Source organism: Schistosoma haematobium, chromosome 2 (genome assembly GCF_000699445.3).
Source record: "Schistosoma haematobium chromosome 2, whole genome shotgun sequence".
NCBI classification, from domain to species: domain Eukaryota; kingdom Metazoa; phylum Platyhelminthes; class Trematoda; order Strigeidida; family Schistosomatidae; genus Schistosoma; species Schistosoma haematobium.
Window position 1 is genome coordinate 18,117,079 of NC_067197.1, and position 124,140 is coordinate 18,241,218.

A 124,140-nucleotide genomic window follows, 5' to 3' on the forward strand; every position below is an offset into this window, starting at 1 on the left:
TGGTATTTATTTAGACCGAGAACCTCTTGACACGTTGAAGTTAATGCTTCCTTGATGCCTTTCCAGTTGTCCTCCATAGTAGTTTCTTCTTCTTTCAGTAGATCTTGTAAGGCTTGGAACCTGTTGTTGAGAGCTATCTTGAATTCATTGAGTTTGTCAGTATCTCGAAGGAAGGCTGTATTGAACCTTTGTATTGCTGTTTGTCCACTTGTCCAGTTCTTTTTTAGCTTCAGTTTCAAATTGGCTACAACTAGGTGGTGATCTGAAGCTACGTCAGCTCCTCTCCTGGTTCTCACATCTTCCATTGTCCCTCGGAATTTTTTGTTGATGCAAATATGATCTATTTGGTTCTCTGTAGTGTGGTCCGGTGAGATCCATGTAGCTTTGTGTATACGCTTGTGTGGAAATATTGTGCCTCCTATGACTAATTTGTTGAATGCACATAGATTTGCAATTCTTTCTCCATTTTCGTTCCTCTCTCCCAGTCCATGTCGTCCCATAATATCTTCATATCCAGTGTTGTCTATTCCGACTTTGACATTTAGATCTCCCATCAGAATAGTTAGGTCCTTCCTTGGGCATTTCTCAGTGATTGACTGCAGCCTCTCGTAGAACTGATCTTTAATTTCGTCGCTGCTATCATTGGTGGGTGCATAAGATTGGATAATATTCATTAAGATCCCCTCCTTCTTTGTTTTGAATGATGCTTTGATGATTCTGGATCCGTGAGATTCCCATCCTACAAGTGCATTTCGTGCTACTTTGGACAGCATAAGAGCGACTCCCTGAGTGTGTGGAGCATTGTCCTCTTCGTGACCGGAGTATAGCAGCATCTCTCCCGTAGCTAGCCTTTTCTGTCCACCTTGGGTCCAGTGGGTTTCGCTGATTCCCAGTACTGCTAAGTTGTATCTCCTCATTTCCATTGATATTTGACTGGTCTTCCCGGTTTCCCACATTGTTCGAACGTTCCATGTACCTATAAAAATTTTTGCTCTGGTTGTTAGAAGGGGCATCGGCCTCGTGGCTTCCGAAGGAACTCGGCTTTCACCATGAAGCGTCATAATTCTTCTAAATGAAGACCTTCTAACTCTCAGGGCAGAGTTAAAATGGTTTGAATTATTTTTTCTGGTAAGCGTTTTTTTAGCGAGTTAGTTTTCTACGGGATGGGGACGCTAACCCCATGCCCAACCCTCCTCCTTTACCCGGGCTTGGGACCGGCAGTAACCCTATAAGAGCTACAGGCGGAGTTCTCTCTCTCTAAACAGACCAACAACTAATATAGGTACATGGAATGTCCACACACATGAGTGAGAATGGCAGGATCACTCAATTAATCACAGAAATGAGAAGATACTAACTTATAGTGCTTGCAATAAGTAAAATTCATTGAATGTCATCTGAACAGAAAATACTAAATTCAGGAGAGTTTCTGTTGTATTCTGTTCACAAAGAAGAAGAAAAAGAAGAAGAAGAAAAAGATGCCTCACACATACATACACACGCACGACGAATTACACTGATTCTCTCCAACAAAACGTGAAATCACTTATAGGATGGAAATCTCATGGTTGTAGGATCACAGAAACATTCATCGAAATGAAGAAGGGAAGGATTACAATGAATATGATTCAGTGCAATATGCCCACCAATGATCATAATGAGAATGGGAATGATCAGTTATGTGAGAGGCTGTAGTCGACCTTCAACAAATGTCCACGAAACGACCTGAATACTCTGTTAGGAGAATTGAACTCCGAGATAGGAGTGGATAACACTGGTTAAGACCAATTTAGAGAAGAAGAAGAAGAAGAAGAAGAAGAAGAAGAAGAAGAAGCAGAGGAGGAGGAGGAGGAAATCTCTATGGAGAACAAGTTGGAAGGGAATAAATCAGCAATAATTCCGACATATCAAGAGTCATTGGGTCACGAGATGCCCCACCAGAATATAGGTCTGATCTCTGTAGATCACCTGTTTAGGATTCAATGAATGGAGAATAAGAAGACAGTTGTGAGTAACAGTGGAATAAGAGCAGAGTAGGGAAATCTAAAGCACAGATTGAATAGTCAGAAGTAAATGACTGAGTGGAGAGAAGTATTAGAGTTGACAAATGGGAATGTATGGAATATCTGACAACTGTGGTGGAACAATTTGGAACTGCAAGAAATGTGTAGGAACCATGTGTTTTAAACAACAATCTCTCAGGAAAGTCCAGTAGACCAGTGTAACTTGTTATGATAAATTGTGAGGAGAGTGAATCAGTGATGTGGGATGTATCAGAGTGCAACAGGTGTGTAAAACAACTAGACGAATTGTTGAATGGACTACGGTTGGTGAAATTGCTTGATATCGAGGCAGTACACACAGACGTTTCTACAGATATCACTCTACCCAACAATTGAAGAAGACAGAATGACCAGAAGTGAAGTGAATATTGGTGGAGTATCAGTAGTGTCAGACAACATAGCAGCACTGAATCACTGCAGCATTGGAATCAGACATGGAGGAAATTGTAAACATACTCCATATCGTATTCAGAATGATTTGGTGTGAATGACAAGTGTTGAGAGAGTGGAAATAAGGACACTTTATCAGGCTACCGAAGAAAGCGATTTAATTAGGTTTGTGAACTACAGAGAAAGCATAGAACTGTCAAGATGTTGAAAGAATTCAGACAATGTTGTTGAATATTATGATAGATTGAGTAGACTCTCAATTCTGGAACAACAAACTGGAATTAATGAAGATCGATCATGTTCTGACCAAATCACGACACTGAAGATCATTGTTGAATAACCATCAATTGAAGCACGCTCATCACTCTATGTGAACATTGTTGACTATAAGAAAGTGTTTGTTAGGGTGGATGATAGGAGTTTGTGAACTGTTGTTCGACATTATGGAGTGTCTGAGAGTGTCGTCACCATGATATGGAATTCTCACAATGGATTACAGTGAGAATTCATGCAGCTCATAGATCCATTCAAAGTGAAGATCGGTGTGAGACAAGACTGTCTACTGCCAACTTTTCTCTTTGTTCTGATTGTCGAATGGATTATGAAGACCTCGAAATGTGAGTAGAAGCACACAAAACATTGGACAGATTTGATGCATGTGGATGTCAATGTTGTTTATCTAAGTAAGCATACAATGAAGAAAGTGTATGAAATTCATTTTGAGTATATTCTTTTTTAAGTTTGGGTATCATTATCTGAATATGTCTAAATTTATTTAAATTCATTTTATTAGTGCATTATTTACAGGTGAAATTTCTAATGTCTTACTTGTAAATTATACTACCTTATTTATAAGATATAACTTTATCAATATACCTTATAACTAAATTTATATTACGATTAATAATGAACGAACAGAAGTGTTGTCCGACAGGTAACAATAAGCAGGTTCAATAATCTGGGATTATACATATTAATTATTCCTTTTTGCTTAAATTATCACATCTTCGTTTGGCTTAGCTTTAAGGTTATTTCTTACATACACACACACAGACGTTGATTATATTTAACTTGATATAAAGTGTGGTTTGTTTTGATGTAGATCTACTCTCTAATATTGGGTAAAGAGTTTCATGTAATCCTACTGTGTCCAAATGACGTAATTTGACAAAAGCATCAAACAAAAATTACATTGATCTAAATTACGCAATCCAATCAGGTCAGTTTATGCACTATCTAATCACTTTACTAATAGTAGGCAAATTTAACTTCCATTGTAAAGAATAAAAGTTGGTTTACGAGCCTTAAATTATAATCATGTATCCTAGCATTATACCATTTATGTAAGACAATAAAAGGTTGTCTACAAAAAACTATAGTATTTATTGGTAGTATCTTATTTTCCAAACTGAACTGTCTAATTACGAAGCTCCATTGTCATTTTACACACATAAACAGCTCTGATAAGATCTCAAATAAACCTGTCTTTATCACTTATATATATAGGGAGAGAGGGAGAGAGAGAGAATGAAGAACAACTTTGAGAAATCTTATACATGTAGTTCATATGAGCAATCTGGAAAGAGCCAAAAATAAAGATTTAAGCAAAATAATATCAATGCATTTTATTTCGTGAAGTTCACACCGGTTTCTTCAACATGTAGCATTTCAAAATAAAACTTTTAGATGAAATTTAATGCATATAAAGAAATGAATTTGAACAGAAGTTAATCTGAACACCTATTATTATGATGTAACAAACATCCAAATACAATAAAAACGACTAAATAGGATTTACAAATCCAGGTAAACTCCAAAAGCATGTTCAAAAAATATCGACTAAGGCAACAAGAAAAACTAAGAGGATCGAAATCAAGTGCTTACGAAATCAAATATCTCAGTGGTAGTAAATTCGTATTTTTCTTAGCTAAAATTTTCGCCAGTAACGTCAGTACACAGAGAGAATATATCAAGCGGAAAAAGCTTTATATTGACTGCCTCCAACCATCTAATATAATGCATATAATGATTAGTCCCTTAAGCTAATAACCACATTGCAACTTAATTGATAGCATTCGATCAGTATTAAAGAACTAGATATGTATGATATTGGTTATTACCAAGAAATTATTCAGTCTAAACTAAAGAGAGCTATAGTCAGGTTATCAACAGTAAACTGGAAAAATTAGTAAGAGACGACTATAAAAACACAAATAAAGATAGAATAAGATGTTAAAGATAATTCAGATGATGAATTAATGAATCTAAGATGATGAGACTCATTTAAGCCACACTATTCAAAGTTCGCTAATAATTTTCAATCCACTTGTCTAGAAGAAATTAAAAGTCAAACAATTTTACAACTCTATAAAGTGTGCACCAACACCCCAATGACCTCATGATTTAATAAAGATATGTGAACACTTACTTACTTCCTTGATTACGCCGATCAACCGTCGTGGAGGAGCATAGGCCACCCACCAGCACTCTCCATCCAACTCTGTCCTGGGCAATCCTTTCCAGTTACTACTTATTCTTTTTATGTCTACTTTCAATTCACGACGTAGTATGTTCCCCGGCATTCCTCTTTTCCGTTCCCATTCAGGATTCTGAGTCAGGGCTTGACTCGTGAGGCAGTTTGGTGATTTCCGTAATGCATGTCCTATCCACTTCCAACACCTTTTCCTAATTTCCTCTTTAGTTGGAAGCTGCTATGTTCTCTCTCACAGTAGGCTGTTGCTGATGGTATCCGACCAATGGATGTTGAGTATCATGCGTAGACAACTATTTATAAAGACTTGTACCTTCTTAATGATGGCTGTGGTAGTTCTCTACGTTTCAGCTCCGTACGATAGAACTGTCTTGACGTTCTTATCGAAGATTCTCACTTTGATATTGGTTGACAAATGTTTTGAGCTCCATATGTTCTTCGACTGTAAAAATGCAGCCCTTAATCTGCCAATCCTCCTCTTTACGTCTGTACCAGGTCTTTCTTGTTCGTCGATGTTACTTTCCAGGTACGTAAAAGATTCCACATCTCCTAGAGTGTCTCCATCAAGTGTGATTGAGTTGGTGTTCGCCATGTTGTATTTGAGGATCTTGCTTTTTCCCTTGTGTATATTGAGGCCTACTGATGCAGAAGCTGCCACTACACTCTTTATCTTGACCTGCATTTGTTGATGTGTACGAGATAGAAGGGCCAGTTCATCTGTGAAGTCTAAATTGTCTAGTTACATCCAAGTTGTCCATTGTATTCCGTGCATCCCCTCGTATGTCGAGGTCTTCATAATCCAGTCGACCACCAGAATAAAAAGGAAGGGGGAGAGTAGGCAGCCTTGTCTGACTACGGTTCTCACTCAAAATGCACCTGTCAGCTGTCCTCCATCCACGACTTCGCACTGTAGCCCATCGTATGAATTCCGGATAATGTTGAAATTTTTCTGAGGTACACCATGGCATTGGAGATTTCGTAAAATTCTCTTATCCACACTGTCCGACGCCTTCACTCAGTCAAGATAATTGATGCATAGTGACGAGTGCATCCGCTACAACAACACTATGTCGAATTCCTTTCCTGGTACTGACAGTAGTGTGATGTCTCTGTAGTTTTCACACTTGCTCAGATCCCCTTTCTTTGGTATCTTGATGAAGTATCTTTCTTTCCAGTCCGTTTGCACTTGTTCCCCCTCCAAAATCTTCGTGAATAGAACGTGATGCATCTTTGAAGTTACTTCTATGCCTGACTTCAGTCCTTTGACTCATATATTTTCAGATCCAGCTGCTTTGTCACTCTTAATTTTTCTTATGGCCATCCTGATTTCTTCCGTCGTTAATGGAGTGACCTCTTTAGGAAGGACCGTGTGCGCTGCCTCGACGTCCGGTGGATTCATTGGAGCTAGTTTATTTAAGAGTTTGTCGAATTGTTCCCCCATCAGTTCCTTCGTTCCTGATTCGGAATGATTGACTTGCCTTCTTTGTCCTTGACCGGTCTCTGGTTTACTATGTTTGGCTGCCAGTTTCTTTGTCGTGTCATATAGCTGTTTCATATTTCCTTCTCTTTTAGCTTTTTCCACTGCTAGTTCTTCCACGTATTTCTGCTTGTCAGCTCTACTGCTTCTCTTCACTTACTCGTTTGCTTCAGTGGATGCAGCTTGTACCTTGACTTTCTCTGTTCTTGTTCGGCTGTTGTTAATTGCTGTCTTCTTCTTCTTCATTTCTTGATGGAGATTCATTTCTTATGATGATGCTTCTTGCGGCTCAGAACCTCCTGACATGTTGAAGTTAGTGCTTCTTTCATCCCTTTCCAGCTGTCTTCCATGGTAGTTTTCTCTTCTTCGAGTAGGTCCTGTAAGACTTGGAATCTGTTGTTGAATTCGTTTAGTTTGTCGGTATGTCGAAGGAAGGTTGTATTGAATCTTTGTACTGTTGTCTGTCCAGCCGTTCAATGCTTCTTCAGCTTCAGTCTCGTCTTGGCCATAACCAGGTGGTGATATGAAGCTATGCCAAGTCCCCTACTGGTTCTCACGCTTTTCACTGTCCTTGTGAATTTTTTATTGATGCCAATATGACCAGTCTGGTTCTCCGTGGTGCGGTCAGGTGAAGCTCATAAAGCTTTGTGTATACATTTGTCTGGGAATATAATGCCTCCTACAACCGTTTTGTTCAATGCACACAAATTTGCAAATCTTTCACCATTTTCATTACTTCCTCCCAGTAAATCCATATTGACCCATGATATCTCCTTACCCGGTGTTATCCATTCCGACTTTGGTGTTTAGTTCTCACATCAGGATGGTCAGGTCCTCTACTGGGCACCTCTCTACGATCGATTGCAGCTTGTCATAGAACTGATCTTTATTATCGTCGTTGCTATCATTGATGAGTGCATAACATTGGATAACATTTATACGAATATTCGTCAAGATTAGAACGAATAGTTTGACAGTAATTGAGCGCCGAGTATAGAGAAGTCATTATATGTGAAAATTATATTTGAAATATTCTCAGCGATTGAAATTCAACTAATTCCAACGTTTCGTCCAGCTAACTTGTCTGGACTTCTTCAGGGTAATAATCAAAATCAAAATTATCAAAGAAATATATAGCTTTTAACAATCAGGATTATACTGATTGTAAAAGCTATATATTTCTTTGATAATTTTGATTTTGATTATTACCCTGAAGAAGTCCAGACAAGTTAGCTGGACGAAACGTTGGAATTAGTTGAATTTCAATCGCTGAGAATATTTCAAATATAATTTTCACATATAATGATTGGATAACATTAACTGTAATTCCCTCCTTCTTTGTTCCCAATGATGATTTGATGATCCGGAATCAGTGAGATTTCCACCATATAAGTACACTACGTGCTTCTTTGGATAGCTTCAGAGCAACTTCCAAAGTGTGTGGAGCATTTTCCTTTTCGTGACCAGAGTACAACAGCATGTTTCCCGTATCTAACCTTATCTGTCCAGTTTGCGTGCAATTGGTTTCGCTGATTCCGAGTACTGCTAAGTTGTATCTCTATATTTTCGTTGTTATCTGACCATCTCCCACAATGTCTGGACGTTCTAAATACCTATAAAAATTGTTTCCCTGGTTGTTAGAAGGGGCATCAGCCTCGTGACTTCCGAAAAATCTCGGCTTTCATCATGAGGAGTCATAATTCTTCTAAATGAATATCGTTCAACTCAAAACGTAGAGTTTAAATTGTTTTATTTAGGAAGGTTGTTATCTAAGGGATGGGGCTGCCGACCTCGCACCCAACCCTCCTTCTTTGCCCGGTCTTGGGACCGACCGTAGCTCTAGAAGAGCTACAGGCGGAATTGTCTAGTCTTTGGTGCTGAATAAACTTTGTTGGACGATTTAAAACATGGTCACTACTTTTAATGACTCGACAGCATATCGACTTTGCTTTAACGTTGGTTTACCAGAGTCAATCACGAAGGTCCTTTAGACTTCGGTTTAGTTGTAATCAAAACTCGTCAGCAAGAAATATTTGCGCACTTCAAGGAAACGGGAATCTTCTTACAAATTCGAACGAACCACAAAGCGTGGAGTTACGACTGAAATATCTGTTTGAATTTCCTCCAACAACTATATTATATTTCTCACTAAAAAGGCTAAAAACTTTATCACTCATACTTTACTCAAAGAAATGGTAAATTGTAATCTATCAGTCAATAGTAGTCTGTGATATAAACATAGCTTGACAAGTTTTCCTCGAACAATAATCCTGTATTCATATATATAATAACATCTGAAAAGCTATAAAATGTATCCTTAATTAATTTGGAAGTATTATATGAATATCAAACAAAATCACACGATGGTTGTTGGACTATACAGATAAATTAACTAGTTATAGTATACTGACCAATAAACTTCAGTCTAATGGTTTATCTGTCTACTGTTACCTTGTTTTAAATAACTTTTTCAATCAGGTTAGTTTGGATGGGATGAAGACAAGATTGATTGTTTCATATTGGATATATATATTGAATTGTTTAGTCTGTAATGTGATTTAGTTTTTTTTGTATCAAAACCGGAAACGATTAAACTAATCCTTGCAGTATTATAACGAATATAAATTAAACAGTTAATGATAGTTGCCATGACAACATCACGCTATTCGAATGCTCAAGTACAAATTGAATTAATATTTTACGTTTATGTTTCATATGATTTCATTCTGTTTACTGATGCAATTGATATAAGAACAAAATAAGAAGAATGTGTGCAGAAAATATTTGTTGTTTCTTTTTGAAAAATCTAATTAGAGAGGGGTTTTGTGGATATTATAGTGATGTAGTAGTTGAATTGACGATTCGATTGAAGCTAGACCACCGTGAAAAACCTGGAAGCACTGGACGGCCGGCTCAGTGGTCTAAACGTTAAGCGTTCGTGCTTGAGACCGATAGGTCCTGGGTTCGAGTTTCATGAGGTGGGTGTGTGGATGCGCACTGCTGAGGAGCCCCACACTAGGACGAAACGGCCATCTAGTGCTTCCAGGTTTTCCATAGTGGTCTAGCTTCAATTGACTCATAAATTCAACTACTAAATTAAAAATCTAATTATTTACTAGATTATAAAGTGATAGTAATTAGATCATTTGATTGTGAAGATGTAGTTAATTAGTAAAAAAAACGGTGTTTTAAATTTAAAACGGATCAGTTCATATAGTTGTCCATTATCAACAATCTTAAAATAATCAGTATGGTAATTAAGCTAAGCACCTAGGTAGCGAGTTACATCTATCATCTTACCTTATTACCAAGCTCGCATAACTTATTCAAAACCTGTTGTTTGAAGTTAATTTTTATTTTGGAGGGACATTAGTTAGTCAATCATTAAGTGCATATCACAGAAGATGGAGAGACTACTTACATCAGAACCACGGTGATTGAGATATCAAGCAGAACATAAAGAAATATCCTCAAGCGAAAACTTATCACTATTTCAGAACCACCAACAAAAGAAAACACAAACGATTGTGCAATCAACTTGTTACAACAACCTTTAACGAAGACAGGAGAATATTTCCGAAAAAGATAGAACTTCAATACTGATTGTTTTAGTAAAGGATTTTGCTTCAGATTTATCATGTTATTTGATGAATATTAGCTTTAACAAAATCACCTGAGTGAATGATTTGACATCTGTATTTTGATTGAAAGAGTTTGGTAAAACAAGGTTTAATTTGCAGGTTATATTCCTCACAGATTAGCCACGGTTTGGGTACCATCGAAAGCTGAGAAGTGGAACAGCCGTTTCGTTCTACTATGGGATTTCCTAAGAGTGTGAAGCCATGACACCACCAGGAATCGAACCCAGGACATTTTACCAAACTTGAATAATCAGCACACTAGTGAAATTTTAGGGGGGAATTACGTTTGGTGGAATTTTCATACCGAGAGTAAAACATTCGTCACCTATAGCATTGGGAGATCATCGCACTACATCACAAATGACTAAAATTGTAAAAAACGGCAACTTAGTGCTTCAACTGCCTAAATGGTGACTTCAAGATCTAAAGGTTCGAAGCGCGCGGCTGAAGAGGAGTCCCATACTGGGACGAAACGGTTGTCCAGTGATGACTGGTTCTCAGTGGTACCGTAATCGAAAATAATATGTGATGGAAATACTTATATACTGACTTATCAGGGGAAATCAGTATATCATCGCATCAATTTATAGGGCGGGTATGTGGAGACTGAACACTTTGAATTCAGTTTTCATCACATAAGCTGTGGAGCCAATGTCATCTATTACCGCGTGAAATCCCATGGTCCATAAACCTATTTTAACATACATAATAATACAGCACAGATGGCTATGGTTTTCAGTAGTCATTTAAGTGACCCCATTATCTTAACGAAAGCTGTTTTTTGGGGGCCCTGATACTTAACAGTGAAAGTATTCGACATATACGACTCTTGTCATCTTTTTTTGAAATGTCTTCGTTCAAAACGATGTATACAACGTGAGGCATCCTCGAATGACATTGTTCAAATATCAAACGAAACTTCAAAATTAAATAGACCACAACTGTCAAATTCTATCTAGATTCCATTCGGAAATTAAAAACTGAAGATTACAATTTATGTTCACCTTGATAACACTTAGAATAGTAAAAATTCTGGCAAAATCCTCGTATGATCCATTTTGCTAGTAAATATCAATAACTGTAGACGATTCAGACAATTAAGTATCCGATGAAATTCTGGATTATCTAATTATGTCAAATCATAATACTTGTAGTACAACAACAGTTACTGTTTTTACTGCTTTTTCATAATCAATACGTTGATTGTATCACGGAAAAGCAATATTCATGATTTACAATGTATCTAGATCCACCTACTGAAAGTACTCAAATAAAGGAAGTATCTTATAAATTTTTTTAACAATCAGTGTCCAGATAAATTATGGATGATTAGATCTCAAATAATAAGAACAAAAAATCGAAATAAACTTCATTTCGACATGAATAATATCAAGAAAATTGTTGGAATATGATTGGCTTTCGAATTTATCGATTAGGGTCAGATAGGTCATGAGTTCATGCCGACACTCATACTTTAATGATCATTAAATGAAACGTCATCCTATTTCGATATGATTTCGTTTCATACATATTTGAAATTATGAACACCTTTGATGGATAATAATTTGATCGACAATAATATGATTAGCTATTATATCCGATATGTTATTGATTAAGCATAAAGGCAAATATCGATGATCGCCGTTTTCAGTGTGAGAAAAATTGATGAATATTTACTGGATATAAAAGTTAGAATTAATCTGCTATGTAAGAGATTTATATTTACTAACTTACCAGGACTGGCTTTAAAAAAAACGTATTATAATGTACCTGAACGTTCAAAGTAGAAATATTTATCATAGTTGAGGACTAAAGGTTTTCGACTCAATAGCTAAAAAGTCTTGTTCTTACACAATATTCCGAAGTTCCTAGATTTGGTTCTATGTTTCGTCATGGATTTACAGTTCTGAAGAGTCCTACACAGTGGCAAAGAAGCCGTTCAGTGGTTTCGGGTTTTTCTGACGAATCTCTAAATGACATAAATTAGCGATTAGAATTCCCTTAAAATAAAAATGTCCTAAATTGCTTACCACATGTCAGAAAGATTTATGTAAATCTGGATCACAGTTTACATCGTCTCAATGCTGACCCTGTGATAAACGGTTGTGTGTGAGACACCTTTATTTTAGTTTTTCATCCATGTATTTGTGAAACATGCCTTTCATATCTGATGGCGTTTGACAGCTCTTTATCCTAAGTCAACATTGTTTTGGATTGACTTTTCCCACTTAATAGAACTCACGTGTAAGCTATACTGAGGTTTGACGTATACCTTGATACAATAAATTTATCATCTCTTCGGTAAACCAGTCTCGAAACTTCTCTAACCAATGGTTAAGATAATCTATTTATTTACATAGCTCAACCCACTTGTCGTTAACTTCATAAACTGGTGCAACGTGTTGGTTTGGTAGCCCCTAGCTTCCTTCAAATATATTCCGACACCACACAACATTTACTGCCAATATAAGCAATAACTGGGCATACTTAATACATGTGTTAACTATCTCAGTTGATAAGGATTTATTATCTCATCAGTTGACACGTTATTTTTCCTAGTAACCCATGTCTAGCCTCAGTATGGGTCACACGGTGTTCTCGAACTACGCCACCAGCGTATCGAAAACATCCATGATCGAATACTAGTAACCTACGAATACCCTCTAATCTTAATGACTGTTTTACGACCACAAAATGGAACAAAGTGAATTGCTATACATTATACTCGTCCTTCGGCTATCACAAAATTGATGCTTATTCACAAAGAATTGTAGGTCAAGCAATACGAAGAATGACTTCCACTGATGGTGATAACGTTAATTAATTTGCAGTGAAAAAGCTAGAAAATATGCATTCTGTTCTATAAATCAATCCATTGAGAATCAAAAAAGTAAGTGTAGAATATTCTTATAAGATGTGGTTACCGACAAGCGACACTGTTAGTCACTTAATATGAACTGTGTTACGCTAATTATTTATCTTTGAATGAAAACCAAACTTTACTGCAAATCTCTTTACTACACTACAGTAGTTGACTGAAAGCTTACACGGACAGTGATTTGCATTGTAAACAATTGATTTGAAAATACCAATTTCTCTTAAAATAATTACTTAAAGTATGGAAACCTCATTGTCAGAACATGTTCACGCTTGTAATCGAAATTTAATTGGTCGAAAACACTTGTTACATTCAATTTTAAGGTGACTTTAGTCATAATTAACCTTAAGGAGGTATTCATTGAGAAATTCATTGAAAAAAATACAGCTAAGTACATCCTGCAATGTTATTCACATTTAATTCTTCGCTAGAGGAAATAAAAATTCATTACGACAGGTTTCGAAACTATCAAGTCAGTTCATTATAATGAGATAACCTCTCTAATGTAGATTTGAATAAATTATGAATAAAAGCAACTGAATTTCTAACTAAGTAGAAACCCAAACAAAATTCACCAGTAGTGAAGCATCTGAAACAATAGTTGCTATATTCCAAGATATATCGATTGCAAATTTCAGACTGACTAGATTACATGAGACCTTGACAATGTCATAAGTATTTGAACGAACACAGGATATGGTTAAATATGTATCGGTCCAAGTTTTAACACCGCATCAACACAATGAGATCAGATAAACACGATAAAAATCAAAGCAGTTGAAGTAATAATAGTAACAATGGGAGTAAAAATGGAGAGAAGTGAGGAAATGAGGTAGTGGAATAGAATGAATGTAATGATATTGATACACTATATTTAAATAAAGATAGCGAATGAATGCATGTGTTACTGCAACTGATTTGTAATCATCGTGAGCTAGCGTTTCCAAACACTATTCATGGTTATCATGCGAGTTACAATCAGGTAGACTGAACCTACCGACAAGGCTCAGATCAACAATCAATGACTTCATGAACCGATACAAACTTTCAGTTTGCCTACACGTGGTTTCATTTATACTGTTGATTTCTTCATTTCTAAACTTAGCCCCATAAAGTCGTCGCGTTATGATCTTTTTAACCAGTAGGACTCAGATAAAAGCTTACACAAAAACATGATAGAAGTATAAACATGTTCTGCAAAAAAGCAATAGTCATTTTATGGATCTCTCCAATGATAGCTGATATTGATATAGTCTATTTATGTCCGACTGTAAGTCGGTTTTGGGAGTTGCTATGTGAGATGGCATTTCTCTTTATGCTCAAAATCGATACTTGTTCGGAATAAACGATTGTCTGAGTACAACTGTAGTAGACTCATAGAATTTCTATTTGCTAGGATGGGGCACTAAAAGAACACATTAAGTTCCTTTCAGTTTTTTTCCTAGAATGCTTATTTGATAACTAAAATCAAGTGCTATGATAATTACATTGGAGCACCTACCATTTTAAAGGACGTCATGAAGATTCCTGCAGAACTCATAGTTTATTCATTTTGACCAGGAATATGTGAAAGTGTAGGCGTTAGCTATGGAGGGGCAATAGATCGGCTACTATATATCGCTATCTTGCTGCCCCATTCAATTGAACAACCCGCAAACAACTGTTTACATAATTCTAGCCTAAAAGAGCTTGATACACTTTCGATTTTATGCTGGGAAGGCCACGAAAAATCGCAATTCAATCTCCAAATCGACGAAGGGGTGAATCACGCTGGTCATCCATATTGCCTAGATGAGCCCATGTGAACAACAACAACTGGATTCCTTTGAGAGTCTTAGGGTCATAAAATATGTCAATGTCAGGAAATTTTAGACCTAGTTATCGAAGCCTAATGCCCGATTTAACTTAGGGCTAGATACAATATTGAAGATTTCACCATATATTGTCCATGATGCTACGTGGTGTCGAAACCAGAAAACATCATGACGCTTTTAAGCCACTAAGTAAGAGTCTGACTATTCACTTTTGAATTTCAATCAATCTGTCATATATTAAACAAAGAAGAGAACTTTCTGAAGGTATCAACGATATAAAAAGATGACACGATTACATTATCATTCACTTTCTCTGAACAATGAAAGATGTCACAGATGCTAACAGTTAGAAAACAATTACATTTTACCATATTTTCATGCACCACTTCGTAATTTAAATTTCATATATAAATAAAGGTCATAGTCATCACTGTTCACAACTCTCACAAGTAATCTGACCTTTTAGTTACACAATAGAATAGTGATATGGTCTTATGTGAATGTTTAACGAGTGTCTGGTTTCTACTACTACCACTACTACTACTTCTACTACCAATGCAAAACAAACTCTTATTAATGAATGTGCGCGTTTATCAATGTATGTATATACAGAGAGAGAGAAGCAAGTAGAGGGTAGTATTAGTATTTATGATATTGAGAGAAAAGTACACATAGTAAATGACTGATTAGTCTAAAACGAACAACTATTCAGATATAAACATTACGCAAAGATAATTATATAATAATACCTTACATTTGCAATGATTTTCTGAACCAACAAGGCAATAATACACAGTTGGTGTAGAGTAAATTGTAGATATGATAATGTTAGGTTGTGCGTATCTGTCTAGTTAAAAATGAAACACTTTACTAACAGATAGGAAGTTATTAGTACTGGGTATTCGTGTAGATTGTAGTATTTAGCGGTTTCATACACGACCTGAACTTAACTAGAAAATTACTGAAAACATGGAAGCACTAAACGGCTAGCTCAGTGGTTTGGAAATTAACTGTGTGCATGCACGACCTAAGGTCCTGGGTTCGATTCTCGGATCCGGAGGCATGGATGTGCATTGCTGAGGAGACCCATATTAGGGTGAAACAGCCTTCCAGTGCTTCCAGGTTTCCAATGGTGGTTTAGGCAAGATCAGTTCATGATTTAAACTATGAAGGTAAAAAATTGACTACAAACCATTCACTCACTTTTATGGAACTACAAGTATAGATTCATTCATTTTCACTGCCATATACATATAAACTTGATAGTCTTATGTCATATTTCTCACCTAATAACAATGATTGCGGTTAACCAAACTGAGTTGAAGATAAACCTAACAGTAAACATAAAGCAAAGTGATGGACCAACGCGGTATGTAGGTCAACTGTTGAATACACATGAAGACAGTATTAATTTGTAGGAGAACTGTTATTCAAGAAAGGAAAGGATAACAAATAAACAGATGATAGTTATACGAATATTCATCAAGATTAAAACTAATAGTTTGACAGAATTTTCACATACAGATGATAGTTAGATATTAAATTATTGATTATCGTTAATCAACTAAACACGAATGTTTTTTTTAAAATTTCTAATGAAACTATATAAATTATTAAAGTTACCTAATAGTCACCTTATTCAACCACATTTCGCTTAATATAGAGGGTGTATTAGACGATCCCTTTACACAGTGTCAGTCAGTAACAATGTAGAACTTCGTACGTGCGTACATCAGTTCGAGTTGCCACACCACATTAGCACAGAGATGCAGTGGTCGAGTCAAATCCCGTAGTGGTAGAGGTAAAATAAGAGTATAAGCGGTAATCAAGAAAATTAGTGTTTGGAGATGTTATTTAAAGAGTATATATATATATATATATAATACAGTGAAATAAATTTGGGAAAAAAAAATAAGAGACAAGGGGGAATAAGGAGATCAAAATTTGGGAGAACACAAAGAGTGTATGCACCTTTACAAAATGAATTCAAACTGATTCAATGTTCTGATAATAGCAACCCATCACAAAATCTAAGGTTCATACTTATCTAACAAATGTATGACAAACAGGATTACATATATTGCTTACAACTGAGTCGTGCGACAAATCATAATGCACCAATTGTCTGACCTCCAGACAGTCGGTGACCAATATTTTGAAAAAAACACCTTTCATTTAATTTATTGTCATTAAGTAAGGGTAATCAATGAAATCTGTAGACATTTTTAGCCCGAAGTGGATGTTTTTATAGAATACAAGACACACCTAAAAGATATTTTCTAATCCATCATTCACTTGAACCTTAAAATAAAAATTGGAAACATTCTATTTCAAAAGGATTTAATTGAAAATGTTTGATGAAATTACTTTCATAACATACGGACACAGATTTTCGAAAAAATTGGTGTAATTATTATTCCTTCAGACATTTTTTTTCTTTGTGAAATTGATTAGCTAACTATTTGTCTGACACTGGTTCATAGTAATTTTAACTGCGTAAAGTTAAAGGTGTCTATGTTTTTCCAGACATTATATAATTGAATATACCACTTGAGCAGTGTCTTGAATGTTTTAGCTTGAAACGGATAGGAAACTGGATAGGATGTGTTAGTATTCTGAAAACCTCCCTACTGAAAGAACAACACGTTCGAGTGAGCCCATTTAAGGATCATCACAAGTTTCAACAGGCCTCCACCAGAAATCGGAGTATTTGTGATCAACCTGTTCCCGGAGCCATGTAGGTCACAACTGTGTTGTCTGGACAAGTATTTTACCAAGTACGAGTTATTGTGTTCCACTTTATACCACCCTCTTTGTATGACAGCTGGTGATACTAACCGGGTGCTCTCAAACACAAAGCAGGAGTAGAAGAATCCAAGCCTTATGCATACTAGCTCAAAAGTAAAACCTCTAACCATACACTAGATAGATATTTGCTCCCACTTTTGGACTTCATAAAATTACGCACCCATAAAGAAACCAAATTGCCTTGAGATCTTAAAGCAAACAAAACACCTGGACTAGTGAATACTAGATTTGAAACAAACTGACTTTAATTTACCAATATTTGAAAAGATATCTGTATATACTTTTATCTGGTTATTGAGAGAATACGAATCAAGATTTGAAGTTGTAGACTAAACGTAAGTGAAAAAATCAAAGGCATTCACAAAGGTCATTAGTAAGTACACATGATGAGAGAGATAAAAAAAGGGATAATTAAAAACAAGTAAATGTGGGAATCACGATAGTATCTTTTTGAAGGTGTGAATTGTGTTTGGGTATTTAGGTGTTAGAGTCTACTAGAAAATGCGTGTTTCAAATATTTACGGGAATGTTAATTTTATGTTGACTATTAGGTAGTTGATCTTTCAATATCTATGGGACGTCCAGTCAAAGCTACTCTGAGATACAAACAAAAGCACTTCTTATAGTTCTTTCGATTCAAGTTCTTTGGTATATGAGAATGAACTGACAGCCAAAACAAAAGTATCACAAGACTATAAATTGTTCAGTTTCAATTCTAACTAATGATAGTTCATTGGAAATAAAACAACCAGTGTGACAACTGGGTATTTCATTTTCAAGTAGCCTGTAGTTTACGGTCAATCCTTTCAGCGATTTCAAAATCACTAATTATCCAAAGTGCTTGTACTGATAGGTTTATATTTTAACCTTCCCTTTTAATTTCTAGAGCAATTCGATGATTTAGTAGGGACTATCATCATGACCAGATAGTTCAGTGTAATCATCATATATACCTAGTTGAAATCTACTCATAACATAGGCTAACGACTGGAAATTATATTTGTGTATGTGCGTACGGTTAATCAATCAATGGAATACAAAAAGTGTTAGCTCATTTTCGGTATAGTCATTAAGAGCGTGTTGGTTAATCCAAACGTGTAAAATTCACCTCTAGAACGGATACACATATACAAAGGTGTTGTTTCTGATGAAGTTACATTACAAGAGTGAAGTTTTGATATAAACAAAAAGATTGAGAATGGTGTTTGATATAATTAAACCTTGGGCTGCATAAAAACATGGATTCAATCGGTTAATAATCAAAATAGTAAGACTGGAAAGCATCACGTTTGCTAAGCTAAACTAACTGAAAGATTCGATAATAAGGACTATCAAAGGAGAGTATTAAAAATGATTTAAATAAAATTATTTTTGGGACATGTGTTAACAATGTTATCCCGAAAGACATTAAAAGCTTCATGACTAAATTTTCCAACTTCGAGTACGTAACACCTGGAAAATAATCATTTTGAGTTATAAATATTGGTCATCATCTCGAAATAAACGACTATTTTGAAAATATACGCTTCATAACTTTAGAGCTTTACAGGGTGCACCCGAATGTTCACAGAAAATCTTATCAAATATATATTGAGGTATAGATTGTTTAACGTATTCTCCATTACTGAGGCGTCTTCACAAACAAAACAACCATGCATCTAGTGAAACTCTGTATGCTATACCTTAGTCCCAAAATAACATAATCTCTCATAGCCAAATCTACTGACTAAATCATAATCCATGGAAAGTAGTACTCCTTAGGATAAACGTTTCTTCAAAAGACAATCCTTATCATGTTTCATTCTTGTTACGATGTTCAAAAATATGAAGGATATTTGTAAAACAGTTGGAATCCTCTGGTGTTAACTAACTTTTACTGACCGTCAATAATAGCTGGTTCCGATATCTATGCGATACATCAGATATGATAACACAATACTACTCTCTATGCAAATCGATAATTATCTCCCACGTGCAATCCCGACCGTTGTTGCTCCCTTGACGTGGTGGTCAGGCTTGCCTATCGTGATGAACCAGTCAGGCTAAACTGGCTGGGACAATCGTTCCTCGAGGTCCTGCCATGCCAGACAGGTCGGTTGAAGAGCGGAAAGACCAAAAGCAGCAAACCCAAGGTCCGAGGGCGAAGTCGTACTTCAGAATGTAGGGAGGTGTGACGGTAGTAAGGTGTTTCCTTCAAACAACCAGCATAAGAACGATGCTGTTTTCCCACAAGGAGGGATGGGGTTAGAAAGGGTCGACCCTAAAACTACACACCTCGCCTTATCTCACGGACAGTGATGACTGCTCTCATAATTCCAACAGCACTCAAGACCTCTGTATTCATAATCAACCTCCCTCTTAAATTCTTATTGTCCCCCCTACATCGACTTCCAACTCTAAACTTCCTCTCTCGGCTTCCTCCTTAGGTGTCACCATGGCCAACGATTCATGTTCGCAGAACACTGTCCCAGGTCTACTGAAACCTCGCTCAAAACTACACATTGGAGCCTTCAACGTACGCACCCTATGTCAAATCGGTCAGCAGGCCTCCTTGGCTGAAACTCTAGAATCTCGTACCATCGATGTATGCTGTGTCTCCGAAACACGCATACAGGATCCTAGTGTGGTCATTCACTTGACCTCACCTCGCAAAACGGAGAGCCAACGAGATACACTCTCCGTGTATCTGGCGAACAAATGGCTAGTTCTCGTGGACTGGCAGGTGTAGGCATAGCACTAAGTACGAGAGCGGAACAAGCACTATTAGAATGGATCCCCGTTAACAGTCGTCTATGTACTGTTCGGCTAAACGGCTCCGTAAGAACTCGGAAGGATAAGAACACACGTAGTTGCCTTTTTGTCGTTTCTGTCTACATCGTCTAACATGGCGACCCCCTACACCAAACCAACGATGGACTCAAATAGACCATATTGCCATCAGTCATCGTTGGAGAGGGTCGGTAGAAGATCGTCGCTCATTCTGGAGTACCAGCTTGGACTCCGACCACGCCATAATACGGGCACGCATCTGCTTGCGACTCACTGGATACAATAAAATCACACTAAAAAGACCCATTAGAACTGAATTGAGTAGCGAGAAAACCAAAAGTCTGTTCCAGGAACAACTGAGGTCACCCTTCAGTAGTTCTGAAAACGAGGTTGACCCAGATGTTGCTTGGAAAGATATACAAGCAGCTGTGGAAACAGCAATGAAATCTATCAGTGATTTTAACCACAGGGTTACAAAACACCAATGGATTTCCTCCAAGTCTATTTCACTGATGGATTCTCGTAAACTCATCTCATCAGGCTCTGAACACGATGAAGAGCGAAAGCAAAACAGATCTAGATTAAGCAAAAAGTCTAAGGAACGACCATGAGCAGAGGTGGGCAACGAAAGCAAAAGATATGAAGAAGGCGGCGGCTATAGGGAATACAAGATAGCTCTACAGACTAATGAAAGAAACTGGAATTAATAAGTCAAGTGTAAGTCAGACTATTTCGAAAAAAGACGACACTCTCATCTGATCCCAGTCCAGACGTTTAGAACAATGGGCGGAACATTTTAGAGAACAGTTCAGCTGGCCTTCAGCTACTCTACAACTACTCTCTATTCTCACACAGTGTGAATGGAACATTGAAGTAGGTCCCCCAGCTCTAGCAGAAGTTCAAAAGGCTATAGTTAATCTGAAACGAGGAAGGGCAGCTGGTCCAGATGGGTTGGCTCCAGAGGTCTTTAAGGATGGTGGTCCAATTTTAGCGATTAGGTTGACTAATATTTTAGCTAAGATCTGGGAGTTAGACGTTATTCCATCTGACTGGTCACAATCACTTATCGTCCCAATATATAAGAGAGGGTCGAAATCATCCTGTGACAACCATAGAGGGATTAGTTTAACTAATATAGGATCTAAAATACTAGCTTCGATGATTATCGGACGCCTAACTGAGACTCGTAAACTGCAAACACGAGAGAATCAAGCTGGTTTCAGACCTGGTCGTGGCTGCATCGACCACATATTCACCAATCGTCAGGTTCTAGAACATAGGCATACTTATCGGCGTCCGACAATGGTGGTCTTTCTTGACTTAAAAGCAGCATTTGACTCGGTAGACCGCGAGATTCTGTGGCAGTGTCTGTCATTGAAAGGCGTACCTCAGAAGTACATAAACCTTGTGAAGGCTCTTTACTCGAACACTACCAATCGATTCAGAGCTTATGGCAAACTGTCATCTACTTTTGCAACCTCAAATGGTGTCTGGCAAGGCTGTCCACTTTCTCCATTTTTGTTTAACTTCATTATAGACCTATTGATGGAAAAAACAGTCTCGTCGACTGAAGTCTCGGGTAATGATCTCCTTCCAGGAGGTCCAATTATCGACTTAGAATACGCAGATGACATAATCCTGTTTGATGAAGACGGTGATAAAATGCAGTCTTTTGGTATCACTAAGCAGCAATGCCAGAATGTTTGGGATGCGCTTCTCTCCCTCTAGATGCAAGCTGCTGCTTCAGGACTGGTCTGCGTCAACACCTGAACTGAGGATAGGGAGCGAAGTAGTCGAACGCGTTGACAACATCACTTATCTTGGAAGTTTGGTCAGTTCTAATGGGTTGGTGTCTGACGAAATCTGTGCAGGGATTCGAAAAGCTCGCTTGGCTTTTGCCAACTTACGTCACCTATGGAGAAGGTTAGATATCCGTCTATCAATAAAAGGACGAGTATACTGCGCGACAGTCCGTTGTCTTTTACTTTACGGCAGCGAAACATGTCCATTAAGAGTAGAAGATACTCTTAAGCTATTAGTATTTGACCACAGATGCCTTCGAAATATTGCTGGCGTCTGCTGCGATCACCGGGTAAGTAATAGTGAGGTTAGACGCAGGGTATTAGGGAATGATGGTAAATCAGTTGATGAGGTTGTGAATCTTCATCGACTGAGATGGTTGGGCCACGTGTTACGTATGCCCGAACACCGATTACCACGACGTGTAATGCTAACCGGTGTTGGAGATGGTTGGAAGAAAGTTAGGAGCGGCCAAACCAAAACATGGCATCAGTGCTTGAAGTCACTTACTTCTAGTCTGAGCCATGTTGGTAGATGCAGACTACTTGGTTGGGGTCCGTGTGACTGTCGTAACCAATGATTGGAGACTCTTGGTGACATGGCTCAGAATCGATCACAATGGCGTCGGTGTATGCACTTTTTGTCTTCCCTTAAACTAAGAGATTAAAATCGCTTCATATCTTTCTTTGTACGAACTAATTCTTTCTTCCTGTACTATATCTTTATATGCAATCGTTCTTTTATACATTACCACCTCTGAATTAACTACTTTTATGAATTCGGTGTCCATCTTGTTGTGTTAATGAGGTATGGCAACTTGGACCGATGCATATATGTGCCTGGTCCTACGTTGTAGCTGACTGACTGACCCACCTGTAATAAATTTTTACTTGAGTCGATTATGTAGTTTCTTGGAAATTGGAAACATTTTCAATCGTTTTTCATGATATCGTATCTTACTACATTATTATTCTAATTAACTAGAAATACAATTGTAATGCTTCAGTAAATGATTTTATTTATTTGAACACATAAACATTGGTAAAAGGGGGCACTCAATACATATGCGCCACACATTAACAATAATGCCAGTAGCAGTGACCTAATGAGTTGCCCACTTCATGATCTATTAAATGCTAGAATTTACATCTAAGTGAACCTAAGAACTTTTGCTATCCATAAGTTTGATCTTTGTCTGAACTATAGTTTATGATGAAGTAGGTACTAATCACAGGGTATAAATTATTTGGATAAAGCATCGGTAACTGATATTCAAACAAAAATTCTCAATTCTAGATTTAAATACAATGTAGTGTCTAATCTATGAAGAAAGTGAGAGGCTGACATGAAACCTGCAATATTAAAATTAACAAATATTTCATTCATTGAGTAAACAGTAGAACTCAAGCTTAATAAACTAGTATCAAATGTAATTATAGCGTTAGTTAGTTAGTTTCTGATCGATGTGAAAATAAAGCGAACCAAGGTTTTCTCCATCTAGTTTTATCACTTTATAATCATGCTTAAGAGCAGTTGAACTTATAGCACGAAATAGATAACGATCCAATTTAAAAAGTCGACCTACTGATAAGATAACAATATTCAAACGGTCAAATAACCGGCCAGGGGTGCATTTCACGTCCTTAAGTCATTTAAGTGTATGATAGTAAGTAATCGCGGTTACGTTTTCGTTTATTTAGTCACTCCATGGTAAATATTTTGGAATAATTCCTATGATAAAATTAATTGTAGGTATATCTTTTGCTGTTGTAATCTTTTTTCCATAATGACTGATTGCGCTACATTTGACGCCACAGTAGGATGATGGAGTGGTATTTTGGTTGTAGAAAATATTTTACATATAATCTAACAAAAACAACAGATAACGGAACACACCCTTTATAGTGGATTACGGTTGTGTAAATGATAATTCCGCTTCATTTTAGTTGGTCTTCATGTGCAGGGTCGAAATTGTGAACGAGGATGGGATTTATGTTCACTCACATAACCCAAAATAAGATGACTTTTTCAAATACATTGAACCTATTTTTTACGTGAAGGTGTTACAAGGTCAAGTGGTGCTAATAGCAACTAGACAGATAGACGATCATCTTTATAGCGTTAGACATGGTCCAACAGTGACAAAACAAAATGAAAGCAAATATAAGCATAAACGGTAGTCGTAAATGTTCTTCAAGTATGATAAAAGTATTCTGCTAAATAACATTGAATTTAAAGGTTATGAATTATAGTAGAATTAAGTTTACTATGTCCTTGCTAATCCGTCTAGGGTTACATAACAGTACACAATCTATTATTATTAATGATGATGATGAGTAATCGGTCACAGAAATTTTTTATTAGAATAACACATAAGGCATTATTTAAAAAGACAGATTTCCAGTAAAAAATCTTTGTACGATCATGAAATCTTTGTGTTTTTCTTATTGTTTGTGTCCTGAAGAGCAAACAAGAGCCAGTCCTTTATAGACAGAAAATGCTTAATCTGACCTTACCGACTAGTAGTACTACTAGTGAGACAAACACACAAATACAGAAACGGAGATATTAACATGAATGACTCATCCTTCGACAGAAAAAATAATTTCAGATTTGAAGATCAACACAGGACGGTGGTGATTTCTGATAGTCTACACATAGTAAAAATTTTTCCACCAATGAAAAGCATGCGACTATCGAAAGTAGAGATTAAAAAGTTTTCAGGTCAATTCCAATAATTTCTGCCTTATTTGATCATGAAAACAAACAGCCCATCTTACCCACATACTGTATACACAAATCCAACAAACACGTGCATGTACAAATTGGAAAAAGCAAACATTCTATATGAGGGTGGACATATTTTGTGAAGAGAAAAATCACATGGGTGCATACGGCAGGCGTATAACCAATACAGCTGTTCTTTTCATCCCTAAAAAAACGGGTTAAGCTTATGAATATACAAAGAAATTCACGTCCCCAGGTCAAAATAATTTCGATATACAATAAACTGGTCTGATAATATTAGCATTCATAAAAATAAAGTAACTAATAAATCGCAGATATAAAACTTACTAACAAAGAATTCATTTACTAGAACAAGATAATTGTCAGTTGCTGAGTCATTATAAAACCCATAACGCTTCAAATTAGACGTATGCAGTTTGTAGTACTTAGATATCTTATTTTCATACGCGAATTGCGAAAAAATACCAAATACAATGTAAAATAATATTAAAATATTTTCGAGAAATTAACAATCTTTCGCTATACTGATGTGAAGTAACAAACTAGAGGGCTGCTTATGCTTAACAGTAGTTCATAAGCGAGTTGATCAGTTCGAATAATGGAGATGACTGTAATCGGCACGAGACCGTTGTAGTCGACCATACAGCTAAGGCAAACAAATATTCCTTCGCTTCATCTTAATATTTTTTCTTTTTCTTTAAGCTCTTTCTTGCATTTATTACATCATTTTTATTCTAACTATCTTCCAGATTAGTAATCTGATTTTATCAACTGAGCTGTACTCATTTTATTCCTACCAACGTTTACTCATTATGTAATCACTTGTTCCTGGTCGTTTGAACTGTTGTCACAATCAACGTTCTTTCACATAAGGTATATATTTACAATTTATTTACATCCTTACTATACTATATTAATGTGTTATCAAAACAACTCCCAACCAAACCCTTCCATGTAATTTAAACCAATTGTGTAATTACGATTTTTAATATCACAGGTTGTAAGCAGCTGACGAGAACCAACGAAATAAAATGAATTCACGCTATTCTGCTAGAATCGTTGTTCTTGCTCTTTTCAAAATGATAAAGAGAACTATGTGTACGATATAAACAAAGAAAATCCGAAAGGCATTATGTATTCAAATAATGCTCCCTGGTCCAAAAATAACAATACCAGTGTATTAATTACAACACGAATAAGCATAATTAGTAGGGAATTCATTCAATTCTGTAAAAATCTTGGTATCAAAATCGAATTATTCTTAAACATCCAAGTGGGAAACTTATAAACTAACCATAGCATGCTCATAGCAAATTAAAAAAGGGTATAACTCGACCATGCTATTGGATTAGGTAGTTTTTTGCATAAAAACAATTGTTTGATTTTTAATCGACCCAATTAACAGTCGTCTGTTTATAAAATTTCGAAAACTATCATTATTGACATGACATACTGATTGTGGTATATTATAATCCACTCAAAATTAGGACCTAGTGGCCTATAGTCCAACGTCTTAAGCGGTGATCCACCGCTTTACTGACTGATGTAAAGTTAATCTGCTTTTACAACTAGTTAAGTGATAATAAGTACATTGCTAGTATACCACCAATAATGTCGTCGGCATAAACATGAATAACACAGTTAACGGAAATAGCGGCTTGCCCATTATTTAACAAATAATATTTACATGTTACAGATGCCTAAAATAAATCTATAATCGTAATAAATAAATTCTTTTTACATTTTTATCATGAAATCTATTTTCACTTCGTTCTGATCAAATTTTAACACGAAATATTGTGGTACACTTCGAGAGAAGAGGCATTAGGGATTGATGCACGACAATAAAACAATATTACGTAAACTCGCATACTAATGAATCACAAATAATCACTTAATTTAGTTATTTAAATACAAACTACTCCCTATCTCATCATACTGACTAATAAATTAACATACTTACAAAGAAATTCTGAAAATGAAAATATGAATAAATTGTAGGTGAATATAAAAAATGTAATCAGTTATATTTCATAAAATTAATTACCACTATTCAATTAGGGAAATGAACATTCAATCTATGCGTTTACATGTTATTATGCAAATCCAAAAATAACCACTTGTAGAAAATTATGCAGATTTGAGAATGAATAAGCAAAATATTAAACCATACAGTCTTAAATCATATTCATATGGGTCTGAATCAAATGTACTACATATATATATCTGGTGGATTAAATAAAGGGATTAGTATTTTTCTGTCGTTTACATTTCGAGTTGGATTGATCAGTTTACTTTACAGAAACAGAGTTAGAGGGAAAATGTATCCTGGAGATCTACTAAATGTCATCATCTGTACAATCATAAATGTAGCCTGTAACCAACGTTGTGAAACGTTTATTTTAGCTATTCAGTAATATAATAAAAATAGGGTAACAATCTGAACTAATTGTTTCTTGAACAATTGCTGTGTATTTCAGAATTCTAAACAAATCCAATATTTTAATTTCTACAAATTCATGAAACGACTAGACACTTTGAAAGTGTACTTTGTAACTTCCCAACTTGTGGGGTAGGGAAACATAAGTCTCCTAACCGAAGGACGAGCTTAATGCGCAGCAGTTTGCTTCGTTCTACTGCATGGATGTGAAACATTGCCATTAAAAATAGGTGATAGTTGCAGGTTAATAACATTGGATCATAAGTGCCCACAAAGCATTACTCGTGTAGTTTGGTACCACGGCGTAAGCAATACCTGTATTAGGAATAGACTACTACGTAAAGATGGCAAATCCGTTGCCGAGTTAAATAGACTTCATCAACTGAGATGGTTGGGGCATGCCTACCGCGACAAGCGATACTGTTAAGTTTAGGATTAGTCTGGAAGACTAGGGGCGGATAGACCTGGCTCTAGTCCACGAAGTCACTAACTCATAACTTGTTATTATTACAGTAATATATTTTCCCCCTCGAATCGTATCTCCAGTGTCAAATCTTTCATATTACAACTGATATTGTCACTATCTCTACTATTGAGGGATTTGGCCTGACAACTACATCTCTGTGCTAATGGGGTATGGCAACTTGAACCGATGTACATACGTGCAGGTTCTATGTTGCAATTAACTGACTAACTTTATAGTTGATAACACTTGTATTTTAAACTTGTCAAACGAATTTTATGAATTACAGTGACACATTCATAGTGAAATTAATCAAGTTCAGGTTTATATTTGTACTAATTGATCTTCGCAAAATTTCATTACCAAAAGCAAACTTTCATCGACTGCCTGAAAAGATGGGTTCGGTGATAAAACGAATCAGCTGAAGTTTTAACATTTTTCAAAAACATATTAACATAAACGTGATTGCAGAAAGAAGAGACATAACAAAAACACAAAGCAAAATAAATAACACGTCAGTGAAATCCAAGAGTCAATAACGCGAAATGTCGGGAGAACATAAGCTGAAACGAATAGCGAGGGAAAAACAATAACCGAGAGGACGTCAGACGGTAATAATGTCACAAAGCACAAATGATCACTAGATTTCAACAGCAGAGATAATTGCTTTTTGTAAAAACCATTATCAAAGTGCTGCAACCTAGTGAAACTAACTAGAACTATTTAAACCTAATAGAACAAAAGCTAACAAAATGTAAGAGAGAATTGTGAATATCAGGTTGTAAATGAATGGATAGTTAAGAGGATATTGTTCTGAAACGTAATTTTATGGTTCGACAAAAATTAACAGAATATACATGTATGTACATACAAACTATACATCTATGTACAGAATGAATACGGATTGATTTGTAAATAAGGATGATTATAACTACATAAGTTCGTTAAAATAAAAACAAGTAATGTATTATACACTTATTCACTACATGTAGAAAGACTATGGTATGACAAGTGTTCTTTTTGTGGAGAGGATTGAACTTGGTGGATTTGATTTGAAGTAGTGGATGTTGTTGGTGCCAGAATACTATTCACGGTATTATCAACGGACAATAAATCAGTGTTAGAATTTGTTCGAACTCTTCTTATTGAAGGTGTATTATGTGAATAACTATTGCCACCACAAAATGGATTAAAAACTTTTGGGCGAATTAACTGATGACGAATATCCAATGAATTAGTGGTAAGTGAACGCTTAAGACAACGTACAGGTGGTTTCCCTTCAAGTGGTTGAATAATTTGAGGTGAATTGTGATACTTTATTCGGTCTAAAGCACGAGCAACCTCAGAACAGTTATTATTGGTACTTCCCAATGTTGCTGCTATCACACGACGACCGACTCTTACAACAACTTCTGCCAAACCAAGAGGACTGTCGACCACACTTGATGACACTTGGCTACAACCTTCAACATTAGGAGAAAGCATAGCATGTTTGGGTTCTTCATTCACATTATCAGCAGAACAGGAGTGGTGACTTTGAGATTTGCTACACAGTTCAGAACCTGATAACATAAAAACAGCTACTATAAAAAATTTATTCTGAATAGAAATACGTTTTTATAGTCAGTTGGATTCATAAGCTATTTATAAAAAATGAACACTCAGAGGGAATCAAAGAAAGGAGTCCAAACTCAGTTACCACATTTATTTTGAAGACAGAAAATAAAAGACGTTTTCAAATGCGATAAGTTAACCGGTATTTCACCAAGTTAACACACAAAACAGATTAAATTAAAGAAGTAACAGTTTACCCTAAAAAAACAGTTTTGGGAATATTGATAAGAATATGAGCTTAAATGCTCTACTATTCATACATGAGCAGTTATTACTACTCTTTTAAATAACTCGAAAAGATAGTCGAATTAGTAATAAAGGTTTTGTCGAACATAGAAAGTGAACACAGAGCTTAAGCAACAACAATTATGTGAGTTGTTTTAGACACTATATTTTGAACATTGAAAGTGAGACATGGTATTTTTAGATTCGACACTTTCAGTTACTTGTTGTGGATCACAGGATCATTTGGTAATGACAAGTAGCGAGCACTTCATACCACCACACCCGAAAGCAACCAACAATATAAATTTGTACTCGTAACGTGAGTTTGCTGCTTTTGGTATTACCGTTCTCCAACCGATCTGCCTGGCAAGATAGGACCAGAAGGAACCTCAAGTGTTCCAGCCAATATAGCTCGATTGGGTCATCACGGTCGGCAAGCCTGACCACCGCGTCAAGGTAGCAGCTACGGTCAGGATATTTTTAAAATATCAATGAGATAGGTTGCAATTAACAGCCAATTTCATATGGTCGTCTGAACTTTTCGGCTTTAGCTAAGTCCAAGGTCCAAATAAATATTCCACGACTATCGACAGCGATCCGAATACAAATATATGCGCTTGAACTGAAGCCACATTTACTTTTGCGGGTTCATCTGGAAGCATGTTTATCCTAACCGAAGATTTAAGACGCTTAAAACAATTGATTGACTGGACTGTGCATCACAATCCATATGCTTTTCAACATCACTGGACTAGCATACTGTATACAGATCTTGGTCGAGGACGACTACATAGTAGTGCAGCATTTGGAAGATATTTGAGCTGACCATACAAAATATTTCAAATAATAGTTTCTAGAACCGATTGTTTTCTACTGGTCACCTTAAACATAATTTTAGTCAGACATAAAATGAACTCTTATTTGATACTTATAGCTTTATTTTTGCAGCATTCGACTGACTTAATGAGTAGTCAATGAACATTTAAGTTGATCATTCGTTATCAACTAACAAGTGAAAAACAAATCTTCATACATTGATTAGCTCAATTGAAACTATAGATAATTTCTCATCTTCTGCCACTTTTAGTTGAAGTCTTTAGTCTTTTTAACACTGGTTGATGTGGTTGAAAACAATAGGGAATCAAGAGGAAACTATAGCCACTATTGTTTAACTGTTAATTTAATTTTTCAACAAATTATTTTTAGGTTTTCCAGTTACATATCCAAATTGATAATCCAGAAAAAGCTCAGTTTCAAGGTAAACATATCGTTTAAGTTTAAGGATTATTTGTAAAATGAAATCAAATTGGTTACGTTGGAAATGACAATCATTCGGTTAAGTTGAACAAGTTTAGACGTCGAATGAAATTGTGAGATTAATAATCAAAATTAGTAATAGGCAATCTGTTTCGCTTACATAACACAGTTAGGGCTTATAGAAAGTTGAGAAGTGCATTTAGTTTGTAGATCTAAATACCACTTATGCGTGGAATGTTTGATAAATTTGTAGAGTCGACTTAGATATAAGGATGCAAGGAGTTCCTTAACTACAACGCTATAGTAACACGATACTTACAACGAATTCGCTTCCTACTACATCTAGTTAATGTTTAGAGTAAGCTTGACAGCAGAGTATAACCTTACATCATCTGAACTAGTCAGTTATAGTCATTTCTTTACGGAAGATTAGCCAAACAGTCAAGGTAGAATTTGAAAATCTGAGCAACTTAGTCAACTTAAGCAGTCCGTTCCTATCTATAGAATCATGGTCTGAAATCAATTCAGAGCAGTTTTATGAACAGATAAGTAAAGGTGTTTGAGAAGCTAAGTCTTGAGGATGCTTCATAAGAGATGACAGTAACCTATACTACTTCACACAATACAGCACAATAATGGCAATCACATCTATAACAAAAATACCTACCGGAAGGTGAGTAGTTTTCTTTGTTTTCATAATTGACAAGACCGGAGATGGAATTATCCTCATGCATAGGCAGTTCACGATCGGATCGAAATTGGTATGTTGGTGGTTCATGTGTTGTAAACATGTTATGTACACCAACCTTTAGATTCAACGGAAGTTGACAATAACTATCAACCTCGGAAACTGGTATTTGGGATTTATCAACTTCATTTTGTTGAGGTTTTATACATGCCATACAGGCTGAACTGACACGACGAGTAAGACGTTTATACAAACGTAAGTGATTCCGGTAATCCCGGTGGAACATTTTAACGTATTCTTGCGGAGTACATAAATGCTAAATAAAAAATAATAAAGATGGTTTTGTTATCTCGAACGATTGTTTTATACGGAAAAAACCACCAATAACGGCAGTCAACTTACTGGGAATTTTCGGTAAAATGCAGAATATCCACCTTTCATTATATAAATTTCCGGAAAATAAAGAAATGGATAACGATGGTAATTCGAAACACGATCGACGCTCCGAAGAAATGCAGCCCTTTAATGAGGAAGGATGAAGATCCAATTATTATCAGAAGAGAAACTGGATATAAAAATCTCCACATAATTTTATATGTTACTTCATGTAATTAAACTACGCTGAGAAACTGGATTTTACACACTAGTTAATCTAGCTCTTCCATCCAACAGGAAATTAATACCTCAGAGTGTATCCCGCAGATGACTCACAAAATCAATCCAGGGTTTGAAATTTAAATGCTTAAAGGTGCGCCAGGTGTTAGGTTTATACTCCTTAGAATATGGGAGACAGAAGGGACTTTTAATGACCTACAATATCGTGAACACCATTGTACATTGTCTGAAATTTTAGTCGTATTCTTAACCTTAAAGGAAATACTCGTGAATGAGAAGTTCAACACGCATGTTGTATTGTATGCATGATTCCCGTTTCTTAAGAGTCAGTTAGTTAGCAACAATGTAGAACTTCGTACGTACGTACATCAGTTCGAGTTGCCATACCATATTAGCACAGAGACACAATTTTCGATTCAAATCCCATAGTGGTAGAGGCAGTAAAAGTAGCAAAGCCTAGAGATTCTCTACCGAGTTAGCTGAAGTAACTTCCTTGAAGTTCTCAAGGATAGTATTCTAAGTTGATTTATGAGAGCTTTTGCATTTCTGCCAATGTCGTATATTAAGATCCAGACAAGCACGTACTTGTTCGTAAGTTGATACAAAAACTCACTGTATTTAAAATCACCTGAACCATTCAGGAATCTTGAGTGGTGTAGACACAGAGTGATTCTAAGTTGTTTTGTGTATTTGTAGAACTAACAAGTGTCAGATTAGTGCTACCCTTAATGTAGGGTTATTAAAGAAAATTGTAATTAACTACTGTGATGCTACTGGGAAAATCACTGAAATAATTAACTCGAGAAAAATTTTCCAGTGAGAATTCAGCAGCTGTCTATTGTAACATAGAAATGCGTTGTAGATAAGACGTAGGACTCGCAACAGAATTCGCGAGCCACTGACAAGTCCCAACTACAGAAAATTTAGTACTCTTAATTTAAACCGTAAGGATGTTTGGGATGTATGTATGTATGTAGTGTATCCAAAAGTCAATCATTTGTAAAATATCGTTATCTAACTTACAATGCTGGAGCTCGTTGAGAAGAAAATTCACAATGGAATATCACAACGAACGGAGGATCTTGGTTGCTTGATTCGCTAATATTTGATAAACCACTGCTAACATAACTAAGATCCGGTTCTGATTTTGGGCTATCACTATGAATATTCTTTTCTAAAATAACTTCATCGTTTGGATATGCAAGATCCGAATCAGAAATCTCCGAAGTTGTATTTTCAGGAAATTCATCTTCATCATCATCGTCAGATATTAATTCGCAAGGTGCAGAAAGTGGCTCCCGCTGTGTAGTGGCTAATCTTCGTGCTAGATCTTCTCCAAGAAATCGTGGAGGTCCAGATGTACCAGGAGGTCTTTGCGCAGGGACACGATTAAATATCTCTTGAACTAGATCACTGTGAGTAAAAATGTTAATTGCTCCTTTAATGTGTCCTCCCTCATATTCATAAGGGAAGCGGCAATCAACAATGACATAATTGATATTACGCTTGGAGCCAGATATTAGATCACCGACCGTATCTGTAGACACGCAATGTAGGCCGGAACCAGTCCTATCTACTACAGGTAATGCACGCGCCCGTCTTCCATCACTGCACAAGCTGTGACTGCTCAAAGAGCCAATACAACGTGCAATCTACAGAAAGTATGAACAAAATTTTAGAAAAGATCAAAACAGGCGTAATAACCTATATAACTAAACTAATTATTATTTATAAGTCTAGCATAGGACGATAAGACATTAAAGCTAATGGAATTTCATTGTATGGGATTGAATGCAACCTGCTTTTTTATGGATAAGTTAACTTATTTGTTAAGGTAATGGAAAACGTTGTACTCGCTCTCATTTAGTGTCACGATGAAAAAAAGAACACTTTATTGAAAGTTACATTTTATAATGGAGCTGAGTTAATGAAGTATGGCAACTTGGACCGATGCATATATGTGCCTAGTCCTACGTTGTAGCTGACTGACTGACTGACTAATGGAGCTGAAGCGTCCTGATAGTGCTAAAAACATTGTGTTACTAGTAGAAGCATAACTAGGAACAAGATACTTATATATATATAAATGGCTCTGGACGGGATAGAAACTTTCGCTTAACGAGGTTCCACACCTAATAACAGTGGATCGCCGATGCCGCCAGGTTGGATCCTAGGTATATTTAATTATAAAAAAGCAAAAATACCAGTAAATTATAGAGATAAAAACGCTCAGTTCGCAGAATACGTCAAGTTCTTTTATAAAGGACTCCTAGGAAGTCACTTGCACTAGCTCAACAGACAGCGAATTCCAGCAAATATCAGTTATTTTATTGACGAGTGAACCTAGTACTTTAAAAGTAGCATTTTTTAAAATCACATTTTTGATGAAAATGATTTTTTTGTTAGCGGCTAACAAGAAACACAATATCGTGGATAGGACTGCATTACAATCCAAAACAGATATCTTAGATGAGTGGATAAAACGATACAAATCAAGGTAACGTTTACTAAAATCTCAATGGGAATTAGTCAAAATGACGATGCTTTAAATCATTAATATTAATGAGTTGACGGTTATAAGGATCTTCAAGTTAACTAGTAACTAAAAACTACAGCCTACTGAAAATCTAAAGCAGTCGAACGTTATGCAAACATTTTACGGAACTTTTTCTTACATGAATATTTAGATTTAGAGGATTTTATACCTGACATTTATGAATGAGAAGCAAACTGTTCAGAGCACCAGAAAATAAAAAACAATACTTGAGTCTAATCTACTAAGTTGAAACACTTTAGGTTATTCTGACCATAACCATACCTTGAGAAACCTTATTGTATTTTGATTACTTATACTGATACGCCATACCTGGTTTTTAACATTAGGGATAGACTGCCTAATAAATATTTATAGTTTCTCTTTAACATCTTATTGTTAGTAGAGACCCCGAATACAAACAAACCGTACAATTACCACTAACAAGTAGCCTGGAAATAACATCACAAATGACCAAACCGGCTTAAAAAAAGTACCAATAAATTTGAATCCAAGACTAAATACTATTGCTCACAAGTTACATCGGTATTCACCGAGCTCTTAGTCTAGGAAATGGGAAGAACGGTCAGATTTGTTTCGAATAAATACAAAGTAGAAATCGTCTAAAGCACAATAATTTAGTGGCAAAATGATTTTATAGTGCCTGTGATAGTTTTTCACAACTATAAGATTGACATTTAAAACTAAATGACAAATAGTAGCCTTACTAAGAGACCTAACACCGAAATAACTGCGTATCGTGAGACGACCCAGTATGAAACAAATACAGAAACTTAAATTTGCGTTAAAAATTGACGTACCGCATCGTAAGAAACAGAATGCGTTTCGGAAAGACATCTTGAAAGTTTAGGTTTATTGATATTTTCATCGTTGAATACCTCCACAGGAGAACTTGGGCAATGTTTGTATGAATATGAAGATGGCATAGGAGTCGAATGATGACGCAGGAGTTCAAAAAATGGTTTCGGACCACCATTTGGATTAGAAAATAAAGATCCAATATTATCATGTTCTGAATTTTCATTTAACTCCTCTGTGGGTATCGTAGAGTTACAATCAGTTTCTTTTGGTGATTCTATGCGTTGCTTTTTAGGTATAGGATGAAGCAAAGAACTTGAACATTCCATTCTTTTTTCAGGACTAGGACTTTTAGCTGACGTTAAAAAGCTAACTAAATTATCTCTAGGGGGTGAGGCTTCTGAGGTGCTTCCTGAACCCGATTCACCTACAGGCGGAAGAGAATAGCGTCTCAAATTGCACGGATTATTATCACGGATTATGGCAGCAGGACATGAATTCGTATCTGTATTTGCAACTTCCACCAAGGATGTATCTCTCTCTCGGGATATACCAGAAATGCGAGGCCATTGTTGTCGGTTATGTCTTTTGGCCAACCATCCTCTGCTAGAACAAGAATGAGCTCTCCGGAGTGTGCTGTCACCTGGAGCCGCTGACTCAGTAGTTTCATAAACGCTTCGGATTAGTGAAATAGGAGGATCACGATCCGCATTTATTTCATAGAACTGGAATTTCTTCAAGATAAACTCAAAATATGTTTACTTACGCGTTCACAAATAGATGATGCCGGAGCGGAATGAGTTGTAGCACCACTATAATAACCGGAAGAGCAACTGTTGGAGTGTTCACGAACAAAAAATTCGGGGGCTTCCGACCATACTGATGTTGTAGGTGGCTCTTGATTCGCACTAATGCAACATAAGGATATAAATTATTCAACAAACCTTTCGTCTATGTCTGGAGGTATTATTTCTGATATTTGATGAACTGTTATTGAATAAATTACAACATGTAACACTGCTTACGTTTTGGTACTGTTTTCGTCTTAGATACTTCAAGAAAGTTAGCCTTCGACAAAATTTTTGATAGACGGGTAACTGGAGTATCACTCGAAAGGTCACTCGTGTTCATTAATTCAGTGTTTTTGACGATGCCGAAGTTAGGCATATGCACCACGCGAAGTTTTCAAAAACTCGAATATCGTAAGCCCGCCCTCAAACTAGGTATTTTATACACTATATTCAACCAATTGTAGTAGTAAAAAACAACCTTGAGATTAACCAGCTGATAATAGCTGGCCAATCACATCACGAAGTGTACGCTCGAATTTCAAATTGTTTTTCAGCTTCTGCGCTGTTGTTGATTTAATCAACTTTCTATTTTTCCTAACCCTTAAAAAAATAGTTTTAGATATTAAAGGGGTTAAATCTTTTGTTCCGATAATTGGCAGTCGGAAAAATCAGTTCTTGAATTCTTAAAATTGTTTGGTTGTTATATAACTTGTGGAGAAAACATTTTCGCGGTCTACCTCTTAACTATATAATCCAGATGGTAAACATGTATTCATATGTTTTAAAATAGATGAAGAATTGGGCCAAAATGCAAAGTCCAAAAGAGGTTACTGCTCACTAAGGACTTCGATCGAGACGATATACTTAAGTCCCTTAGCACCTTAGACGCGATAAAGTCAACAGGATCTGATTAAGTACACCTTAAAATCTTGAGAATAATTGCAAAGTATACTGCTGCTTCATTGACCACGGTATTAAATCTGTCATTTGGCCAAGGTGAATTACCCAAGGACAGGAAGAATGCCAATTTCCATCCAATAAATAAAACAGGATCAAGACAACTGAAAAACTACAGACCTATCAGCCTCACCAGTGCCGTAGTTAAAGTACTAAAAAAGTCACTAAAATGACCATAATGACATTCGTGAAAACCAACAACTTACTTAACATCGAAAAACATGGCTTCGGAAAATTTTTATCTTACACAACAAATCTCCTTATAGCAAGAAAGAAATAGATAGAGGCTCTAGGTAATAAAAAATTAGTGGATATTGTCTGCATAGACCTCAGAAAAGCATTTGACAAGCTGGAAAATCTAGGCATCACCGGACCCCTCCAAAAGTGGCTTAAGGATTTCCTGGTAGATCGTGAACAGAAATTAAGAACAAATTCCAAATGTTTCTTTTGAAGTTAGTGCTTATTGGAGTACGGGAAGGCTCTGTTCTGGGTCCTTTACTTTTTATAATGTGTGTAAATGAACCCCAAAATATAGTTGAGTCCCCAACGCTACTATACGCTCATGATGTAAATGTGGCAAGAAATAACAAGATGAAGATGAATGTGCACTTTAGGCAGGCTTAGATGTTCTGATTAGCTGGTCTAAAGAGTGGTTGATGCCTATCAACCCGGTGAAAAGCGTCTAAATGCACTTTGGAGATACAAAGATAATTAGGCACAGCCTATGGAAAGTGCTTGTACCCGTGGTCCGTTCTCACAAGGATCTTGAAGTGACAGTGAGTCATGATCTTAAGACAGCAGCCCACTGCTGCGAAGTTGCAGCTAAGGGGTTTATAACATTATGGAGTTTAAAACGGGCATTCATCAATTTAGGCACTACTATATTTACTATGGTATACACACCCTTAGTGAGAACTAAACTTGAAAACTGCATTCAGGCTACAAGCCTCTATTTAAGGAGTGTCCCAGATATCTTGGGAAAAGTACAGCACCCCGTGCAATTCCAGAACTCCGAGGTTTACCATACAAGTAGTGGCTTGAAAAGCTAAACCTCTTTACTCTGTTCCACCGTAGATTAAGAGGTAATCTGATTTTGATGCATAAAATACTAAGAAATGGTTTTGTACCTAATATATCTCCTGTTTTTATTTCTACCAGATCGGGACAACTCAGAGGAGTGAAGCGAAGAATGAACAAAGCACCAATGTCATACAGGTTTTCACACCGTGTCACCAATTCTTAGAACCTGTTACTCGAAGCAGTGGTGTAAGCACCTTTAATTCGTTCATTCAAGGGAAGACTAGACACTTACAGAATCGTACTAGAAAAGGAATAACATAGTTCGAAGACCTTCTGTACTTACTACACGGATCTGAATCTGAGTCTGAACCTTCTGTTACAGGTTACGTAATATATTGGTTGGTCTTGTGCTGAAGGATACTAGATTTTACTCGATCAACGGCGAAAACTGTTTACTATATTTTTACAGAGCTAGAAGCTGAATGTTTTAGGCAGATTAAAAATCTGTGAAATAATGTCGCATTCTTTTGTAGGATCGAAGAAACATTGTTAATTACTGTAAATAGTTTTTTTACCGAGGAGTTATTATGTTATTTACATTGACATTCAAACTTTAATTTTGAAATTTTCAGTAAACGTACGTCTGGGTTGCCCATATAATTTAGTTGCATGAAGTAACCTTTAAAAGGACGAAGACCTAACTAAACCACACCTAAAATTCATTTAGTCACCACTCTTAGTTTTCGAAAATATTCTTTTTAGGTTTATGAAAACAAGAATTTCATATGAACTCATCTTCTTAAAATAAGAACACTTACAGCACTTTGGTGAGAGAAAGAAAAGAAACAGTACAGCTTACACTCAACCTATTATAATATCATCGTTCTTGATTTGATTATCTGCACTTTGGGTATCTGTGAACGTCCCAACACGTTCTTTGGAGCGCTAAGCAATCTCGTTAAAAGGATTACTCACGAATAATTCGTTATTTTTATTGCACCAAGCAACTCGGAGGCTTTTGATAGATCTGATTAGCTAACACTACGACAGTATTTTAACTTTAAGATCGCCTTTTAATGTGATATGATTTTAAGACCGTGGTTAACAATACGCTTTAAAGTATTTGTTTCATTAATCTGAGGCTATGTTACACCTGTAAAAACCATTCTAAGTAATATCAGTCAGTCAGCAACAGCGTAGAACTTTGTACGCAAGTACATTAGCACAGTGATACAATTGTCGATTCAAATCTCATAGTGGTAGAGGTGGTAAGATTATAAGCAGTAATCGGAAACATTAGGGTTTGAAGATGCTGTTCAAAAAAGTGTAATCCAGCGAAGTCAACTTGGAAAGGGAGAAAAGAAAGGGACATGAAGAATTCGGACGATTAGAATTTGGGAGAACACGAAAAGTGGATATGCCTGCGCCATTGCAAACGGTTTTGAGCCATATCATTCAAGGTCTCTAACCATCAGTTGCTATTGTCTCGCGGATCCCAACTAGGTAGTCAACACCTACCAACAAGGCTCAGTCCACTTGTCAGTGACTTCATGGATTTATGCCATGTTTTGGTCTGGTTACCCCTAGCTTTCTTCCAACCTACTCCTACACTATAAACTAATATGAGTAGTAACGACTTTGATCAAACCAACTAATATTTTCAGGTCATGCAATACATCAGGCCAGGCTTTGTCGCGGTTTATCAGTTGAAGCTTTATGTTGTTAGTAAGTGTTAGCAATGGCAAAACATGACTTTTTACTAACTCACTAGGTTTAAACGAGAATCGGAAATTTTATTTTGAAGTGGAGTGTTTCAACGCGTCCTTATTTATCTCAACTCTGTTTTCTGAGGGAGGCTGCATTTGGAAAATCTTAGGATGTTATTATAGCTTATCCCACTTATATTATTTTTGAGTACTGTCTACAATATGTTGACCGTTGCTACTACCTTGATGTGATGGTCGGACTTGCCTATTATAGTGAACCAATCCAGTTACACTGGCTGGAACAATCGTTCCTCAAGGTCTTACCATGCCAGACAGCTTGTTTGAAGAGCAGCAAACCAAAGGTCCGAGGGCGAAGTCGTACTTCAGAATGTACGGAGGTGTGACGGTAGTAAGGTGTTTCCTTCAGACAACCAGCACAAGAGCGATGCTGCTTTCCCACAAGGAGGGATGGGGTTAAAAATGGTCGACCCTAAAAATACACACCTCGCTTTATCTCAAGGACATCCGGCGATAAGGTATCAACAAGTACGGAACTAACACGAAAATTACTCACAAAATGGTCGTATAAGACTGGCCTCAAGCAGTTGGCCCTTGGGCACTGCAGTCACGCCCCCAGGTTACTAAAACCACCTTTAATCCAATTTCCTTTTCAGGTATTTCTGGAAGAACCGTTCCACGGCGTGGGCAACCGGAAAGTGATGACTGCCCTCATACCTCTGACAGCACTTAAAAGATTTTAGATTCAAAAATCCTCAGGTTAGATTTTCCATTCTCACCTCTATTATTAATTTACTCACGTTCATATTTTTTACCCTCTACTGATGGCTACACTACATCTGGGCGCAAGCCTAATGACTTTTAAATGTCACAAAATATTAACTTAAATTATCCGTTCGTTCTCTGTCCGTTAATAACTGGCAAGGAGTTCGAGTTTTACCTATGTTAAGTTACTTCTTTTCGTAAATACCGAAAATATACAGTACTATTTTTTGAATTGCCTTGACAACTACACTATTCAAACTGACAGAAAGTGTATAGCTGAATATAGGACCTTCTAAGCTCCTTTGATGTTTAATATGAGATTTCAAGATTCCAGATAGTTTTGTAATCACCCTAATATTAACGGTATTTGGATAATATCAAATTCAAGGAGAGCACTCGGGTTAATGATGACTACCATTGTTATATCTGTTTTCCCATTAAAAACTCTGTGAAAACTCCACTAAGGTAATGTAATATGTTATTAAGCTTTGTTAAGCTGAAATTTCTCATTTTTAGTTCTTATTCTTGTATATAATAGAGATCCCAGAAAGCCATTTGCAAACTTTCTATCATAATATTTGTATTTTTCTGGTAACGCTGGTAGACAGAATTAGGAATACTTGACTTCTTATTAAGAAATCCTAATATCTAACCTCTGTAAACTAGTGTCAAAGATACTTTTAGTGTTTTTAATCCGATTTAAAATTACTATTGTAGCACAGTAAGTATATTCACGCTACCAAAGAGCTACGGGGAATTTCCTCTTCACTTCTCCATTAGCCTGGTAAGTTAGGCAAACAATAATTCTTCTACTGAACTGCATTTCATACTTTTTGAAATGGTAAAATATTTTTATAGCTGATTTTGAATTATCTATAGCTCTAATGCTCCATATACAGCGAGGAAATTGCTTATTGCCATTAACCTCCTCGAACTGTTAGGTTACATCTATGATTAACATTTCGCCAATCGAACCAAAAGGTGAACAGACAGTACTGCCACTTAAGAGCACTAGCTACAGTACTTATAGACTATGCTAAATACTTCTAATTGAGTGGATAATCTGACATGTAGTTCTTACACAACCACAAATGACTGCTCTATAAAGAATTCAGTTAATAACTGGTCAAAGACTTACCATACATGTTAGATGAAATCTCTTCATTTTTCTATAGGATTAAATTTTCATTCCTTCTATTGGCACTAAAAAGTAGTGTAAATTAAATTTATCGTTCTATCGGCGTAGCATTCGCCTTGGGAATTAATTTATGTAAATCAAACTACCTGACGAATTAGATTCTTGGTTGAACTCAAATGTAAACCTATTTGAAGAAAAATTTGTTAAAATATTTCTAATGTTAGTCTGGGGTCTATTAAGATGCTACCCAATCTAGATTAAGACTGAAGGCTATTCTTGTGAAATGAGAACACCATTAATTTTGGAGAAGCCCTATTTCATCAAAAAAAAGTTTTGGAAAACGCCACAAATACGTCACTATAACACAACATATAACTATTACGCTACATATTCGATCTGCTCGTTCTTGTTTGCTTGGTTTAAAAATTACCAATAAAACGGGCCCTTCAAAGACCTTGGTATGTTAATATACGGGTTTATAAAGATCAATATTCGATATAAATTCTTAAATCAGTTTAAAATTTAGTTCGTATAAGCTCAGCCAACTTTCGCCCAGTCAGAAATATGTAGGATATTGCTCGTTTTTCTTCGAAATATTATTCATTAGTAAAACACTGGAAAACGTTTACATGAATAAAATGTAAATTCTCTTCCGTAAAAATATGTGACCAAGAGACCAGGTCTGCACCGCACATATTCGGACGACATCCTAAGATTTTTCCTCTCCTACTTTCTTAAATATACCAATTTATTAAGGATAACTCCAAAAACCAAATTGATTAAAGTTTATGCAGTTTCTTAACCTTTAGTGGGTCATATTGAATACTCTAATATTAGTACCACACTTTGTGTTGAAAATGATAAAAACTGATAATGGTGAAATGTGCATCAGATTTAACTATTCTCCTATAATTTCTTACCCTATACGATTCTCGTAAAAACTCTGTGAATATCAATATTGAAGATGCTACAGGTATTCGGAGTTTGACAATATGAATAACGTGGTACGGATCAACTTTCTCCTCGCAAAATACAGTGTATCATTAGGTAGTTGAGGCTCCAGAAACATCGTGTTTCTGGTAGTGTTCCTGGGACAGTGAGTGATGAAAGGAATGCCCATGTTTTTGGCTCAAACTGTCAAATTCCTAATTACAGGCATGTGTTCATCAATTATATTGTCTAATATGGTTAAAATACCAATTATCTGATTCTTTTATAACAAACGAAATGGCAAAACATTATTTGTGCAACAGTGATACTCATTTGATATAGAAATGTTAACGATGTGCAATAATAAAAATCGCAAACTAAACCAAGAAATTTCACAGCACATTTCTTTTCTTATTGTGTTTCATTTTAGTTACTCCCAGTGGATAAGTGGGGACTGACACTGAAATCCTCTTCTTTATTTAACATTGTTGCTAATGTCTATCTTTATCACAATTAAAAAACAAACAAAAACTATACGGCTAATCATGCTTCCGGTGAAAAATAAGTTGAGTGTTATCGATAAGTTTGCTTTATTCATTTATCAATACATAAAATACAATTTTACTTTTTAACTGAAAATGAATAAGTAAACAAATAAGCAATTCTCCTTTAGGACAATATAATAAGGTACTTTAAATAAATCAATGCAAACTGGTGCTTCAGTCGATCCAATAATATGAGAAATACTTTATTTAAAGAATCATGTGTTCATATGCATTCTGTGAAGTCCATTGAGTAAATTTATTCTTCTTGTTGTCTCTAGTGAATCTGTAGTGACCTGAATATATAATTTACTAGATACGGTAAGATTTGTTTTAGACATGATTTCTTCACTAAGTGTATCCAGTGTGTTTGAGGTTCCCGTAATTTCGATTGTGATTACATTACCTGGAATGAATTTTTTTAAAGTATAGCGATATAGCGTTAAATAGGGTCAAAGACATGACATTAAAAGAAATCATTTGTAGCATTTCGTGGCTTTCATACTGTTTCATAAGTCATCATTAACTATTCAGCTTCTATCAGATCGGTTGGATTAACCTTCTACTAAGAAATATTTGAAATTGTTCTGTGGTATAATTTGGATAAATCTCTTTGTTTTTTTGTAGTTTACATCGTGAGCTGACTGTAGTTTGACAACCATTAACATTCAAGAAACACTCCTTGAAAGTGTACTTCCATGACCCCACCATGGATTAAACCCAAAATTTTCAGCCGTTTCATCGACTGTTTAACCTTCTAACTACTGGATTGTCTATTAGTGTCTTACATTTCTATTATCAGTATCTCTTCCTTATCTTAACATCCGAATTACTTGTTTACAGTTGTCGATACTTCATACAAAACACTATATACTCCATATGGCTGCTTACATTACTATAGAGACTACTCTTCTGAGTATTCATTTTTAAAATTTAAACTGAATGATTAATCGAATCCACCACATCAGATCGATAAATCAAATTAACATTATATTCAAGTATAATCTGAACAATTGATAAACTACAATAACAGATGGGTATATTTCACAAGGATGATTGTGCTATAAAATGAGTACTTAGGTTAACCTTTTCATTTAAAAATAGATTATTGTATTATTTCAGTAACTTTTATGAGAAGCAATAGTTTCCACAAATTATTTTTAACTAATAAAAACAAACTTCATTTTTGTGTTGATTGATTTGTAATATATCGGTTATTTAACCTCTATTTTTACTGTTTTTATATTAGTTCATATGACTAGCTATCAACACTAATACTCATAATAATAAACATCTTCTTCATAGTCAAATGACGTGGATAATTGTTTATTTTTCTATCCATCTAATCTTTTAACAAGTAATTTTCTTGTGGAAAAATTAAAACAACTAGTAGTGCTAACCTTAAGTGAAATAACTGTAGTTCACTGAACCAAATATAAATAAATAAACTACAATTCAAATTGCTACCATCTGTAAACATAAACATATAGTTGTAGTCTGACACCTAATACCTAATATTAACGGATTAAAAATATCAATGTGTATAGCTAGGTAAATAAATAAATAACATATTCATGTATGTATAGAGTTGTATTGCGTGTGTGTTTAAGTAAGTATATGTTTATAAAGCGTGTATCCAGAATAACAGAATTATCAGATCCATCATAGAAAAAATAAATAAATAAACAAATCGAAACCATACGGTCACACATACATACATGTATATATACACACACAACTACCATCGTCTTTGTCAACTGTCAACATGAACATATTATTATATTACTATTACAACTGAAAATTTAATATATTTGAGAAAACACAGAACTCTTATTTTGTTTCCACTTAAGTGAATGACTCAGACAAAATGTTTATGGTCAAGTTTTCAACATTATTATTATTATTATTATTATAACCATTACTAATGTTAATGAATATTAAACCACACCAAGGAACAAAATGTATTCATGTCGTTAGAAAATAAGAATTCATAAGTTTATCTACAATCGCTTGTTACTTTTTATAGATTAATTTTAATCGATAACAATTGTATGTGCGGTTATATATGTTTAACATTAGTAAAAAAAGGTGTTATTTCTTAAGTTCATTCAAGAAATTCAACGGAAGTAATAATAATAATGAACTGATCTTAGATCCACAAAACCCAACACCAAAGACAATGTAATACTAAAAATAGTAATAGATAAGTTACGACAATATCATATAAATGACAAGATGTGTAGACGATTGGCTTCAATAATGAACTAGGATTACATATAAGGTTATATGGTGAAGTTATACTAGGTGATTGGATTTTACAATCGATATAACCTGTTGATTATGACCTTAAAAGTCCTATAATTATTGAAGCAACAAATTCTTATACACTAAATAATTGTACTACACATATGTACATATAGATACCTCTGTGTTCAGAAAAAAATTGGTACTAATCTCATAGTTCTAGTTTTCACTATTCGTGCTTAAATATGGTGTAAGTGACAACTATTTTACCTTTGATTCTCATAGTGAAACAAAGTTGGGACTTATAACTCAACCGATAAAAATCAAATGGTTTAAGAACCAAGTCAGTTACCAATTACAATATTAAAATGGTAGAGTGAGAAAAAAAATAGTTGAGTGATAATCAACATCAAGCCCAAAGACCAAGATTTCATACGAATTGGTACTCGCTATCAAGAGCTAACTCCGATCATTAAGGACTACTGTTCCTCCAAGAATTACAACCCATACCACACAGATGGTTCAGGCACGAACACCAATCTATTTGTGCATCGAATAGCCATATCGGTATCACTATTGTCTATCCTGGTCTTAGATATTAAAAAAATTGAATGACGTGTGAGAATCATAAACATGTGCAAACCGATTTCAAAATACTTCTTAGAATAGTTCTTTGATCTCATCGCACCCTTGTGCCACTTGAAAATATTTAGTAAATGAATTGACATTATGAATCCCTTCCTAAAATTATTTTCTGAGCCAGATAGCTATTTCTTTATATTTTCTAACTCATTATCAGTACATATACACAATCGTATATGGGAATAAATTCACTATCTTTGATTATATGACAAACAAAATACATTTAATCCATCAAGATTAAATCCAGAAGTTCTTGTTCCCAACCCCAGTCAATACATGATCAAGTTGGATCATCATCCGTAAGTATCCGTCACTAGTAATCAATCTTGAAGAGTCCCACGTCGGAGAACATCAGCTATACAGTTTATTTTCTTTTTTCAAGGGTTCTCCAGCTGATATCATTTGGTCATAAAAATTATGTATGAAATATCGAGTAACGTACTAAAATGGTCACATTATCTGTAAACAATAAATAACCCACCATTCCATATTTTAAAATGAATCAATTGTAATTATTTTCTTTATGATTGATTAGTTTAGTGATAACAACATACACATATACACACTGTCTTTGACCAAATAATAAATGAGAAATTCCCTATACCAGTTATAACCTGTTTAGTATATTGGCATAAACATCATTTAGGAAATAGTTACCATATAAGTTAGCCATAGATTAATTAAATTTTTACTGAACTTATAACAATACAATGCAAATCATTATAATTCACCAATGACAATTTTTAAATACCGTATTTTGTAAATAAATTTATGATTGTCTCCATAACTATTAGGATTAATATCAGTAATGAAAAACATTAGGTTATACAAATATACTAAAGCAGATAGTTTCTTTAATATTTTTTTAAAGCGTGTTCCATATAATATTAGAATTCTCAGTACACAAAGATGTTCAAACTACAACTAAAATAGATAGTTTCTAGATTAAAACCAATGAAAAAACCTACTTCATACTAAGGTGATGTATCTTGTTGACAGTTGGATGTTTAGAATTAATTGATGTAAAGCCTTATCACAATTTGGACTTTGTATTTGATGTTACTGATTGCCAGTTTAAATTGTATTGTTATAAGGATTCTAGTTGAAATGATCTAGTATCAATGTTAGAACTGTTATTGCCAAGTTCTTTTAAAATCACTATTTTTATACATACTCATATTAAATAGAGAACAACTTAAAACCAAAAATTAGTGAATAGCTATTTTGTTCTATTATTGTACTATTTATTGGTATGTAGACACGGTTAAATACCATAAACAGCTCATTAACTTCGAGGACCTCAGAGAGCACAGGACTTCTATACTATTGTGGTGAATTTGAACAATTCCTTTATTGAATTATTGACACAACACAACCGTATTCTAAAACTATCGACGAAAACTGTTGTACTAATCATAACTCATTATTTCGGTTACTTATTGTGAGTCCTAGCAAAATCGAAGGAACTGTACAGTGTTTCATGGTTCTTCAGTTATTATTCGTTCATGATTTTTCTTTAAAAATATGAATCAAAATTTAACAGGCTTATCACTGACAGTCACTTTTCTTTAACCAAGTCAACTGAATGATAATGCTCTTCTCTTAAACACAGTTCATACAAATGTAGACACTCAACATCAACAATATAGGTAGACAATGTTCTAACTACATATTTATTGTTGTAAAAAATAGCTAAGAAAATACGATTTCATCAAGCTCAATTATATGTTGACACATATGTTATTATGGGATTCACACAATGTTTGAATCCACAATCAAATTTATATATAATGAACCGGGTAAGAGAATACGTCACACTATTCGTTCAAGTTTTTATTATGACATAATAATAATAATCAAATTTATATTAATGAACCGGGTAAGAAAATACGTTACACTATTTTTTCAAGTTTTTATTATGACATAAATAATAAGTATTAGACATGGCAACAGGTGACTTGACAAGGGAAAACTAAAAACAGAAAATGAGGCAAATCTGGTTCTTATGTAATCAAGTGACTATGCAACTACAACCAAGTAATGAGTAATATTTACCAGTATTGTAACCAATTTGGAAAATATAAATATTATTATCATTTGTTGTTAAGTTGGGTAATAAGCAAAACAAAATGGAAAAATAAATATTTTAAGAACTAATAGATCACATAAATATAATGTCGCAAAAAATTTTAAGAAATCTATGTGATGCTTTTTTATTGAAACTCCAACTGTAACAATCATATGAAATTAGACAATAAAAATTTGGAAAATGTCAAATACATGTCATCTTCAAATAACAACAACCGCTGATATATAAAAGGTTGAATGAATGAACCTTGTCACTACACACCAACTCCATTGACTGTTAGAAGGTGTTTGACAGTGTGGACAGGAGAACATTGTGGAGAATTCTTTGACACTGTGGAGTTCCTGAGAAGATTGTCAACATTATCCAGAACTCATACGACAGACTGCAGTGCAAAGTCGTGCATGAAAGACAGCTGACAGTTACATTCCAAGCAAGGGCCGAAGTCAAACAGGGCTGTCTACTCTCCCCCTTCCTCTTTCTTCTGGCGAAGACCATGACATCTGAGGGAAAGTACGGAATACAACGGACAACTCGGAATCAATTAGAAGATTTGGATTTCGCAAATGACCTAGTCCAAATATCCCATACACACGAACAATTACGGACGAAGACAACTAGTGTAGCATACACACATAACAAAGGAACAAGCAAGAGCTTTGAGTACAACACGGAGAACACCAACTCAATCAAACTTGATGGGGAAACTCTCGAAGATGTGAAATCTTCCATGTACCTGGAAAGTAACATCGACGAACAAGAAAGACATGATACAGATAAAGACGAGGATTGGCAAAACAAGGGCCGCATTCCTACAATTGAAGAACATATAGAACTCGAAACAACCATCAACCAACATCAAAGTGAGAATCTTCGATACGAACGTCAAGACAATTCTATCGTACTGAGCTGAAACGTAGAGAACTACCACAGCCATCATTAAGAAGGTACAAGTCTTTATAAATAGTTGTCTACGCATGATACTCAACATCCATTGGTCGGATATCATCAGCAACAGCCTACTATGGAAAAGAACAAACCAGCTTTAAGTTGATGAAGCAATTAGGAAAAGGTGTTCGCTGTGGATAGGATATACATTACATACACACATACACACATTACAAACGGCATAACGAGTCAAGCCCTAACTTGGAATCCTGAAGGGAAGCGGAAAAGTTGAAGGTCAAGGAACACATTACGTCGGGAAATAGAAGCAGTTATGAAAAGCATGAATACCAACTGGAAAGTATTGCCCAGGACAGAGTTGGATGAAGAGTTCTCGTGGGCGGCCTATCCTCCTCCACGAGAAGTAACAGGCGTAAGTAAGTAATTAATGATGTGTACAGACGATATGTTAAATGGACAATCTAGTTTTACATGTTGAAATTCATTAAAATTCGACACGAACTGATGAATTATTAGAATTCAAGAAATACTAAATTCAAAAATTTGAGATCTCAATTTGCGACTGTAAACCAATTCAAATCCATGATTTTATCACATTCTCAACAAGATAATTGATCTCAATCGACAATAAAGTCTAACTTCAAAGTAAATAATTTTCAGAAAAGCATTATGGCATTATAAAAAATCTGTGCTTATAATTTATAATATGACATTGAATAAACGTCATCTAGGTATTATGGAATGATTTCCAAAAAACGAGATAATAGAACAGCTACTGATTAGCGGTAATTGCTATGAGGGTATGTGGAGGTTTTTGGATTTCCAGTTTGATTTGCTGAATGATTGTATTCATACAAACACTAATAATCGGGAAACATTGGAAAGCTGTCTTGTCATAGTGTGGGACCTGTCAGTAATGTTTTTACAACCTTATCGGAGATCAGACACCTGTATTTTTAGGTTTCATGGAGAGGGTTTAACCTTCATACTACTAAGTTGGAACTCAGTGGTTTATAATGCTGACTTCAGTTAATTCTTTACATTGTGGGACCAGCATTCATTACTATGAAATCCGGGGATCCTGGGTTTGAGTCCTAATGGGGTCCTGAATGCACACCACTGACGAACACCATCCTAGGATTAACCAGCTGTCCAGTACAGCCTGGTCTTATTAGTTGCCTAACCGAAGTCAGTCAGTAACGTGAAAATTACAATGAGCCATGGTATATTTGCTGAGGATTTGAGATTTACTGTTTCAGCAAAGATTATGTGGAATAAAAGGGTTGGTTATAGGATCTAATTCGCTAAATAAGTCTGAGGGGTAATTGAACGCTAATTTACAGTAGCATCGAGGACTATCTTACATGTGTAAATACTCATGAACTGATCTGTAGCTAACTTACTGATCATTTAGTGCATGCTTAATCCCCCGAAATAACTTTTGTAATTTTTTGTTGTGTTCATGTTATCATTAGACCTTGAATAATTATTGACCAGACACATTTTATCAAAGGTTCATATGTTTTCTGTTTATGCTATTTATAACTAAACATGTCTGGAAGTAAAATATGACTAGGCCAATATTATACTATAATCAATATAGACGTTTGACAAATTCGTCCTACTGACTACTCAGTTGGCAAAGATTGTCTAGGAAATCAAATTGTTTTTACTGGATGTTTTGTTGCTTTCCAGAATTCAGATTCACATTTTCATACTGTGCTTATCATTCATCTTCATTTCAGCTTACCAATATTATTGTATTTTCAGTTACTAAGGCTACTGTGTACATCCACTGAGATAAAAACAATATATATTCTTTGAAAAAGTTTCAATCTAATCATTTTACAGTCTGAAGTTGTATCTTTTCACAGTGAAACGATAATTCGTTATGGTCTATGCTTAATCAGACTCGATTTGCCATTGTTAATGTATGTATGTATGATGGAAACAATTAAAATAAATTAATGTTGTTTTGGTCAGAATAAACAGTAATAATAATAATAATGTATCTGGTGTTTGCAAATTATTTACTAGTGTAAAAATAATACTCAGTTTATCTAACTAGTTTGAACTGTGTATGCACTATTCATCGTTTATACAACTTTATTACTCACTTCATTCTTACAATTAAAGAGGAAAATATATGATGTGATATAGAAAAACCAACCAAAGAATGAATAACCCAATACTTAATGCATTCTAACTGACAAAAACTGGAGAGAATTGCAGTTTTTCATATATGACTAATCACCAAATACTTATTCACTCGAAATAGAATTAATCTAGAAGATTGAAGTGTGTAACATCATTTAGCCATCAAATAAACATTCAGTCCACACTGGTTTCAGAGTCAAGCCATCACCTATGAATTCATTGAAGTCAGCAGTGAACTAGCAACTTCACTGATGATGTTGAGCGGCGACGCTATTACTGCATAACGATTTAGTCTGGAATACATGAGTCACTAAATTATATCATGTTCCATTTGATCCATAAAACTTGAGATATCAGTTCAATCTAAGATTCTGGGTGTACACTAACGGAGAGTCTAAAATAAAAACAGGTAAACTTTTTACTTCCCCCCAGTTTTTAATATTTCTTTGACTAGGGAGAAAACTATCTAAAACTTCCACAAATACCGATTTCAGTGTCTCTTCGTGGAAAGAATTACGGGATACATTGAAATAAAGTCAGTATTTTAGTGATGAATAATATGACACTTCAATGAATATTTCGCCAAATTAAAAAACCTTGAAAAATAGTTTTTATGAATAGACAAGCTTCACAGGGTTGCATGATATAAACGTGCAGTTACTAGCCAATTATGACTCAATACAGAAATTCAGTCTTACAGGAGGTCAGTTACAAACTCAATAGTTTAATGATAACATCTCAGACTGCAAAGTTATGAGACGTGGGTTCCACTAACACAGCGAACGTCAATTATCCCAAGATTGAGATTATGCCCAGTTGACAAGTCCCAACTATCACTAAACCTAGGTTCATGGTTTTCTGGCGACTACCCTCCAATCACCTAACATAGACAAGTTTACTATTCAGTAACTGAAATCCCATTGAGCCTAACGCAATTATCTAGATCTTCTTTTATAAATCAATTTGTAAAGTTTTTCTTGTCATCAAAATGGATACTTTCTTTTTATTCAAATCAAGATCTTATATTACCTCGTTTTTTTTCATTAACAAAACTTTACTAGGACGAAACGGCCGTCCAGTGCTACCAGGTTTCCAACGGTGGTCTAACATCAATTAATTCATGATCTCAACCAAAAAAACTTAACAATCTCCACAACCCCCATACTGAAAACTTTATGTATTTCCTGAGTTCAAGCTGGTAAATAATTCAATTGAAAAAGTCATCATCCTAACTTCTGATTAAAAATAGTGAAATTCTTTGTAGTATTTAATATAAGATTTATCAAGCTGTTTATTACCTAACATAAATGTTGTTGGCTCAATAAAAGAATAGACAATTTTAAAAGAAAAATCATGATGGTGATGAGTTTATTTGTTTATTTTGTATCTCAGTAATACTGGTGGTATTATATACAAATAAAGAAATAAATCATCAATCCATAAAGCTTTCATATTACGATAACCATATCAGAGATGAAAGATTCTATTCCACTCAATTTATAATACTTTGATAAAATGGATTAATAAAGTTAGTCATTGCTACAAACACACGAATGCACACACACACACGTACACATAACACGTGTACATATACATGAGTTGAGAAACATGTTCAGTTTCGGCGTTTAATTCTTATTCAACCTGATTATGTCATAAAAATGTCTAAATTGCATGAACCTACTTTGATTCTCATTGAACAAACATAACATATACATATAAAGTTTAAGTATAAATATAAAATAGTTGACTAATTAAATCCTTTTTGAGTTGAAAAAGTAAATTATTACCTATGTGTATCGGGTAATTATATGTAGAAAATGTTCAATTATTATACCTGTTTTTTTCACCTGACCTTTAACACATTTTACAATTCATAGCATTCTTTTTAGCATAAACGCACAAATGAAATAAATCTAACCTAATGAGATGTGTTTTGATAAACAGAACAACAACAACAACAAAAAGAAAGAAATTCGTTTTAAGTTTTATAAGGGAATTAAATATACATAAGATCCTACTTGCAAACAATAAATGAAGAAATAATAAATGTGAAAATAAGCAAATGGTTAAGAGTTAATTGTTATCACAGATAATTCTTTTTATTTTGATTACAATGAAAATTACAGAGATAGGATTTTTAATGATTAAGCACGTTTTTTAAAATAAAATTTAAAAAAAAACATGCTAGTGACATTATAGATTACATACATACACATACGTGAGTGATAAAGGGGGGTCGGTTTGTTGGTTGGTTGGTTGGTGGTGATAATGTTTTGTTCTTATTTTCAAATAGTTCAAACCTTCCCTATCTGTGTTATGTATATATATATAATATTTAATCGACTTTCAACAAAATTCAGTTTTATCAGAAGGGGTTTGTGGAAATTTTTAGAAATTTTCACAGATTGAAATCATGAGTCAGTACGGTGGCGCAAATTCGTAGATTGGTTGAGGTTAGACATTAACACCGTTGGATGCCGGCTCAGTGGTCTAATGGTTAAGTGATCGCGCGCGAAGCCAGTAGGTCCTGGGTTCGGATCCCGCGAGGTGCGGGATCGTGGATGAGCATTGCTGAGGAGTCCCATACCGGGACGAGACGGCCGTCCAGTGCTTCCATGTTTTCCATGGTGGTCTAGCTTCAACTGACTCATGATTTCAATCTGTGAAAATTCAGTTGTTATATGCAATGAAAAGACAAAATAATATGCAATTTAAATGTTTGGAATAACAAGGGAAAATTATATTAAACTGGTAATCTAAATATGGTTAAAATTGTGAACTTCTTTCATGTCTAATGCAGAAGAGTCCCGCCACAGGATGAAATAGTTTTTCAGTTACTCCCTTTTTTTTAAAGGTTGTCTAGTTAAAGTCAATTCATGGTATAAACTATAATTTGAACACAATCTCTATAAACCTCTTACAGTAATCATACTATGAGGTTGAATGATCTTATGGAGGGCTGGTTCAATTCGAACATGATCTAAACTGATGAGGAACAGTTATTCAATGAGTGCATCTATGCTTCCTGTATTTTAAGTGTTTCTCAAACTGAGGGTAGTTTTGGGATGAAAATGATTTGTCCAAACTTATAATAATGTTTAAAAAAATTTGACAGCTAAATGAAACCAGGTTGGCATTATGATTTGCAAATCCTAAATTTGTAAGTAAAATATTAAAGATATATTTCAGAGACTATTTTCTCCCCAAAATTATTAATAATTCGCAGTATGTTTTATTTTTTTAATCACATCTATTTATGAAATATCATCTAATTTGATTATTAGATTATCTGAAGAAATTTTAAGATTATTGTATAGGTTGTATTGTATAGCTTTCTCTATTTTATAGATTATTGACAAGTATAAATTACAAGATCATACTATAAATTTCCATTCAAATACATTTTAGTTAGCCTACTGTACAAACGAAATATATCTATAGTCACATTTACATTTTACTAGTACTATCTGTCTGACAATTACAACTAAGATAATTTAAATGCTTGTTTTTAAACATTGATGTATATGTCAGTCTATACCATTTTTACTAATCACTTATCATATCCCTTGTTGTTTATCAATTCAATATATTAAGTAAAATACTTATCAAGTTGTCATTTGATGTCATTATATTCAAATATTTGTACATTGTTGCTTAATGCTATATTGTTTTACAATTACATGTAATCACAAATGTTAAACACTTATTACTGCCACAGTTTGATTCATGAACTGATCTTAGATAAACCGTCATTGAAAATCCGGGAGCGTCCTAGTACGTAATTTCTCAGAAGTCAGTATCCCTGGCTCTGCGTATGCGTACAAATCCTAAACCTCTAGACCACTGAGCTGGAATCCAATGGCGTTAATTACTTTTTATATTAAGTATATGAATCAATCGCTGAGTCTGTGATTGTATTCATCACCACTGTCCTTTAACTTTTAGTACAAATTGTTACTTTAAATGCATCAGTTCAAAATGAACCTGCTATCAAATATTGTAACATTTGAACCAAATAAATAATATGATTTGTACAGACTTTGATCAAATAATATATATTTTTATTATTACGATGTGAATATAAGAACAAGCAAATCACCTTTAAATTCCACCTAACAAAATAAAGTTGATATCCTATTTAACAAGTTCAGTGGTTATTTCATTTTGATCACCATATGTAAGATTGAGTCAAGTTTCAACAAGTATTAACCCTTCAAACTTTCAAAAAATTACTAAATGGATTAATATGCCAAAAGTTGTTGCGTGATTAATTTGTAATGCAAAGAACTAGGGCAATAACTTAACGACATGAATAGATGATAGTCGACTGAATTTTAATACACTAACTCTTGAAATCCAGCTCAATAATCTAAAATTATTGATTATTTAATTGACTAAACTCTGAGGATGATTAAGACAATCAATAATCAGCTGAAAACATATGGGGTAATCCATTTATTTATCCTAGTGAATAAACAGTCTAGCCGGAAACAACTATACCAATTTTTAGTTGTTGGTTGTCAAATTACCAGCATATCCACACACACAAATAAATATACAAAAGTAGAAACAAATAAATACTGTCAACAAGATGCTTTTGTGTGTTCTTATTCGATGTTCATATTTCATATTAATTACAATAAAATAATGCGTTATATACTTTAACTATTTATGAATTTGTCTGTTATATTATATATGTTTATTTATAACAGTCAACTGATTATACCCAAAAGAAAGTTGTAGGGATACCAAATAATGAGATTTAATGTGTCCAAATTATACGGGTCAATATATTAATGATGTCATCACTAGTAGACCGCAATATGATTAATAGTTTCTGTGTCGGGACAATCATGTTCATACCACCATAAAATGATCAAAGAAGAAGATCATATCATAACGAAACAGAAGAAAAGTGAAGTTATAATTTTCCGATAGACAGAGTCGATAATATAAAGTTTAAATTTTAAAAACATATGTTCCAAAATATTTGTGTAAACGTATGAGTTTATTTGTAACCTCTGTATATATGTATGTTTATGTGTGTATCAGTGTATGAAATATTTTAACAAATATTTAATATGACCATGACATTTGATCGTGTTTTTCATTGAACATACAAGTCAGATAAAGTAATATTGTTAACTAGAAAGCATCTTTCATGATAGTATCCCACTCTTCATCAGTCATTGTACGACAGTATTCATAAACACAATTGAACTTATGAATTTTAAATTTTTTTCTGGTGACTACAGCATGTTAAGACCAGTAAATCGGAATTTATTATATCATAGCTGTTATAGAACACTTCATTCTCAACTTGGTTGACTGTAAATAACAACCATAGGAAATAATATACACTTGTCAGATTACTTCTTGTCAAATACAACACGCTGTAATAATATGTAAGGTTATATTTGACAGTTTATAGGTATTAGGGAATTAGCCTCTTCAAATATGATTAAGAATAGTTAATTAGATATCCGTTAAAAAATTCTAATAGTACACTTACCCAAGTTTATGGTAAAAAACACCATTTATTCACTTGAATATCCAAACTGACATTTTAATCGAATTCATATGGATTTTTACTACGGTTATTAAGCTATACACTTGAAACTGTTGACCTAAAGGATTTGCACATAATTTAGCTTTTAGACGATTACGTAAGGCTGCATAAATTTCACTAGTGGAATGCATTCAGTTGACAAACGAAGTTTGTGCTGATGATGTCGTTCAGAAGAACGATGAAAGCTCCACGACCAAACCATCCAGCTCAAAGAACAAAACTCCATCAAGATGTAATTAATAACATTGTGACACCTTATCAACTTAATGCATCATATTACTATCTGACTGATGACTTCAAGTTAATCATAACGATTAGAGTTGCTTGGGTCAGTTTTTTTCTCTGACACATTTATTATTTGAGCCTTCACATTATGGATTAACTTTAGTTAGACAACTAAACACCTGGTTCACCCAAGCACGGAACTCATTAGCTATCTATATCCACAACACCTCTAAAAACAGAACTTAGAAAATTCATGCCTCCTGGAGAGGGCGTGATCTTCAGATTATTGAGCTAGGATTCAATGGGTCAATTTTCCAACTTCACCTAATTTATAGTATTACACAACTATCATCTATTGCCACTCGTGAGCGCGAAACCACTTGATCCTCAGAACGGTCCTTGATGGAGTAGTTGGTATACATCATTGATAAGCTTCGTACTAGGACGAAACAGGTGTCCAGTGTTTCTTTGTTTTCAGTAACTTCTCAACTAAAATCAATTCATGATACGAAACTCAAAATTCATTGATCTCCACACTAATCTCTAATAACATTTATTATTACTGATGCATGGTTCACTTGTTCTTTTGACATGATTTTGTTTTTCTATACAAAAATTTTGTCAAATTTTCGCATTGTTTCTTAGTTCTTATTGTGAATAGAAGTTAGTTAAAACATAACTCTGGGATACTTTCTTCGTTGCTATTGTCAATTATGAATGGATCAAACTAAACATTTTCTTATTAATTTGATTGTGGGATGGGTGCATGATCAATGCATTGCAATGAAAACTGACCAACTGCCATACAATATGTATATCTTACTGAATACGAAACATTAAAATATCATTGTTAATTGTATTTAGTGTATGTAAAGATCATTTTAATCTCAGACGGAGTGATGATGTGGAATACAATGGAGTACTCACTAGATTGCTGTTTGATTTAGTTTGTAAATAACACGTGACTCTTCTGGGTCAAACCCACAACCTATAATTTTTACGATAACAGTGCATTATAAATAAAATGCTGACTGAGAGTTTAGTAATTTAAATTCACAGTTCAAGTCAGTTTACAGAGTAAGAATTGACTGTATTCCAATATAATGGGTAATGACTATATGACTATGAACTATGATTGAATTATAGAGGCAATGTGTCCTCAGTAAAACTTCTACAAAATCCACTTAGAAGACAGGCACAACCAATTTATTATTATTAGTTTCTGATCTACATTTAGCAAACTATAAAAGAATAAAATATATTGTATTTTTTAAGAGTAATTTTCATCGAGAACTGATATCAACTAAAAAACTAGTGAGTATCTAGATCTTCCATTCAATTCAGATAATGTACTGAGCTTTGACTTTTTTTAGTTCATAATAGAATTAAATAATATCCTTATTTGATCAGTGACTATCTGTCCACACTCCCAGCTAAATAAACTTGACAAAGCATGTATCTCGATTACATTTTTAATTTTATATTTTAAAGCAAGTCATTACAATTTCATAAAATCGCCTTAATAAGAATGTTTAATTTTCGAATTGAATCAAATCGATAAGTATTGTACTTAAATATTTTCGTAATTGTTTATACAAATAATTTTCATCTAACCGTCACAGTAGACAAAAAATAGACGGAACAATTACTATTCGAGACTTGTCAGTTGAATGTATTTGCATCCTACAGTTGATACTCACTCCGAGATTCAAAATCAGTATATTTAGCTGAAAATGAGTCAAATAGAGGACGAAACTCACATCTTGAATCACACTGCTAGTCAAACTTCATCTATTCTCTACTAACTTTTGCAATAATGGGTATATCAAAACAATTCATGCAGGTTACACATACGCCAATTAAGACTGATCACAATTCTGTCAAATATCAACAACGGGATAAACGAAACCATTAGAAATATACACAATCACTGTTCTTTAGTGTGGAATTAATCCACAATGAATAATGTCGGTCATTTCTCAATTTATATTTATAGTTGTTGCACACTTTTCACCTTGAATATTACATAAAAACTAATGTTTTAATCATGAACAAATTGAAGATCCAAAAGGTACTGACTAATAATTCTTTTCTAACAGTGAAGTGTACTGCATACGACTAAAAGATTTATGTTAAGCATTGATCAAGAAACAAATCTTGTTCATTACTAACTTGTGACGAATACGAATAATTATATAGTAAATAATTATAATTCACCCACATTTACTGACTTACACTTATTTATTTAGTAGAATAGTTTTCTTGTGTATGGAAATGATCTTGTGGATAATTAGATTCAAAAAAGTTAAAAATACGTTCTACCGATTAGTATACTAAAACTGAACACTACGTAATGTAGTCTCTTCTCTTTAGCCCTCTTCAATCATGTAGCACATGTATATTTAAAATTAAAAACAACCCCTTCATATGATAAGAGTATCTATAAAAAAACAATTTGAAAACAAACTGTTATATACTCAACGTTATTATTTTCTCCACCTGGTTGCCGTGGTAGCAAAAGTTGAAACAATAGTTAGACAGGTGTGTACTCTCTACTACTACCATTACTATTATTACGCTTCCCACATCAGTGGTTATATTCTACATACTTAGAACATTTTTTAATGATAACAATAATAACCGGAGATAATAATGAAAACTTATTACTGACGTTGGTTTATTTTAACACATTGGTATATTCATATTTAAAACTTCTCATGTTTGACTGGACGATATAGAAATTTGTTAAGGAAAGGCAATTTAACATCAAGTTAAATACACATACATGCAATGAAACAGGTAAACCACAATTCTAATGCAAACAATAAGATTGTAAATTATAACCATGTTGTTAAAGTAGAGTGACTTGAATGGTTTTCTTACTACTGATACAGTATTTTCACTAAATAACTGGATTGAATTTGATGTAGTTATACAAAAATGAAATGAAACTTATTGATTTAGTTTATGTTAATACACAGATGATATAACTATATCTATTGATCACTTTTGGGGTTGTGGAGATTGTTAAGTTTTGATTGAAATCATGAGTCAATTGAAGCTAGACCACCATGGAAAACCTGGAAGCACTGGACGGCCGTTTCGTCCTAGTATGGAACTCCTCAGCAGTGCGCATCCATGATCCCACATCCCACGAGATTCGAACCAAGGACCTATCAATCTCGCTCTAGGCGCTTAGCTAACTAGACCACTGAACCGACATCCAATGGTGTTAATGTGTAACATCAACCAATCCACGAAATTGAGCGACCATCTTCCATTCTACTGAGGTAGACACCTGTTTCTGCCCGACACGGATTAGCTCCACTGGTCACGAAAATCACATTCCTACTATTAGATTATATGAACGATGTGTTAGATACACTATCGAAATTGTTCCCTAAGATACTCTAGAAAGGTTTGATTAATTTGTGTACTCTATTAACATCAAAAATGCATGGATCGGTAGTTAATCAGCTATACGTAACATTGAGCAAATGAGTAGTGATTTTGTAAAGAATTCATAAAATTTTTTAATATGAACGACTAACAAATCAAGAAATAAAAAATCTCATGACGATTTGATATCCTAGTGTATTGAACAGCCTTTCGATATTATTATGTAAAGATGTAAGAACGTACATGTATGACAACCTGGAATATGATAAGTCACGAACTTTAGGTCTTATATAAAATATGATATCTTTAAAGTACATAATGGGAATCCCAGTGATATATTTGTTTAATATAAATCATTTAATTCAATGTTACTGATGAGTTATCTTACTTCTAAATTTGTTCATTACAATGATCATAATTTCTAGCTAGAATTTTCGGGAAACTATTTTGACGCTAGTCCTCAATAAAACAAACGATCTAATTTCAAATGTACTGAAATTTTTTTAAAACCTATTAACTTGATCATTATAATGAATTCTATAATAACACAATAATAATCTTTAATTTTCACGGTTCAAACTGGATCATATTTGACAGACTGAGAGCTCAAAACTACGATATTGATACAGGTGATAGTGATGGCAAGTTTCAACCTGCTGATATATTTAAAATATGATCAGGACAACTACAACGAATTACATACTCATACAAATATAAATCCACTTCAACTTATATCATGTGATTCAAATGCATATCACATAAGTTATCGGATTTGTATTGCTCTTAAGACTTGCTCTCACATGCACTCGTTTGTTTATTGTTTTCGGATCAAAACTGGTTGCTATCTATCATAATGTTGACAATGATGATAATTATGTTGATTGTCCTTTAATTGATCATAACAAGTACATTTTTTTCTCTTTTTTAAATCCAATAATCCAGTATGTGTCTTATGTAAAACAAATAAACACGAAACAAGTTTATAATATGAACATTGTTGCTGTATTTGAACTTTACTAAATATACAAAACATAAATGATATAGTGTGCTTGTGTGCATCTGTGCATGCTTGTGTAGTTAGCGAACTGTTAATGATGCAAGTGTACCCATAACAACTTATATGGAATTGGGATTTTGGAGATTTTTAAGTTGATTACTCATTTTTAAGAAGTAAAAACAAGTGTATAAATCTCCTATATATGGATGAATTACAGTCTTTCCACTAAATTCAAAACAGGTTTCATTGTTGTATGTTTACACAAATGAATAGTTAAGTTTTAAGTACTTTTTAAAAAAGAGAAAATATAGTAACATGAATTTAGGATTATTATTAAAATAAATCTATTAGCTGACATTCGTCAACACTGAAGTGATTTATATGTAAAAGATATTTGAATTAATTTGTAGATCAACTAGGTTGAATATTCTTTTGTACAGTATTATCAACAGCATTTCACCGGATATATTACTTTAAACTGCATGGGCGTATATAGCGATCTCTTGTGTGCTGTTTGCATATCTCTTATTCACTATTTATCAATCTCACAATGTATCATTTTACTCTGAGATCAACTGATCGAAAAATGAGTCTATTCAGTTCAATATAAAAAGTTAGTTATGGTTCAAAGATCCCTTAATGTAATATCCCTAACCTGGGAGTAAAATGACATGGATTGATTTCTCCGTCTGAGATACAGAGAGAAAGAAATAAGTATGAGTTTATTTGAGATTGCAATACCTATAGACAATACCTATAGAAGAGTGTTAGAAACAGACAAATTTTTTTCACGTTAATTAATCATGACGATTCGCTATTTCTCACATCATGTAACCATTCTTTGCTATTAAGAAGTTCATGGATTATTATTTAAAAGTATTTACTGGAACCTAACAGATAAGCTTCACTAGTTTCAAATCAAATTTACTGATTCTAAGTAGTAGTTTCTATCGATCCCTCATTAATCTTTAACTGTAAGAGATCAATATAGCCGTCATGATAATAATCTTATTTTGTTTAGAAAAAGAAAGAATTATCTTTTGTCTTTGTATATTTATATTGCTAATGTTTAGTGCCTCAGTCGATCGGTCTACTTTGGTTATCTTCATCATGATGTCCAAGCTAGTGGCTAATTGAATTTAGTAGTTCAATGGATAACAACCTGAGTGTATGAAGTGAAAAACTTTAGCTTTGATTTGTACTTGAAATATCAATACTGGGATGAAGTTATATCTAGCTGACGAGTCCAAAACAGGATGAAACACATCCTATATTCTATTGGTAATCATTATCCAACTTTACTGAGAGATATGTTGTTTAGGTTTAAACTGATTACCCCTGGATAAAATTGGAGTCATTCTATTATCTTTAGTTATTTCTTTAGACAAATAGTTTGATTAACAACAGTACAACATCTTATATTCTCTCTGTGATAACTAGGTACAGTATTCTATAATCTGATTAGAATGTAATCCTGTTTATCCGTTGAATCATGTAAGATATTTTTTTAAATGTTTTACTTAACATCTTAAAAATTATCTTAAAAGAAAAGTTGATATTGAGAGTGATTATGTAATTACTGAGACATAATTTACTTACTGTATTCTGTTTTATTCAACCGTTTGCATTAACTTCAAATTAAAAACGATTTAACACCAACTTTGATGATTTCTAGACATATTAATCACTTGTTTTAGAAAATATGACTCTAACTACTCATCAGTGTATATATTCCGTATATAAAGACATTAAAAAAATTTATTTAATTACATAATGTGAACTAAGTTTAGTATGAACAACAATATCGAATTAACATTTTAGTATTAATCTCATCTATTCGACAACAATATGATAGATAAAGAAACATTCATATCAAGTAGAACAAGTGGAACAAACTATACTATCCTGTTACTAAGGCAAATTATGTTGTATCTAGAATGGGTAGCTTATATATTATATTATGAGAGGGATACATATATTTATCGTGCTCAAAATGGCGAGAAATATATTGGTCAATCTAAAATATACTAACATATAAAGTCATATAAATCAAACGAAGAATTAAAATAAATGTATAATGTAAATTGTAATAATAATATTTTCACAGTTGGATTCACGAGTCAATCTAGGCTAGACCACAATTGAAAACCTGGAAGCACCGGACAGCCGTTTCGTCCTAGTACGGCACTCGTGAATTTAACTGTGAAAATACTACAATCTCCAGAAATCCCCTTACTGATAATATTATTGTTATTAGTATGGTGAACGAACACTCAGGTCGAGGCAACCAATCTATTGTTTCATATAAAACTACAGAATATTTTGGCAAAATATGAGAATTATACATTAAATCATCTATCAATTGTTGTTCATATTCTGTATGACTCTCCCAGTTAACAATTTCTTTCTACTTCCCTTTCTTTTTTCTGAAATTCGACCTACTTAGTCTTCAACTATCAGCCATTCAACTTTTGATTGGTGTTACAGACTACTTACATCGACAGACATACTTAGCATACACCACAATAGTAATGATTAATTCACAAACATAATTACGCTTTATTTAGAGCACCTTAGAGTGATGTGGATAAAATTCGTGAAATACTTGACCAATGAGTAGGTATATATTCTTCCGTTTTCTCTTATTTTACCGATGTCATCAACTCTGTCTTGGTTGACTTTACAAGTAACAGTTCTTCACTAAGAAAAATCCTACTTCTAAATATTTTGGAGTGGTAATACGTTTAATGAATTTGTTTTCCCGTGAAAAACATTAACTTTCATAACATCTATAGTGAATTGCATACTGGATTTACTCATAAAAGAAAAGTTCCCATCACGAGCCTAAATAAAATGAGGTTTTATCCTGAGATAGAACAGATAACATTATGTAAATGGGTTATAATCATATAGTGACTAATTCTTTGCTTCAGTTAATTAATGAGATAACTTTATCACAAATTACAAATTCATTTAGACCAACTGATAACTTTTCCTTTCATAAACTCTGAAAAAAAGACCATCTACTGACGCAAAGCTAAACATTTATTAATGCACCATGATTATATACGTATGTGATTGTAAGGAATAAATATTAAAGCTGGTTTCAGTCATGAGTGTAGATCAGATTAAAGTGTACTTCCGAACCAATGTACATGGAACCAGCTGTTTTCTACATATTTAAATAAAAACAAACTCATTAAGAATGCATACTGTATAATAGATTGGGTTAAGTCAGTTGGTTCATTTTTTTCTTTAATATTCATGAATATATATATTTCCATACATCTGTTTATTATATATTAATCTATCAAAATAATAATAATAATAAGATGACCTGAATGATTGATTGACTGATTGGACATTGATTCTGTTTTCCACACTTGGGGGGTAAGGATAAAATTTAATCTAATTAATTCAAATATTTCATGAGGATCTTCCATCCTCCATTTGAATCAATGGATGAATGAATTCATTATTTATTTGTATTATATCAACAATAAACAAACAAAAATACAAATTACGAAGATCATTCCCAAAAAAATTCTTGTCAATTTATTTAAGAATTATGTTTGTTTATTTAAAAAAAATAGTAAATTTGTAGTTAAACATGTAAAATCAACCATAATAAGAATAATATTGATTTCCAATATTCTAACTTTACATCAATTAAACAATATTATAAGATGATGAATAAATAGGTTGTCTAATTTCTTTATGAATTTCTTTCAAATATTTCAATTTCATCGTTTTACATTCGTCGTGGAATGATATGATCGTCGTTGATCAATAAAGTGTATTTAATCGATAATTGGAATTGGAATTTTTAACCATTCAGTAATTGATGATCATATATTGTTACTCTTTGAAATAAGCTATTAATTTTACCTAATTTATCCAATTTATTTTATTGCATGTTTTGTTATTTTTTTCTTCCTGTGGAACTTTAATACCGTTTGTATTGCTATCAGTATAATTCTCGGATTTCCGTTGACCTTTTTCACATTTTTTGTTACAGTGTGAAATATGAAAACTTGGAATGAACCAGATCTTATATTATTCAAGGCAAGATGATGATCTATTTATCAATCCATTATCAATGCGTAACAATAGGTGAACTAAGACGGTATTAGCGAACTTAATTTCATTTAACTAGAGAGTATATAATTAATATTGTGTTCCAGTTACCTAATATAGATAAATGAGTGCCTTATTCAGATTTGCACTGTATTAATCAATGAAAAGTGTTTTTATATTACTTCAATATCAGCATAAAGATTAACTTCGTTTTCAGTACAATGACTTATTCAGTATCTAATAATGATAAATAACTCCATTTTTCAACACTATTCATTTCTCACAATTGATTGATAACCCGGTGGTGATCAATGTCATGTGTGTTAAGTCCTTCGTAGTGCAGATCGAATGCTATCGACCAAATTGCAATGTGATCACTAGTCTAGGTGACTCGACATTACGTGCGCTATGTTTAGATTAGATGGTGGTTGGAGGTAATTAACGGGAAACCCTGGAGCCGGGTTTCGTGCTACTTGGCACTCGTCAGCAAGGTGTACCTGTAATCTTGAGGGAACTGGTGCTCCCTGACGGATTCGATCCCGTGGCCACATAGCAACTTGGTGGATAGCATTCGATCTGCACTACGAAGGACTTGACACACATGACATTGATCACCACCCAGTGATAAGTCAATCGTGATTACATTTCAGTCCTACAGGAAGTCGATCGCGGCCCGGATAGCCCAGTGGTAACGTCTCTGACTGTGAAGCTTGGTGGTACGGGATCGAATCCGTCAGGGAGCATCAGTTCCCTCAAGATTATAGGTACACCTTGCTGACGAGTGCCAAGTAGCACGAAACCCGGCTCCAGGGTTTCCTGTTGACTACTTCCAACCATCATACTACTCATTTCTATATCCAACATCAAACTTCCTTAAAACTTTTTTTCGAATAGCGAATGGTTAACTTCAGTGATTTCAGAAATATTTCTGTTTGAGATGATTGTATACTCTTGAAGATTGAAGTAGATTAATATATAGCGAGAGATATTTCAATATATGAAAAGGTGACAAGAAAAAAGCTTATTGTCTAAAAGTACATGTATAAGCATGGATAATCAATAAAATGTATTGATTTTCCACTTTTTTTACTTGACTATGTATGATTTATGATCACTAATATATGGCAATTAGGTAATACACCGTTTGAGCACTGATCTTTCTTGTCTAAATATTGTATTGTTGTTATTACGGTTATTACTAGTACTAGACTATCGAGAAAAATAAGTACAAATTAAATTTAGTCTTGCATTTATATACTTTGTTTTTATAGATAATAATTATGACTTAGTGGAATAATACCCACTAGTTTGTTCAAGGTCTAGCAGCATATCTTCAGTCGATGAATCTAAACAGGTACGAAACACATCATTCATCATAGTGTGTCAAGATGTCATTTCGAGAGTTATTTGACTGACTTTGAGATGATGAATAGGGATACAATTTTTTGTTCTGTTTACAAACTTGTTTTCCCACATCAGTTTGATGGGGCATTCTCACTAACCCATAGCGGTCTGTTCATAAAGTAGCTTAATGTATTGATGCATGGTTTAGTGGTTATAGCACTCGGCTATTCACTAATAAGTTATGGATTTGTACTCAACTTACTTCTGTTTGAACAGTCAGATAATTTAAACAGTCCTTAAGCAAACAGTCCGGTTCAATGAGAAGTAAATAATATGGTATTTATAAATCAAAAATAATGTTTAATTGTTTCCTACTAAATCGAAGTACGGTTAGTTAAATCTATGCATGTTCATGTTTTCAGACTGTGTGTATGTGTGTAGCTATCTATAAATTACCTGTAATCCGAAAGACAGAAAGCAGTTATTTTATTCCGTTTACAATACAATATACATAAGCCTAACAAATATTGTTGTATCTAGCTAAACGTCTTAAGCAAAAGTCATATTTAAAGATAGTTTTTGTAGAAGGCTGACATCATGTAAACAAATATTGAATACCACAAACACTAAACAACTATTCTGTCCTGGTTTGAGAATACATATTAGTGCTTGTTAACGACCCTCACTAGGCCAAACTGAAGACTTTCTAATATCAAGGTGAAGATAGTATTTAGACTGCTAACTTCATTGGTCAGTATTTCTAAATCCAATTCCTTTGTGATATAAACTGACCATCATCTAATACCATAGATGATAATCTATTTCATTGCTGACATGACTGATCATTGTAGCCTTATATTTCGACAACCTCCATAAACCTACCCATCTAAACGCTAACTGAACACTCACTAATAAGAACGTAAAAATTTTACCCAAATTTCAACAAGAAGTTATGATTAATAAAGTTCAACTGTTACACTACTGAAAAGTCACATTACTAAAATGAAACAACTCTTTAGTGTTTTTTTGTTGTTGTTTGAATTTTCATTTATTCTTCAATTGATGTCAACTACATAATGAAAGCTATCTTCAAATAGTCATTATGGTTAGCAAAATTGATTCACAAATCAGTTTATTACTAAATATCATTTAGTATCAGCAAAATAATTTAGATCAGAAAGTTCATCAAAACTATTGAAAACATTTGTTTAAGAAAAGAATCATTTCAATAAAACAAATATCACAACAATCAAAATATCCCTATTAACTTTGTAACATATGTAAGTCGTTTCTAATTGAACCATATACATAGACTAACCAATACTTAGTTGTTTATAGGCTTGGTTAATAATTGTTGGTTAACAAATAATCGTTTTTTTTGACAAGAATTAGATAATGAACACGTTTTCCAATTTTAATATTTATCTTATATGTCATAAACAAACTATCCATTTATTAGTCTATTTAGATGTAATTATCAGATGGTCTATACAATATTTTCGTCATGGCAACAAGAAGATTATATTATTACATAGTAGGAGTAATACAACTGTGTCGAATGCATATGAAGATATAGTCCAGTGACTAAATGATGTATGGGATATTATCAAAACACAAGACAAAATTTATCTTTAGAATTTCATTTAACCGTATGAAGAGATTCATGAACAATATTCGATATTATTTTTGAACCTGTTACCAATTCATCAAGGCAAACATTTGATAAGATACATATTCATCACTGGCCTATTTATTTCTTTTTATCTTGACTATTTTAAATTAGAATCAAAATGATGCTGTGTAATCTTGATGAACTATGGTTTATGTTGATTCATAATTGTTTTTACCCAGTAGACTGTACTTTTTTTTTAACAATCTAGACTACTTTCCTAAATATGATGTTGATTACGTAATTTTTCTGGTAGTGGATGTTGATATACAGTCTCTGTTAAATATATATCGTACCTAATGCATGAATCATGTTTTCTGTTCAAGTGCTGAATAATTATTGGATTCATGTTGGCTTGGTAAACTCTTTGATCTATGGACTAAATTAAAATTCAGACATCTGTGTTTTAATGTGAATTAAAATTAATAATAGTTTTACTTGTCTCTCAAGTTCAACTCGTTTTCCGATTAAATATGCTGGTGATATTTGACTAATTATAGTGACTTTAAACATACTAAGATTAAACTGATGGGTTTGGTCTGTTTATCATCAAAGATAACAAGTTACTGTAGATTGATTAACTTTTAAGATTCTACTATACCTTTTTGGTTATGGTAATACATAAAGACATTAACATGGTATATTTATTTATTTAAACACATAATAGATGCAGTCCCATGGTAGCTGGTGACCGATAATAAGCATATACACCATTTGTTCCCTCAGGATCCTGGAGCCTATGTATACCATTGGTTTAAAATCAGGGTTTTCCAACTCCCATAGGTGGGTCCTCCATATCCACCAAACCGGTTAAAACGTCGAACACTAGCCTTTCATCTCAATTTCGTAAACAACACCTCCACCGTGAGAAGGCAGTGATTAGGACTTCCCTGGCAATGGTTGTACACATGTGGTCATATGAGAGCATTTTAAAAGGGAGAGCGGACTATTCTCAACATCGACCGTACCAGGGCATTTAGGGGCAACATGATTTATACAGATTCTTTAGCTTTAAATATTTGTAATCTGTAAACAAAGTTAACTATGACCTGATAGATTGAGAAGATTGCATTCACTTGAACAAATGTTTGTTAGTTCTAAATCAGTTGAACTATTCCTAATAGAGTATCAAATGAAGTTCTAGACATTTAATATGATGGTTAATTATTATTAACTTATTTTTCCAAGTGAAACATTTCACTGAACATAGCTATCTTCTAATGAATCACAATATAACTTTCTAAAGATACAAGGAAATATTATTGAATTAATTCTTCGATGAAGTTTTATGAAAAATTGAAAATATTTCCTACTATTTCACAAAAGAAATTAGATTTGGAAGCGTAAGTTCAATAAAGTATAAATAATTAGCCTATTATGATTAGGTTAAATGGGGCGTGTGAATATTTTGTATTTTTTCTAAATATAATGACTAATGTCAGCTGAACATCATCGAAAACTGTTTTCATGGAATGTTATAACCTATTAAGTCAATCTAATCTAAAGTAAGATGGTAAAATAAATAACAAAATCAACTGAGGATCACACTACAGCAAAAATTGATTAAACTTGAAACTTTAAATAATAAAACGTCGACTTAGTAGTTTGAATATATAATGTTCACTCCGGGACCTGCAGCTTTTGGACAACATTCTGTGTAGAGTTGTGTGCAAAACACTTATCCATTGTTTTATTATCTTGGATGACTCAGTAAAAGTATATTATATTGATGTCCTTGAGTGAACCAATCAGGAGTGATATGGGGCCTCACAGATTGTTGAGCAATATTGAATATACAGTGAAAGATACTTCGTATTTTATTATGAACCAGGTGAAAATCGGTAATATTTTGTTTCTACGATGCTTTAACTTAATTAAAGTATCCACCGTGCAACCAAACAGCGAATAGGACACGGTCCTTAAACTAAATCTTAAAAACACCTGATACTGATCCAGACTGTGTGTTAGAGTATTTGATGGGATTCGACGCATAGTCAGGGGAGTTTATGTAATTGAATAATATTCTTCTACTCTAACCCCCAACTCATACTTAATTTCTTAGTTTTATGAATAATAGGGAGACAAACCTTCATGGCATTACAACTGACATCATTAGGTGACGAAAACCCTGTAGGGTTATAAACCTAACTTACAAAACTAGCCCGACCTCTTATGTATAAACTTGACATTTTTTATGTTTGACTTGAATCAATCCACGATCTTGCACAACCCTTCATCCATTGCCTGCAGTGGATGCGTAGTGCCATGTTAAGCTCACATAGCTTATTCTAGCTTCCGAACAGGCTAATCTATTCATTCTTCTTAATTCATATTTTGACCTTGTTAGTTATTCGCTTGTCAACCTTGACTGTTTTAATATAAGCGTATGTGCGCACTTCTTATCCTATTCATCACATGTCTGTAACATTTCTATCCGACCATAAAAATCGACTAACGCTTGATTAAATTGAATTGGTTCACACGCCTTCTCCACTGCGCGTCATTTCGCTTCGCTCTTTTCACTGCGCTTTCTTCGCTTCGTTTCTTCTATCGTTCGTCTGGATAAACGATTGCATGAAATGTGTATATTCGAAATCTGTTATCGTATTACACTTATATAATTCCGTTATCCACTAACGCGATTTAAGTCGATGATTATATACGAGGATTAGCAACATATATATTTCTACACCAATCATTCATACGATATAAGTGGAGTCAGATATAGGACCACTAAAGATGACCGTCTCACACACCAAATGAATTGAATTCCACTTGTTCCTGATTCACACTAAAACTCCGGGAGTCAAATCTTAAATGGATGCTGGTTCACTGGTTTAGAGAATAAACGTTCTCATGTCAAGCTGAAAGTTTGATTCCTGCGTGTGAGGTCGTCGATGCTCACTGTTAAGGAGTCGCGTACTAGGACGAAATGGCTATCCAGTACTTCCGTGTTCTCAGTAGTGATCCAGCTGAGATCAGCTCATGAATTTAATTATGAAAATACTGCTATCTCCACAAGTCCTCTATTACTAATAATTGTTTTATAACTAGACATTTTCCTGGTTGACTAATGAGTCACCAAAGGTTTACAATGTGGTATAATATAGTATACTTTTACGATTGATTTTACTGCTACCGCAACCATAGCTATGATTATTTGGACTATCATTGTTATTGCCACTGACAGTTTTGTAATAAATATGACAATCATCGAGTGACTCAAGACGATTTAATAATTCATGAAGCTGAAAGGAAGGAAAGAATCATTTAACTTATTTTTGTACTGAGAACTCAATCACCATCAGCCCAATGAATTTGTTACTTTTTTTTGAAGCATAATCACTCTAACTCTTTGATAATGTTTCAGGACTGAACTTCCAATTTCCGTTTGAATAGAAACCTACTTAGTTTTTTTATTTAAATGAAAATTCACATAATTTTAATGATAGATGATTCTAATTATTTTCATTAGTAGAATTTTCACAAGTGAATGATCAATACACACATGTGCTGTTTTACAAAGTCAATTTCCTTTTTCCATTTAGTTAATTTCTTGTATTTTGACAGTAATTAGTGTGTTATTTACTCTGACTGTTTCTTGTCTTTAAAATGTATCGCTTCATTCGATGTAAACAGCTTCCCCGTTGATTGATTCATTTATTGTTATTAATAATAATTATTTATTACTATTATTATCACCAGATCCTTTATACAACAACCGGTTGGGATTAGTCAAGAATAAATGAATAAAGAAAGTTCATTTAATGGAAATTGAAAAGAGAACATTTGTTAACACTTAGAAATCTTTGTGGAGAAAAGGGTAAATGAGTGAGAAAATGACATAAAATGTCCATCCCTATATATATGATGACGCATACTTTCAAATACACCGACCAACACACACCCGCAACTAATCAGTTCATCTTTTCTTTTTTGTCTTCAAGTAGTCAATATATTTTTAGGTCACCAGTATGTGAAATATAAGGGTAAACTGATCGTGTAAAAAAGGATGTACATGGTACATTTCTGGTTGAAATTAGGGTGGCAACATAGATGAAACGTAGTAATTTTAAACATTTTGAAAATATATGACACAGTCAGAATGATTTCTCTCATACGGGGTGGGAATTCATATCTTTTAACAGATGAATGAGTGATCTATTCAACTGAAGCAGATGGTCTAAGCAAGTGTATTGGACTGACGGGTCTGACCTAACCAAACGATTAGATTCAGGATATTGTGTATGAACGACTGACACACGGACATACAGTTTATTGACATATTGTTCACTTCTAGCTTTAAATTTTGTTAGACAGCTGTAATTATGAAAAGCCTTAAGTTTCAAGATGAATCTAGAGTAAAGTCAGTATGGTCAGCTGAATATGTTGGCGATGTGTTTTTCTCTAAGTCCATAAAATATATCAAGAGGACTTTCTACCGACAATCGCTCTCATCGTTACGAGGCAAAGATTTTTTTAGCATATATATGAACGAAGTTATCTCCTGCTGGCTGTCATTTTATTTCTGTTCATCCATACTTTTTAGCGTTAAACAGTATAAAGAATACAAAACTATCAAGATACGTAGGAATCATAGGAAAATGCTGTAGTTTTAACAAATTGATATATATATATATATATATGGCGAACCAGGACATTTAATCATTTGATGTAGTCATTTACTATTGTTGAGCAATCTATGGAATGATATATGCTTTCTAGTTGAGCTTCACGAAACAGTCACACTCTGTGGTTAAAAACTTATTATAAGATGTCTCAAATGGGTTCCAAATCAGTATAATAGATGTAGAGATAATCGACCGATAGAATGACTATTATAAAAATACATTTAGTCTGATTAACTACTCATCGGAAACTAGTATTATTACTTTGCATCTAATTCTCGATTTTTAAAAAGACACTCAGCGGAAAAATTTGATATCTCTACCAAGATATATAATACATGAAGCTGGTTAAGAGTATTAAGGGTAGGAATAAAAGTAACGAATAAGAAACTACTATAGAATATAACAGGTACTGACTGTATATGATGGGAATCCACTGCATTCTATGTAGCCTAACAAATTTTACTATGATGCAGAAGGGAAATAATCCAGATATTCTATGATATAATTTTAAATGATAATCACTGACTCTCTTTACATAATAAAATTGAAAATCAAAATCTATATTAAACATTTATTATTTTAGTGTGTTGTTGGGATTAATGAATTCGAAATTTCACATCACTGATGAGTTTTGGTTAGATTAGCGTAGAAAACGAGGAAGTAGTGGACGGCCGTTTTGTCTTGACGTTGGACTCCTTAGTATTAGACATCTACAACCCTACCACATATTCACTCTCCGCCAAATGTTAGGGTACCGCTATACTTAATACAGACCAACTGTCGTTGTATATTTTGATATCAAAGCTACCTTCGATTTGTTGGTTTCGCAGTAAATTATTAGAATCTTTGGGTTGTGGATCTACGTTACTAGGGTATCCTATACTAGGAAAAAAAACTGTTCAGTGCTTCCGAGTCTTCAATAATGCACCATCTGAGGTCAATCGGCGACAAATACAACCTATAAATTAAACTTCACAAAATTTCTTCAGCTTAATTAACGACTTATTTAACCTTACGAAAATCGATTTACCACGTAAAAGTTCATGTATTTAACTTTGTATCACAATTATACCAGAGTTTTCAAACCTAATTAAATGAAGCAAAGTTTGAATTTGAACTTGGTTGAAAGTTGGATACTTTGGTCATTAAACCAAAATGAAACATCACTTAAAATAACTTTATATGCTCAATGGATAACATGATGGCATTTGAAGCGAACGGTACTGGGTTCGAACCCCGGAATGAACATCAACTCTGGGATGCAGGTACATCCAGCTGATGATTTTCAAATAGGATGAAACATGAGTCCTGGTTTACACTGCTAGCAACTATCCATCTTTGCTTATAAAGCTTATAACTTAAGACAATATTGAAACAGTCCACACAGGATGCATATATTCCAATAAGAGACTAATCAATTACAGTCCTAAACAACAATTAAAAGGTACAAGCAAACAATTCCAAGTGAATTTGCCCAAGTCTTCATAAAATTATGTACCTAGATTCATCGTTTGAAATTAAAAGGAATTTTATTTTGGTATTGATATTTCTAGATATATAAATGAATATCTGACTAATTGATTTCTACATTTCTATTATTCATATTTTATAGAAATAAACTAACAAAATAATGAATTAAAATAAATCCTAAAAAATCTCCACAAAACCCCTTCTGATAATAATCATCTGCTCACTGATCACTAGTGACTGACTTCGAGAGATACTACTGGAGTTCTAGTAAGAAGCCGTTACCAGTGGAGTTCATCCAGGTCGGTTGTGAGATATCAACTCACTGAAAACAATGGGGTACGGTGGCGCAACTTCGTGGATTGGTTGAAGTTAGACACTAACACCGTTGGACGCCGGCCAGCTCAGCGGTCTAGTGATTAAGTGCTCGCGTGAGAAACCAGTAGGTCCTGGGTTCGAATCTCGCGGGGTGTGGGATCGTGGATGCGCGCTGTTGAGGACTCCCGTACTAGGACGAAACGGCCGTCCAGTGCTTCCAGGTTTTCCGTGGTGGTCTAGCTTCAACTGACTCATGATTTCAATCAGTGAAATCATTAAAAGTCAATCAAATTAAACCGTTTACTACACACATGCACACACACAAGAAAAAGAGAAATATTAAACAAAAATAAAACAGGATATATATTATAATCCATAATTACTGTATTGAAAAAAACATCTGTTTATCAAATTAACCAGCTAAAAGAAAGAATGGATATATATGTACACATAGTAAAGGTATATGTTTCTTGTGTATGACTTTATATTTCTCATGGAAACATTTTATTATTCTATTCATCCATATGTTATACATTAAATTTTGACTTAACAATAATAAGAATAATTAAGATCAATAGTTAGAATCGATTATGGTATCATTATTATGATTAAAAAAACACAAAAAAAGAACTATATTTTCTATATTGTACATATAGGTTATTAGGTTAACTGGTTTGATTGATTGACAAGAATAATGTAAAGATAATAATAATAAGACAATAGCTCATATTAGATAAAGGTGTTATACACTTTTTGTATATAAAAAAATATGAATGAAATCAAAAACGACATTATGTTTAAATAAGGACTTTCGGATCGGATAGTTTCACAGTATTTAGGCTCTGAGTTGATGTGAGATATTGAAGAAAAAGAATGTATTTGTAAAATCTCAGTGAATAAATTTGAAATAAGTTCAAAGGTTCGCCTAGCAATTTGGTTCAAGTTTTTTCAAGGAAATATAATCAAATATTAAAATGATCAAATATTAATAAGTACATGGTCCTCCAGTTCATTGTTAACGTTGATTAGATGACCTATTCAGTATACAGTGAATCAGAGAACCATGTATCTATTAATATTCGATCATTTTGATTATATTTCCATGAAAAAGTTTGAACCAGGTTGCCAGGCGAAGGATTGAATTTACTTCAAATTTAATCGCTGAGACTTTACAAATACAGTCTTCCTCTTTAACATCAGACATCATGTTTTTTTTCTTTTTTTTGTCATATTTTGTTTAAAGTTTTGACCAGTTACTAAATTTGTGTTTAAAAAATTTTAATTTGATGAAATAAACTCTTTCTTTTTCATTATTATTTTTAATTACATCTATCCCAGTAAATATCAGATATTAATGAATTGACTAACTGAATGTATAGTATTCTATAAGTACAGCTTTATGTTAACTACTCTGTCCAGTGATTGAACTTTACATGAGGATAATATTCAGTAACAAAATCATAGTTCATATATTCAGCATTAGAAATGAGTCTGTAAGCTAGCTATTTATTTTATTCAGATGTCTAAACAATAACTTATTTGTCTTCTGTGTTTATATAACAGTAACTTAATGTTGTTTTAACAATTAAATTATACAGTTTCAGTTAGTGTGTGGCAGGTTTGAAGCTTAGATAGACTTTCAAGTTTTAACCGTTACATAAAACAACAATCATATGCTATATGGGTTAGTTATTTAATCTCCACTGACTCTGGAAAACGGTTGCAAAATACCATAAATTGACCAGAGTTGTAAATGTAAACTATTAGATGTCAATTCAATGGTATAAAGGTTAAACACTGTCTGACAGATCTGACTGTCAGTATTGGTTTCTGGAGATTATTAAGTTTTTGATTGATATCATGAACCGATTGATGTTAGACCATTATTGAAAACCTGGAAGCACTGGCCTACCGTTTTGTCCTGTTGTGGGACTCCTCAGCAGTGCGCATCCACGGTCCCGCTCGCGGAATTCGAACACAGGAACTTCGGTCTCGCGTGCGAACGCTTAACCTCTAGACCACTGAGCCGGCATCCAACGGTGTCAATGTCTAACTTTGACCAATCCACGAAATTGCGTGACCATCTTTCACTGTACTGAGGTAGATACCTCTGTCTACCTGATATAGATTGGCTACACTGCTCATGAGAATTCCCTCACGAAGCTAGTTACTAGTGAGCATATGATAATTATCAGTATTCGGTTGTGGAGATTTTTAGGTTTTTGATTGAGATTATGAACCGATTGTTGTAAGACCACCATTGAAAACTGGGTTTGATCCCTGGTGGAATTATGAATACCCACTGCTGAGGAATCCCATGAAAAGACGAAATGACTACTCAGTTCCTCCTGATCTTCATTGGTTATTGAAAGAGGGTCAGTATATGATGTAAACCATATGATTATGAAATAATACTGATTTTTTACATGGTTAAAGGTGTAAGAATTAGTGACCCCTGAAACCGAATATTATTTACAAGGGATATTATGTTCAGTGGCTTGAGTTTTGAAAAACAGTGAACATTTAACGTATTCCAAGAGATTATCGACATTTATTGTTACTTACTTACGAGTAATATATTATAGCCCAAGGGAAATTTTCGGTTTAAAGGATTAAATATAGTGGTAGATGAACAGCATGTAGTATTAGAAAGGTTAGATTAAAATACACATTGAAGTTTATTTATATTGTGTTCAATGGGAAAATACAAGTAAACAACACTATGTGAATGGTATTCAATGGTTTACAGATTTCTGTTGATTTTTGCTAGAATACACTTAAATTTTATCTATAGTTTACTTAACTGAAAATATTAGGTATTTACTCTAGTGTCACAGTGATTCGTTTCAAGTCATAGCAATTCTATTCTTATCTAGATAAATACTATGACAATTAAGAATAGACTATTCGATAAATGATGTTTACATAGATTTGTAATTTATTAATTGTTTACATATGCACAAATTTACTATGATACTGATTATTTCGATGAATAGAAGTTTAGAGTTCACAAGTGTTATCTTATATATATATATATAGTTCTTATTCGTTTATTTCCGCTAATAAATACACACAACTAGAGTTAGTTATGATTTTATAAGAATAACAAAAGATTTCCAATGCTTTATTTATGTTCACATTTAAATAAACATTCAAGATATAATAATAAACCAATCAGAGATGAATGATTAAAATGAAACTACCTTGAATGCATAAAACAAAGAATAAGATCTTTTAGTCATTAGAACTGTATGCAATTTCGATAATAAGAGGATAAAAAAAAACTTTTTTCTAAAGCTAGAGAAGAAACATCAGAGAAGTTTTATAGGTATTCATTAATTCATATCGTTTCATTCCGTATGATTTCACATGAAACGAAGCGTTTGTGAATAGTTCTGATTATTCGCTTGAAATATGTACGTTTGTGTGATTGTAATAACTAAGAGCAAACTGTGATTTCAAAGAAAATAGTCAATGATTTTTAGGAAAAAAAATAGTATGAGATTGGGGGAATGATGTGCAGATAGTGTGGTAAACAATTTTATGACGCCATGTTTTTTTTTAAGGTCAAACTTAAGAGGTTTATTGGTTTTTCATATGCATAGAAATGTGTGTATCTTATTTCTTTAATGTATAAGTGTTATTTTAAATGTAAAATTGTATGTGCAGTCATACTAAAATTTTTTTTAGTTGTTTAGGAAAAGTTTTCTTAAGTGTTTAAAACATGAACAACGGACTTTATGAGTTTATTCTAAAAATAAACGGGTAGTAAGAAAAGCTTTTCAATGGGTTGTAAAAGTGAAGGGTAATATTTGCTAGCATAAGTTAAGAATATTTACGGTGTTTGATAAGAGTATATGTGGGTATGGATGTGAATGAGGTTTCAGGTTTCCATTCCTTCTAATTCCAATACGAATTTAGAGCAGGCAAAGAAAACAATACAACTTATTAAACAGAAGAAATTACGCACCTCTCTTATGCTAATCAGGAAATCATCAGAATTTTACATTTTTAGCTCCTTCCGATACCATCATCAGAATGTTTGATACCAAAAAGTTCATGTTACTCAAACGTTAAAGAGATATCTTAAGCCAGGATTAAGTGATTTTTGGTATTCGGAGAGTGTACAGAGAATAGACAAAAGTAGACATCTAGCGTAAGGCATAGTATAAATGACTACCCATTCAATTTACCCTGCTTAAAACCAGTGAAGATACTGGAAACTAACAAGTTGAGAAATACAAGACAAAAATATTAGTAATCACAGTGTTAATAATATCTATAAATTATGGTTTTAAAATATTATTTCCTTCAGAGAATGAACAACGTCCCATTGACTGAAAAAAATGCATTAGTTTGAATGTTAATAACAGACTGGGTGGAGAACCTTGGGTGAAGTAATGCTCATTTTTACCAACTATTTTTCATCAGTTAGACATAATATTACCATGTTCTTGAATTCAGTTTGGGTTTCAGAGGGAAATAATCACCAAGAATATCAAGCAGTTTAAGTCATAAATTCCAAAGTTTGGTGGTATCATTGGATGGGATTCATTACGCTTCCCAGCCTTTATAAATTGAATACGGAATTTTTTTGTGTGACTTAGATATATATGAACCAAAGGATTATTTGAAACTTAAATATTGGTACTGAAATGACACGAACATTTATATATAAACATTTAACTACTCAAAATCATTTAAGTAAGTAATAGTGGTTCATAAAAAGTTTAGCCTGTCAACTCTTTCCACCAAACCGATTTGAGTGAAAGCAGGTAAACACTGATAAGGTTTTAACCAATATTTTGGTAAGTATCAACTTTTATCATTGAAAGCCTTTAAATATTACACACCATTAGTTGAAGGATCAGGCACTGCTATTATTTGGTTGGTTTTGTTTTTTAATGAAATTATGTTTCGGTAATTGAACATAGATTTAGATATTAAATTTGGCATTTTAATTGTGATTAGTGTCTAAGCGAAAAGTTCACTTGTTTGTCAGCTACTGTGATACTATCTAATTACTCATAAGCTCACAAATGTTATTGTTTAACTACATTTTTAGGATTATTTTATTGTTGTAGGTCTGATTTTGTTTAGTATAAGAATCATTGTCAGACAACATGCAGCAAAACATACTGAATCATATCAACACAACGGTTATAAATGAATTAAAATGTATGAAAATATATTAATTAAAGGAAGATTGTTACTAACTTATGAAGCTCTTTGTGATGATGTTTTTAGGAAATAATCAAAGAACATAAATGTATATATGGTTCTTTATGTTCAATGAAGATGATTGCAGGTTACAATCTTACATGCTCAATGATGAAACATTTAAAATTTAAACTGGCTAAACGAATAATAATTACTTTAGCATCTAAAATGGAAACTTATTTTCGAGTGACCTACATAAATGCGAGTAATGAAAAATATGCAACCAAATAACAGTTACTCACAAGAGAAATAATTCGAAAACATTGCCTACATGTTAAAGTGGTTGGGCTTAATAGTTATGTTTTATAATTTTACAATCTGTCGAAAACTGGGATAGTTTCATGATGACCAGTTATTCAAATCCAATTTGAGACAGAATTTCCCATCTGACTTCAATTGTCAACAATGTAGACAATATAATATATATATATATATATATATATATATATATATATATATATATATATATATATATATCTAAGATTGATGTTAGATGAAATCGATCATTTAAAATGTCCGTATGTCACAGTGAAAATAGTTGAATATTATGTAATTAAGAATGTAAAATGAAAACTACATTTTAAAATGAACCACATAATTTACCTGATTTAAACACTTTAGAGTTACATTTGAAAATTTGTTCAATTTCATGTTCAGAAAATTGAGAACAACTAGTTTGAACAATAGTACACTAATTAGAAAAGAAAATTGATAAATAAAAGGTTATTTTATCTTTCAAAAAAGAGAGGAAGTATTCTTAGCATGCAGTGGAATCACCGCAACACTGACTAGCATTAGGGAAGAATGACCAAATGTTATAAAGGGACCTCACTAGGATATGCCATGAATTCATGAAATCATCATTTCTTAGAATGAATTGTGTTGGAGTATGTAGGCTTCTAGTTATTTTCTGCATAATAACTATGACATATGCACAAAGGTGGCTTAATAGTCAACGGAATGGGTCTTCTACCCGTGGGTAACAAGTTCAAATGTATTCTACCTGGTTTACTATGGACAGTCAGTTAGTAGTAACAATGGTTTTCCTTCACAAAAAAACGTATGATTCAAACTCGAATAAAAAAAAATTACTCATTAAACAAATCACATATGTTTGTTTACTTAGAGACCTATGATGATGTGGTTCATCTGTATTCAGTCTCTATTTTCTTCTGGATCATGAGTTTTACTATAATTACATACTTTTCGTTTAGCAGCTTCACTACTTATTTTCGAAATATGTCCTTAAAGTTTCCTTTCTTGACCATTGTTGTTACAACTATTACAACTATTTCTTTGATTGTCATGTTAACTTTATCTCTTCATGTGATGATGTGAAATATGGCAACTTACGTGGATGAACAAGTAAATGCTAGTTCCTACATCATTCATGATTAGACAAACCTATATCAAATAATGGGTCCCAAATAGAAGGAAAGTCCCAAACTGTTGTATAAAACATCCTTAGTGGTGATCAATTACCGATTAACTTTACTTCAGTTTATTGCTGATGAAAATAAATCCATGAAAGTTCTTGAACAAAGGCACAGTTGATTAAAGAAGCAGGACCAGGTATTATAGATGATACTAAGGAACAGTTGTGTTCTAAGGATACAGTGAATACATCTAAAAAGTCCTGAATACCAATAACCTTCAAATATTAGTTTTAAAATAATTAGTTACACATTTTTGGGTGAGATTGATGTATGGTGGGGATATTAGAAAAGCTGGGAACTAGAATCAAACCTTATTTAAACAATCAGTGAAAACTAGGAAACATTAGACAGTAGTTTCATTATAAAATGGGACTCCATATGTGCACATTCCTGACCCCAACAACTATTGGACCAGAGGTATTTAGTACTTGCTAAGACCACTTGACTTTCAGACCAATGAACCGTTGTCCAATAGTTCGCATGTTTGACTTCAATCTATACGCTACATTGCGCAACTGCCTTCCAATGTTGTTTATGGATAACTGTCATACACCCTATATCAATTCCTTAGAGGACTCACCTTGGGACGAAGTATATATCTAGTAGTTCCTGATTTCCAGTGGCTGTTTAGCCAAGATCAGTTGGTGATGAGAACAATAAAATTCAACAATCTCCATAAATCACTTACCTTACTCATTTCTACCCCCAAATGCCCTGGTACGGTGAAGAGTGGGGAGGGCCCACCCTCCCTCTCGAAATGCTCTCAAATGGCCACGCGTATACGGCTTCTGCCAGGGAAGTCCTACTCACTGCCTTCTCGTGGCTGGGGTGCTGTTTACGAAATTGAGAGGACACGGTGAGTCCACATAGGGGAGTTGAAAAACCCTGATTCCAAACCAATGGAGCACATGGGCTCCAGTATCCTGAAGGAACAAATGACGTATGTACCAAATGTTGGTCACCGGCCACCATGGGATTGCATCTTCTCACGATGTTCATCTGCCTTGTGGATCAGACCTTTAGGTCGAAGGCTCGGGGTGTGGCCCCCTAAGAGAACCACCTGCTTCAGTTTGGGCACCCGGGCATTATCACAGCCCACACACAAATAAAATGAAATGGCAATAATAATAACTTATTTCAGCCAGTCATTCAACAACGTGGAACTTCGTACGTACGTATATCAGTACGAGTTACCATACCACATAAGCACACAGATACAATTGTCGATTCAAATCTCATAGTGGTAGAGGTGGTAAGATTATAAGCAGTAATCGGAAACATTAGGGTTTGAAGATGCTGTTCAAAAAAGTGTAATCCAGCGAAGTCAACTTGGAAAGGGAGAAAAGAAAGGGACATGAAGAATTCGGACGATTAGGTTTCGGGAGAACACGAAAAGTGGATGTACCAGCGCCATTGCAAACGGTTTTGAGCCATATCATTCAAGGTCTCTAACCATCAGTTGCTATTGTCTCGCGGATCCCAACCAGGTAGTCAACACCTACCAACAAGGCTCAGTCCACTTGTCAGTGACTTCATGGTTTTATGCCATGTTTTGGTCTGGTTACCCCTAGCTTTCTTCCAATCTACTCCTACTCCATAACACATCGCACACTCATTATACTAGAATAAAATTATCGTTTATTGACATCTAATTTTAGCTAATAATGCATTAGGTAATATCATTATTGAGTTAATTATGTTAAAAGTAAGAATATGTAAAATTAATAATCTAAATAAAATTTGGAAATAAAATCAACCCCATGATTATGTACTTACAGAATTAGTTTTTCGTAAATAATCACATATTATTTTAGCTGATTGAATAGCTGATTCATGTGGAAATATTGTAATTAGGGCAGATTTATTAAACTGTTTTTCTATCATTTGATTAGTAGATTGAGATAATGTACTATTTGATAATTTATTGCCAATCGTGAAAGGAACAACAGAGTTATCAGTTGAAAAAGATAATGGAATTGACATTAACGGTTGTAAAAGTGACATGGAATCATCATCGCCTATGAAAATATAAAATAATCGGGAAAAATACCCCCTTAAAATTAGTTGTTCAATAACTGGAAACATAATCGTTAAGTATGTTAATTAATTCAATAAAAACGATTTAAATCGAGTTTTAGAAAGTATCAATATCCATAGTGACTAAATTAGAATTCTTATCAGAAAGGGGTTTTTTGTGAATATTATAGTAATTTAATAGTTGAGTTCATGAGTCAATTGAAGTTATACCACCATAGAAAACCAGGGACTCCTTAGTATCTCTCATCCATGACTCCGCCTCACAGGATTCGAATCCAGGACTTATCGGTCGTGCGCGCGAACGCTTAACACCTAAATCACTGAGCCGCCATCCAACGGTGTTAATGTCTAACTTCAACTAATCCACGAAATTGAGCCACCTTTCACTATTGTGTTCAGTGAGTTACTATCTCCCAATAGACCCAGTTGAACTCCATCGGCCAGTGTTTCTCACTAGAACTCCAGGACTTTCCTCTTGAAGCCAGTCACTAATGAGCATATGATGATTATTATCCGAAAAGGGATTTTGTAGATATTATAGTAAATTAATAGTTGAGTTCATGAGTCAGTTGGTGGGTCCCAAATAGAAGGAAAGTCCCGAATTATTATATGAAACATTCTTAGTGGTGATCAATTACTGATTAACTGACTAAGAAGAAGACACTTTTATGGATGAAAATATTTGTCCAAAGCATTCATTATTCCATACATTAATTTTCAAAGAAATAAAAACAACAATTTAAACGTAATAAAATTAATTCATTGTCACTAACTGATTACAATAACTTGTAGTGTCTTCATATCTAATTTTCAAAATAATATTTATCATTAGAATGGGGTTTTTGTGGATATTATATGGGTTTTTGTCTGTCTGCCGATAACTTTTGAAGTTGGATAGCATAGGTGCAAACGTGGAAAACTAACATTAAGGTATACAAGTTTCATGGTATAAATACACCGTAAAATAACAAGTCAATCTAACTCCATAATTGGAAGCTAATCACTTAAGGCCATAAAATTACTGCTTGTAAGCTCGTGTTGTTTATATTTTTCAAAATATTCAAAACTAGAAAAAGTGAATTACCTTTTACCCTTCTGTTGACATCTGTTGCTCAACTGACTTAATAATCTTATATTTCATGCTAAACAACCCTTAGAAGAGGTTGAATACAAAGCTATTGGAAAGGTATAAATCATAAATGTCAGTAAAAGCATTTTGATATTTAGTATGTGCACTAACATTCAAAAAATCAGCGCACTGATGGTATACATGAATAATGTCGTATTTAATTACAAACTACTAACATATAAAACAGTAATATATGTAATATATATTATGAGCTGAATTAGGCAATGAAGATTAAAATAATCAGGACCTTAAACAGAAAGTATACATATTCTAAGATCACACATAAATTCATTTTGTTTCCTACAATCTGAGTGAACTTATTATTACATGGGAAGAGAACACTATTTCTACTAACATGGTTTTAAATTATGGCGCTTATGCGATAATGATTTATAATTATTTCAGAAAAATACAATGCTAAAGGACTGAATTTAACTAATTCAAGACAGTATCCATTCAGTTTTACGCGTCAGTTTTTAGCTTGTCTCGTATCTACGTTGGAAATGTTTTAACTGTTGCCATTAATTTTATAATTGCAACTAATTTTAAGGGTAATTAATTTATGCATACTGACATGGTTATAAATTAGTGTTCGGTTTTGTCATTTTTTTTCTGGTAATTTTATGAACTATAAATGAAGTAGTTAAGCGATTCAATCATTTTGCCATTGATGTCACAGGTTATTGTAGATACTTTTGGATCTCATGGTTTACGTCACAACTTGAACTTATTTGGACGACCAATGAAAACCAGGAGGAAATGGATGGTTATTTCCTTCATATATAGGGCTCCTCAGCAGTAAGCACTCACAACTCTGTCAGGCATTGAGTCATAAAACATACAGTCTTGTCGGCTGGCGCCTAAAATTTACATCAATGAGTTGGCATCAAATATTTTACAGTCTTAATTTTAATTAATTCACCCTATTGTTTAACCTTAATTAATCGTTACCAGTAATATGTGTTCCACGCCAAACCCTTGAACCATTAGAGGCCAGCCTGGTGGTCTCAAGATGACTCGCTCACCGCAGATTCTGAAATTCCTAAGTTTGACTTCTTTTGGGGTCACTTATCTGCGTTACTGATGAGTTCTATGCAATACCGAAACAACTGCTTTTTGGTTTACAGTGATTGTCTAAGAATTTTTATTGAGTCATACCTATTTTGCCTAGATCTATCAAACTGGAGGTCAAAGATATTACGGGTTTTTGGATATATGCCTGTCTGCCGAAGTTGTTTTTGTACATTTGTGGGATTCTCTGTAAGATAAACAGTTTCATACAAATGCAACACCGAACACTGAGGTGGAACAATGCTTTACATGTGGTATTAAATAATTTGCTAATTTTAAAAAGAATGTATGTTACCATTTTCAAGTTTACTATTTTCAACTTCATGTTCTAATGCCTTCTGTGGTGTTAAAATATGGCTATCTATTGAATCAGTCGTTTTTAGTAGTGAAATATGGACAGCATCAGTATTTTCATCCGGGGTGAAATCATAGATATCATACCAATTGCAATTAAATATACTGAGACCAGATGCAGCGAAATGATCTAAAATTTGTAGAGAAACAGAAAAAATTTCAAAAAGTTACCAAGCACGTAGGTAAGACATATTTCATTTCCAGAATATTAAGTTAGTTCCTACGGTCTATTGTATGTACTTGATGCCTTTAAAACCGACAACTTTGTAATTCCTTTATCTGGTGAGTTTAAAATATGCGGACAATATCTAAGAGTTTAGTAGCAGTTTATTAGAATTTTTCTATTGTTATATATCCCTATGAAACTGGTGTTCTTTATAAATTTTCACACCTCAAAAAGTTTAAAAAACTGTTAGGAGCAGTCATCTAGTCATGACAAAGTCTGTCGGCAAAGCCTTTTGCAGCCTAAAATCTGTTTTATGTAAAGTGCTTCAGTGTAAATTGACATCTAAATGGCACAATAACGTTTGGATGAAAATACAGGTAATCCTAGTTGTCATGTTCACTACTTCAATGACTAAAATCTCCAGTTAGATATAACTTTTCTGAAGTGATGCCAGATACTTACAAGACATTATAGCACAATTTTATGAATATTAGATTTCCTACTGAAATGTAAAACCCGATAGAATATCATTATTTCATGTTCAAGGCATAATTTGTATGGTCTTTGTTATATTCTAACGAAGAATAAATAAGTGGTAACTGCTAGAAATTATTTATGGACAATTAATACACCTATTCTTATTGTCTAACTATTAAGTAACTGTATCATATGCATATTTACATTTCTTTTATTATAAGCTTTAATTGAATCTATTGACGATTATTATACGATTTGCCATTTTTAAGTTATTCCCACTTTATTAGTTACAGTCTCTCACAATCATAGCCACTTTAGGCCTGATCTTGTATAACTTTTATTTTATATTTTATGGTGTGATGTGATCTGACTTGCCTGTACGTAAACCGAGTGTGTCTGAGATACATGATCAATATAGTAGAGGCTGAGATTGTGTCCTGAAATCAGACGGGCAGAGCTAGGCGAGAATCACCAATAAGGACTCAGAGTTGATTCTAGGCTGCTCACACTGGTTAATGCATCAGTGGTTTGGTACAGCGCCAAAGTCATATAAATTGGTGTTTCAGTTGGCAATATTATCGTGTAATAATTAACAGGCCATAAAGACATGATAGTTTTAAGATTTAGAAATTAAAATTAGTAAAACACATTACTGATTCCTAAAATATGAAAAACAAGACTTTCTTGATTGATCCTTTTGTCCAGAAAGGAGTATTTAAACTCACATTCAAATCTTACATTACTTTTTGATCAATTATACAATGTAGTTGATTCGACGAGATGAGAAGGTGGAATCACATTTCCAACTCAATGTGATTCTTGCTCAACATTACTTTCGTCCTTCATTCTATACGATGATCATTCAGAGTAATATCTGTTTTGTATTCCAGTGTAACACTTTGTTTGTCATAATATTAACTCATTTGAGTGTGATGTTATTTCAAAATGCAATGATCTTGTATAGAATTATATAATTATATGAGATTTTATTCTAATAATAATCAAACGGAATGTTAAATTAATATATATTGAGCGTATTTTTGACCAGAGTTGTTGTGTTTTGGGTTTGATAAATTTTCACTCGTATCAGTCTTGAAGTTTCTACTTTGCGTCGTAAAAATTACAGTGGTTCCTCGTTTTCTAAAGTATAGGGATGGGAGACGCGGATGAAACAGCAGTTGTACTATCCTCTCAAGGCCTGTTGTCATACAGAGTATTATAATAATCACCGCTAAAATTCTGAAAATATTTGCCATGTTGTCTGGATTCTACGGTTTATTTTTCGATAAAAGTTTGAACTTGCATGATTACCCAAAAATTTCGATTCTGGTACACCTTCATTGTGTTGTGAAATTTTCAAAAAAATTCAAAAAAATTAAAGCTAACTTACTAAGCCACGTAGATTCACATGAAGCTGTCATAAAGAACCAGGGGTTTGGTTATGAAAGGTCACATAGTCTCAACAAAATTTAAAAGATACTGCTATCTATCAGTCAGTTTAAAAGATTACTGGTCCACAATCAGGTGGACGCAAGACGAACTCTTTTAGAAGTGGTCTATAGGCAGTGTTTTCACTTAAAATATATGTACACTCATGTTAACAAAAGGTTTCTGATCCGACGTCGTGAATAGGCAAAACGAATTCTTCGGTATCACACTCGGCCCGAGAACAGACATTTTTATTCGCAATACGAAAATACTGTTTGGAAGTAGCATAATGTATAAAATAATATTTAAAAGTCCCCAATGGGTGCTCATGAGAGAACGTTACAGAGTATCACTTCATACCTTCTAAACCTGGATAGCTACACTGATAGGGACCAAAGGTGAAATTTGTGCAAGATTCAATGATAGGTTCTGTTGAACAAGCCACGAAAACAAGTGTATCATGACAATCCCTCGACCGAAATTGTTGACATGCAGTCGCTATAATACACCGTCGGCAGTCTCTTATGAAAAAACTGAACGGTTAATAAACATATGTCTACCAGGTCTTTACAGGCCCTGTCACGATAGTACAATCTGAACAGTCATCAATAGTTATTGTCATTGAGTGATCTAAGAGGTAAATGTAAGAATTCTGGAGACCAATTTAAATAGTGTAATAAACCCACCTTACAATTCTGGATTAAAAATTGCTGACCGTTTATTTCCCCTGAAATCCTGCCATATATACCACCGCACTTGTCAGTGATTATAAAATCTTTAGGGTCTAGTTCAGATCTACCACTGATCATAGATTAAGTTTAGATATAATTAAAAATCATGATAGCACCTGGAGTATGCGTCTAATTTCCCGTTCTTGGATAGAAGCTTTGAACTATTTTCTAATCTTGAGTGATAAGATTTACAACAAAAACATAAAATATTCATGTGATTTTGAAGAAGCGACAAATATTCTCATAGAAGCAACCTAAATATTTAGCTCATTAAAAGTAAAGAGTTCATTCAAGGACTCATGTGAAATAAAAGAACTGGACATTTCCACTAACGACTTATTGGAAAAGTTGTTCAACTATTAGGACATGTTGTGATGTCCTTATCTCTGAAGACTGAAGAAAACTGAGGACTAATCTTCCGTGTAAAACTGTAAAGTAGATCAATGAATGAACATTGATATGACCCTCACACTATTACAGGGTTACTTGAACTGGTTAAGACCTAACCTAAATTATATGATTGACAAACATGTTGTTTCTGCTCTTTTAATAAGTTATTATTTATATCTTGGTAATTGGTCATTAACTCTCATTCATTTGCAATTTGTAAATGTGAGTGTATATCGTCATATGCACGTTCGCCTACCTACTTATTCACTGATCACTTGGAATTTGTGTTTGTGCATTATCCATAAGATAGTTTCTTTATTTGTATATACATTCGCTCAATAATTCGTGAATTTGCTTGTTCCATTTGAAGTGGACAGGATGGCATTTTGTGCTCGTTTAAAATGCATCATTCTAAAAAACGTCTTTTGATTCCTGATTTTCTATACGCTTAGAAGTTGCCAACGTATATGTATCAGAGTTCAACGGTCTAAAAATCTTGAAAAAATAATCATAATTCTCTGTATTACATTTTATCACTGGAACGAATGATTATATCATAAATTTTAGATGATATTGAGTCCTTAAGCTGTGTTGTAGTGCATGATATTTGTGTTAACAGATATAAATAATAAGCAGCGCCAATCGGAAGTGGAGTATGTGGCATTAGAAGATTGAGATAAAGATAACAGAAAGGAAATCTATGGGTAATCGAAATAACAACAGAAGGAAACTCAAAGAGATAGGGATACGCAGGATACAGTTATGGCTATATTACACTCGCCATTTCTCCAGAATGTCCTGATCATTTGAAAAACCCAAGGCTCTTCGTGTACCTCTCTGTCCCTATCAGAGGGGCACAGTTACTTGTAGGCATTACGGTTTTTCTTTAGAACAAAGTGGACGCGTTTCAGAGCTCTTTAATGCCTATCGTTATTCCCCGCATGATTTAATGAAAGAGCACCATAATATGCTTCATCGCAGTTGCCTACTGGATTCTGCCTACTTCTTCAAGAGCTGGCCAACGATGTCTAGTGAGTATTTAAGTTTTGGTCACAAATAATTCTAAATGATCCTAATAGACATTCGTTCATGGCTACTTTATTTTACCTCATGGACTATGGCATACAGTCATAAAATCGCTTACTGAAATTACTAACCCGTCTGTCGTATATTTAGCTTAGAGCTAGACAGATGTTACTTCCGACAGTATCTAACTTCCGACTTTATTAAACATCATTAACTTATGGATTATAAATGGATAGACTGGGTTAAGCATATGTATATTGGAGATATCTCGAGTATTCTCCAGTGTCATGACAGATATTGCTCTTTGTCTAGGGTGATGGTTAATTCTGTAACTCGAGTCCTGAGTACCCGGACAACTCTTCATCCAAACAAACCAGAATGTCCCTGAAACTAGATAATTCTAATGCATTTCATTTATCTCAACTTCTGACTGCTATCGCATGGTCGCTCTGGGTCCGGAAAACATTTGATGTTAGAGCATCTGGAAAACGAATAATTAACCCATTTATAGGGTGTTGTGTTGGGAAGATTGAATTTATTGGATGTTCCTTCACAGATTAATAGATCTTTAACCATTGATTTTTTAATTCCTAGGACCACTAATAATACTTGTAGTAGAAGTTTGTGAGTAAACTACTCATATGTTGATACAATTACAGTTTTGTTTGAGTTTGTACAGTGTCCCAGTTGAATCAGCATATTGCGTCGCTGAAGTTGATATTCTCTAAAAACTAGAAATAAAAAAGGATTAGTCCACAAAAATAACTTTGAGTAAGGTCTTTCCAAACAGAATACCGGTTTCAAGCTCAGGTAAAGGAGGAAGGTTGGATCTGTGCTTGTTAGCCTAATCCCATACAAATAACTTTGCTAAAAACGCTAACCAGAAAACAATTACTTAGACAACTAGAGCTCTACTCTGTGATTTGAAGGATTTTCAAATAGAAGAGCAGCGACATGTCATAGTGGAAGCCAAGCTACTTTGGAAGTCTCAATGCAGATTTTCCATATATAAAAAAACCCAGCAAATATAGGTATATGAAATGTCTGTATATTATAGGAGATTGAGAAAACCACACACATAACCGCAGAAATGAGAAGGTACAACCTGACCGTGATTGGAATAAGTTAAACTCATTGAACACAATTCGAATGAAGAAAAGTAAATTTATGAAATGTAAAACCATATTCTGTTCAAGAAAAATAAAATTCTTCAACAAACAAGAGCTTGCACTAGTGCTATGGGAAGGAACATAAAATATGCCATTAGGATAAGTCTCATGAATCCAGTGTTATCAAAGCATACTTTACATCAAATAAGAAAGAGGCTACAATGAATATCATCCAGTGCTACATACCCACCAACGATAGCAGTAGAGATGATAAGGGTCGGTTTTATAAGAGACTGCAATTCATCATCGAGAAATGTTCAGGAAACGAAATGACCATCCTGATAGGATGACCAGATGCCAATATCGGAATGAACAACATCGGTTATGAACGCACTATGTGTTGATGTAGACTTGGAGAAAGGGACGAAAACGGCGAGAGATTTGAAAATCTACATAGGTTCAGCAACATGGCTAGAGGTAAATTCATTTTCTCCTGTAAATTCATATACAAAGTTAAATAGGTCCCATCGAATCACATTACACAGATCTCTATTAACTACACTTACATTGGTGAGGCGTTCAGAAGGTCCCTGAAGAAGTAGGAATAAGGAAAGGAACTGGTGTAACTTCAAATCACCATGTGGTGGTGGCTGAGCTAAAACGGAAGCTGAAGAAGCAGTGGACAAGCAGAAAGACTGCATTATAAACATTTAACACGATGTTTCATCGACAGTCTAACAAACTGAACAAACTCGATATTGTTCTCAACAACAGTTTCCATGCCTAACAAAATCTACTCACAGAAGAAGAGTAAGCCACTATGGATAACAAGTTGGAAGAAAGTAAATCAGAAGTGACTCCAACGAATTAGGAGGTGCTGGGTCACATGGAGCCCGACCAGAATGAAGGATGGATCTCTGTAGATCACCTGTGTGTGAGTAAATAAATAGAGAATAGGAAGACAGTTTTGAGTAACAGTGGAATAAGAGCAGAGTAGAGAAATCCCAAGCACAGATTGAACGCCCAGAAGTAAATGAGTGAGTGAAGAAAAGTATTGGAGTTAACAAACGGAAACATGTAAAATATCTGACAACTGTATTTGTGCAATTTGGAACTGGAAGAAGTGTGCACGAACCGTGTGTTTTAAACAACAATCTCCCAGGAAAGTCCAGAAGACCAGACAACTTGTTATGATAACTTGTGGGGAGAGACAATCAGTAATGTGGGATACGTAGGAGTGCAACAGGTGTGTAGAACACTCATGAATTGTTGAATAGACCACCATTGGTGAATATGAGGGACATCGAGACAGCACACACATACGTTTCTACAAATATCACACTGCCAACAAGTGACGAAGATAGAATAACCAAAAGTGAAACGAATATTAGGAAAGCATAAGTAAGACCAGACAACGTGCCAGATGAAGCAATGAAGTCGGACACGGACGTATATACGGAAATAGTCCACACACTATTTAGAAAGATTTGGCGGCAATAACGGATGTCGAAAGACTAGAAAAAGGATACCTTAGGTGGGGTTTTGTTCTCCGAGTTAGATGATTTTGTCACGGATCATAGTTTGGTCTTCTGAACAACATCTCACTTCTATATGAAGTTTGTGCTGGTGATTTTTGGAAAGAAAATGAAAGCTCTACTATCAAACCATCCAGTTTAGAAAACAAGTTTCCACCTAAATGAACCATCTGAGCTACAAATCTTCTCCATTAGAAGGATACTTTATCAGGGTACCGAAGGAGAATTCAGCAAGTGTGGGAAATACAGAGACACCACATAACTGCCAAGATGTTAAAGTTTTCAATAGTGTTGTTGAATCGTATGATAAATTCAGTAGACGTTTAACTCCAGAACAAAAAGCTAAATTTAGTGAGGATTGGTCGACTGACCAAATCACAACACTGAAGATCATTGTTGAATAACCATCAATTGACGCACGCTCATCACTCTATGTGAACATTGTTGACTATGAGAAAGTGTTTGTTAGGGTGGATGGTAGGAGTTTGTGGACTGTTGTTCGACATTATGGAGTGTCTGAGAGTGTCGTCATCATGATACGTCATCATGATCACAATGGATTACAGTGAGAATTCATGCAGCTCATAGATCCATTCAAAGTGAAGATCGGTGTGAGACAAGACTGTCTACTGCCAACTTTTCTTTTTGTTCTGGTTGTCGAATGGATTATGAAGACCTCGACATCTGAGTAGAAGCACACAAAGCATTGAATAGATTGAATGCAGCTGCATGATCTCTTTGTAAATGACTCGGCACTTATATCACATACACAAAAACATATGTATCTGAAGAGAGGTAGTGTAGCAGTTGCATCCATATCAGTATGCATGGTCATTCATAAGAGAAGAGGTGAGACGCTGAAATACAATACAGTGAGTACCAAGCCATTTGTGTTTGATGGTCCTGCTATGGAAGAGATGTGATCATTTACGCGACTTGTCAGGATCACTGATAAACAAGGTGGATATGATATAGTTGTGAGTAGGTGAACTGTTAAGGCAAATGTACCGTTGGTACAAGTGAAGAATATTTGGACATCGAAACAACTGCCACATAACACAAATGTCTGAATTTTCAATACACATGTCAAGATTGTTCTATTGTGCTGAGCTGAAACTTGGAGAACTACTACAACCATCATGAAAATGGTACATGTATTTATAAACATTTGTCTACTCAAGACACTCCTGATGCATTTGTTACATGCCATCACGAATAATCGACTTTCAACTGTACAAATATTTTACAAATGGAAATAAATAATTTAAAATACTTTAAGTGTACAATCATTATGATAAAGAAGCATATACAAAGTGAAATCTTATTACATTTAGCATTTAGCATAAACTACTTATAAGTCTTGAAATGGAGATTAGGACTGTAGTTGACTTTTTTGAAATTTCGATAGAACAAGGAGAAGACGTAGCTGATCTGAAAAATGTGATGTATTTGCGCTATACATTTCGTGTTCTAGTTCTAGCCAGTACTAGTATTTAGTGGTCATTATCGATGTAACTTTATTATTCACCTAGCTATGTACGTATGGATCTAGCTATATAGCATTGGAGAGAAATAACAGTGAAGTGGATTTATAAAAGATTACAACTCTTTTAGACCCCCTAACTGAATTGTACTATGTTGTAATTTGGTCTGAGCTTGACTTAGGTTATAAGAGTTGATAAATTCGTCTTTCTTGATGTGTAAATACAAGCATATCTTTTTTTAATGAAATCGTAACTGGCTAAAAACCTGATTCATTTTCCATTCAACTGTAAATAATATCAAAGATATATAACTGACTGTAACGTTGGTCTACCAGGAGGTTAGAATAAATATTGAAATGTTTGACTGGTAGATATTTTCTGCCAGTTAACTTGTCATAAAAAAACCTCACTTAGTCAAGCATTTTAGTGTCATGAACAACAATGCATTTAATCTGATGTTGTTAGTAGTATAGTCTTTTGGTATTTACTTAAAAAATCTTTGAAAAAGAGATAGAAACTTAGTTTTATTTCAGTACATCATAACTTCTTTCTGATTTGAAATATTCACAACAAAATAACTGTGAACTTCTTGTACAATACGTTAATTGGTTAGTGCAGGTAAGCATATCAATATAGGACAACGTTTATTTATTCATTTATAAAATCATACTCTCTTTTATTTTTCATTGTTATTTCTAATGTTTCTTTATCTTCATTCCAAGCTGCTTTACTTGAATCTGGTTCAACAGGATTTGGTAGATATAATACAAGCTTACTAAAGAAAGATAAAAATAATGTTTTATTATAAAAAACGTTTTATTGTCTTGGATAGTCAGATAAGGAAAAATAACTTTCAAAAGTTCATGCCCTGGTACGACCGAGAGTGAGGGGAGTCAACACTCCTTCCCAAAATGCTCTCACATGGCCACATGCATTCAACCACTGCCAGGGAAGTCCTGCTCACTGCCTTCTCACGGTGGGAGTGTTGTTTACGAAATTGAGAGGACAAAAAGCGAATGTCCGGCGCTTTAACCGGCTAGGTGAATACGGAGGATCTACCTGGGGGAGTTGGAAAACACTGATTCCAAACCATTGGTTCATATGGGATTCAGGATCCTGAGAGAACAAATGGAGTATGAGCCAATCTTTGGTCACCGACAACCATGGGACTGCATCTCCTAAAGTTGCTCCACTGCCTTGTGGATTAGACCTTTAGGTCAAATATTCGGGGTGTGGCTCCCTATGAAAACCACCTGTTTCATTTTGGACACCCGGGCACTATCCTAGCCCTTACACAAATCGTATGATTTGTGGCGCATATATATTTGGTGCCTTCTTGTGCCTATGTTTATGTGTTTAAAAAATAATAACAATAATTTATGAAGTTAAAATAATATTTGGTCTAAAATCTTGACGTTAATTGCTTGTTCTTGTGAAGATAGTTAACAACAACTTATTTTGTAAGCAATTTTTGTTATTGTTCATAGTTTCACATAATTTGCACAATTACAATTATTGACTATAAAGTGGTTGTTTAAAATTTGATCTTAAACTTCTGTTAACATTTTCTTCTCTGTTTGCATGATACACAGACGTCTGCTCATAGATACACTGTTGTGCACACACTTCTCTTTCTCACCTATAACAGATGTTTACAGATCACACAGATATTTCCATTACGTAATTATCCCGGAAACATATTATCTTGGATTATATCTATCATATATGAAATTATTGACTACTTCTTATAACTGTGGACTACGAGATCAAAACTCGAACACACTCCCTACTCATAATTTAAGTAACCTCCCACACTTTTTCTTTGTGAGCATTTATATTTGTGTATATTATCAATTGTCTTTATAATTTTCTCAATAACTATTATTATTTTGGTATTGATATATTTGGTCCGCCAAGATTATCTGGTGAGTCCGACATGAGGATGTCAGCAGAACTATATTAATTTCTGCTTAAGTGTCTACTAAAAATTCCGTACCAGAAATATTAAACCTGACATATGGGAGACGGCTGGCCAAAAGCAGTCATTGCCATTACAGTCTGGCTGGCACGTTTCCCCGTTTGTCATAGCTATACGACGTTAATTTGCACGGTCTTGTGCATCGCTGTGCCTTGGCGCCGTACTTGTGGTGATACCAATAGACTCCTGGGATTGGTTTAGGTGACCTAGAGTATTGTCTGGGAAATGGCATTTTCCTAGAAGATGATCTAGCACGTCTTATATGTATAGTGTATAAAGTTGCTTGTAGTGCTGCAAGTTTATTAGACAAGTCAAAGAAATGCTGTTGAAGTATTGCCATTTCATTGGTCTTTGCCTCTTCAGTAGCTTGTAATGTGTTCACACTAAGGTAATCTGTGGCATTAACCGTGGTTATTGTGAGTTGAGGTATACGAGGTAAGTCAGAAGAAACTTTTATAGAACTACAACTCAATGTTCATATTATCATTAGGTGCATACATTATACGAACATGCCGAAAAAATGTTTATATAGATAAAGAATACATTTATCTATGGGTATAGTATCATAGCATAACAAACAAAATTAACGTAACGGCTCACTAGATGATCTCGCCGGATCAAATATCTCATTATCAAAATAATGATAGTTATTGAGAAAATTATGAAAACAAATATAAATACTCACAAAAAATAGTGTGGGACGTTACTTAAATTATCAGCAGGAAGCGTGTTCGAGTTTTCGTCTCTTAATTCACAGTTATAAGAAGTACTTAATAATTCCAAATATGATAGATATAATCCAAGATAATGTGTATTAGGAAACTAATAAGTATGATCAGAATTAAATGAAATATTCAAATATTTCAGTGTTCTTGAAACAGCTCAATTAAAAACCTATCAGTTACCCACTATTTGCCTTCATTTCAACTGATGTTACCGACTGAATTAAGTTCCATTTGATGGAAATGATGCAGTATATTAACTGCACAAACTTCTATGTACAAACTTATACAAGGGATTAAAAAGGTAAAAGCTCACGTTATTATGGGTGTGAACTTAATACAACTATTAAGGATGAAACGAAGATAACTAGACATCTTATCTGTAATCAGTAATGTAAGATAAATCTCACTGTCTTGTAAAAAAACAACCTGATGGACAATTCGACTGACCAAATACTATTTACATAACTTTAAGATAAGAAATCCCTATCGTGAGTACGCACTGCTATGGAGTTCCAGCTAGAACAAAACAGCTATACAGTGCTTCCTGATTTTCAAATGTTGTTTAACTTAGGTTGGTTCGTGATTTTACTAACAAATGGTTGGAATGAACGTTACCAACTGGAAACAACAGCATATTAATGTTAAAACGATTTTAAGGAACAGTTGGTCAGTTAGCTAGTAAAACTAGTTATACAAGTATAAGAATCGAATATAAAAAATTAGCGAAATTATACAAGAGGAGTGGGTCATTCGGATTCACATTTTGCATATCCTAGAAGATATAGGAAATCATATCAACAAACCTAACCTGTTCGTGCACCAGAGGTTTGTGAAGGCTTTACTCTGGATGTCTGCTTAGTCAAACGGTATTTTTCTTAGATAAACCCTAATGTGCTTATTCTTATACTGATGATGTTATTTTTTTACCAGCCCACAAAATAATTAATTATTCAAATCGTCTTACTACAAACTCATTATTTGAATAAATAATGGTAAATTTAGTATATTGAACGGCCGTCCAGTGCTTCCAGGTTTTTCATGGTGGTCTAGCTTTAATCGACTCATGAATTCAACTATTAAATTACTACAATCTCCACAATCCCCCATTCCGATATTGAACGTGTATTATTTCTGTTACTTAGTATCCAAGAGATAAAAAGCACGTCATCCAACTTGGTAAAAAACGAACAAAGTAAATAATTATCACAAAGAAAAGAACAATAATTTAGTGTTGCGTTAATTGATGTAGCATAGTATCTAATAATATATGAATTTAAATTAAAGTATCAAATCCATATTTAACGAAATATTTTACTTAAGGACTTACTACTTAGGTGCTCTCAGATCAAGAAATGTTTCTTTGACGTCTAGAATAATGTCAGACAGTCGTGTATCTGGAAGTGTTACTTTGACCTATGGGATGAAAAAGAATCAAGACTTGAATGTAAATATGTAGTACTGGGTTAGTTGAAAATAAAAATGCATCTTAAATGATTTATAAACTATGATTAACAAGATTATAGTAACAAAAATATATATAAGATTTAGATTCCTCTTCCACTCTATATGATGAAAATAGAGGAAAACAATGTCAAAGATATAGAAGATGAATGTCATCCATATAATGAAATGCAACAGCTACAACAAACACCAAAGTGGTCATTTGTTTCACCTTCATCTGTGCAGAAATCGGTTAACTTTTAAATATCATTATATATTTTAGCTTATAGAAATACGTATGTTCAAATGTACACGTTGATTTGAATTCGAAAATGGCAAAATATTATAGACAACACGAGCAATACAACAGAGCTTTTATAACCCAAAAATTCAGGTCACTGAGAGATGAAGTCAACCGAATTGTGGGTGGACGTAGTGATAGCATAGTTTCTGGTGACGGTCTGTGTAGCACTTCCCTCTTTGTGACCAAGGTACAAAAACACCTCTCTCGAATCTATCCTTTTCAGTTCAACTTGGGTCCAATCGGTTTCATTTATTCCGAGCACCTCTAATTTGTATCTCCTCATTTCTGCAGCTATTTGATTGGTCCTTAAAGTCTCCCACACTGTCCGAACATTCCATGTACCTTAGTTAATTATTGCTCTGGTTGTTTGAGGGGGCATCGGCCTAGTGACTTCTGAAGAATCTCGGCTTTCACCATGAGATGTCATAACTCTTACTTCAACTTCCAGGGCAGAGTTTAAATGGTTTGAATTTGTTTATCCCGGTTAGAATTTTCTTAGAAAGGTTGTTTTCTACAAGATGGGGTTGCTGACCCTATGCCCAACCCTTCTACTTTACCCAGTCTTGGGACCCACAGTAACCCTAGAAGAGCTACAGGCGGAGTTTTAGAGAATATAACATACTCAAAATCACTCAGTTAGGCTAAGAATACCAGAAGGTTTGCTATGAAAGTAAGTAAACAAATTTTGCAAGAAATTTCACTAAATTGAAACTAAAAATATGAAAAGATGGATCAGAAGAATCTGGCTTTATTGTAATGTAGAATATAACGTTGTTATTGCTGGGGGATAGCAGTCCATCCACACACCATCTTTTTTCTATTCTCACTTAATACCAACTATTAACTCCGACTAGACTTGTTGGTCACAGAAAATTCCTGATGCATGCGGTGAGTGAAGAGCAATGGTAAATGATTAACTGTTTTACATCCTTCGATCTTCCTTAACATTGGTAATAAAAAGAAATGTCTGAGCAAATCGATTTCGTTACTTCCACTTCATACTTTGCAAGTGAAATATCGTTGCTTAATTCTTTATATATTTCTGGGCAAACCAATCAGTTTTCATAACTGGTTTTATGGTCTATAATGACATAACAATGAACGATACCTGGCCAATACATGTTTGTGATATAGCTATTCTTAGAGCTCTGAGTTAAATCAACTGTATACTTTCCCTTGTGAACGCATACCCATTCATTCTTTGTGTTGCTTTAACTCTTGGTTTTAGTATCCAGTACTTCACAGCATTATACACAATACTACAGGACCTGTTATTAAAATCTAACAATCAAATAGTAAATACGTAATTTGCAAAATGTCCATCAATTGTCTCATAATGACTCAGACTTCATTGTTCTTGCATTTTCATACAAATTGCATTCTGTTTCCACTCTTTACTGTTCGATCCTCTTGTCTCTCTGCTGCCAGACATTCTGTTCACGACTAACATCATCTACTACTTATGTCAATATAAGTAGCACACATCACACTACTACCAGATTGAATTTGATCCTGTTATATTTTTTTGATTATACTGGCAAGAAATGTAATAATTCGGACGGAAATAATATTTATATAAGATTCTAAACGACTTCTATATTTTTGATTGAGATCATCAACCGATTGATGTTAGACCACCATTAAATACCCGGAAGCACTGGACGGCCGTTTCGTCCTATTGTGGAACTCCTCAGCAGTGCGTATTTACGAACTCGCTCGCGGAATTCGAGCCCAGTGCCTTCGGTCTCGCACGCAAACACCTAATCTGTAGACCACTGATCCGGCATCCAACGGTGTTAATGTCTAACCTCAACCAATCCACGAAATTGCGTGACCATCTTCCATTGTACTAAGGTACATACCTGTCTCTGTCCGACACGGATTAACTCCTCTGGTCACGGCTTCTCACTAGAACTCCGAGAATTCCCTCATGAAGCTAGTCATTTGTGAGCATATGGTCATTATCAGTATAGGGTTATGGAGATTATTAACTTTTTGATTGAGATGATGAACCGATTTCTATTTTCCTATTTGTCGCTTAATTTTAAAACTGAAACATTTTCCTTAAATACAAATGAATGCAGTTTCTTTATAAAAAATATTTTACGCATAAATTATGATAATTTTAATTTCAACTAGAAGTTTGATTCTGCTTACAATCATGTATTCACAGCAAGCTGTCGTTGGATTTTTTCTACCAAGTTGTAAATAGACATCTTCAGCTGTTACTGCTTGCTGATACACTATTTCATATCTGTATATGAAATGAACAAACACATAGAAAAGTGCTTTAGATGAATAATAGTCAAAATTTAAACGAATAGTTTAACAAAGATTAAGCACCGAGTATTTTGAGGGTATTATGGCCTTAAAAATGTGTATCTTCAGTAAATGAATTAAATTATTCTTAAAACATTAATTAATTTGATAAGAGATATTTTAATCACACCGGTTATAATGATCTGAATGTATGTTTCCTCATAACTATTTAAATAATTAATCGAAGATGGATAGTGGCTAGCAGTGGAATCCAGGACGCGCGTTTAGTCCTATTTGGGACTCGTCAGCTGGATGTACCTGCATCCCAGAGTTGATGTTCACTCCAGGACAACAAAAGACTGACCAATTACAGTCCTAAATAACAGTTGGAAGATACAACTAAAATAAAATAAAGTGTACTTAAATAATTGAACATACAATAACATTCATCTTATTTATTTTAATTTGTTTGATATGTGGGGATAGTTAACATAGACTTATTTGGTAATTAGTTATTTTTATTATTCTCATTTTCTACTGGGGGAGGGACTTTGTAGGCGCTGGCACCATGTCAAGCCCATATAGGTTATTTTAGCTTCTGAACAAACCAATTCTTTCTCCTCAGGCCAAATTTTGACCTTGTCACTCATTCGCTTATTAAGTTGATTACTTTTTATATGATCGTATGTGTGTTAATTGCTTGCTCTATTCATTACGTGTCTGTAATTTACTTTTGTCTGAATATAAATATTGGGTCACTCTTTATCAAATTGAGATGGTTCACTAGCTTTCTCCACCACACGTCACTGTGTTTTCCTTCGCCCTCTCTACTCCACTTCCTTCGCTTCGTTTCCCTGATTGTCTGTTCAGATCACTCGTATTTGACTTATTTTTATTCCGTTATTCTCCAACGTGAAATAAGTTGATAAGAATGTACGAGGATTGGCGGTATGTATATTTCTATAACAATCATTATACAACCTAACTGGAATCAGACACAGAGCTACTAAAGATACCAGTTTGATGATTAACAGTTGAATAATAATCAATGTTATATTTTGTTGTTTTCGATAATGACTCAATATCAAGTTTATGTTTATATAGTGGTATACATAAATATCCAAGAGGCCAAGAATTTTTATCGTAATGGTAGGTTGAAGATGTTACTTAAACAACTGTACTAACATGCTGAATGGTAAGTTCAGGCGAAGATTCTACAGTTGAAATCCGTTTATTGGATATGCCATCAAATACTCAGTGAACATTTGAATTATAATAACTGTTAGTAGTGATTCTTAAGATAGTTGAAATTTTCCATAAATTAGTAAAGTGGGAAAAGAAGACCGTAGTCTAACATGAAATAGATAGGATTTTTACCTACTTGGGCTGAGGGCGCGGATCATATATATCTTCATGCTGTGTACCTTCTGGTATTTCATCAATATCCCATATATCATCAGGATTCTTTTGTTTCACACTAGGTTTTTCTTTCTTGACTGATAAATTGGATAAAGATGTGATTGAAAAAGTGTGAATTGAGACAAACCTTCAGAACCATACTTGGGACCAATATCGCCCGGTTTCATTTTAGACATTGGAGTTATTACCTGGCAAGGAAAGAAAATGTGTAGCATTTATTATCAACGTATATATTTATGGAGGGAGAGAGAAATATTTGAGGTAGTGTTTGATACTCATGGGACATAACTAACTACTTATTGAACTAGTTGACGGTAGAATTAATGAAGTCAGTAGTGAAATTTTTATTAGGTGTTTTTTCGGTCTACAAGTTACTTATTAGTTTCCTGACAACTAATGTAATACACTTATCACTGGGTCGCGCGAATGACACTTTGCCTAATAGTCAATAGTAATGATAAGATTAGACACAGGGTACCAGGTAAAATGGGTAGTCCAACTGACAAGGCTGTAAACCTTTGTTGGTTAAGGCAATTGAGATATGTGTTACATTCCCCCAACTATCATTTAGCCTGACATAGTTCGCTGACTGGCAGAGGAGTAAGTTGGGAAAATACCATGATTAGGCCAAACAAAGATATAATGTCAGTCTATGAAGTCCTATATTGTTGGTCTGGGCCAATTCAGGAGGTGGGAAATTACTAATAAGAGTTTTAATTTATAATAGAGTACATTGGGTGAAATGTGGGGGAGAGGTCGATCATGCCAAAGCAGGTGCATCCATTCTATGACCATTTTTAAATCAAGAGTCTTACCGACCGCAAATTTTCATTTTTTATTCCCTTTATCCTGCATATCTGATGTTTAAATTTCCATCATAGCTGATAATATTTTCACTTCGCTTACCACTCATCTTGTTAGGTCATTTTTTCAATGTGCTGATGTAAGGTATTAAAACTTGGGTCAATACAAAGTCATATTCGGTCGATTGATCAACGGATCCAGTCTCTTGATGAATGAGACTGACGTACAGACTATTTCACTGTTTAATTGCCCAAAGGAGGACATATATTTTAATATAGAGCTCACCAACAAGGCATTTGACCTAAATGTCGAATCCATAATTCAATGAGGCAGAGGCCCACACTGTGTCTGGTGTATAAAGTAAGTTCATACACCATTGATCGGCTCAGGTCATTGTAGTTTATATCAATTACTGACAGAAACATCGGCTTCAAAAGATTTCCACCAAAATCCTCTGTATAGACCAACCTATTCAATGTTCTCAGAGTTTATTTTATCTCTTTTAATCTATGCACATACCCACGCCAAGTAAAAACAGTGAGTGGTATTTTCTCAGAAGGGACTATAAACACGCGGTCGTATGACAGTAATTTCAAAGTGTGAAATTTCCTTCTAGTCAATAAACTAGGACGTTCGAAGGTGTGTGTAACCTAGCAACCGAGTACAAGTTACTTTACTCGGGGATTTGTGCCACATCTTCCGTGTAGGAACTTCTGAAACCGAAGTGGAGCCGAGTTTGAATCTTCAACGCAATGATTGAAACACAAGTGTTTTAAGCAGCAAGTCACTACCTTACACCATCCTTTAAAATAAAGAAAGAGTAGCAGTCTTTATTCTAATTTAATTGTTGCTTAATTATCAGGGTAAAAGTATGAACAACTAAACAGAGATAACCCTCAAGATCGAAAATTCTATTCACTTAACTAATGGAGGATACTAAACATGATTTGTATCTACCAAATGAGATCGTTTTCTGTTAAGACAAGTCGATATTTGCTTTAGTTAGTGGGACAATTTACTTCTGAATAAAGGAAGTAAACGTGGGAATATGAGTACTCTAATAAGCATATATATTAGACTTGATTTGTTCATTGACAAAAAACTACTATCTGGTTATCCTTTCACACAGCCGAAGATAGGAGGTCGTTTAACCAAGTGAGTAAAATTCTCACCAATCTAAAACAGTTTAGATGGATCATCGCCACGTTATTAGTAAGTAGACTGAAAAAAAAATAAGTTAGCCATCGGTTTTTATCGATTCAAATAAAACTACATGGTTACATTTTCAGTTATGAATTTAGATTACCACGAATAAAAGGACACATGAATAGAATAATTTTAGTATAACAGTCCAATTAATTTAAAAGATTAAAGGGGAAAAATTTATAACTCACGTCATCCTGATCACTATTATCTTCCAACTCGGGATCCCTTAGTAAATTTTGTAATGAACGTATATTTTCTCGTGTCCATACAGCTTCCATTTTGTCTCCTTCATTATCAACAAATGTACAAGTGAGCTTATTATTAGTGAAAAATAATCAGTATGATAGTTATACCACAAGATAAACAAGGAAATTATTAGTTGTGTCACTTACACAGGTGATTGACTTGTGCACGTTTGATGTAAGTTATAAACAAGATCGAAAGAACTTTTATATCAAAAGATAAAAAAGGCTAGATTACTGTAATATAATTCAATGAAGTAATTATAAATCCCAGTTGACTTGAATAACTTTTGTGCCTCAGAGAATGAGTTTGATACTTGTTTACTTTTGACCAAGATGAAAATGAAATTAAAGAAACACTAGACAGCTGGGAAAACAGCAGTGCAAATGTTCAATACAACCTTACTATGAGATACTAACAAACTCAACCAATTCAAGATAACTCTCAACAACATGTTCCAAGACTTACAGGATCTACTGAAAGAAGAAGAAACTTCTATGCAGGCCGACCGAGAAGGGGTCAAAAAAGCATTAACTTCAACGTGTCAGGAGGTGCTGGGCCGCAACAAGCATCATCATAAGGAATGGATCTCTATGGAAACCCTAAACATGATTCAAGAAACGAGGAACGAGAAGACAGCAATTAACAACAGCGGAACACGAGCAGAGAAAGCCAAGGCACAAGCTGAGTACACGGAAGCAAACAAGCAAGTGAAGAAGAGCATTAGAACCGGCAAGCAGAAATACGTGGAAGAACTAGCAACGCCGGGGGAAAAGCTGCAAGAGAAGGAAATATGAAACAACTATATGATACAACGAAGAAACTAGCAGGGAAATATAGTAAACCAGAGAGACCGGCCAAAGACAAGGAAGGCAAGATAACCACTCATAATCAAAAACGGAGGAATAGATAAGTGGAACACTTCGAAGAACTCTTGAATAGACCATCCCCATCGAATCTACCGGACATCGAAGCATCACCTACAGACTTTATACAGCTGTCACTCCATCAACGACAGAAGGAATCAGGGTGACCACCAGACAAACCAAGAGTGGGAAAGCAGCAGGACCTGACAATATACCAGCTGAAGCTCTAAAGGCAGAAGTAGAAGTAGGTGCAAACGTGCTGCGCGTTCTACTCAGGAAGATTCGAGAGGAATAACAAGTGCCGACAGACTGGGAAAAAGGATAACTCACCAAGATACCAAAGAAATGGAATCTGAGTAAATATGAGAACTACAGAGGCATCACACTACTGTCAGTACCAGGGAAAGTTTTCAACAGAGCGTTGCTGAACCGGATGAAAGATTCAGTATACGCCCAACTTCGAGATCAACAGGCTGGATCCCATAAGGATCGATCGTGCACAGACCTAGCCGCGTCACTACAGCTCATCTTTGGACAATCAGTAGAGTGGAACTCGTCACTATATATCAACTTCATTGACTATGAGAAGGCACTTGGCAGTGTGCATAGGAGGACCTTATGGAAACTTCTTCGACAGTGGTTTACCTGAGACCGTCAAAATCATCCGGAATTCATACGACGAACTACATTGCAAAGTGGTGCATGGAGGACAGCAGACAGACGCATTTCATGTGAGGACCGATGCAAGACAAGGCTGCTTATTCTCCCCCTTTCTTTTTCTTCTGGTGGTCGGCTGGATTATGAAGACCTCGATGTCTGAGGGAAAGCACAGAATACAATGGATAACTCTGAATCAACCAAACGATTTGGACTTCGTAGATGACCTGGCCCTCCTATCCTTTACACACAAACAAATACAGATGACGTCAATTAGTGTGACAGCAGCTTCTGCATCAGTAGGCCTCAACATACACAAGTGAAAAAATGAGAACTTTAAATAAAACACGAAGAACACCAACCCAATCACACTTGATGGAGAAACTCTGAAAGATAAGGAATATTTCATGTACCTGGGAAGCATCATCGATAAACAAGAAAGACCTAGCAAAACAAGAACTGCATTCCTACAATTGAAGAACATATGGAACTCAAGACAACTGTCTGCCAACATCAAATTGAGAATCCTCAATACGAACTTCAAGGCAATTCTATTACAAGGAGTTCAAACTTGAAGAACTACTTCAATTAGTATCAAAAATGTACGGGTATATATAAATGCAAGATATTCAATCTCCGTTGATCGGATACTCTCAGCAACAACCTACTATGGCAGAGAACAAATCAGCTTCCATCTAAAGAGCAAATTATGAATAGACGCTGGAGATGGATAGGACATATATTGCAGAGATTATCAAACTGCATCATGAGGAAAGCCATAACTTGGAATCAATTGGAGAGGAAAGGAGGAAGACCAAGAAATACACTGAGTTGGGAGTTGGAGACAGACATCAAAAGAATGAATAACAACTGTAACGGATTGCCCAAGACAGGGTTGGATGGAGAGTGCTGGTGGGAGGCCTATACTCCATGCAGAGTAACGGAAGTAAGTACTTACTTACGCCTGTTACTTCTCGTGGAGGAGTATAGGCCTCCCACCAGCACTCTCCATCCAACCCTGTCTTGGGCAATCCGTTACAGTTGTTATTCATTCTTTTGATGTCTGTCTCCAACTCCCAACTCAGTGTATTTCTTGGTCTTCCTCCTTTCCTCTCCAATTGATTCCAAGTTATGGCTTTCCTCATGATGCAGTTTGATAATCTCTGCAATATATGTCCTATCCATCTCCAGCGTCTATTCATGATTTGCTCTTTAGATGGAAGCTGATTTGTTCTCTGCCATAGTAGGTTGTTGCTGAGAGTATCCGATCAACGGAGATTGAATATCTTGCGTAAACAACTATTTATATATACCCGTACATTTTGATACTAATTGAAGTAGTTCTTCAAGTTTGAACTCCTTGTAATAGAATTGCCTTGAAGTTCGTATTGAGGATTCTCAATTTGATGTTGGCAGACAGTTGTCTTGAGTTCCATATGTTCTTCAATTGTAGGAATGCAGCCCTTGCTTTGCCAATCCTCGATATTACATCTGCATCAGGTCTTTCTCGTTTATCGATGCTGTCTTTTGATGAACTTGATACCTGAGAACTTTATTTTTCAAGTGTTCATTTGATTTTGAAGTGCTCAGAATTTCTAACTTTTACTAGGAGTAATATATAGATCATTGACAGAGTAAAGACTACTATAAAGGATTCGTAGACTGGGACACCTTTCATATATTATTTCAGATGCTGAAATATTAAACATTATTTTTCAATACAGATACTAATAATCGTTAATAAGATTGCAATCGGTTCATAAAGATGTGAACCTTACAGTGTTCAGTCAATTACCAAAAGAGTTCCTCACATTTTAGTTGACCTTTTATACAATATTTATAATATAACCCTTCAATTTATTCATATTACTTTTAAAACAAATACTCAAATTCCTCAATGGAGCAGTTGACTGATTCCTCTTTATACAAAATTCAAACATAATAAAGTATCAACAAAAATAAAACAATGAATTCTGATACGATTATTTTATTCAACATAAAACTGTTATACTAAATATTTGTGCCTTCTCTAGTTGTAAAAGTTGTGACAAATATCCAAATATTCAACCCAGTTCTGATGGTTTTAGCAATTCATTAAAGAGGTTATTTCAATGTACCATTTGGTGTTATTGATTCGTTTTGACTCCATAAGTTTAGCCGTTTAGCTGACAAAGCATTATTAACATCAAACTGTAATTGATTTTTCGTCAATTCTTGTGGAATTAGTTCCATACGAAGCGTCGTACGATCTACTATGCCACACGCAACCAATGTTGCAGAAAGATCAACTAACATTTGGTGATTGCATAGTTCATTGGGATTTTCAATAGTGTTTAGTAAAGACATAGCTACAAGACGATAATTTCTATTGGTTTTTGATAATGTTTTCGATCTAGCATGATCTAACGTTGCATATAACTCTCCTATTGTATCTTCTGGATGCATTTCAACATTGTAAATTTGCAAACCATTTTCCGAATAAATCCTTAATGTTATAAGTTCTGATTTTAATTGATTCTTGTCTATTGTGTTATTTTTAAATATGTAATCAGTTTTAATTATTCTAGTTGACGGAACATTAATTTGTTCACCAAATTCACTTTTTATGTCTTTTCTAATATTTAACAGCTGACCAGATTTTGTTAATTTATACTCCGGTAAACGTTTTAGCAATTCATCAAAAGTTAAAGATTTATTTCGCCCATTAGTACTTAATGTGTTTGAAGTTAGTTTATTGGATGAGGCATTACATTCTGCTTTCATTTGATTTTCAATTCTAAAATGGAACGTATAAATTATATAGAAAATGAGTTAAAAAAACAGTTTAATTTGCAGATATGTAGTATATATATTTGTGGTTATGATCCATTTAACTTAAGATCTCAAACAGTATTATGTTTAAATTCATTCGGTATTGTTTGCTTGAATCTTCCCATTGATGTTTAGGACGTCAGTTGATCAGTCTCTTATGAGCATATGTGCATCCTGTGAGGATTGCCTAGACGTTTACCTAATTTGCAAGCAATATAAGCAAATGTAGTTGGTTGCTAACAGAGGAATCTAGGACGCTCGTGAAAATCAACTCTGGGATGCAGGTAGGCCCAGCTGACGAGTCCTAAATAGGACAAAACGCGGGTCCTGGATTCCACTGCTAGCCGCAAACCATCTTTTCTTATAGTATTATGGTTGTGTCAAAAAGACAACCAGAAAGTTGACATTTTTTACACGACTCAGCTCAGTAATTAAAGATGATTGCAATTTTTTGATCTGTTCGTCTATAGTCTATCTTCTCCTCCATTAACTATTAATAGTATGCTGAAGTACGTATTGTCTGAGAATGCGTCAAAAATATATTAGCCATTTCACAAGACAAAATTTCACGACATCAACAATCGAATTGTTTATTTAAAAAATGTCTGTTCATACAGTAGTATGTCTTATACACCTTAGGCTACTTTATTTATGACTGTTATTAGTTGTAAATAAATCATGTACTGGGATCTGGATATTTCGGTTTCCAAAAAAAAAACTATGAATAAATTCGGCTACTGGGTTACTTTTAGTAGCACTTCTACCGTCTTGAGACGAGAATTTTCTAAACACTTTGATGTACATCGTTTTCTGCTTAAATGGAGATGTACTCAGTAATTAAAAAAAATGTTGTACATCAGCTAGTTCGGGTGTCAGTTGAATTCAGTCCAGTTAAACAAATAGTATCCCCAGCTGTCACACACTAAATACGGCTTTAATACTAGCAAACAAACTTATGTTTGACTGCAGAACTGTTATTTATTAAGCTTCAAATGATGTTACACTAGACACCGGAAGAAAATGTTACTTGAAAGATCAGTCTTACTGTAGTGATAAATTCGTGCTTACGGTTTCTTCACAATATTTCCCAAGTTAAAATCTTTGACCAAAAGCATGTCTGAATGTACTCTCTTTGTGGGTTTTAGTTTTTAGTAGTGAGTCAGTTTACTAGAAATTATGAACATTAATCAGGCCATTCAGAGAAAACAATTCCAACACTCAGAAATATCAAGTCATCTTTAATTATTTCTTACTGTTCAATACTGAATTCTTCGTTTTTATCATTGTTTGGTGTGTGTTTCTCATTACTGAAGGAAACTTCCTGACCTACATCTTGTTCATTTGTTAAAGAACTCCCGAGTTTATAACCACAGGCTGAAAATGATGTTGGTTTTTTTAATAACATAAAATGAGTTGTGTGTTTATCGATTAGTTTGAATTGAACCCCATTTGGATAAGAAGATTGTAATTCTGATGGAAAGTAACCGTCCAGTATATCCTAAAAAATTAGAAGAACATGGTATACTTAGATTCAGAATGGAAACTATCATAATTTGAAGGAATTTCTCCTCATGAATTGATATTTCAGCTGGAGAGCCGTTGAAGACATAAGAGAATTAAACAGTTGTTTCTTCGTCACCAAGGACTCTTCAGTACTTTCCATCCATGTCTTGGCGAAATCATCAAAATTATGACTCGATTTTTAAATTGTGACCTAGTTCTCTAAGGAAATCGTACGCAAAGATAGTGAGATCAACTCTGCGAAAAATTATAGAACGATACCGTTAAGGGTTATAAAGCGAGGATGAAACAGATGCCTAGTACACTACAGCTTTCAGTAATTCTCTATCTGATGGTAGTCTATAGGTGAGAACTATTTTTATTTCAGTCAATAATAAAACAGATGCTTTAAAACGTTATGAAAAACCAGTGGCTGGTTTTGGTTGTACCAATGTTAATCAAAACAACTTGATTAACATGTCGTCATACTATTCCCTTCAACTTTCCCCTGTCAGAATAACATTTTGTTATTTGGTGTCTGCTTTCAAAATTATTCCTATCATTTACAGTTTTATTTTTTTAAACAATTATTGATAAGTGGTACAGAGTAGGGCTATGAAACACTCTAGCTTCAAGAGATTCAAACTAAATTCTTATATTCACTAGTAACATTAAAATTATTTACCAAATCTTAAGATCAGTTATGCATAAAAGAGTATAAATGATGAAACAACTTTATTGAGCATAAAAATAAGTTACCAAGTTAACAACCAACTTAATTGATTTATTGTTGAAGTTTATAGAGTTATAACTTTTTATATGTAAATCACTCAGGAATTTGGTTCGAAATGTTTTTATAAAAGAGAAGTTATTTTTTTCTCGGAATTTTTCATTGTTATAGATTCCAGTTGTTTGAGAGTTTTAGACCATTTAATAAGGTAAGTCAGATAGTCAGATAGTCTTCCATGAACGATTTACTTTTACTCAGATACAGTGATATCTGGAAAATTCCAAATCAAAAGTAAACAGGAACAATAGCTTATGATGTTGAAAGTGCAGTTAATCTGTATCATTTATTAAATTAATTCATAGAACTGTAATCACTTTATTTCACTTGAACACCTTAATCTTACTGCTTTCTAAGGAGTAAAGTAATTTGTGATTTTATAGGATAAAGAGAATCAGAGATATTTACTATAAAAAGTTTCAAACTAGTAACGGTCATCTATCTATGGTGGGATAAAAAGGCAAAATCACATTTTTAACTTGTGGCTCTTGCCGAACATTACTTCTATTTTTAATTCAGCATGGGGACCATTCAGTATAATATTTTTTTATGCTTTTAGTGTGCTATTTTATTCAGCATAACGTTGATTTACTTTAGTGTAATGTTTATTCAAGAAAGATAATACCGTATTAGATTAATGTAATCTATGTTCAGTATAGCATGCAACGTGCACTCTTGCTATAATTTCGTATATGTGACTTCTTACTAATTAATAGTAAAATGTGTTTACAAATCATTATATAAATGAGTGCATTCTGAACTAGAGTCGTTGTCATGTTCTTGGGGTTAATAAAACTTCACTTGCACCACTCTTTGTGTTCTTACTTTGCGTTGTGGGAATTGTAGTGGTTCCTCGTTTCAAGTACGTCTAATAAACAACGTGGATGTAACCCTGAGACGAGTCGTAGTTTTTTTACGCTTTATTATTTCTTAGTGAAACTTTGTCTGTTCCTATTAATCACGTCTAAATATGTCATTAGATAAAATAATTCTAGAGTCCTAAGTGTAGCATCATCGGCTGCCTTATAATCCTCAGTTTAACGTTGATTGTTTACCATTTATTTGACAAGTAACGTACCGTTATACTATTTCGGGCAAATAATTTGTGTATATATAACAGATTTAACTCTCTGATAAAAATAGTTTTAGTATGCTTACTAGTAGTTCTATCCTTTGAGATCTGGTCAGCTATAATTATCGAATCGTACATTACCAAATCATCAGTTTGGTTATCTTATTCTGTCTATCATTTTACCAGTTAGTTGTGTCATTATAATTTACAGTAATCAACGTTTAGCATGGAATAATTTTACTCAAAAGTGACAAAGTAGGATTACTTGGACGAATTGTAGCGTATCATGATTTTTATAAGGACGAAATGGTCCAGAATTAAAGCATAATCCATCTGCATACAGAGTTAGTGGAATCGGTGATTGATTTTGTAGGCAAACTATATTAGGTGAATTGGATTCTGAAATAAACTTTTTCTCATTGTGCGCGTCGTTGTTCCAATCATTTAATAAATAAATCTGTTGAACTAAGCGACTGAAGGTTGTTTCGTTGAATTCTTATTATTGATAAACAAATAGCAATATTATTGTCATTAGATTTATAAACAAAGCCTACTTAGACCAGTTTCATTTCTTGTACTGATTACATGGCCAGTTGATTGTCTTCCTATCCACATGAGACCATGGTCATGAAAAAATTCCTTCATTTCAAGAATCTATGAATTGAAATAATACATGTATTTATTCATTTCATTGCCTACTTGTCCTTGTAACTCTTCGCAATATTTCTGCAGTCTTTCTATAGTTTTCTGATCGGTTTCTTCAATATTATTTTTTCTCTCGTCAGCATGGAGTATTTTGAGTTTACTTTCCAGTAGTTCGATTTGTAAAGTTTGTCTTTCAATCACTGATTTCTATAAAAAATATTGTGACAGATTTCCAAATTATGAATAAAATCACATGTATGCCGAATGAAATATTGAGATGCAGGTTCTCACAAAAGGTTTCCCCCTAAAGTCCTCCAATTATATCATCTAGGGTTTACTCACTTCAGCATTTCTAGGCACTTCTTGGAGCCCCAAGAAACAAGAGTGAAAACATTGCGACTATATACGTGTATATTATTCTGGCACCTGATTTGTTCAACATAAGACCATTTAGATGAAATGAGCAATATGAATAACTAAACAGAATCACAGGCACACAAAATTTCTCGTTTATTTGCTGTCGGTTGGTAAAAATTCGTTACATCAAAAAACATTGAATTCCTTGAACTGATACCTTAATGAAACTAAGGAAACCGTAAAACGTTTGACTATTACTTAGGATGTTCACAGCCTTTTAATTCAAACGAAATATCAATTTTTACTCTAATATTTAGTATTTATATGCAAATATGTGAGAAGTAAACCAATCACGAGCAAATAACAACAAAGACGTGGGTCACGCAACTATTCATAACAAATAAAAACCAATCATGATAAAAATACGCAAATCGCATTGTAGCTGTGACAGAAACTTGGTTAGTCCAGAATTTTGACATTACTCTAGAATTATCTGGATACCACTACTTGAGAAGTGATAGGAAAGAAGATGAAGGAAAAAAGGTGATGTCCTTTTATACATAGCTAATAATATAAATGTCCACTCCTCTGCTAGCGAATCCCATGATAGTGGAACTTGTGAAGTCACTAGCTGTGAGCTGACTATCGGGTGCGGTAACTTTATACTTGGTGTCATCTATCACAGCCTAATCTGCTTAGCTGATGACTTTATTTTAGAGCATATTTGGCTATGGAGTGCAAAAAACAGATGCTTGATATTAGGAGACTTTAATTCACCTGATATTAGTTGGACTGAAATGACCACGGAAGGATCTATAAACTCCTTTGATAGTAGGTTCCTGGTAACAATAATGGATCATGTATGCGAACCCACACGTTTTGGTGCCAACCAAGGTTCTTCTCTGTTAGACTTGGTAGTCACTCATGAGACTGAGGATATTGTCGATTTAAATATTCTTCCACCGTTAATGAACAGCGATCACGCCGTTTTGTAATTCACGTTTAGAACAAGGGACATGATATACGATCAGGTTACACCCCGCCCAAATGTATGGAAAGCCATTCAGGAGTGCCCTGCTGAGACAGATTGGTCAGTATATACTAGCTTATCAGTTAGAGAAGCATGGTCCATATCTTAAGGCAAGTTTAGTTCAATTACATTCTCGTTTATACCATGCCCGGTTCCACGTAGAACGAACGACTGTCCACCATGAATAACTAAACAAGTCAAGAAACTACTTAGAAGAAGGTAAAAGCACTGGAATATGTTCATCTCTACTAGCTTAGAACAGTGCAGATCCAGTCATCATAAGACTAGCAATACTTGTAAAGCATTAATAAGTGAGACTAGACGATCATATAAAAACAGTTTGGTTGAGATTGTAGATATAGTCCGAAACGATTATTCTCGTATATAAAAAGGCGAACTCAGACAAGCGATGGAGTTCCATCACTTCTGATAAAAGGAAATTAGTTACTCTTGGCAAGAAACGATACCGAAAAAGCCAAGGCTTTATCGGAATATTGCATTAAAGTGTTTTCTATCGGTAGTGAAGGACGACCAACGATTCATTGTGATTGTAGTGGCTCGTTGATAGACCCTGTAGTCATTGAGAAAGGTACTGTCTTAAGGCTACTTCAGCATCTGAAACCTGATAAGTCCAGTGGTCCTGATGATATTCATCCTAGGATTATGAAAGCCATATCAGATGTAATGTCTCTGGGGCAATCCAGAATCCCCAAAGACTGGAAAGACGCGATAATAGGTCCGGTGTATAAGGCTGGAAGTAGGGATTTAGTTAATAATTATAGACCCGTTAGCTTAACTAGTGCAGTTGTAAAACTGATGGAAAAAGTTATTCGGATATCTGTTATAAACAATGTTGAAGGGCATAATCTTTTACCCAGAGAACAACATGGTTCTTGGAGAGGCCTATCATGTTTGGCAAATCTCATTGCAAGAGAAGACTGGGCTGCGGCAAAAGACCGAAATATTCCTGTAGATGTGATTTTCATAGATCTAAGTAAAGCCTTTGATAAGGTCTCACATTCTGGTCTTAAATTAAAACTGCAAAGTTTTGGAATCCATTAAACAGTCAATAAAAAACCAATAACTATAAATCTTAACTTCAAAGGTGATGATGTTGCAAACACAATCAACAGGAGACTGAAAACTGCGCTAGCCAGAACTTATCCGGAGGCCAAACTTCTAATTCTGTATAAAACAACATGTTCAGTAACTCAATCAAAGGTTGACAAGCATCCCTTTCATGTTACCGACAACTGTATTTATAAATTTATGTGTACCTGCCAAGGCAGTTACATTAGCCAAACAGAAAGGAGGGCATATCTTAGATTTTTTGAACATGTTCCAAAAAGCCTCAGAACAAGAGAAAAAAGACTCTAAACAGTGCAATCCCCAAACATCTCCTTGATATAGGACGTCAAGTCGATACCTTGTAATAATTCAAGGTGATCAGTAAGCAACCAAACTCTAGTATTCTAAAGTTTGCTGAAGCCGTGGCTATCAGACGCCAAAAAAACTGATTTATGTGTTCAAAAGGAGATGCTTAATAATCTTTTCTTGCCTTGGTGACTAATATTCCTTCGCTGTATCTTAATATATATTTTTTTCTTTAAAATTCTTCTTGCATTTATTACATCATCCAGTTTTATTTCAACTACCTTCCAAATTAATAATCTTATTTTATCAGCTGAACTCTGCTCATTTTACTCCTATCAATGTTTGCTCATTATATAATCACTTTTTTCTAGCTGTTTGAACTGTTGTCACAATCAGTGTTGTAAAATGCTCCTTTACACAAAGTATATATTTGCAATATTCAGTTTATCAAATTTATTTACACCCTTGCTATACTATACTAATATGTCTTCAATATAACTTCCAAGCAAACCCTCTCATGTAAGTAATTTAAACACAATATGTAATTATTATTATAAATATCACAGGTCGTAGGCAGCTGACGAGAGCCAACGAAATAAAATTAATTCACGCTATTCTGCTAGAATGTTTGTTCTTGCTCTTTTCGAAATGACAAAAGAAACTATGTGTATGAAACAGTCATAGATTGGAGGAGTGATTTTCTCCATGAAAGGAAGTGAAGGGCAAAGAAAAATGGAGCTCTCTTCTCGTGGGAACCTGTAAAACGTGGAGTTCCACTCGGTTCTCTTCTCTTTTTACTTTATGTAAATGAATTACCGACTGTAACAAAATCATCTGTTCTACTCTTCGCCGATGACATAAAGATTTAGATACCCATACACAGTATGTCAGATAAAGTAGTATTACATGGTGATCTAAGATCATTGGTGACATGGACGGACAGGTGGTCATTAGAAGTAAATTCTAACAAGAGCATGGTGACGCAATTAAATAACTATGATGATTCGTATCACCACACAATATGTGGATTCGTGCTACCCAAATTAAGAGAATATAAAGTTTCAGAAGTCAGACTAAGCAGTGATTTCAAAACCACTAGTCACTGTAAGGCTGAGGCTGCAAAAGGCTATAGGGTATTATGGTCTATTCGTAGGTCTTTCCAGTATTTGGATGATGAAATGGTTAGATTACTATACCCGACTTTCATGCAACCACATTTAGAATATGGGATTCAAGTAGCAAGTCCTTGTTTTAAGTATGATGCAGATATGCTGGAAAGAGTCCAACGACGAGGGACTAAGATGGCAAAAGGTCTATCTGGCCTGTCGTATGAAAACAGACTGAGACACCCCGAAATATTTCTTTTATCTTGCCGTAGGGCACGGGGTGATCTGATATTGGCTTATCGTATACTGAGCGATGACTTTGGTATTAATATGTCTTATCTTTTCCTTCCGTCTAGGACTGATCATTTGAGAGAACATTCGAAGAAAGTTCAGAAACCGAGGTCAGATCGTCAACGCCTAGAGTTTCATTTTTTGCACCGAGTAGCGAGTTACTAGAATTTTCTACCAAAACACTTAATATCAGAACCTTCTGTTGATATATTTAAAACGATATTGGAACTGCACAGAGTCACAAACTGCAAGGATTAATATAGGTCGATAGACCTATCCTTATTACTGAGGACTGAAGTAACTGTGGGGTGACAAGTATGGAGAATGGCCAATAATCATAATGATACACTGAATAAATACGTGGAGTAGGAGGTAGGGTTGTGAAAATTTGCGTATATTATGGGCATCTGTAGAGGTCAGAGATTTGATGTTTTAAAATTCAGGTCTTAATATTTTCGTAAGGTGTATAAATAAACTGTTGTAGATTGTCACATCAGCTCTTCATATGGTGGTAGATGATTTTAAAGTATGAAAAACCTCGCACAATAATGTTGTAATATCAGTAATACAGGTCAACTCGGACGACCTAGCTGAGTAGTCTGACTGACAAAAGTTCGAAACAAGATGTGATAAAAGTTGTGATGATTGAAATAGGTAAAAAAGCTCAAGTGTTTGAAAATTTCTCGTAATAACCAAATATACTGTTGACAAAAATAAGGTAACATTAACTTAATATATGTACGTAAATTCCTGAGACCTACATACTCGGTATTTTCCTTTAACAAAGCCTCATTCTTTTTCAGAAGTGAGGACAGTAGTGTTGGATCGTTAGTTAAAGTAGGCCTTCGTTGACTCAGCACAGTTTTAAAATTTAATTCGCTTTCATCGTTCTCCATTTTCTTTAGACCATTGATGAATTTTCGAACAGATATTTCTGAAGTGATTTCATCACAAAGATTATCTGCAGAATATGATAAACCACAAGATGGGGATCCATTAGATGTGCTTGGACAGGATAATATGACTTTTCCTTCAGTGTGTTTTAAATCTCGAAACTTTGGTTCACGCTCGCAACCTTGACGCGTCATTGTCATGACTACGTTTGTATAATTTGAAGAGAAAAAGTGGTACGAATAATGTGGTAGTTAATTCATTAGTGAACTTACGTCTGACCTGTAAACTTTTAATCCTAGAATAGTTATATCGAATCACATAAGATTATCCAGTCAGGACTAGCACAAGCCATCTAGCCTCCCGTCCCTTCCAAATGGAAACTGGTTCTTGACATGAACGTGATGTTTATGACAAATTAGCAGATATTGACGTGTCCATCCTACTCTTTACTTTCAATAGTAAGCATTATGAACAGTTAGTCTACCTAGTCTGACGACCAACAGGTTCAGTAACCTGGTCATGCAGCATTTTATATCACAACCATATACAACCTACCTTTCTTTGTGCAAGTATGGCTATCAAATATGGAATAAAGAGAGGATCTGTTTCGATGAGACATTTTTAATTTTAAGTGGTCTGCTACTAGTGTAATGTGAGAAAAAACCAAACATGAACGCGACGAAAGTATGTTGTGGAGATATGACTGACAAGTTTATTTTGTAAATAGTTTTTAATATTATTTATATTTATTTTGTCAACCTTTCACTGTATGTATATTTAACAGTAAATGAATGCAACTGTTGTTTTAGTAAATGACCTTGAACACATTTTCCGTTGTGATTCTGACATAGCGTGACATACCGTTGCTGGCTAACAAATACACTGCTTCTCACACATTCCTCGTTCTATTTTCATTCGTGATTGAGTTAACTGAGATCTAAAACAAATATTATTTACATACATAGACTGTGAGTGCGAATACACCACACCTTACTCTGGATTATACCACTGGAGAGTTCATCGACACGTTTGGAATTACCAAGCATCTATAATTGTGGATTTATTGTACCAGACTAAAGCTGAACACGTATCATTTCGGGTGAACTTAAGTAAAGTCCCATTTTTATTGTATTTGTAACATTTAACTGGTATATATTGATATTACTATTGATTTTTATTAACTTTGTTGATACATTTTGCGTTTATATATCATCTGGTCCACCACAATGTACATTGATCTGCTACGTCCGCATTATACTGTACGGTTTAATATCACTACACAGTGTGATTTTTCCTACTTTTAAGCCTAAACCTGGACTGGAAACGACTATGGAGTCATTTTTATCTTTCTAATAACCCTATTTTTCCATAGAAAAATTTGACCTTTCGTGCATATACTTCTTGTATCTTTATAATTCTACACCTATATGTCACAAATGCTTGTGTATGTCTGTTCACTTGTTATTTAAAAGCCAAAAAACACCACACCACCTAAGTAATATTGGCCTTGGTACTATCATATTGTTAACTGGAAGAGTGCAAATATCTAGTCTACTTAATATTACGTTGAGCTTACCTCGTTCAGTGACTAGCCTGAACTCACGAATTTGATGGACAAGACATTTTTCTTCACAAATGCTTTCAAAAGAGTACTCATGATTATTTCAAGCGCTTATGTTTGAACGGCAATGTGACAACTAATCAATAAGTGGAACAAGTAACTAAGCCATCATAATATAGATTCTAATCACTGAACTAGTGAATTTCGACTATCTATGGTTTAACGTGATGAGTTCCAAAAAAACACTTGATGGTCATTTATCTCCTGTAATAAGACCACGTGGTGGACATTTAAGACGTACCGGCGCTTTTTTATTCCAGCATCTCGAGGAAATTTATTTCACAAGTCTATGGTGAGATGAGATCTCTTAAGTACTATAAGTGGGTTAGAATTTAAGACAATAATATCAAGACATTTTATGTGAAAATTATATTTGAAATAATCTCAGCGATTGAAATTTTAAAAAATTTCAACGTTTCGTCCAACTAACTTGTCTGGACTTTTATCGAAAAGTCTGACAGCGCTTAATAAACTTAGGGCTGAAACCAGTAAAATCTTACAGTCGTTAAAAGTTAAACTACGATTGCCGCTATGGTTCGTGTTATATCCAGAGTTGTAACCTTTGTAGATTCTGTAGACTTCCTAAGTATCACAAGTACGGTACTCCACAAAGACCAGTGGTTGACTTTGCGAATTCGCCGACATACAATCTAGCGAAATAATTAACTAAAATACTTAAGCCTTATGAAAAACTGATTAATCATGGAATTAAGGACTATGGAATTCAAGAATATTATCGATACCATCGATAAAGAAGGGGATGAACTATTGGAGTGTTTTGATGTATCTTCCTTGTTCATTTATGTACCTGTCAATAGAGCATTGGATATTATCTTTGATTGTTTAGGATCTGATTCAGATTTGAATTTATGTCGCCCATTAGATCCATCTCACGTTACCAAATGTTTGAAATTATGTTTAGATCCACCTTATTCATATTTCGGGGAGACCCTTACAGACAAAATGAAATTATGGCAATCGGTTCACCAGTTCCTCCGACTGTAGCTTATTTATTCGTGCCTTCCCTAGAAACCAGTGCAATCGCGAGAAGTGTATGTCCACCAAAGGCCTGATTACGGTATGTACATGATATTTGTATTATCACTAAACGTGATGGCCTGAAAGAATTGTTTGAAAATGTAAACAGCATATCGGAAAGCATTAAGTCAGCGAAGGAGGTAAAATTCGTTGACCACAAACTAGCGTTTCTCGATTGTTTGGTTGAGCGAAGACTTATTAATAGTCTGAAAATAAATGTATTCAGGAGATCAACACATTCTGAGAGATACTTACATTGCGGTTCGGCTGATGCACAGTGTACGGGAGTGGATGTTATAAAAAATGTAATGAACAGAAGTATTAAGCTCGTCACAGATAAGGAAGACCAACAAGTTGAATGGAATAGAGTATTATCTACACTCAGGGTTGACAATTACACGAAAGAGTTTTTAAAGATCATTACAAATGAAAGAAAAATTAAACTAGAATGTATACAGAAAGATTGGAAGTCCACCGTGGTCATCCCATACCGTAGTGAAACCAAGCGGATTCTTAACAAGCATGATATAAGAGTGTATTTTCGGGCGAATGACAACATAAGATCGGCATCAGCGAAAGTCAAGGATGGGTTCTTGAAGAAAAAACAACAAAATATTGTCTATGAGATCAACTGTCATGATTGTATTGCAACTTATATGGGAGAAACATCCAGGCAATTGAACGTAAGTTTGAAGGAACACAAACTATTTGAGAAATGTTCCAAAATCCTCGGTTGACCTAAAGAAACTTGAGAATAAGTCTGCGATGGCGTTACGTGCGTCGGAAACAGAACACAAGATTGATTCTGAAGGGACCAGAATACTTCAGAAAGGTTTTAACACTCATAAAGAAAGATTGACAGCAGAAACGCTGTATATATGAGCAAATAAGAACAGCCTTAACCGAAAGGATGACATTCAACTAGCAACTACTTGGCAAATATTCGTTAGCAAGTAATTGAGCTTGTTCTTTATTCAACCTGCTTATTTCATATGTATCGGTAATATGACTGAAATCAATGTGAGCTATTTTTAGCAATACAATTATACATCTGATTATTCTCATTTGACATGCACATCGATGATTCAGAAACAATGTTTTCAACACTGAACTTGCACTTTTATTCATTTATTCATTCATATAAGACATATTAACACAGAATATCAGTAATTAATAACTAAATCTTACACACACATACACACATATAATTTGTTTCAGTCAATTATATCCACGTGAAATTTCCACATGATTCCCATGTAACTAACTTATGTTATCCCATTTACTAAAATCAACATCCACACACGGTTGGATTAAGCACAGCATAAATTTGATCTGATTTGATTGCTGAAAGTGTATATATATTCCTTTGATGAGTCTGATTATTACACTGAAGTAAAGACAACTTGGCCGGATGAAACGTTGAAATTTATTTACATTTCAATCGCTGAGATTAGTTTATATATAACTTTCATATAAACTTTCTTCGCTATACTCGGAGCCCAATTTCTGTCAAATTATTCATTCTAATATTGACGAATATTCGTATAAATAATATCAAGACCCTGTAGAATTCTCATCTGCAGTAGAAATGAGGAAAAACATGACATGGATAGGAGGCGACGACCTGATTGTTTGTTGCCAGCTCTAAATAAATATGAAAATACTATGTTTACAATGAAAAAAGAAAGCTTTTCAAGTTGGTCCTGCCAATTTCAGTCATCGTATTCAAACGCATACTGTTAGAGTGGACGGCATGTTGAAATGTTTCAAACCACAAATTCTGATACCTTGCCTGCGAGAATTAGTGGATCGTTTGTTAATTGTGATCTGTGCCTGCGCAAGAGAGGGCATTTTTGACAATGAAAAGTTATTATTGTTTTTATACTTGTTCTAACACTGAAGTTCAATGCAAGCTAGCGGTTAAATTAGAAATTATCGTGGAGTAACACTTATAGTGACCACCATCAATATCGACGAATTTAAAGTAAACATTGAGACTTCTGTTAGTTTCGTAATTAATACGGTCGATATGGCTTAATTCGAGAAATAGTGTTAGAACAAAATGATTATCTTCCTATGCAGAATCTAACTCGATTAGAACAAAATGCAAAAAACCAAATGTGTAGAATTATGGTCAACTTCGTTAATAGTACTGCTCTAATAGAAGACCCAATCCTAAATTTGTAGATTTGTCATGATGTAACTGCCTAAATTGTAAGATCTTACATAAAAGTTATATTATTGTCTACACTGATTCATCGTATCGTAACAATTTCCAATATGTGATGGAGAACAAATTCAGGCTGAAGATAGAGCACTATATTTAATATGAATAAAAGTGATAAGTTACTCAAGAGTGACTACGCCTGCAAGGCTGAGCCATACCATCAGATGGGCTCAGTTGAATAACCCTTTCCCTCTTTCTATATCGTTGGGTCTTTCTCAGTGGTAAATATTGAATGTCCACTTTATCAGTTGTCACATGTTCAACTTTGAAGATTGTGTGGTTAGGGCCCGCTGCCACTAGAAATTCACGAGTTTGAAAAGTAATTTCCATATTCAGAGGTGATTACATATCTCTATTTCACGAGTTTATTGTTGACACATGCAGTATTTCTTTCAGGACCTACTGAAGTCTCAGCATTGGGGAATGCTGGACACGAAACGTCCTATACGAGAATGCTGTGAATCGCTGATTTGAGATTATAATTCCTCATACATGCCGAGTGAGCTTTTAGTTAGTTAAATAGTACCATGAATATTTGTTTAAAAGAATTTGAAAGAACTAAAAGTTGAGTTATCTTTATCAGCTTTTTAAGATGATTTTAATCATTTACTCAAGGATTTTATAGCCGCGTGTACTAAGCGCAGTGGAATAATGAGAGTTCAGTCTGTAATACATCAAGTACATGGGAATTCTGTCCTACTGAAATGGTGAATGATTCCTTGTGGTTTTAAAGAATCTGTACATAAGACATTCAATGATTTG

General features: G+C 34.3%; 3 protein-coding genes across 5 annotated transcripts; all 3 read right to left on the minus strand.

The window, feature by feature from the left end:
• Nucleotides 1-26,533: 26,533 nt before the first annotated feature.
• MS3_00006369 (uncharacterized protein) lies at nt 26,534-36,753 on the minus strand. Its single transcript, XM_051214500.1, has 8 exons — nt 36,559-36,753; nt 36,478-36,520; nt 36,300-36,441; nt 35,536-36,258; nt 33,205-33,833; nt 31,969-32,086; nt 31,546-31,882; nt 26,534-29,344 (listed from the first exon to the last, which is right to left on the minus strand). The coding sequence occupies exons 1-8, from the start codon at nt 36,698-36,700 to the stop codon at nt 28,758-28,760; spliced, it is 2,721 nt and encodes a 906-aa protein (XP_051067684.1). The 5' UTR covers nt 36,701-36,753; the 3' UTR covers nt 26,534-28,757.
• A 6,523-nt stretch (nt 36,754-43,276) lies between these two features.
• RP2_1 (Protein Xrp2) lies at nt 43,277-89,431 on the minus strand. Of its 2 annotated transcripts, XM_051214501.1 has the most exons (8): nt 89,297-89,431; nt 89,136-89,250; nt 89,010-89,101; nt 88,810-88,982; nt 86,320-86,508; nt 83,564-83,805; nt 80,955-81,042; nt 43,277-43,806 (listed from the first exon to the last, which is right to left on the minus strand). In XM_051214501.1, the coding sequence occupies exons 1-8, from the start codon at nt 89,392-89,394 to the stop codon at nt 43,619-43,621; spliced, it is 1,185 nt and encodes a 394-aa protein (XP_051067685.1). In that variant the 5' UTR covers nt 89,395-89,431; the 3' UTR covers nt 43,277-43,618. The 2 variants fall into 2 exon arrangements, with proteins under 2 accessions (XP_051067685.1, XP_051067686.1); XM_051214502.1 differs by having other exon boundaries at nt 43,430-43,806; nt 88,810-89,101.
• A 5,549-nt stretch (nt 89,432-94,980) lies between these two features.
• PIH1D3_1 (Protein pih1d3) lies at nt 94,981-118,767 on the minus strand. 2 transcript variants are annotated; one of them, XM_051214503.1, is made up of 11 exons: nt 118,360-118,767; nt 113,495-113,647; nt 113,350-113,449; nt 113,061-113,290; nt 110,690-110,934; nt 105,048-105,145; nt 102,977-103,037; nt 102,812-102,926; nt 101,329-101,425; nt 98,755-98,840; nt 94,981-95,499 (listed from the first exon to the last, which is right to left on the minus strand). In XM_051214503.1, the coding sequence occupies exons 1-6, from the start codon at nt 118,690-118,692 to the stop codon at nt 105,064-105,066; spliced, it is 1,143 nt and encodes a 380-aa protein (XP_051067687.1). In that variant the 5' UTR covers nt 118,693-118,767; the 3' UTR covers nt 94,981-95,499; nt 98,755-98,840; nt 101,329-101,425; nt 102,812-102,926; nt 102,977-103,037; nt 105,048-105,063. The 2 variants fall into 2 exon arrangements, with proteins under 2 accessions (XP_051067687.1, XP_051067688.1); XM_051214504.1 differs by lacking the exons at nt 94,981-95,499; nt 98,755-98,840; nt 101,329-101,425; ... (1 more) ...; nt 102,977-103,037; nt 105,048-105,145 and adding exons at nt 108,597-109,401; nt 111,696-111,936 and having other exon boundaries at nt 118,364-118,767.
• Between the last annotated feature and the right edge of the window lie 5,373 nt (nt 118,768-124,140).

Excerpts from the sequence above, each read along its gene's own strand:
- MS3_00006369 (XM_051214500.1), bottom strand. The coding sequence starts at position 36,700 with ATGCCTAACTTCGGCATCGTCAAAAACACTGAATTAATGAACACGAGT. Across the intron at positions 36,521-36,558 it reads GACGAAAACAGTACCAAAAC|TTCATCAAATATCAGAAATA; the intron begins GTAAGCAGTGTT and ends ATTCAATAACAG. Across the intron at positions 29,345-31,545 it reads AGAAAACTACTCACCTTCCG|GTTCTGAACTGTGTAGCAAA; the intron begins GTAGGTATTTTT and ends TTATGTTATCAG.
- RP2_1 (XM_051214501.1), bottom strand. The coding sequence starts at position 89,394 with ATGAATATTTTATGTTTTTGTTGTAAATCTTATCACTCAAGATTAGAA. Across the intron at positions 89,102-89,135 it reads TTTTAATCCAGAATTGTAAG|AATTCTTACATTTACCTCTT; the intron begins GTGGGTTTATTA and ends ATTGGTCTCCAG. Across the intron at positions 81,043-83,563 it reads ATTTACGAAAAACTAATTCT|TGTACTATTGTTCAAACTAG; the intron begins GTAAGTACATAA and ends TTTTCTAATTAG.
- PIH1D3_1 (XM_051214503.1), bottom strand. The coding sequence starts at position 118,692 with ATGACAATGACGCGTCAAGGTTGCGAGCGTGAACCAAAGTTTCGAGAT. Across the intron at positions 113,450-113,494 it reads GCGAAGAGTTACAAGGACAA|ATTCTTGAAATGAAGGAATT; the intron begins GTAGGCAATGAA and ends TTCAATTCATAG. Across the intron at positions 110,935-113,060 it reads ATACGCTACAATTCGTCCAA|GATATACTGGACGGTTACTT; the intron begins GTAATCCTACTT and ends CTAATTTTTTAG.